At 47.8% G+C, this 139,644-nt stretch overlaps 8 protein-coding genes and 3 long non-coding RNA genes across 53 annotated transcripts; 5 read left to right on the top strand and 6 right to left on the bottom strand.

The window, feature by feature from the left end:
- Window positions 1–8,809: 8,809 nt before the first annotated feature.
- Window positions 8,810–10,622, bottom strand: LOC144405455 (uncharacterized). The gene is made up of 3 exons (XR_013467052.1): window positions 10,514–10,622; window positions 10,098–10,167; window positions 8,810–9,517 (listed from the first exon to the last, which is right to left on the bottom strand). It is a non-coding gene; the product is annotated as an uncharacterized LOC144405455 (long non-coding RNA).
- A 25,999-nt stretch (window positions 10,623–36,621) lies between these two features.
- On the bottom strand, window positions 36,622–41,283 carry ube2v2 (ubiquitin-conjugating enzyme E2 variant 2). Of its 2 annotated transcripts, none has more exons than XM_040171230.2 (4): window positions 40,454–41,283; window positions 37,829–37,977; window positions 37,621–37,746; window positions 36,622–37,469 (listed from the first exon to the last, which is right to left on the bottom strand). In XM_040171230.2, exons 1-4 carry the CDS (start codon window positions 40,467–40,469, stop codon window positions 37,323–37,325), a joined length of 438 nt encoding a protein of 145 aa, XP_040027164.1. In that variant the 5' UTR covers window positions 40,470–41,283; the 3' UTR covers window positions 36,622–37,322. The 2 variants fall into 2 exon arrangements, with proteins under 2 accessions (XP_040027164.1, XP_040027165.1); XM_040171231.2 differs by having other exon boundaries at window positions 38,168–40,480.
- Window positions 41,284–42,428: 1,145 nt separating this feature from the next.
- mcm4 (minichromosome maintenance complex component 4) lies at window positions 42,429–49,263 on the bottom strand. 2 transcript variants are annotated; one of them, XM_040171228.2, is made up of 18 exons: window positions 49,105–49,236; window positions 48,281–48,345; window positions 48,121–48,197; window positions 47,863–48,021; window positions 47,620–47,783; window positions 47,421–47,522; window positions 47,224–47,319; window positions 46,848–46,943; window positions 46,559–46,697; window positions 46,252–46,472; window positions 45,970–46,090; window positions 45,405–45,664; window positions 44,601–44,966; window positions 44,390–44,517; window positions 43,571–43,778; window positions 43,258–43,486; window positions 43,011–43,144; window positions 42,429–42,916 (listed from the first exon to the last, which is right to left on the bottom strand). In XM_040171228.2, the coding sequence occupies exons 3-18, from the start codon at window positions 48,182–48,184 to the stop codon at window positions 42,821–42,823; spliced, it is 2,583 nt and encodes an 860-aa protein (XP_040027162.1). In that variant the 5' UTR covers window positions 48,185–48,197; window positions 48,281–48,345; window positions 49,105–49,236; the 3' UTR covers window positions 42,429–42,820. The 2 variants fall into 2 exon arrangements, with proteins under 2 accessions (XP_040027162.1, XP_040027161.1); XM_040171227.2 differs by lacking the exon at window positions 48,281–48,345 and having other exon boundaries at window positions 49,105–49,263.
- Window positions 49,264–51,423: 2,160 nt separating this feature from the next.
- On the top strand, window positions 51,424–52,908 carry cebpd (CCAAT enhancer binding protein delta). Its single transcript, XM_040171146.2, has one exon. It carries the CDS (start codon window positions 51,691–51,693, stop codon window positions 52,576–52,578), a length of 888 nt encoding a protein of 295 aa, XP_040027080.2. The 5' UTR covers window positions 51,424–51,690; the 3' UTR covers window positions 52,579–52,908.
- A 70-nt stretch (window positions 52,909–52,978) lies between these two features.
- On the bottom strand, window positions 52,979–78,064 carry spidr (scaffold protein involved in DNA repair). 7 transcript variants are annotated; one of them, XM_040171135.2, is made up of 20 exons: window positions 77,642–78,064; window positions 77,195–77,341; window positions 76,162–76,219; window positions 75,566–75,742; window positions 74,971–75,110; window positions 72,024–72,241; window positions 71,330–71,436; window positions 69,815–70,034; window positions 66,552–66,756; window positions 65,599–65,846; window positions 60,240–60,398; window positions 58,310–58,397; window positions 58,044–58,184; window positions 57,900–57,962; window positions 57,278–57,479; window positions 55,924–56,070; window positions 54,881–54,974; window positions 54,668–54,779; window positions 53,995–54,051; window positions 52,979–53,447 (listed from the first exon to the last, which is right to left on the bottom strand). In XM_040171135.2, exons 1-20 carry the CDS (start codon window positions 77,654–77,656, stop codon window positions 53,328–53,330), a joined length of 2,718 nt encoding a protein of 905 aa, XP_040027069.2. In that variant the 5' UTR covers window positions 77,657–78,064; the 3' UTR covers window positions 52,979–53,327. The 7 variants fall into 7 exon arrangements, with proteins under 7 accessions (XP_040027069.2, XP_077956045.1, XP_077956044.1 ...); XM_078099919.1 differs by having other exon boundaries at window positions 54,674–54,779; XM_078099918.1 differs by having other exon boundaries at window positions 74,971–75,107; window positions 77,642–77,900.
- On the top strand, window positions 53,984–56,779 carry LOC144405573 (uncharacterized). Its single transcript, XR_013467227.1, has 2 exons — window positions 53,984–54,119; window positions 55,346–56,779. It is a non-coding gene; the product is annotated as an uncharacterized LOC144405573 (long non-coding RNA).
- Window positions 72,993–74,370, top strand: LOC144405572 (uncharacterized). The gene is made up of 2 exons (XR_013467226.1): window positions 72,993–73,071; window positions 73,525–74,370. It is a non-coding gene; the product is annotated as an uncharacterized LOC144405572 (long non-coding RNA).
- Window positions 78,065–79,078: 1,014 nt separating the features above from the next.
- Window positions 79,079–88,644, bottom strand: mapre2 (microtubule-associated protein, RP/EB family, member 2). Of its 2 annotated transcripts, XM_040171236.2 has the most exons (8): window positions 88,533–88,623; window positions 84,816–84,945; window positions 82,995–83,122; window positions 82,299–82,444; window positions 81,947–82,163; window positions 81,674–81,822; window positions 81,025–81,183; window positions 79,079–80,558 (listed from the first exon to the last, which is right to left on the bottom strand). In XM_040171236.2, exons 2-8 carry the CDS (start codon window positions 84,935–84,937, stop codon window positions 80,460–80,462), a joined length of 1,020 nt encoding a protein of 339 aa, XP_040027170.1. In that variant the 5' UTR covers window positions 84,938–84,945; window positions 88,533–88,623; the 3' UTR covers window positions 79,079–80,459. The 2 variants fall into 2 exon arrangements, with proteins under 2 accessions (XP_040027170.1, XP_040027171.1); XM_040171237.2 differs by lacking the exon at window positions 84,816–84,945 and having other exon boundaries at window positions 88,533–88,644.
- An 899-nt stretch (window positions 88,645–89,543) lies between these two features.
- Window positions 89,544–104,573, bottom strand: dtna (dystrobrevin, alpha). 33 transcript variants are annotated; one of them, XM_078099889.1, is made up of 23 exons: window positions 104,136–104,466; window positions 100,582–100,649; window positions 100,156–100,236; window positions 99,865–100,078; window positions 99,669–99,754; window positions 99,090–99,244; window positions 98,892–98,997; window positions 98,437–98,603; window positions 98,115–98,239; window positions 97,085–97,168; window positions 96,869–96,937; window positions 95,410–95,505; window positions 94,648–94,726; window positions 94,214–94,308; window positions 93,246–93,359; window positions 92,954–93,050; window positions 92,167–92,190; window positions 91,542–91,701; window positions 91,372–91,461; window positions 91,197–91,296; window positions 90,982–91,096; window positions 90,848–90,879; window positions 89,544–90,618 (listed from the first exon to the last, which is right to left on the bottom strand). In XM_078099889.1, exons 2-22 carry the CDS (start codon window positions 100,646–100,648, stop codon window positions 90,862–90,864), a joined length of 2,142 nt encoding a protein of 713 aa, XP_077956015.1. In that variant the 5' UTR covers window position 100,649; window positions 104,136–104,466; the 3' UTR covers window positions 89,544–90,618; window positions 90,848–90,861. The 33 variants fall into 33 exon arrangements, with proteins under 33 accessions (XP_077956015.1, XP_077956014.1, XP_077956020.1 ...); XM_078099888.1 differs by having other exon boundaries at window positions 89,544–90,615; XM_078099894.1 differs by having other exon boundaries at window positions 95,410–95,475.
- Window positions 104,574–105,265: 692 nt separating this feature from the next.
- ccdc178 (coiled-coil domain containing 178) lies at window positions 105,266–120,758 on the top strand. Its single transcript, XM_078099882.1, has 19 exons — window positions 105,266–105,725; window positions 107,088–107,224; window positions 107,313–107,371; window positions 107,443–107,522; window positions 107,894–108,100; window positions 108,185–108,405; window positions 109,263–109,405; window positions 110,277–110,430; window positions 110,515–110,610; window positions 110,827–110,963; window positions 111,068–111,251; window positions 111,337–111,399; window positions 111,644–111,772; window positions 111,874–111,987; window positions 112,194–112,339; window positions 112,740–112,899; window positions 115,355–115,504; window positions 117,827–117,961; window positions 120,065–120,758. The coding sequence occupies exons 1-19, from the start codon at window positions 105,668–105,670 to the stop codon at window positions 120,182–120,184; spliced, it is 2,493 nt and encodes an 830-aa protein (XP_077956008.1). The 5' UTR covers window positions 105,266–105,667; the 3' UTR covers window positions 120,185–120,758.
- Window positions 120,759–127,520: 6,762 nt separating this feature from the next.
- Window positions 127,521–139,286, top strand: klhl14 (kelch-like family member 14). 2 transcript variants are annotated; one of them, XM_078099881.1, is made up of 9 exons: window positions 127,521–127,900; window positions 128,779–129,679; window positions 131,243–131,364; window positions 134,834–134,923; window positions 135,356–135,434; window positions 135,511–135,701; window positions 137,019–137,177; window positions 137,618–137,775; window positions 137,934–139,286. In XM_078099881.1, the coding sequence occupies exons 2-9, from the start codon at window positions 128,802–128,804 to the stop codon at window positions 138,072–138,074; spliced, it is 1,818 nt and encodes a 605-aa protein (XP_077956007.1). In that variant the 5' UTR covers window positions 127,521–127,900; window positions 128,779–128,801; the 3' UTR covers window positions 138,075–139,286. The 2 variants fall into 2 exon arrangements, with proteins under 2 accessions (XP_077956007.1, XP_040026783.2); XM_040170849.2 differs by lacking the exon at window positions 127,521–127,900 and having other exon boundaries at window positions 127,940–129,679.
- Window positions 139,287–139,644: the final 358 nt, after the last annotated feature.

The following is a 139,644-nucleotide window of genomic DNA, read 5'->3' as shown; positions in this document are numbered from 1 at the left end:
CTGGGAATGCTGGGTTTTATTTATGTTGGACAGAATTTATTGCTGTTTTTCCCATTTTTCAAGAGGAGTCGGAAATGTCTGAGCTCTCCTGACAAAACCCACCAGGCAACTGAATACTTGCACCCAGTAATATTTTGCAATTACGAGTCTTACAAACACTGCATCAATATTGCAATCCCCCTCGGAGGAACAGATTGTTTGTCTTTCTGAGCTGGTAGTCACCGTCTTCCCTGCCATAAATATCCTCCTGTCACTGGCGCATTCCTCCGCTCTCGCCGCAGCCTTTGAGTATCTCTGGGAGATTGTCTGGTCTGCACCGATGCTTCCATTCCAGCGGACTGATCACAGGAGACCCGATCCAGCTGTGTCACGAGCGGGCGGATAAGAGGCCGAGGAGACCATGTGGGATGAGGCGTGACTCTGAAGGAGCCACGTTTGGGGTTGCGTTAGTGGGGCGCGCCGACGGCACGTTATCACCGATTCAGGCCCCCCCCCCCCCCCCCCCCCCCCTCTGAAAAAAGGGCCTAGAGGTCACTGGCGACGGCATCGATATGAGACACAGGCGGGGATGTGGGGACACGTCACCGTCCCACTACGGCAGCTGGAATGTTCCACTGGAACACCCCCGCCGCCCACCTCTCTCAACGCCGCCCTTCCCCATCATCGTGCCTCCTGGTTGAACACCCCCCACTCACCCTCACTCACCCCCCCCCCCCCCCCCCCGCGGCTCTAATCCCCTCCATCCGCGCTAACCGGCCACTCGAGAGCAAATGGCGCTGAGGACGCAGCAGGTGCTGTGCTGTCAAAAGCCACTTCACACCTCCTTCCTCTCACACCACCGCCATCAACCACCCGACCCCCGAAGGTGGGGGGCGGCGGGGGGGGGGGGGGGGGGGGGGGGGCTCTCCAGGGTGCGCTTTGTTATCAGCATGCTGCAGCTTTGAAGTGAGCTGGGCCAGAATCTGGACCGCGTTTACTTGAAGGCATCCCCCTTGTTGCGCGCGTGTCAGTCCGAGGTAATTGCGGCTCAGCATGAGGCCGCGATGACACGGGGGGGGGCGGGGTGGTGGAGAAGTAGGCGGGGCCCTGGAGTACCTCGGCGTCCTGGTCTGCTCTCCCTCATCAAGGATTAGGTGTAGACGAGAGAGCTCCTGAGGGGGGCTCGGCTTGCACGGGCACGATTTGGTAAAAGTGACGACGACCACGCACAGTAATGTTGTGTAATTGCGTCGCCATCATGAAGTGCAGGCGTGTGCTGTCACATCAAAGACTTGCTAAGCAAAGCAATGGATTCGTATGCGAGTAGAATTTCTGTTGCACAATTCAAAGGGACCGTACACTTCAGATATTATTCCGTGTACATGTATGGAAATGGATTTGAGGCGACGTTTGCAAATGTCGTTCTTGAAGATGTAACTTGGTTCTGGGAAGCAGACTTATTGTCCTTTGAATGAGAAGCGTCGACATAAAGGGACAGCTGGTTAGCTTAGCATAATGGACCAACCATCATGTCACAGGCTTCCCCGTTAAGGCCTCACAGAGACTCTCAGGGCGCGATGATGTCACTTGATCAAACCAAAGTTGGAACTGTATCGTAACCTCTTTTTCTTCCTGGAGCTTTGGCGTTGTCACCATAACAACTATCAAATGAAATATATCACATGACAAAGATGAGTTCAGACTTTCCATTTAGCACTATGTCAAATATGTGGATCTAATACATAAATACATTGGGAAATGACTTTGTAGTCATTATGTATCTGTGGACTGCAGTTTTTAACAAGTATTACTAGAATATGAGTAAAAAGCCTGTTGGGGACTATTATAAAATATCTGTTGCAGAACAGTGTCCAAATAAATGAATACAATCAACAGCAGTGCCCGTGGTCGTCATGATGAAGAAACATGTCTCCGTGGTATGTGAGTGTGCATGCATGGAGGAATATCCCACAACGTCAGGTTTTTAGGCAGGGCAAGACAATTTTATTTGTATAGCGCTTTTCATACACGAGGCAGACTCAAAGTGCTTCACATCATAACATTTCATACAATAAAGTGAAATAAAATGCAGGAATTAAAAGACAATTAAAAACAGCAAATAAAATTATAAATTAAAATCTTATTTTAATTGTTTAATCAAAGGCAGAGGTTAAAAGTGCAATGTAGGTAAAATTTAGCAGAAGGCGAAGCTGAACATAAAAGTTTTCAGTCTTGTTTTAAACGTGGTCAGAGTTTAAGTCTTAAATCTTCAGGAAGTTTATTCCAGCTGTTTGTTGCGTAGTAACTAAATGATGCTTTCCCATGATTTGTATTTACTCTGGGAATCAGTAACAGGTTGGTGTCAGAAGATTTTAGTGATCTTGAAGGCTTATGTAGTGGAAGCATATCAGTGATGTACTTTGGCCCTAAACCATGTAGTGATTTATATGTGAGCCGTAGGATTTTGAAATTAATTTTGAAATTAATTCTCTGACATACTTTTACCACCAATTGTTGTTGGTTTAGTTGAGATAAATACTCCTAGCATATAACATCTCCGTCACATTGAGTTCCAGTTGTCCATGAGATATGTAAAATCTGGAAATGAATGAGGACTTTGCTGCTGGTTTCACTCAGCTGTACTTTTAATAAAGGGATCCAAACTAGGCCAAATCTATCAGCGTCACGACAAGAACAATGTGCACAAATTGCAGCGGTTTGCTAGAGGGGGTTAGATAATGAGAGCCCCCCCCCCCTTCAGTCGGCTCAGTGGCCAAAACATGACTTCTGCAGCTCTCAGAATCCCAATTAACTGCAGAAGCCTTCATCGAAAAAAGGAAACCATTTGGTATATTTACCAGGTCTAAATGTCAAAACGCATGACTTTGGTTTTGTCGTAGATCATTTTACACAATCTTGTTCCTGCCGGCTCCCAAGGCGTTGATTATGTCAGCGTTAGCGGGGTGTCAAAGGTCAGATTCCAGATAGTGCCCGCTGAAGCCTTGTGCAGAGATACCGGTGCACCGACGCTGCGATGTGGAAGTAAAATGCGGCGCATTGCAGAAGGCCAGATATTCTCCCTGCAGCACTCAGAGAGGACGCTTAAGCCCTCCGTCAGAGCCATACCGCGGATAATGAGCCTGGCATCGTGCGTGATATCCAGTGAGGTGCATTTTATAACCGTGTGCATCACAGAGCGACATGTATGAAATCCCGTGGTCTTTGTGCCGACTGAAGACTCATTATTTCACAGAAGGCGCATTAATCTAATCTGGTTTATTTATCTTGTCACTCCGCTCTTTTAACTCGCTGCAATTAATTTGATCCGGATTTAATAGATGTTCTCACTCTGTGAAAGAGCAAACCGCTTTGAACAGCGCTGGAGCCAATTTGTAAAAATGTAAATCAATTCTCTTCAAAGAATTTTGAAGCTTTCTTTCTTAAAAACAAACAAGAACGTCCCGCGCAGACCGAGGTGACGAACCACACATGGCAGAGCGCTCACGGGACAGGGAAGGCCTTTCAAAGCAGGAACACACACAGATTAGGGAGAATCTACAAAGCCTAGTGCGATCTGATAAGGCCTGTGTGGTGTTTTCATTGGTGGGGTGTCTCTGCTTTTATCTTCTATAACCGCTGATCTTCTCTTATCACCTACAGCACGGTTTGGAATTCCAGCCTCGGATAATTGTCTCGTGGTCTGTGGTCACCAGAGCAAAGAGTTAAACTAACGCCGACTGCCGGAATGTTAACGGAGCTGCTGTTCGTTCTGTTTCGCTCTTGAAGAACTTCGTAGTAGGAAGCAGTGGGTGAAGCTCCAACCGTTTGAGGAGAAGCCACATGGAGTCCCGGAGGTCCCGCAGCTCGCTGACGAACGCGTCGTTCGTCCGTCGACAGCCGGTTGAAGTGTAGAAACCGACGCGCGGGTTGCCGGTATGCGGGATTCTGCTGTGGACGAGTCTTTGAGCCCAGCGAACAGACGTGAAGACGCGATTGCGAGGACTTAAAGGGCCGGAGGAAAAGCCACTCGGCGGGGGGGGGGGGTGGGGGGGGTCAGGTGGAGCTGCTCGGCCTCCGCGCCAGGCGGTGCTTGACCTTGTCCTTCCCTGCCGCTGGCCTGCGGGTTTGGGCCCGGGACAGGAAACTCCCCGTCGCAGACACTGTGTCTGCTGAAGCCGCCGCACAGCGGAGCGCTTTGTTCGCGGCCACCAAGGAAAACCAAGACAACAACAACACACACTTTCTGGCAACACGAACACTTGAGAGGGGTCGTTTTTCGGGCCCCCGGCGGTAAACGATATTCCCTTCAGAGGGGAAGAATCGTGCGGCGTTACAAAAACAGCCTTGTCGTAATCAAACCGTTTATCTAAATTTACAAGTAGCGAAGGATTACGATGTCTTGTGTGAGCTTTTAATCGCATTGTGATCTCGAGATTTCAGACTTCAGATGTGCGTGCGTGTAAAAATAACACATATTTTTATGTAAAAACGGTGGATGATTTGATTTAGCAGCTTATACATGAACACATTTATTGAATTATTGTTGGTGCTTTACATCACGAAGAACGCTTCTCGTCCTCAGCAGCTCGGGGGGAGCGACGTTTTTCACCCACGACCAAATATCTCTGACAAATAGTGTCACCACAATCACCGTCAGGCCCCAAAACCGACAGCTTGTCCAATCGTGTGCGTTGATGCATTTCCTGCCGAGCCGGAACTCTCTTTTTTTTTTTTTTTTCCTTGATAGAAATGAAACTCTCTCCCTCGGGCTGCAGAAATAAACCTCACGGCGCTCCACCCTGCGAGTGAGTCACGGCGGGATGGTCGCCCGGGCCTTCCGCAGACGCTTCTTCACTCCGCCGTGCTCACCGGCGTGTGTGTCTCTCTCTCCCTCCCTCCCCCCCTCCCCCGCAGCAAGCCGCCACGCGCCTGCTTGCACCTGATTGTCTCATCGGCACATTCCAGGTGGGTCCAGGTGAGACGTGCCGGGACAGAGCGCCCAGACGGTGATACACTTGTTCGGCGGCCGCAGGTGTAGCTGCCCTCTTTTCCTGCACCTTCTCCCAACACGGAGCTTCTGCACGGCGGAGGAAGGGAGAGCGATGCGAGGGGCGAGCGGAGGAGAGACATCAGTGACAAATGACTTTTCGTTTTTGTGGAGCGCAGGAAGAGAGGCTCATCTTATTGACCCATTTTCCCTTCCATCATTCAAAGTAGACCGGGGAGGTAAAAATACAATAAAGCGGTGGAATGAGCGGTGGCAGCGCTTCACTCAAGTCATTGTTAAAAAGGCTTTCTTTTCAATATTCGTATTGATTTAGCTTCAGTCCCGTAACTGGGACAGACGTTGTGAGTCTGCAGTGACCTGACTGTAAAGTGTGAGGCCATACGGGTCAAAATAACACCTTTCGTGTCTATGGAAACTTTCTAAATCACTGGCAAATCGAATCGGAGGAATCAGACACAAACAAAAAGGCCGTTAAAAAAAAAGAGCAGAAAACCACCGAAGCTCCACAAACAAAATGTCATCGCAATCCATTCTGTACACATGACATCATGAGTCCTCTGGTGATCCACTGAGGTTTCTTCTTTTTGTACTTTCCCTGTTTGGGGTTTTTGGCTGAGCGGGGGAGGGCAGTTCCTCAATACGACTTCTCTCCAGATCAGAACAACGCTCATTTGCTCCAATACGACGGCCTCTCCCTCACATTACGACCTCCGCTTCTTCCATTCAGAAGCCCACTGATACTTCCCCCCCCCCGTGTATTCCTCTGGTGGGTCTGCACGACTTTTCATGATGCAATTGGCAGCAGATGTGGAACAAGATGGAGATAAGGGAGAATGAGTTAATAGTAATATCTGTTTGTATCGGCGCGGGGGTCAGAGGAATTGCGTTCTGATATCTGTCTCACCGAACGAAACGTGCTTTTGTTTCACAGATGTCAAAGCTGTAACATCTGTGGAAGAAGTGAATCCTTAAATAACACACAGCTGCCCCCCCCCACCCCGGATATGCTAATATACAAACAACGCCTGTAAACAAAGTCGCTACTCATCTCGTGTGGCATCACATTACACCAGGGGGGGATTTCAAATTCTCCAACCGAGCTTCTCAATGCTGGAAACCGTCCAAAAGCTTCTGCGGGATGAAAGTCATCACAAGAAGAGGCAAAGAAAGCGAGCAAAGAAGGTCAAGCGGGCCCTTTTTTTTTTTCTTCCCTTGCCTTCCTTGTGGTCTGACAATGAGGCGCTGAGAACAACAAGGCCGGGCTCGGTAAGAGGATGCAGGGTGGGGTGCTGGGGGGGGTTGGGGGTTGCAGGCTGGGACCTGCTCCAGCATTAAGTTATGCCTTTGTGAGGCAGAAGCACTTGCCTGTGGCAGGTGCAGGTAGCAGACGTGACGCTGCCGAGGTGTTTCCATTGAGAAGCACCCAACCTGCCGAGCTGTCGGGACAAGTCGGAGGGCTCAGTCACCACCCCGTGCACATCGGCATTCTGTGACTTGCACTTCTAAAGAGGGGATGGAGGAACTGGAAAATCCCGGCGCTCACACATAAAATTATAGGGTTGTTGTGATGCTTGTCGCCGAGGCTAATGTGGAAGATAATGCTTCATAACAGCAATTACAATCCCAGGGTTCGCTTTTATGTTCCTCCCGAAAGAAGAAGAAGAAGTTAGAGAGTTTAAAATGAAGTCACATGTCGTCGCCACGTCATGTTTGACAGTGTAAAGGTTGTTTGAACCCTAAAGCTTAAAGTGTGTGAAATAACTGGGGCACCTGTGAAGCTTTACTCTCCTTTTCCACTGAGGACTAATATCCTCCCCTTCTGTTGCCCCCTCCGTCCCCCCGTCCCCCCCGGGGTGCGTGGATGGACTCGTAACACCACCCAGCCACCTGTAGCTGCCCCACAGCACCGCAAATCACCAACAAACTGCAGGCAGAGACAGACAAATGAGAAGGCCCAGCCAGATGAATGCGAGGAATCTCCTGAAGGAGCCGTGAGTCACCGCGGCGCTCACGGCTCCTCACAGCGTTTTCCGGGTTGTAGGAGCGGCGCCGAAAGGCCCACGGCAATCGTTTTTTTTTTTTTTTTTCAGGGTCCGAGGAGTCCGTGAAAATCTGTTTGTGAAATACGGCAAAAGAGCTTGAGAGGGGGAACCTGTCGTGGCCTGTGTTGGTGTGTTGGAGTGAGATGACGTGAAAGATATTTAGCCCTCATGCTGGTTTCAATCACATCAATCCCCACCAACATGGAGTTCCAGGAATTGAAGTAGTCCTCTTTAAGCCCTTTTAAGGGCGTGCAGGCCTGCGGCGGTTTATCAGCGGGTCATTTCAGCGTGAACCTGCACCACATGCCGATTTAGCTATTTGGAGGGTTTTTTTCCCCCCCTCTGCTTTTTCTCACCTGCAGCAGACGTGATGATAGGAATCTAAAATCCCAAAGTTTACCGCAATTACGTCTGCAGACACCTGAAGGAGTGGAGGACGCTGAACAATGGGGGCGGAGGAAGCCGGGTGATCCGCTCGCCCTCCTCTGTTTGCTTTGCCTGAATGAAGAGCAGATCCACCAGCACGGCGGTGTCAGAGTGGATTAGCACCACGGTCCATCTCCCCGGCGTCAGACAATAAAGTCCTCTCAAAAAGCACGGGATGTCACTCAATCTCCCGGGACATGTGCTCGCACGGAGCTCTGGCTACTGGCAAATATTCCTCAACAAACAGAGGGAGCTGAACCAAAAAGAAGCTATTTGCCGAGGTGTGGACCTGCGCACCGATTCTCCCCCCGTCAGACGGCAATTTGCATGCTATTGAAGTTTTGAGGACATTGATGGTCCATGACTTCTACGTCCACGTCTTTTACATCGTTTACACGGCGGATGTTCAGCCTGGAGGACGGCAGGTTCAAGTGGCTCCGCTCTTCAAAGGATCTCCACCCTCAGCGAGCACAGCCCGCGGCTTCTCAGAGCCCATTCAGAGCTTTCAATGCCTGTAACAACACAAACAACAACAGGAAGTTCCTCTGTGAAGAGCCCAAAGGCGAGAAGGTTAAGAGTTCATCGCTGAGAAAATCTCTCCTTGCAAGACAAAAAGTATTTAGTTATTCCGACAGAGAACCACATCGAGGGCACACGGGTGTATTTGACTTGATAATGTAAAACTATATAATGGTCTATTTGTAAAGATATCAACCGGAATATGTTAATATATGAATAACTATTTATTTATTGTGATTTATTACTACTGCGCTTTAGAGCTGCTGGTAAATGCATTTTGTTTTTAGAACTTTAATTATATACAGCCGTGCAAGCTAGTTCCCCCTTTTCCGGTGCCTGTGCTAAGCTAAGCTAACCAACTGACTGACTGCAGCGTCGCATTTAGCAGCTACGAGCGTGTCGTCCTTCTTCTCAGCAAGAACTCAAAAAAAGCGTCTGCCCAAAACATTGAGCTGCTGCTTTAAAGCGTCAATAGATCCCCTTTCCTCAGCAGGTGAACCCAATTCCACTGCTCCCATCCTCCAATAAAACCGGACCGCCGCAAGACACGGCCCTTGTTTGGTAAATCAATCCGTTGTCCTCGAGCTATCTTCTCCAAACACCAGCTCTGAAAGTATTTACTAAAACATTGGTGGCTTCTGGCTGCATGTTTTAACTTGTAATCTGCGCTCGGATTCACAGCTCGGCGCCCAGGAATGCAGAGCTCTCCTGCTTGCTCGGGGTGATGCTCTCCCACCGTCGGTCTATCATTATGATGGAGTAGATACAAACACACACATTTGCATGCATGCGTGCGTGCACATGCATGCATGCATATGTGCGTGTGCAAGTGGGAATGTGTAGACAAATGCATGCTCGGTATTTCATTGGCACATCTTTGGCCTGCAAGAGAAAAAACGATTGACAACACGACATGATGAACGGAGCGAATCATCATTCGGGAAGCGCTGGAAAGTGTTCTGAGCTGAAATGAAAGATGGATGAGTGTGGTTGTTGTGTCAACATTTAATCATACTTTCAGACCACAGCAGAGTGTCTTCGTCTAAATCTTACAGGACACAAAAACACTGCACACAATCCTACACGCACATAAAAGATGCATTAGGATGATGATCACACCGGTTCTCTGGACCTGAGAGGCCGCGATGATCAATGAGACTTTGAGATGAAAAGGAGAGGGGCGAGGATTCTGGTTTCGGCACACAAAGCGATCCCAATCGGGTTCGAGGGGAGAGACGCGCTGCACACGTTCACGTCCTCGCCTTGAATGACAGTTATTCTTTTTCAGATGTTCAGGGAAAGAAACGTTGCCTCCTCTCCGCCGGCTCCTGTGAAAACGTTGCGTCCCGACACAGCTTCCTCCTCGGACACAACGGCGTCGACGGAATAATTCTTTTGCGTCGTGAGCATTTAAATGCACTTCTGTTGGTAAATCTTTGTAATGAGGGATTTAAACTGACGTGATTGTTGCGACGGGCCTTCGAGTCTCTGCAGGTTTTGGGCTTACTGGCCAATTCAGCGGTAATCTCCTCCTACGGGTCACCTGGGCACATGTCAGAGGGCAATGAGCATCGTCTCCCTGCACACCGCCATCACCAGACAGAAGATAACGCTAGATTGGATGACGTAACATTTACATTAGAATCTTTTTCTCTCTACAATTTTGTTGTGTTTTGATTTATTTAATTGGAAACCTGTGTTTGCATCTTATTTCTTTGCGTGCATTTCATGTATTTTAATCACTTTTGGGGTTTTCTATTGCGATGTCATTTGTGTCTGTTTAATAAAGGTGCAGAACGTTGCTGTAACTGCAGTTTCACTGTATCATAGTGGAATAATGCACATTTGAACCGCTGTGCACGTTTCATCACATTCCAATTTTACATCTCTAAGCTCCAGCAGTAAAACGACCTGATAAAAACATTAGTCAAATCCTTTAACCAAAAATAAAGTGTAGCAGCATGTTAGCACTATTTACGTGTGTAATCCAACACAAAGGTGAATTTGCATTTGCTGTAAAAAACAAAAAAGTGTCTCTCATTGGATTGTTGCATAATCTAACAGGAAATTATAGATTTATCCTGCGGTTCAGTCTGGCTGCAGAGATCTTCATAGATCATCACCTGCCAGTCCGATCTGAAACACCTGCTTCCTCCGCGCGTTTCACCGCCAGCTGGCTCACTGCAGAAAACCCTAAAATAGCCATAACAAATATACAGTAAATCTGCCAAGAACCATATCCTCTCACAACTGAGCTTAAACATTTAATCCCATAAACGTTGATATGAGTATCTAATGTATATACCTGTATATACACCACACTTTCCTAACATGTATCCCCCTCTCTTTTATGCATGATCTTTTTTTTCCAATTCCAGCTGTGAGAGGAACTTTCCTAAACTCCTAAAGAAGAAAAAACACTTCCTGCAAATACTCTTTTTCCTTAATTAAGACATCGATCAAGCGGACTGGCTAGTTTGACCGCGCGGCGCTCGATAAGCTCGGGCAATAAAGAGCAGCGCTGGTTTTGGATGCTCACCAGGAGGAGGGTCCGCCTGCAGGTTTCCCACCAGACACGTCGCGCCTCTCGGCCCAGTGTGCTCCGCTCCGGTGCCGCTTTCCTCACCTTTCTCACCCGCTCTGCTGAAGGCAATCCCGCCTTTTTACATGGTCACATGACTCGCGGGCAGAGAGCGCGTGATTCTTATGCTCTTTTTTTTCCCTTTCGACCCGCACAGCTTTTAGTTTGATTGGTTTATTTCAACTACGGTTGAAGTATTAAGTAGGAGATTTTAAGTAAAAGTACATTAATGTGAATGTACTGCTTCCATAACGTTACTTGGGTAGCGGCGCGGCGGTATTAACAGCTAAATACACTAAAACATGGGAAGTGGTAATAAGACAGCAGGAGAAGGAGCATCATTGTCTTATATGACGTTATCAACATTGCTGTTCATCTCATCTGTATTTAAGTAAGTTTCCCATTTGTTGCCACATTGTACTTGTGCCGCTTTATTTAATTATATTTTCGGTTTGATGCTGAAAAGTCTTTTGAATTTCTCGTCGTATTGTTAGTCCGATTATATCTGTATTTGCCCTCTGGCTGAAAAGGCTCAGCTGTGGTACGTTGCAACAGATTTGTGTTGCCAGGCAACAGCTTGGATCCATGTTTACTTCCTGTCCTGATGTCATTCACATACGCTGCAACCAGAAATAAACTGAGACAGAATGCGTGCGTTTAAAACTGTGAGACGGTAGATTACTGCTGTGTCTGAACACGGGCTGTGATTCTTTTGTTATTTCACCTAAAAAAGGAAAGAAAGTCTCATTCTTCACAATATTTCTCGTTTAGAATTGTACATGCTGGTCTCATAAAATGCAATTCTTTGACATAGTTGAAGATACCCAACGTTTTATGAAGTCAGAGCTGAGAGAACTGGTCGATTTATCAAAAACTAAAGACACAACAATTATCTTTAACTAATTTAGTAGCTGAATGATGATTCGTACATTTTCAAGCAAAGAGGTGAACGACTTTTCTCTGTCGTGAACGATCGTGAATTCAATTTGTCTGTGACATTTTTCACGAAACAACAGGTTTTTGCTGTATTTCCCAACAGTAAGTGTACATTTACTGTGAGTGCGTGCAGGGACTGACGCCACAGCGTATATGAGAGCGTCAGCGTGTTAGAAGGTAACGTCACCTCGGTTATTTTAACTCAAACCACATTTATTACCTAAATCAGTTTTTTCTGTACTGTTTATTGGAAATGAACTTCAAAGTAACCAACTGTGTTTTGCAAGAATAAAATAGGATTGAGGTTTTAATTAGCGTTTAATTAAAATGATGAATCTTTATATTCGTAACTGCATTATACGGGTAAACATTTCCAGTCACACTGTGATTCATAACTTTAAAACCAGGATAAAAATAATGTGGCTGCATATATTAATCTACTAGTGTTTAATGGACGAAATGGATCCATAAATCCTTTCAGTGCGCTCACAGACGTTCATCAAAGATGCTGCAGCATCACACGGAGCGGAGGATTTCCAGCAGAACGTTCGACCCGCTTCGAACTCAAACCCGACTGAACCGATCTCAGCAATTGTTTACAGAAGGGCGTCATTTAAGTCCAGGCCCGGCAGTGACGCATCGACGGGCTGATGAAAATGGACTCTTTGTTGAAAAGAAAAGGCCAAACACTAAATGAAGATGCTACGATGCCGCCATTAATCCCCTTTGATCAGACAGCACTGAGCAACAGCAACGAGGCTCTTTTATCACGTCGGTTAAATAAATGAATCCAACTTGTAACTTAATGCAGGGCCTTTTTCTCCAGAGCCGAACCGTTTGAGGCTGATAAAAATGCCTCAAAGCAGCGCACAGAGACATTGTCGGGGCACAGGTGCTTCTCACATCGCTTATAGCCAAATAAACTGCTCTGCAGACAGAGCCGCAGGCCGCCACGGTGCTCGATGCACCTGATGGAACGAGAGCCTGTTGCCACCAGCTGGAGCCCAGCAGCAGTGCAGCATCACCTGCAGGGGAACGTGAGGCAGGTGTGTTCGCTCACTCTAATGACCATGTGCTGTTTTTGCACACACACACACACACACACAGGCATAAATATATATACGTATATATATATTTGGTCGGTCAGAGCGGCATGTTGATGAGGAGAAACAGGTGAAATTAATGTGGGAAACTGGCCTGAAATCTGCTGAGGTTGCTTATTAGTGAGGAAAACGAGCCTTTTAATTCGCAACCCTTGGCTGGGACGCGTTGAGTGACTCGTGATGTCGGTGAGCAGCTTCCTGGGGACAGATCGGTGCACGAGGGCCACGCACGCCGATTCACAGGGATGTAAGTGGGGGTGATTATCTGGAGAGGAGGCGGATTAGTCAGAAACAGCGGTGGAGGAAGCATCCAGATCTAACGTCACAATGACGGTGTCCGTTTCCTGACGCAGCGGATCTGCTCGGTCAAAGTTGAACAACGGGGAAACGGGAGGAAATATCCGCGGAGCAGAAGTTTAACGCGTTCGTGCTTCATGTCCACGAACGCATTTCCTTTGACGGTTGACGTGTGCACGGCGTTCGCCTCCAAGAAGGAGAAACTCTTCCCTATTTTCCTAAATCCCACTGTGGATGTTCTCACCTGAGGCCACATTGCCACGCAGCGCTGACCCCCCCCCCGGAGCGAACCCCGCGGGGGGTTTCCAGCTCGTTCTCCTGCGCTCAGGTGTGACATCCTTCCCAGGAAAGACCTCCGAGGTGAAAGTAACGCGGCGTCACACCTGAACGCAGGCCTACTCAGCCCGAATCATTGAAAACACCTGTTGGTCTGTGTGCAGGGGGGTCGGGGGGCGGGGCCTTTATCCGGCGAGGAGGTGGAGGGCAACCACAGCTGTTAAATGAACGCAGTGGAGGAAAATGTGAAGTCTGATAAAATGGAACGCGTGAGTGCAACGTGCTCAGTTCGTCGCCAGCAGAGGAAAAAGCGAAACAACGGCGTCGGGCCGTGAACAGTTGGCGCAGGAAGCCGCAGAACACCAGGAAGTACGCTGCCCCTCGCTCTTCCGCTGCTACGTCCAGAACACCACCAGCCCCACGCGCCGCCCCACCAGGATCCTGTTTTCCACTCACTTCTCTTCTTCTTTTTTTTTTTTTTTTTCACGGGGGCCTCACACGCTCACAGTGTCCAAACAACAGGAGGCGGGTCGGCGTGACACGAGGCCCCCCCCACCGCTCGCCGCGCCGCGTGACCCCCCCGGACTCTCATCAGGGCGGCTTTTTTAATTTCCCGGCGCGCGCGGCGTCTCGCTCCAGAGGAGGCGTAAGGCCGCGTGGGGATAACGCGGCGCTGCGGTGTGAAAGGTCGCCTGTGGGAGGAAGCTTCGATCACCGCGGCGCCGCGCTGACTCACCGGGCTAAAAGCGGCTTGTGAATCCATGTCACAGCAGCGAAGGGGCAGTGATTCAGAAGTCACTTGACATTATTAAAACCGCTCTTGGAAAGCGTTTCACGGGACATTTCAGGGTGACGCGTCCTGTTTGTGTTTATTTGACATACTGTACCTTCTGTGTTGGGGAGTATTTTTACCGTCTTCTGGTAGCGGCAGTAGCAACATGTTATTTTTCTGTATAGTTCCTCACATTTCAGAGGGAAACATCGCAGACGCTTTCATTTCCTGCTCGTCACTGAGTAATTGTTGATGGTATTTTTAGTTGCATATAACGCTGCCGCCTGGTGTCTTTATTTGCTGCTGCGTGACGTTTCAGACGGCATCGTTTTGAGGTGTGAACAGCAGCTCCTTTCTCCTTAGTGAATAAACCCATAAGTAGAAATACTTTTACATTTTGTAATGGGCCGTATTGCTGACGTCAGAATACATTACAGCACCGGTTTGGTGACGAGAGCTTTTTGAGCAAACAAGTGTTTCTAATCTGTTTGGCTTTTGACCCCTCGCAAAAAGAAACCGTCGGGGCCTCCTGTCACGTGTGTTTTTAACGTGTAACAGTCTCTGGTGGAACAGACTAAATAACAGACATAGAAAAGGTCTTTACTGAAAAGAAGGCGTCATGCACAGTCAGACCAAGAAGGGCCGATAAAACAGAGAAAACAACCTGAAAGCCGAAAGCCGAGTTCAGAAAACAGAAAACCTGAAAGCGACGAGCAGAGAAGGTAGAATGAAGTAAGAATCCAGGGCTGGTGAGATTGAGGTAATCCAGGAGGTAGGAAACACGGCAAGGCAGGAAAGGAAAGGTGAGTAGAATAAACGTGAACGAATGAAGCAAAAATTTCTAAAACCTAAATCCTGTGTTGTCTTGTGAGGATGCATCGCAGTGCGTAACGGCTGCACCAAAGACACGACTCCCCTTCAAAATAAGCTCCACGAACTCCAATAACTGTTCCAAAAAGGTTTTATTATGCAGAATCCCACAAGTTTGCATCACAGTGGTCTACGTTAATTAGCAGATCGATCCTCACTTTGGACCCTTTGTTCGGGCTGGATCCCGACACTCTCAGAACCATTTGCCTTTTTTATAACGTTCAGCAGGGGAACCAATGCGGGTTCTTCCGTGTGCGGAGGTTTCCCCTCGTGGTTCTGGTCAGTGATCCTTGAGCACGAGGAGGGATGATGAAGGATGTAACTCTGTTACTGCAGCACAAGCACTTTTACACGTTAAGTACATTTCACTTAATTTATTGATACTTCCTCTTCGGTGAAAAATCGGAGTCCTTCTTCCTCCCCGGAGAGAAGAGGAGCGGCTCGGCCAGCAACCTAAGTAATGAAACAGAAATGGGAAAGCACCATGTAACGTAGTGTCTGTGTTCAATCTGCATCTCCCTCCTTGTTAAACTATCGCTACCGAGCTGCACTGCCGCTCGCCACTGGACTCCCAGCTGGAAATGTTCTATTGGGCTTTGGGCCCGTTTCCTATAATCTCTGCTAATTAAAAGCAGTCCCGCTTTATTCACATGCTCCGTGCAGCAGAACGCCATAAATCCTCATAAAAGACCCGATGTGTGAGGGAGAGAGAAGCAGGGAGGCCGAGAGAGAAATCACTCACTGCCATTATTACTCTGTGAATATCTTATTTTTCTTTATTGGGGTCGTTTTCATTTCATTTCATTGATGCCTCTGCACACTGAAACCTTAATTAATCAATTAATAAGTAGTATTGGTCAATATTGGCGGAGTGATATTTCCCCAAAGCCCTGGAAGTAGTTTTATTTAGTAAATATAACGTTTATCTATATCAGTGCTAATGGTAGCCAGCGCTACATTATTATCTTGATTCATCGTCCTGCAGATGATTATTATTATAAGAGAAGTGTTGGTTCATTTTTGAGGCTTCTTTTAATGGCAACATGTACGTTATTAATGGTAATCAACAAGGCGTCAACTAAAAGTGAAGCATGTAGGCGTTCGTTGACGCATGGCGTTGATATTTGCTGGTGATGAATGCGTGCCGGCCATTGATAATAATAACAATACATTAATAATATTAATAACTAACTCCTGCTTTTTCGAGGCTTTTCCTTTGGTCTGAAGACAGCGTGAGAAATGAACTGGACCTTTCGGGCAAAATATGGGCTGCTAATTACTTTTTCAAATATTTCAATTAACACTGACATTATCACTGAACAGACGCCGTCAGGGATTCATTCAGGAAATAATCATTGTACAACTTTCGGTTGGCTTTAAAGTGGCATTTTAATTCAGACAAACGTCTGTTCAGTCACAATCTGCTGAATGAGGAAACCCGATTGATTGAGCTCGCAATTCACTGCTGAAAGTATTCGCCGTATCACAAACGCCATGTTTCACACGGAAGAAACGCCGTGTTACAGTTCATCTCCATTGAATAAGTTCAAGTTGTATTTAATCGTGCAATCAGCTAAACTTGTAGCTCATAAATCAAAGGATGCATCGTGGCATCGTGCCACGAAACGAAAGAATTACCCCGACATTTCTGACTCAGAATGACGTTTTATCCCGTCTGACGTCCAGCAGTGACTCTCTGCCAAATCACTTTAACATTGTTTTGCATGCTGATAAATCTAATCAGTCTAATTAGAGTTTAATGAAATCTTTGTATCTACTCGAGTCGGGGGTCGCGCGTGAAGAAGACTCAGTGACGGCCGGAGGGGGGCCGCGCGGCGAAGCAGACACCTAATCAATAACGCCGCGATCTGGGCCGACCTCCATGTCATTGGCTGCCGGGGGGAAAAAGGCCTTTTGTGGCCGTCATCAGATGGAGTCGCCCTGGAATCCCCGACTGAAGCCCGTCGGCCACGCAGGCGCTCCTAGGGCCCGTGCGGAATGGATTTAAGGTTCATTAAGTTTATTTATGGGAACAAATGCAACAAAAAAAAAGAAACAACACCCGACTTCTCGTTGTCCATTTGTTTTTTTCTAAAACCAGATTTCACGTCGTCGGTGTTTTTTCGTGAGTCACCGCCTGGGGCCGAGGTCACGGTGAGCGGGGTTTTCCTTAAATAAAAAGCGAGGCGCCAAAAAGATCAATAACCCCGGCGTTTGTTTTGTTTGTTTGTGGGCGGCTGTGAGTCGCTGCATGAAGAACAGGAGGGACGGCGTGAAAAGGGGCCGCGTGTTTGTGCGATAAGCGCGGCGGGCTTTTGCCAGTTGCTCTGAGTTTGCGTTTTCTCTAACAAGGGGCCTGGCGTCAGTGGGATCCTCGCCGGGCCCTTTTCTGCAGTAATCAGCCAGACTGTCTTGCTCTAATTGTTTCCAGATTTGTGTGGGAGGTCAGAGCCCCGGAGTGCTGATCCTTGCCAAGTTTATAAACAGAGCAGTGTTTCCAGATGGCCACTGGCTCCAGACTGGCTAGCAGGTTGATTGGGACCAGAATAATAACAGGTGGAGGACAGACAATGAATTCCTTGACACTTTTTTTATTTTTTTCAAACCGTCTCGCTCACACACCGCCGACGCCGACGCCGTCTCGCCTGCTTTTTCGCCTTCTGAGAGGAATGCCGGGCCGGATGTGGAGCCCGTTTTGAGGTCTGACACGTGACAACGACAGGAATATAGAGCATTCGCTTTGGGTTGTGACTTTGTTTTAGACTTACGGGGGGGGGGTTGGTGACGCATTAGTAGAATCTTAAAGGAAAGGGGCGCTTTAACGTGGCCTTTGACTGACTTGGCGCGCTGCGGCCCTTTGCTCCTCGTGCGTGAATTGCAAAAGACGAGATTACAAAACACCACGTTGCCACAGGAAGCCGACGGCCTGCTTGTGTTGCTTTTGGAGGCCACGTCACGTTGTGAAATCACTTTCGGGGCCTCCGAGGCGTCTCATTATTTGTGTTATCTTGTAATCCTGCATTTTTTTATTCCAAAAGCCCCAAAAATGAAAAGTAAATAAACGTGCCACACGATTGATCCTTTGCATCTCCGCTCCGCATTTTGCAGCAAGATTTCCTGCAAAATGTGTCGCGGCTGAAAGTTCGCCGCTGTTTTTTTTCTCCAGGAATCATCTGCGACACACGGTCGCGCTTTGAAAGCGCAGATTTCAGCAGCTTCACAACACTCACATCATCAGCTCCACCGTGTCTCTTAATGCCTCCCTCGCCTTTCTGTTTACACAATCCAGGCCTTCCAAGGCCTTTGTAATAGCTGGAGAGACCAGGGGGGAGGTTTGAGGATGTGTGTGTGGTGGAGGGAGGGGGGGGGGGGGGGCGCCTGCCTGCCTGCCTTTCATCGGTCTTGCTCTGCTACACTTGTTTGGGCCAAGGTTGGCCCCCTGTTTTTTTGGGTAAGCGTACTCCGCTCCAGATGTGCGGCGGCTCCAGAGTGGCTGCCATGTACAGTAAATCGGCATCTGAGGGCTCGTCAATCTGTGGGGTAGAAGCGCTGCGGTGTCGTCAGGCCGCTGGTATAAACGGAAATTTGTAGTGCTGAGCTCCCATGAGGCCGCGGGGGGAGGTGGAGGAGGGTGGTGTTGCAGAGGGGGGGGAAGTGGGGATTGAAAAAATGAAGCACAAAAGGTCCAACAAATGTCTGAATATTCTCGTCCGAGGGGGGATCGTGAACTCAGCCGGCTGACTGAGCAGAAGAGTAAACGATGAGCCTCCGACGGAAACCGAAGACGGGGACCAGCGCAGCAAAGTCAACACGCTCGGAAATCAAATGGTCCAGAAAATTGGTGGAATCACGATAAAACATCCTGAAACAAGATGATTCAAGGGGGGGAGAAGAAAAAACTCTCTCCGTGTCTCCTTTGCGTGGGTGAAGTCGAGTGACCATGAGAAGACAGAAGAGCCAAACCCCCCCCCCCCAAAAAAATGTGAAAATGTTAAAAGTATTAATACAACATCAGTGGGTTAGTATAAATACACGAGGCCTGAGTCATAATAGAGACAAAGCTCCTGGACACAGAGCAGACTCTGGAGTGCCATCAGGGCAGACAGTGTTTCCCCCGCACATTCCTCCCTTTACATTTTCCCATGCTCACAGCTCGGGCCCTGACTCAGCGCCATCTACACGGCCGAGCCCCTCGTGCGCCGGAGCCTCCGGCCTCGCCGTGTTTTTTTTTTCTCTCCCCCCCCACCGGCCCCCCGAAAACGGCCGAAGCGGGGCGACCGATCGAGTGTCACCACGGTGAAAGGGCTTCATCGCGACGAGCGACGGCCGACAAGCGTGAGAGAAAGTTGGCGAAAGCCTCCGGTCGTCAATCAGAAACGAGACCCGCGATCAATCGGCGGGACGCGTTCACCAGCAGCGGGTTCGTGTTGCAAAAGCAACGATCCTTTAAAACTGAAAAAACGGTGTTAATTCAGAAAGCTTAATCATTCCGCCTGCAAAGCTTTCACTCTGAATCACAGACTTTAATACTCGAGATCGTTAAACATCAATTTACTTTTTACACTGAAGATTCGAGCAAAACATTTATCCTGCAGCAAAACATTAAACTCCAGTTATTCAGGAATAACTTTGCTCAACACTGATTAGAAGCAAAGTGACCGCTGCGAAAACAAACGAGTGCGAGATTACACTGCTTGTCAGATTTGATAGACAACAAGTAGTCCAATTATAATATTATTCAAACAGAACGATCCTTAATTTACATGCATGTGAAATAATGAAATAGATGCAAGTGGAGGTTTTATCAGACCCGTCTTGCTCAAAGCAGCGCTTGTTTTCATCACACCGTGTGTGTCGGTGCAACTACAGGCAGCGTTCTGCAGTGACCTTAATTAAATGAATGTCACGTATGCCAGAAATCCAGTGGCCATGATTCCGGAGAACCACCTCGACCCCCCTCGAGCTGCGTTTCCCCTGGAAGAAGCCGCTTTCTGGGCCTAAAGACATTTCTTACATTCATCCAGCCTGACGAAAAATGGACTGGAAGTGTATCGCAACGGTTGTTATCCCTCTGCAGGCATGCGTGCCCATAGCATGACCTTTTCCTCTCGGAAAGACCCCGGTGCCCCGACCCCCAGTCGCTGGTTTCCTTTGGAATCCCCCCCCACACTCAAGCCCCCCCCACCGCCCAGTAACGAGGGAAGGCGTCAGAGGCCTGATTATTTGCACTGACCCGGGTCTGTCTCCTCAGGGCGGCTGCCTCGGCACAGTCGCACTGGATCCCATTGACACGGTGAGAGGCAGAGGTGGGGGGGGCGGGTGTGGGGGGGGAGAAAACAGACCCTGGCTCCAGTCAGTCGGCCCTCCTCGGCAGGTTGATGAATGTCCAGGACTTCACGATCTTTGCCACCCAGGCCAGTGGAGTCAGGCTACAATGAGTTACAGTCTCCTGGTTAGAAAAACCCTCCACCGCTACCGCCACCACCAACGCCCCCCACCACCACCCTCCAGCCAGCCCACGAGCCCCACAGTCCCCCCAGAGCCCCCCCCCCCAAAAACACTGGAGGTCTATCCTTGACTGCTCCTCGCCGCACTTCTGCCACCACCTCCCTCGGCCTTTCAACTCTGCGGCGATTCGAGCCGGCACTCGCAGGCCCGACCACAAGCTGGCACAGGTCACCTCGGCAAGCCGCCCCCCCCCCCCAATCCCTCCCTGACCTGGTCATGTCAGTTGTCTGCGGCGTCGACACCTGACTTTCGATTTGACGAAGATCACCGCGTGGTTCCAGAAGGTGACGCACGCTCGCCGCCGAGCCAAGCGACTCCACAATAAAGAAATGTGCTAAATATTTAACAGCCTCCCTCTCCGCTCCGGGCACCACGTCTCCACCGACTGGCTACCTTGTAAACGCACAACGAGAGGTGAAAACGTGCACTCTGCGCGGCCCGTAAAAAACCGAACCGCAGCGGCAGGAGGGAGAACAACAGCACCGCTAAGACGGGCGCCCCGCCGCCGCCGCCGCCGCCGCGGCTAATTGTGCCCCGGTCCCGGGAGGAAGGACGTCATCGCGGCCTCGGTGCGAACGGAGGCCGCTTCTGACGGGGGTTTGTCTCCGGGATGCCGATCGACCGGGGGGAAGAGAGCCGGGCGGCGCGATGGAGCCGTGGACGAACGCGGCCGCGCCGTCAGCATCGCAGTTATTCGTCGTTGCGCCAAAAGCGCGCTCGTTACGGCGCCCTGCAATTGAGACTGGCGGCCCTGCTGGTAATTTGGTGACGCACGCGCTGCGTTTGGCCGCAGCTCGTGTGCTTCACGCCGTGTTTTTTTTTTTTTTCCATCTTCAGGCAGAAATCTCTACTAACCCCTTTAATCTGTCGAAAATGTTCCTTCTTTTGAGTCCTGTGGCCTCCTGAACATCTATAATGAGAAAACACTCCCGTAATGATGTGTCATCACAATGGGGTGCGTGTGTGTGTGTGTGTGTGTGTGTGTGTGTGTGTGTGTGTGTGTGTGTGTGTGTGTGTGTGTGTGTGTGTGTGTGTGTGTGTGTGCGTGTGTGTGTGAATAATTAGATTGGATCCCGATGGGCAGTTCGGCGCCCGTATGGCAGCCTCTGCGTCAGCCTGTGAGTGTGTGTGTGGGAATGAGTGAACGGTGACATTTATTTTAAAAGCACTTTGAGGGGTCAGAAGACCAGAAACGTTTTACGTAAATGTAAATTTACCATAATGGTTCTATTAACATGATAATGGCATTGAGACATGAATAACAATAAACTATAATATATAGTTCTTATAGGAGTCAACACCTGGACATTAGTGAAAGGGAGTACATTTACTTCTAAGTACAGTTTTGAGGTAATTTATTCAACAGATTTAGGTATTAGTATTACGTCTACCGCTCCTATTAGAATATATGATTATAGATTTTGGTTATTATTATTTATGCATCATGTGGGCAGCAATTTTCTGTCAAAGCCGTTGGCGGTTTTAATTATTTAACGGTAGTTAAATCCTATAAGAATAAGCTGCAACAGCTCCTTGTGACACGTAGCGGGGGAACTGTGGACTTTATTAATGCAGCGTTTCGGAGTCAAAGGCCTCGTAATCAGCTGACACGGCCGCTGTCAAAGGATTCTTTGAATGTCCTTTCAAAGGAAACCCTGTCCGCGCACGGTCCATCCGTCTGTTCCCTTTAAACCGCATCTAACTTCCGCTGCCCCCCCCCCCCCCCCCCCCGTCCCTCCCTTCAGCCCCCCCACTGGTGCGGCAGACATTCCTCACGAGACGGCTGAATGGTCGGCCCTGTTGCAGGTCGGCCCAGGCGGCGGTTTACAGGCTCCCCCCCCCCGCCGTGCGGAGCCGTGACCCGGCCTCGCAGCAGTGCTCCCAGGTGACAGATAAAACACTGGACCCTCACAGGAGCGCGACCGCGGCGCTCCACAATGCTAATTCAATACAATGCGTCCAATTGTGGCCCATTTGCGGAGGAGGAGCCGGCGAGGTTCCTCTGCCAGCCGCTCGCAGGATTACTGCTAATTGGGGAATAAACGTGTGGTAAAAGGGTGAGACGAGGTAGTTAATGCGGAGCCCTGGTAATGGACACTCACAGCTTATTAGCTTCAGGCTCACAAAGCATTGTTTGATTAGAAACACTCCTGTATTCCCCCTCCGTGGCGTCGCGTTACATTTGGTGTGTTTCTTGAAATGCACGGATTGTTTTTGTCGAGTCGGCGTCACACGAGACTTTCCGCGCGGCGCCGCTGCTTCTGAGTGTCACTTGAATTATCTTCCAATCTCACGTCGTGCCGCACGGAAAGCGTCTCTACCTGACGGAGAATCACATCGGCCACGGCTTCCTGTGATCTCTCTCGCTGAGGAGTCAAAGACCGATTGTTGGCTCTGGTTTGGCAAAACAAGCCTGAAACTAGAAGTTCTGCAAATACTCGTGTGCACGCCAGGAGTTCTGGAACGAGCAGTTTGGAAAAACTGCAATTACCTGCTACTGTTGGGTTGCTTTTACTGCGTTTAGCTGTATTTTATTCAGCAGTGCAGTTATTTTGCATCGAGCCGGTTTTGGTGGCGTTTCGGTTGAAACGTAAATTAACAGATGATTATGTGGATATACGCTGATTATGCACGAAGAGCTTCCTTCCCTCCGAGTCACAGTCGACGTAATTGGGTTCACGTCTACCTGCTTGGCTGCACCTGTCTCAATTATCCAGCGTGGCTGCGATGACCGAAAGGTCGAAAAGGTGCAAATCCCGTCACGTAAAGTTTTTAGCGTGTGCCTTTTTATTCTTTGGCGGTGACTCATTGATCACAGAGTCTTTCTCTCTTTTTAATCTCATGATATGTCGTCGGGATCCAAACAGCACAAGTGGCATCTCTGAAATATCGTCTTTCTATGCTGTTCAAATGATCCATAGCTCCAGGTTCATATATATATATATATTACTTATGTATACATATATATATATATATATATATATATATATACACATATATACATGTGTGTGTTTACAGTTTGACCCAGAAGAGATCCTGACCTAGAATTAGCTGTCTCGCAAAAAAAAAAAGAAGAAATCTATTGCCACCATTTTGGAGGCAATAAATCTTTATGAAACAGCACCTGTCTGTTTCCGCCCTTAAAGTGTGCGACATCAGATATTTTACGCCATCCACAGGACAGATGGTCGATGAAGCGAGACTCCGGCTACATTGGTTTTACTCTGGCACGGCGCCGCGTTAAATCCCAATTAAGGGACCCGAAACGGCTCCGAAAGGAAATTAAGATGAAGTGTTGACTGCGGAGGGACGAGGCCGGCGGGTGCCAGAGCTGGCCCCTCACCGAGTATGGAGTCCTTCCAGTAGCTCGCAACCCCAACTTGTATGTTACAACGTGTAACGCAGCGGACACCGTGTCCTCGTCCCTTTTTCACAGCGCAAGAGAAAGTTCACATTTAACTTCCTGACCTTTTACATTCTTAATCAGCCGTCTCTCGGTGTTACTTTAAAAGGTCACACTGGTGGTTTTGCATAATTTTAACTTTTTACCGCAGGTTACATGTATTTTTTTTTAGCGAACACAACGCGCGCAGGCTTTTGAGTGCATTAATGCATTATGAAAATCCTCTTGGAGGGATCTGAGACTAAATGAAGATTTGAATAAATAGAAGTCTGTCGCTGCCGAATGAGACTGAGGGGGCCGCGTGAAAAAGAGCCCTTGGATTTGAAATAAGAAGCAAGTTTCCTTCGTTCATTCCTTCAACCACCTTCATTAGAAAAGGTCGCCTTTGCCGTTTCCCCGCGTATCCAATAGCCTGTTTGTATCCCGGTCTTTAATTAGTTTTAAATGTAAGTGTGTTTTTCTCCTTCGGAGCAGAAATGTGATCTTTCCCTCGGGCATCCGTCCCTTAGTTGTTTTCTGTTCAAACCTTTGCACAAAGAACAGAGCTGATCACAAACAACAAAGGGGCCGTGCATGTGTTGCAAATTGCTGTAAAAATCCAAAATGAGACGGATATCCCCAATGTGCTGCGTGCACGTCCAAAGAACGCTCCAAAAAAACCTGAACACTGTCCACTTATTCCACTCGGAATGTTCTTACTCGGAAAATGCTCTGCAGCGAACAAGGAGCGGGAAATATCTAAATGGAAAATGCTGTTTTACTGAGCCGCCTCCAGTGGAATATTGTCACATTGGGAACAATAGCGGAATATTACTGAGATCCAAAATAACCCTTCAATTCCTGCTCCGCGGCACAGAGACTAACCTTGATTTTCCAAAGTGAAGATTGAGTTTGCTTTCTTTTTATTGTGGCTGTTGTGAAAGCACGGGATGATTAATGTGCCTTCAGGTGCTCTGACATGCAACAGACTTTGAAAATGTATCTTGCAAATGCATATTATCCTCTTCACAACATCATCGCCGCCTCTAAATTGACTTGAGAATCTTGTCAAAACAACAATAACGAAACCCAGACAAATACGTGACGCTCACTGTGACGTAGCACTTACAACTTAGACGTAACACTGAGTGGAACAAGAAGCAACACAAAACCTCCCTGTTCATCAGCTGATCACCTCAAGCTCTCCATCTTGGTATTTAGTACCTCCAGATGAAGACTTTGAGACGTAGTTGGAACTCTTGAGGACCTTGAGTCCAGATTTATTCAAATTCCTTTAGTGGGCATCTACGCTGTATCACCTCGTAATGCGGCACTTTGTATTCAGTAACTTAACAACACGTCCCACTGCGGACGGGATGGATTAATGCGAAAACACATCATAATATTTCATTTCCAAATGTGGACCCGATGGCATTTTTGAAGGTGAGAACATTTATTTATTACCAACATACTGCATTATTGCCCAAAAATAGGCATGACTCAAAGACGGCCCCTTAGTAATGGCATGCTATTGACGCATAAAGCATTAAAATTAAAGACATTATGTTCTTATATATAACAGGTCCCCACTGTTAACCTTTTTTAACACATAAATTGTGACGATCTTGTCCAGCGCACACAGTCACCCACACACACACAATGGGAGACCCCCTCCCCCCCCGCTGAGGGGTCCCAGGGAGTCTTTTACGAGTACATCACACGGTCCTCAGCCGGTCCTGCTTTGTGTAAAACACAGAAAGTGACTTGTCGTGTTTATGCTTCCTCTGGTCTGTCCCAGATTAGAAGTGTTGTCCCATCACTGCGAGACGACGTTACCTACCACACTCCACTGGGACCAGTAAAAACCTCCATAAATCAGCTGTAGTCCATGATGTTGTGGGCCTGTGACTCTATTGGGAGCTCGATAACAATATCCAGCCCCCCCCCAAAAAAAAGAGAGGACGTGCGCACGTACGCGTGCACGTGGTCGCCTGTGAGCCTTTCTCCGACGTAACCAGCTGGAGGACACTGGTTGTAAACCAGTCCAGAGCGACTTGTCTCCCTTGGATCAAATGGGCAGGTTCTCAGCACGCTATCAGCACTGTTAACTCCGGCTGTAAACCAAAACCTCCCAGGAGGTCAGAGGTCACGATGTTTGGGCTTCAGAGAGACGCCACAGGCCGAGCGCGGCCGGGATTTAATATGGAGCCTGACACAAAGTTACTGCCTGTGAATCAGTGACCTTAACGTGCAGATGGTTGCACGAGCGAAAAATACCTCATTCAATTTTATAGTTTGATGTACAGCAAAATATTCTAATGGTTCTATTTCTTCGCTTTATGTGATGCGCATATATATATATATTCCCCCCCTACAGAATTTCATTACACACTAGGTGTCAGTTTGGTGCAGACTGAAACATCTCCGCAGTTTATTGGACGGATTGCAATAAAAAGCCATTCATGATCCCCAGAGGACAAACCCTGGGGATGTGGCTCAAAGCTCTGCCTGCTCAGCGGCTTGTTATCATTGTTTCATTTGCGATACGGGAGCACATTTCTGCCTTATTTAATTTAATACGCTTTCATTTATTAGGCTGAACAAATATAGAAAGTCTGTTAATTCCCAAAGTAAATAAGACGATGCGGAACATTTTATATCCAAAAAGAAACATCGTTTTGGAAGTAAAACCACTTAGCAGATGATTTGTACTCACGACCAGCTTAGCTAATTTACTCGCACTCCTAAATCACAAATACGGATATAAGCACATCTTCCTTTTCGACGCGGGAGGACGGGAATGTTTTTCGATTGTGTGCCTGGTGAAACGCGACGAGCGGGAGGAGAAGCGGAGACGTGACGCCAGAAGGACGAACATCACACCACGTCGGTAGTGATGAAGTGCCTCATCTGTGTGTGTCGGGGTGGGGGGGGGGAATTTGTCTCAACCCCTCTTCACACGGACGGGATTAAGTGTGTCACGGAGATCCGCTGAGCGATGCTGCTCTCAGGCACGACGGGGTAAAAGGTAACTTGCATGAATAGTCAATGAGTCAACAACGGGTTCAAAAAGACCTCAATTGGATTTCGCCGACGGAAAACTTTGACATGACGGTAGAAAAATGACTCTGTGACTCAGCAGCGGTGCAAATACTCAAAGCAGATAAAAGCAACATGCCTCAGTTGTTTTATGAACGGGCAGTGAAAGCAAATGATAACAAGCATCTAATTTCTTATCGTGAATTTCAAGGCTCCATTAAGTTTTACAGAGACTCCACCAGACAGAGACACGGCCCGTTGAAATGGACACTGCAGTTGGATTGGTTTGTGACCGGAGATGCTGATACGATAAAGGGGCATTAACGCTGTGGTCCCGAGGACGTCCCGATTGAAGGACACCTCGAATGGTTTATTCATTTCATGCCTGCTTCCCCCTTCCAGCTCTTCATCTGGCCGTCACGTCGTCGCTCCAGGGTGCCGCACAGGATGAAGGGACGAGGGCGGACGCGTGGTTAGATGGTCCGTCGGCCCGAGCTGAGAGCAGCAGACTTTACCTGCGACGTGCACCTGCTGGCTGAGAGCGCTCTCCCGAAGGACGAACCCCCCCCGCACACAGCAGGAGACATCTGGATACACTTGGAATGCGGAGGACAATTACCGGAGCATTAAAGTCCTCCTGTCTGATATCACAGAGATTTGTCCTCGCGGCACAAAGTAGACTTTTCACACATTTGGAGGTTAAGCAAACAGATCATGAGACGTCCAGCTACAAGTCCAATGAGGGACAACGGGGACAGAAATGAGTACGTGGATGGATTAGCAGGGTGGATTACCATGTTTGGGAAAGATCCCGTTGCCTTTGTTTTCTATGGCGTTAGATGACAAGGTCTCATATTTCAACGCTAGTTCAAAGAAGTTGCTGGAGCCGGTTGGCTTAGCTTAGCATGATGACTGGAAACAGCTAGCCTGGTCCTACCGGCAGCTCTAAAGCTCATTGATTAATACCAAATATAAGGTAGGAAATTCATTTTTTACACCTCAGTCTGTCCGGCAGACGAAGAGCTACCTCCAGATACCCGTTAGCTTAGCTTGGGATAATCACTGGAAACAGTGACCACGGCTCAACACAACAACACGCTAACACAGATAAATGTGGCCCGATGTGTTGGACGCGCTTCGTGCTAAGCTAAGCTAAGCTAAGCGGCCACCGTCACCAGCTGCATATTTCTGGTCTGTGAAGCCTTTTCCGCGTCTTAGCAGCAAACAGAGTTCCTGCGGGGAGTGATTGCCCTCTTGTTCCTCCTGTGTGACTGAGCCCGAGACGAGAGCTATTGTAGGGAGCGTTAATGCGAGCCAGATGTTAAACTTGTGTCCTCAAAATGAATGGGCCTGTTGGGAAACCGGAGGCGAGTCCCAGGGGACATTCCAACTGGAAGGCTAAGCTGATTGGTTCACATTGAAACAACATGGCCAAGATAAACTGGGATTTCAAGAAAGGGGGGCTCTGGACGCCGGAGTCTAAAATAAATCGTTAGGGCTGAAGGAGGAGCTTAGCTCATCCTCTAAGGAAAACAGAGCGTTTTGCAAGTGACTGACATGCGTGATGACTGTGGCGCCAGGCAACCTCGGTCTGCAGCCCAGTTGTGGGCTGCTTGGGAAGTGGAGAGCATCGGGGGCCGCGCTGCTTTTGTGCTGATGTCACAAAGCTGCAGGGTATTACTTTTTCCAAATTGTTGTATTTATTTTCCCCTCACGACGTGACTGTTTTGGCCGGTGGCGGGGGGAGAGGGGGGCAACTTGAACCGAAGCGAGCTTGTGAAGGCAAAGTTAGACGCCTCTCAGATGTTTAATCTCGCACAAAGGCATCATAGATGTCGTGTTTTGAATGAGCTCAGAGGACGCAGCTACATCTTGATCTATTTGACTCTTGACTCCATTCGGTATTATTTGGTTCATGCCGGCTGAGAAATATCAGATAAATCACATTTGGTTCATTTACTTTTCTCAGCCATCGTTAAACAAAGTTTTATCTCGACGCTCTCGCTTTCACATCTCCACGGGTCAACTTAGGATCCACGCAGCGCCGCGTGATGCTTCACGGCCATCTCTCCATGCCGTGGGAAGGGAAATGTAATAAAGCGTAAAGTAAAAACAAACATTAAAAAGTTGGAACGTTTTAAAAGAGGAAATGGAGGCAAAGTATAAATCCAAGAAGTAATGTACAATGTGGAACATGGGATATTAATGACGGAGCAATAAGTCAACAAGGGAGAAAAACAAGTACAGATCTGATCAATTAGCTTAGCATTAAGACCGGAAACAGGTGGAGAAGTCAAACTTCTAGCCAGTAAAGTAGGTTCGCTCGCAGCTCTTAAGCTCACCAGTTATATATTGTTCATTTAAAAATCAGCACACGCAAAAAACAAAGTGTGAAAGCAACTCGCCGCTTACGATGAGTTACTTTCTTACCACCTGTTTACAGTCTTTGCGCTTAACTATGCTAAGCTAGCTGCTAAGCTAGCTGCGCGCCTGCACCTCATATTGAATAAACAGATGTGAGTGGTAACAATCTTATTTTGACAAAGAAAGCAAAAAAAGCTTGTATTCTATGTGTATTCCATGAAGGATAACTGCGTGTACACGAGAGTACTGCTCACCTGGTTTTACACCAGCAGGAGAAGGAGTTTTATATCTGTTTTATAATGTTGACTCTCATAAAAGCTAATCGGTATCAGCTGGGAGGAGATTAATCCGCTCTGTGGACACCGGGTTTTGTGGAGTGGACGTCCCGCCCAGAGAGCTCGGGGACAGACAACAAAAAACCCGACCCCTCCCAAGGTCACAACAGTGGCTTTTTAATCGGGCGGCCCGAGAGGTGATTGCTGGTGCCGTGCCGTCAGCGAGAGATCTAAAAAGAGAAGCACGCTTCCACACAATAGCTGGAAAAGCCGGAGTGCGGCGGTGCTTTCCTCTGCCGGCGGGCCGGCGGGGGCCTTGTTTTGTAAGCACTTCCATCCTGTGAAAGCCCCCCCCCCCCCCCCCCCCGGGTCAGACCTCCACCTGCTCGCTCGCTCGCTCTGTGCGGCGGCTTCTCAGAGAGCAGCGAGCCAGCCCCCCCCCCCCCCCCCCTCGTTTCACTGGCGCCAGCGCTCAATGGGCCCTGCGCTTTGATTATTTGTGTTAACAGTTAATTTAGCACCACAGACACATGTGCCAAAGGCTGGCTTCACTTCCTCATGCATCACCAACAAATGTGACTTTTATGAGTTCGTTTTCACAGGGCCACCAGCCCCCCCCCCCCCCCCCCCCCCACCCCTCCTCACCCCTCCTCCCCCCTCCTCTTTGACTCAGTTCTCGTCTGTCGACTCACTCTGCGAACCCTCTGTGGACCGAGTCCCCCGACACCACGCCACACACACACACACTCTCTCACCCCCCGCAGACAGCGTCTCCTCACCTCTCCTTACCCCCCCCCCTCCTCCTCCTCCCCCCTGCAGCTCTCCCCCTCGTCTCATTTTCCAACCTCCCGCCTCCGCTCGCTCCTATCGTTGGTTCGGGCCTTAATCTCTTCCACATCTTGCCTGGGAGAGTTATTTCTGGCTCCTCTGTTCCCAAATGTTTGCATTGTGAGGAATACATTTCATGTAAATGTATTCGCTGGTTAAATACCACAAAAGAGTCACTCTTTCGGGGAGATTTGAGCTGCAGTTGAAAAGAATGCTCATCCCCCCTCCTCCCTCCCAAAGTAGGGCCTTTTTCCCCCCATTGGGATCAGAGCTCGCACAAATAACTGCCGAGGGAGAATTAGATATAACCATCATGCACTGAGCGCACTTAAAAGGACATTACAGACCACAGAGATTGGACACCTCGATGCAGGCGATGATCAACGGCGCCGCGGTCCAGACCGCTGCAAGTGTTCCAGTTATTAACGTCCCACCTGAGAGCGTGACCTGCACTCCTTCAGCCGGGAGGTGACACAAAGAGATAATCTGCATTTATTAAATAATAAAAAATAAAAAAAACCTCTACCCTGAATGGCGAGTGGAGCCAGAGTGTGGTGGGTGGCGGCGAGCGCAGAGGACTTTGTCAATGCCTACTTAGCTCCGACATTGATACTTGCGGACTGGGAGAGGAACAGTGCTGAGGGAGCACAAACTAGCCGCACGCCGATGAGCTCATGCCAGGGCGATGCGAGCAGGAGGCCACAGGAGCCATGGAAATATTTGGACATCCATTTTGCTCCTCCTCTCGTCTGCAGTCAAATCCAGTGCATCATCTTTTGTGGTCGCGAGACACGTTTTCCAGCGGCCAGAGGCAGAGCCTTAAAAGGCCTCGGTCTTGCCATTCTCTTTTTTTTGTTCTATTTTTTTTATTGTGTGGCTGCTTTTCAGCCACCGCATCCCGACGCCACGGGTTCCTCGCCGTTTGTTCTGCGTCCTACATCACGAGCGGCGATTGGCTCGCAGAGGTCCACGGGGACACGTCCCACGTCGGGCAGGAACGGTCACGGTCGCTCTGATGAGGCGTGCGATACATTAACATGCCGACAGGAAGGAAACATCGCGTCGGGTTGTTGTCACGGTAACCAAGCTCGTGTTTAGGGGTAACCCTAAAATAATGATATATAATGATGATTGTACTTTCATACAAACAAAAACAGTTGTTTTTTTTGTAATTATTGCACACTTGAATGAAGAATGAAGGTTTCATGCATCAATTTACTTAACAGTTTATATTTCACAAAACTTTATACTTTACATAACTACATTTTTAGGTTGGGGGGAGATTTCTATTTAATATAGTATATTAACTATAATTGAGAGAGAATTGAGAGAATAAGTAACTATAATTAGTTTACAGATTGTTAATACAAAATATTAGGTTTAGTTGTTTAAGCTACACAAGTATTTCAAATAATCTGCATACTATTAGTGTTAAAACATTAGTCTATAAATTATAATCCACTAATATGATTCTGTTACTGCTGCATCATTTGTGCTTTTACTTTATATTGTGGTATTTGTACTTTCGGAGGATCTTGTGATATAAATATAATGTCCTTAAACCTCCTGGGAACCACATGTGTGTTATAAGCGGCCTATTAGGGCTTTACGCACTGCTTATAAATGCTCAAAGGAGGTTCTGCATGGATCCAAACCACATGAAGGTGTCCCCCCCCTCAGACAGGCAGAGCCTGGAACACACACACACACACACACACACACACACAGTGTATCCCCCCTAACCCTCGGGGGGGGGAGAGGAGTCACGGCGAAGGGACACTCGCTGGCCGGGCCTTCTGCCCACGGCCCCCCGGGATTCCCTCCTCTTCCTTCCCAGCATTGTCTCACATCCTGCGGGGCCCCCGGGCCTCTCGTCCTCGGGCCGCCGCTGCCACGACCGCGTCAGCGGGCACCGGCGGGCACCGAGGGGCTAGCGGGGGGGGACGCCGGCGGTCGGCCCGACGGGATGTGACACACTTCTCTCAACAATTAATGAGCACAGAAGGAAGCGGGGGGGGGGGGGGGGGGGGGACGCGACGTGACAGCCGGGCGGCGAGCCGTCACCCCTCGGGACACAAAAGTGAGCAACGATGGCGACGCGGGAAAGGACGGGATGTTTTATTCAGATGACGCGATGAGGAGAGTAGACTTCAGCACATCTGGCCAGCTGTTCTTCACTTTATTTCCATTTCAGCAGCAACGTCTAACACGCAGTATACGTTCAACCTGCATTACATCACTGCATAAGCTCCCCGCTGCCACTGCTGGTAATTTCGAATAATTCAGATCTGAATATTTCTTCCCCCAAAGCTCGGCTGTGTGAGGATGATCCAGTGCGACCGGCCTGGATACAAACAACAAATAACAACTGCATTGCAATTAAACAGAGATAAAACATCCACCAAACTAGTCCCCCCCCCTTCAAATGACTCCTGCGGCCTACATGGGTAGAAGAGCATCTCTGCCTCTTCTCCTCCTCAGTATTAATAATAATATTATAGGAGGGGGATTAGTGAGAAGTCGCCGCCTGGCCGGTTTACATGTGGGGTTTGAATTTTCTTTAAACAGCAAACGGGAAGCCAAAAATCTTTTTCATTTAAGAGCAATTAAGTGGATCCCAGAATCACCGGCTCCAGCACGCCGCCGAGGCTTCTTTTTTTCACCCCTGGGTTTATTACCCGTTTCCTCTCCCTCGCGCCAGCAGAAGGAATGCTCACTTTTTTCTCTCACAAAGCCACATTTCCATCGCCAGAATCACACAGGGACCACCGTGATTAAGTGCGAGCCAGTGCTTCCCTAAACATGTGAGACATTACAGACCCCCCCCCATCCCTCCCTTCTTCCTCCCCCCCTTCTTCTTCTCCCCCCCAAAACACTGGAGAAGTGTTATGTTCCAACATTTATGTGAAGTAATTAAAAACATCCACCAGTAATTTAATAGTTCTCACCAAGTAGAGACATGAAGTCTACCCAGTTTTTTCACTCTGTATAAATAACCTGGAATGCAGTGAGTACACAGACTCTCTCTCTCTCCCCCCTTCCTCCCTCCCTCCCTCCCTCCCTCCGTTGCATGCAACACGCTGACTTTTGGTTCCATGTTGCAGATAGCGTGATTCACACATCAAAGACCGTCGTCCTCATTCCCCTCGTCCCGCCGTCCGCCCGCCGGCGAGCATGGAGGCGACCTCAGGCGCTCTCTGCCGCGGCGCGTCCCACAGCTCGCGTCAAACAGAGAGCGGACATGTGCTTCCAATCTGTCCCCCTTTTCTCACAGCGAGCGAGGCCGTTCATCTGTCTCACCGAGGAGGAACCGTCCATGTGGGTAATTAGCGTATTGTTGCTCCGTTCAGGACACACGGATGAAATACTAAAAGGAGAAGCAGCACTGGGAAAAGAGATCTGTTTGGACTCATGTTCGTCCTTGTTCGTGATTTCAGGGTAAGAGGAGAGACATTGGAGATTGACCTCATGCGAGGTCACGTGACGCATTGACCCGACCGGCGTTTCACCACGTAAACCCCCGTGACTGTGTGACGGGAGGCTGAAGTGGTGGTTTGCAGAAAGCTTCTGTGCTCACATTTGGGGTTTTTTCTGGCATCCAGGGTGGAGACGGACCCAGTTGTGTGATATTTAATACCCCCCCCCCCCCCCTAAGAAGTGGCGATGCTGACGTGTGCTGCCAGGCTTTAAGGCCGTAATGGCAACTTGTTCCTTTAGCTTCTGAGTTTCCAGGAATGTTATCACGCAATATTTGACCAAAAGCGCTGCCATTTTATGTTAAATCCTGTGTTGGGAAACTTTTAAAATATCACTTGGAATGCAGATTTCTATGATTTTATCATGCGTGACATAAACAAGCCTTTAATCACCTAAACTCCTGCATCTTTACACAAAGTTCCAATATGGAAACATTTTACACCCTTTACATTTCAGCAGTTGTGCGTCTTAAAGTCGTCCCGCAGAACCTTTTGTCACATTTGGTTCTTCATCGGCAGCCAGACTACGAGCGCCGCTGTCCGTAGAAACTCCAAAATGTGGGAGTGGACGACTGGTAACACATGTGGCTTCTCAGGAGCACGGACACATTCTCCCCTCGGCGGCCGTAAAAGAAGACAAAGCTTTTTACAGTATCAACAGACGCACGACGCGACCTTTTGGCCCCTGCGGGGCAGAAGGTGAGCGCTCTGTGAGCGGAGGCCTGGTTCCAGCAGTCTGCCGGCAGCAGAGACGCACGTCCTCCTCGGCGCATTCCTTCCCGTCTTAGATCAGCGAGCGCCTCTCCCGAGGCTTTCTGCCCCCCCCCCCCCCGTCCAAACCACAGCCAAATGACCGGATGGCACCAAATAAAGAAACCAAAATAACCCGGCTGGTACAAGTGTAGAAGCGTCAGCTGGTGCTTTTGTGCAGGTGCATGTTGGAAACTCGGACTGGTCCGACGGGCCTGGAGGTTAAACAGTATTAGTCCCCATGAGAAAACACAACATACATGCAATAAAGATGGCAATGTGCAATAACCATATGTGTACATATACTTATGTTTATTTGGTACTGAGTATACTTAGTTACTGTGCACTTTGTCACGATACTGGTGCTCTTGTGTTTTTTACCATGCATCTTGTGTGCACCGTCCACTCTGCCTGTGAATTTCCCCATTGTGGGACTAATAAAAGGAATATCTTATCTTATCTCAAAAAGCTTGAGAGAAGTCTGCTCTGGAAAAACATGTGGCGAATAAAGGAATAAGCCTGCGTGACCCGAGGCTGTGTCTTTCATATCGGAGGATGACTGTGCCGCTGAGTGAACTGGCCACTTCTGATTTCATATTCATGACTTCCGAGAGGATTTGGAAAGGGGGGGGTGGGGGAGAGGAGGGGGGGGGGGGGCACAGAGTGTAGTTGATGGAAGTCAGGCTCATGTACCAACTGTCACATGCAGAAAGTCAAATCCCGCTCAGAGGGAGGATGGGTGAGGTCATCTCGCGCCCACGCACATCACCGCGCATTGAGAGAAGACATCTCGCTGCACAGTGCAAATGCTGCCTGAGCTTTGTGGCAGCAGCAGAGCCCCCCCCCCCCCCCCCTTAAACCCCCCCATGAGGACACAGAGGGACACCAGTGAAGAGCCTCTGGAACAGTAGCACGTCACTTTTTTTAAAGAATAACGACAGTGTGCAGAAACGGAGCCTGGAAGCGTCACAGCGGCCGTCACGTCCTTTAAACAGAGCCCCCCCCCCCCCCCCCCACTGAGTATTCACGCAGGGGAAGAGCCCCCTCTAGGGGCAAAGAGCTGCGAGCTGTGAGGGGGGGGGGGGCAGAGTTCAGCCCATGCAGATATGACTGGAAAACAAGACTTTTGATATGTAAATGATGCACAAGTTCAACATTCCAGGCATGTTTTCTCTTTCTGTTTACGTTGCTCTTCTCATGCAAATGTGGAATTGTTATTCGTTTACAGCGTTTGTGTGTTTCTATTCATCTTTGTGCAAGTCAGCAGTCTTGAGATTAAAACCCAACCACATGAACCCGGCAAGAACTAAAAAGAACAAAAACAAAGAGGTTTGAATCATCAACAAGTGCGACTGATGCCCGTTTCCCAAGACGAGGTCCTGCTGCAGGGGGGGGGGGGGTTGGGGGGGGGTGGACAGAGCCGCGCTTGTTTACGTAGAAGAGCCCAACGGCTGTTAAAAATCACACAAGCTATTCATTATTCAGAAGACAAAGAGAAAAACAATTTGAGAAGCAAGTTGCAGAATTTGACTGATGGTGCATCCGTGTTTTGCGACCGGACCATAAATTACTAATCCTTCCAAAACAAGGTCTGTGCGAGTGGATAAGCGAAGCAAATGGCCAGAAATCCCCTAAAATACAGCATTAACCCGCGCTCACCGACCAACGACCCCCCCCGGCCATTACGGCAACAAAGAACGGGATCCTGCTCAATTTTCCTGGTAAATCGTTTTTAATTTGAAAGATGCTTCACTAACTTATCTGTTTAGGATTATTGAACATTAAGAGAAACTGAGCGTACTAAAGACAGACGACTACACCGTCTGCAGCAAATTCCCCTTTAACTGGCCATTCGCCTAATTAAACTTTGTGAATAATGGAAAGCTACAAAAAGGTCACAGCTCGCTCGCTTTTCACTGCCTCAAAGTGTGACGTTCACCGACCAGGACAAGAAGAATTAGCTGACCGTCGGTCAGAGAGAAACCTGCTCGTGCATTACGCAGATATCTCACCAAATGAGAACCGTAGCACGTAATAAACGGCATTTGGATTAGATTTTCCTGATGACTGCAAGGTTTCCATCTCATGATGATGAACGGAGGTCTACTTGTCAGCTGAGGCCCTCTCGTGGCTCAACTGGGGAATGATGGTGCAGCTGAGGAGTCAAAAAAAAAAAGTCACGCTTCTGGCTTTGTTTTGTTGCAGACAGTGATTTTAATTTCAGAAAATCACATGTTCATACACCTGCCATTTTCATTGGGAGTTAAATGCAAGGGTTTCAGAACAGCACAGGCTTCAACGTCCGTTACATGTCAAAGAGGTGCAGAGCAGAAACACGTGTGTCAATGCAGAAGAAGGTGTGTAGAGATAAATCCATCTATATCTCTATACATCTCGGGACACTTGACTTGACACAATATTTAGCAGTCGGCGTGTATTTTAATAAACCAACAAACTCCAAAATGTGGCTTCTCCCCGTCTAGGTATTAGCTACAGAACATGCCTTCTCTCTCACGCACACACACACGCACACGCACACACACACACACACATCTCGCTGTCTACTTCAGTGATCAGTCATTTGACCTCAAATCTATTGGGACACTGGTACGTCCCCTCTTTAAAGCCCACTCAAGCAACGGGACACGTCGAACATAAAAGTCATTGTCAAAGTAAGTTTCTTAAAGGCGGATAACTGTGGTCTTGGAGTCTCTTAACTACTCAGTGCTTAACTGCAGAGACGTGTTCCTTGTCATGGAGCATGTAATAAGAAAGTCCGATGTGGGTCTTGCAGACGATATTGTCGATGTGTGAAGTGAGCCTCTTGATGATTTTACATGATATTTCTAAGAGTAAGGTTTAAGACAGAGGGTCAAAACAATCCATGGCGATTAAGTGCTGTAGGTTTGGCCTTCTGGTGGTTGTGGAAGCTTCATATTTTCTTTGGACATCATTAGACGCCTTAACTCTTGAAGAATAATTTTAATGCTATAAGAATTCTGCCATTTTGCTAAAACTGGTATGCTACTCGAATCCACCTGTGAGACGAGACAAAGCAAAAAGCACATCAGTCATGGGGACAGGAGGCTGACAGTGAGTCATCAGCACGCCGGAGCAACAGGAAAACAACGTGCAACAAATGAAGAACACTGGTGTGTGTATATAACGTGACTAACTAATGACACTTACCACCCCGTTGGAGTTATCTATCCCGTTCATGCTTATCTTCGTTACAAATTTAACAGTCGGGCACACCTCCGGGTATCTAGAGCCGCATACCAATCTCAGGCTGTATATTCTGTTCTCGTAATTGGTCTGGGAAACAGAAAAGCAGACATCAGCAGCAGAATCTACAGGCGCTGACAGCGTCTGGAGCTGCTGCGTTGGCTGTGCTTACTCTGGCCGGTCCGATGATCATGCCCGTCCACCACGTGAGGGTCATGTCGTCGTCATTCTCCAGGCCCCAGCTGACTGTGCCATCGCCCTCGCCCTTCTGCCCTTCTTCAAGCTCCTCCAACAAGCGAAAATTGCGTGGAACTTTAACTCCTAAAACCACAAAAATGGGAGTTTTATATTAAAAGTATAGGTCTCTTATTTTCTACTGCCACAAGTTCATTCAAATTCTCTTTACAATTTTGTCACGTTTATTAGTACAAAAGGTTTCTTGGTTGATAAAATACTTTTTGTCAATAGAACTAAAACGATTAGTTGATCAAAAACTACTTCTACTACTTACGGTAGTTACATTCCATTATCAGTCCCTTGTTACTGCTCCTCACGTGTTTCTTTGGCACATCTTTGTATATTAGGCTACTTATTGTTGCAGTTTAGACCAAACTATTATAGTTATTTAATTTCTGATTATAAATTGTTCCTGATTCAGTAGAGTTTTGAACACATAATTGAGCCACGCACGTGTTGCACCAGAGCATCCCGGTCTGCCTGCTATGGAGCTGCGTCTCATTTCAAAATGCTCTCAGACGTCGACCGGACCGCCTGACCGGGATTGTAAGTGATGAACCACTTACGGTTCATGACAGGAGGGGTGGTGGCGGTTACGAAGGGACAGCACTTACGTGATCTCCAACTGCTGCATCTTATAATCTTGAGGGCTAATTTGAAGTGAAGGAGTGATGAAAACCCTCAAGTTTTCTCCTTCCGTCATAAAACCAGGAATTTCACCCCCTTCGATCTCCAGACATTCATTATAATGAGCCTTGTCACCACTTTCTAAACTCAATAATTCACATCTGGTGTGCTGTGGCCACAATACATGACGGACTTAAGTGGCTTAACATCTTTAAAGGTATTTGCTTGCAAGAAGATGTTTGAGATTTAAGTCCTTTATTGACATTAAACACTTGTTAGCGGACCACAGCATCACTGTTAATATTAAATGTAAGCCAAGTAACTAGTGCCGATTTGTTTATCGTTTATCAGAAGTGATAAACGATAAACAAATCTATCATTATTGATAAATCACTTATTTTTTCATTTAGTTGAATAATTGTTTTGCCTCAAACAGGATAGAGAAAACAGTAACAAATTTCATAGAGGCCAAAAAAAAGGATTATTTCTCCAAAACCATAAGATGAAGGTTTACTGTGATAGAAGACAAAGCAGAACGCCTCAAATATCCTCCATTTGTGCTCGAAAGTGTCATCAGTATTTGATTCAGCGCAAAAAAGCCTGACAATTAACTTACTATAACTCTTATAGTTCTTAGCAGACGTTTTAAGCGTAGAGGCAAAGTAGATGCACATTGTGAGTATATTAATAACTCGTTGTGTTACTGATCTATTGTTACATACGTCCATAGCCATGAAAGTCAAGCAAACTAAATCATTTAAAATAGGATTGAGTTTGATTAAAGACCGATGACGTGAGCAGATGTGTGCCACGTTTACATTTATATATTTAATTCGTTTATGACACTTGAAAAATGAATCTTCACTGTTCGCACACTGGAAGTTTCGATTATGAAGTTACTTCCTGATAATCCAGTTTGTATTTACGTCCACGGGGTGTGTTGCTGAACTGGCACACAAAAGTCCGTGGAACATTGTAAAATAATCGTTTGATTTTTAGCGTCTTATTTTTCTGTGTCTCTTAAATACTTTATTTTGGCAATGACGCTTCCTGTTGTGCGCTTAACCCAGGATGGGCTCAGACTATTTGCTGAAACAACGAGACTACGGTCTCAGAATCTGCTGCGTTGTTCTACTCCCCCACCCAACAATGACCAACACTAACATACTTCCTGCCTTCGACGTTATTCATATAACCTTAATAGTAATAATACACAGTAGTAATGTTCTAGAATTATCCCAAAACTCTGAGAAAGCGTTGATGAAAGGAGGTGCCTGCCTTCTCTTCATTACAATGCGATGGTGTTGCAATGTGACGCGTGTAAGCGACGCTATATTAATACAAAGAACACATCTCACTGTGGAATTTCTGCAGCTTAATGCCCATAGCGCATGGACAAATACTAACAACTAAATGAAACGCTAGGTCTATTTCGATCAAATTAGTAGCTACCCGGACACAACATGATCGACTCTCGCTGCCTCGCGGTCCTAGAATATTCTAGTAGCTAGGTTAGCAGCTAGCTAGCACAATCTGCGGTTATTTACAGCCCATTTATTAAATTATGTTTACTCACACAATTTACCATTTCTAGGGGTGTTTTTCAAAATACAGGCGTTTCCTTGAGACACAGACGGCCAATACGGACGCTTATTTCGGACACCGTGAGCTATTTTAGCTAACTCACGGTGCAGGCTATCCGCTTGTGTAAGCTAGGTTAGCCTACCGAGTAATCCCGGGAGATAGACGGCTCCCGCGAAGAGCAATGCTTTGCGATGGGGAATAATTAAGGAATAAATGACAGCGGAGAGCGATTTTGATAAACCTCTGTAAGTTAGCGAGACGCCGCGTTTGTTGGGCTGGGATGACAGCGCGGGGGAGGGCTAGCCAACGCGTTCTGTCGCTGTATGCGTTAGCTTGAAGGCACACAAACCTGAGGAGGCCGCCATCTTCTTCAGCCGAGTCCAGAAGCACGCAGAGCCGTGACGTCACAGCCGTTAAACACGACGGCAATGTCTCACCGGCAGATCGCGGCTGTGCGCAGATCAACCGAAACCGGTTCCAGCACCTTTACTGACGGAAGAGTGATTATTTATCCCGCTTCTAGACGGGACGCGCAGTTCCCCTGGAAGTTCCCTCAAAGCTATACTTTTACGACACGTGCAAGGACTGTATTTGAGCTAACGTGACATCACCGAGCTACCGCTAATCGAGTCTTCTTTTAAACAATAGTTCCACTAAAAGGTGTAAAAAGTTACAGCAACACGCAAACTGGATTTAGTGTAAAATGGTTGTACGAGTCCACGAGAGTACTTGTTATTTAAAATGTAACTGCAACTGTTCATTAGCCACTGTTGGCTAACTGAACATTAGTATTACTGCGGCTAACTGTTGCTAATTTAACGTTATTATGTGTATTTTGATTAAATCACAACCACAAAGATACTTCCACACAACAAGGCCCAAATAAACCCGTCTCTCTACTGTCAGAACAGTTTGACTAAATGTGTTGTGAAATAAATCAACTAATAACGTTATAGTCACAATAGGAAAATTAAATTCAGAGCCAACCAGCTAACGTTCCTCAACAAGATGCATCTTCCGGTTCGACCAGTCGAAATAAAGTCTCTCTGTGCGTTTCGGGACTCTTTGGTTCACAAATACTTAATGAAAGTTACAAATAAAAATGCTTTTACAGACGAGGTTAATTTGGGAAGCGGAGTTGTCTGATGCCGGGCGGTTGTTGCTATGACAACAAGAGTGAGCCGATGACCTTTCACCCCACTGCTGTGCACAGGGACTCACTGCAAATACATACTAGTTTGAACCTTCTATTTCATTAAAATACGGAACATTAAACATCTGTAGCCTCAGTGCAGAGAGAACAACCTCGTGGACAATATGAAATACGGTTTTTATGGTAACATTTATCTTTAGATAATCCTAAAGACTCCCATTATGATCCCATTATGATGATTGATTTATTCACATTTAAAGTGGAAATCATGCTTCTGTTGGATAAAGAATTTAAATCAGAGTGAAAACAAAAATTGTGCTCAGGAGTTTTTAGCAGTCTGGAGCTTTTTATCAGAATTGCGTACTTAGACAGAGTTTATTTTTGCTGGTATTCAACGGAGGTAAAAAGACAAGTTCGTACACTTAAGAATGAAATATTTAAATACTTTGATCAGGTAACCAAAGGCTCTCATGTCTGTGTTGCCTCCTTCAGCAATAGAGAATGACTAACGGATATTATATATTATAATATAATTATAAATATATTATTTATTTGAACTTTGTGATGATGATGTGGGCTCATTTTCCCAGACTTCCTGTCAGCTGATAAATGCTGCCGACGTGCAACCGGTGAATCACTCGCCTGGACAGCAGCGTGTGCGGCAGCTGAATGTTCTCAATCGTGGTTTTCTTGGGGTTCCACTGAGACTCGATGGGGTTGGCGGCGGCCAACACAGAGGTCCGGGCGTTCAGCTGGCAAATAATCCCGGCCTGCAAGGCGAGCAAAAGCAGCGTGAGAACTTTCCTCCTGCCGGCTGAAAAAACGTCCGCCGGCCTCGGTGAGAAACGGTGGGAAGCGGAGTTGTCTGATGCCGGGCGGTTGTTGCTATGACAACAAGAGTGAGCCGATGACCTTTCACCCCACTGCTGTGCACAGGGACTCACTGCAAATACATACTAGTTTGAACCTTCTATTTCATTAAAATACGGAACATTAAACATCTGTAGCCTCAGTGCAGAGAGAACAACCTCGTGGACAATATGAAATACGGTTTTTATGGTAACATTTATCTTTAGATAATCCTAAAGACTCAGGATAATAAATACATGTTATATCTCTCGATCTTTTGGGAACTGTGGATTTAAATTCAACACAACTGACAAAAATGTCATTTTCAGTGAGCAACATTTTATTTTTCCCTCTTAATAAGTAGTCACTGTTACAGCTACAATAATCTCTGGAATAACAAGTGACTTAAACCAGAGTGATTACAATGTACAAGTTGGAAAAAAAGAGCTTCTTAACAAAACAAAACAACATTACTTGCAAATAGGTAAACAAATGTAATACAACAACATTTAAATATTAGCTCTATTATTTTTTCCGTTTGAATGAGTCACGCAGTTATTCTGAACGACGTCTCTAAACTGAGCGGTGTTTCAAAGTCCAACACGGCCGCAAAACACCTGGCGGTTCAATTGTACAAATTATTTTTTACAGCACAAGAAAAAAAAGCTGGGATTTGTAAAATGAAGGCCTGTACATAATTGCAGGGTGTGCGTCTCAGGCGAGGAGGCGTACGGTCTTCCCAGTAACCGTCAAGTAATCCTCGTCGGCGAGGGCTCGGAGCGCCTCGTCAAACAGCTCCTTGGTGATCGCCTGAAAACAAAACGGGACAAAAGAGGGGAAGTCATTAGTCTCCGTCTGCCGCTCAACCAGTTCACAACCAACGACACAAAAAAAACATATTTACAGTCTCGGATTGTCCCCTGAGATCATCGAGCAGCTGCTGGTACTTCATGGCAGGCGTCTTTCCTTTGGACTGGATCAGCTTCTTCAGGACTTGGGCGATGTCCTCCCGGCGCTTGCGCGCGGTGGCGCTCATACCTGGAGTCACAGATCAACGCTCAATGTCAGAAACGAGTAAACCGCCCCCCTAAAAACATCTGGAACGGATCGTCTCTCAACGCCAGACGGCGAAGCTCCCGTTATCCACGTACCGGTCGTGAGAATGGAGATGTCGACGAAGCCCGTCCTGGGGTCCGTGGCCGACTGCTTGAGGGCCTCCCTGTGCAGCCGCCGGGCCTCCTCCACGTCGATGTTCTCCACCTTCTCGGAGAAGCGCACCTTGGCGTGGGCCTCCGCCAAGCGGATCAGGGACTCCAGCTGACGCGGGTAGGCGGACACCATCCCGCGGCCGCTGCCGATCTTCCTCATGTCCACGTAGGCCTGAGGAGCGGCGTGCACAAGTTGAGGGGCCGACGTCTCGAGCATTCGACGCGAGGAACGTTAATCGAGGGGTGAGGGACCAACCTCGATGAGGGTCTGGCTGGCTTCCTCACTCAGCCGTGGGTTGATGTAGGTCCGTGCGTACGCGATGTAGTCCCTCAGCACGGCCATGTCGAGGAACTCCTCCTCGATCTGCTCCTCGCTCTGGTAGTACAGCGACACCAGGTGGTGGGCCAGCCTGCGGTCGTACGCCTCGTCCTGGGGGTCCAGCATCAGGAAGATGAGGTCGAATCTGACGGAGCGCGTAAATGCAGCGTTAAAAACAAACAGGAACATAACAAGCGAGACAATAAGACCAAGAAACATGACATAATGGACGGGATGTCCTGTGTCTAACCAGAGTTTAACACAGAAAATGACTTATGACGTTTTAAACAGATGAGATACATTTGCAGACAGTTCTTCATTTTAATTTGAACATTATTAACCCATTATGATGATTGATTTATTCACATTTAAAGTGGAAATCATGCTTCTGTTGGATAAAGAATTTAAATCAGAGTGAAAACAAAAATTGTGCTCAGGAGTTTTTAGCAGTCTGGAGCTTTTTATCAGAATTGCGTACTTAGACAGAGTTTATTTTTGCTGGTATTCAACGGAGGTAAAAAGACAAGTTCGTACACTTAAGAATTAAATATTTAAATACTTTGATCAGGTAACCAAAGGCTCTCATGTCTGTGTTGCCTCCTTCAGCAATAGAGAATGACTAACGGATATTATATATTATAATATAATTATAAATATATTATTTATTTGAACTTTGTGATGATGATGTGGGCTCATTTTCCCAGACTTCCTGTCAGCTGATAAATGCTGCCGACGTGCAACCGGTGAATCACTCGCCTGGACAGCAGCGTGTGCGGCAGCTGAATGTTCTCAATCGTGGTTTTCTTGGGGTTCCACTGAGACTCGATGGGGTTGGCGGCGGCCAACACAGAGGTCCGGGCGTTCAGCTGGCAAATAATCCCGGCCTGCAAGGCGAGCAAAAGCAGCGTGAGAACTTTCCTCCTGCCGGCTGAAAAAACGTCCGCCGGCCTCGGTGAGAAACACCCACCTTGGCGATGGAGAGGGTCTGCTGCTCCATGACCTCGTGCAGCACGGAGCGCGTGCTGTCGCTCATCTTGTCGAACTCGTCGATGCAGCAGATGCCGTTGTCGCTCAGCACCAGCGCGCCGGTCTGCAGGACCAGCTGCCGGGTCTCCGGGTCCTTGGTCACGTAGGCGGTGAGCCCCACGGCGCTGGAGCCCTTCCCCGAGGTGTACTGGCCGCGGGGCACCAGGTTGAAGACGTACTGCAGCAGCTGGGACTTGCTGGTGCCGGGGTCCCCGCAGAGCAGGATGTTCACGTCGGCGCGGAAGTTGCCTCGGCCCGTGGCGCTGAAGTCCTTGCGGGAGCCGCCGAACAGCTGCAGCAAAATGCCCTGGAAGCCACAGAGGAGGGGGGGGGGGGGGGGGGGGGGGGGGGTAAATACTTGGGTTTTCTTTACATAACAAGGCTTTAGTGAAGGCTGCTGGGAATTCTTCAAATAATTCTATTTATTTCATATCTGATAATTAAAATGATCTGCCTTTTTTTTTCCACAGGTGAAAGTTGTTGCATTACAAGTTCTTTGAAAAAGTGATGATTCCACTGACATGAAACATACATTGAGTCCAGTTTTGCTGCCATCAAATGTCCCTCTGAGCCCTGAAACTTAATGGCACGCGTAACGTTATCAACCGCCTCGGATTTCTGCCGGCTGCTTTAGACGCGACCGACGCCGGCGCTGTTGGCCAATCAGAGCGAGAGTCTGCACATCAGCGGGGGCGCGTGCACCGGTCGACCCCCCCCGTGTTCTGGCTGGCGTCCGTCCACGCACCTTTTTGATGTCCTCGTGCTCGTAGATGCTCGGCGCGAGCGCCGAGGAGAGGCGCTCGTAGACGTCCGGCTTGCCCGCCAGCTCCTTCAGGGTCTGCACGCGGTCTTCGGTGAAGAGCTTCTGCTCCGAGTCCTCGTCCAAGCCGTGCAGCCGCTTCTCGTCCGTCTTGCGGAAGTGGATGGCGTCGATGTGGGTCTTGTACACCGACTTGACGCTGCTCTGGCGGGGGTTGGCGCGCATGGGGACGGCCCTGTAGACTCCTGCAGGGACGATAGGGGAGCCGTCAAAGGGAGGGGGAGGAAAGATGGGAGCTCGAGCGCCATTTTTAACAGTGTAACGCCGTAAAAAACGTGACGACTACCAGGTGTGTTGAATCAGACAAACCCCACTTTTCACATTAAAACAGCCAATGACACAATGTTTACTGAATACTCTGGGAAGTTGGTGGGACGTGAAAGACGTCTGGGCGACTTGGACTGTGGAAGATCATCTCCAAGCAAACGGTGAAACAAAAGCCGAGTGAGCGACGTGTTCGCCAAAGCCGCCGAGCGCCGGGGAATCTCACCGGTGATGTTTATGCGGTCCCCCGGCTGCACTTTGTCCACCAGGTCGTTGTGGCCGTAGACGATGGTCGTGTGCGGCGTCTGGCCGGCCGGCATGTCTTCGGGGGACTCTTGAATCTTAATCTGCAACGAGAGGCGGATTTGGTGAGCAGACGCCGTGACCCCCGCAGCCACACCTCATTAATTACCACTCGGCACGCTCTCAAGAGATTAGGTGTCGCTGACTCCGAGCAATCTGCCCCCGCCCCCATCACCCGCCACCACCAATCCCGCCCAACTCTCACCATCTGCTTGTCTGAAAAGACGGAGCGGTTGTGAACCAGCGCCAGGCTGTGGGTGGTGTTGCAGTGGCGGCACACAGCCGGCTCGGCGATGCGCCCGCGATCCACCTCCACCCGGGTGGTGAAGGCGCACACCTGGCACTGGAAGAACGCCTCCTGCATCTCCGGGATGAGCTGCGAGGTGCGGATCACCATGCCGCTGATGGTGATCAGCTGATCGATGTCTGCGAGGAGGAGGAGGAGGAGGAGGTTAAACACTGACGAAGTGTGATTTCACACGTGGGCCGGGCTCGTGAATCCACGCGCACACCTTCTGGGTTCAGGCTCCGCATGTTTCTGGTTTTCAGGGCGTTGTAGGGGCGGACTTGGATCTGGTACTCCAGGATGGAGTCTGGGAAGCGCTCAAAGAAGAGCTCGTTGACGGCCATGTCGAAGGTCGGGATGACTTCCTGCCAACGGAGCCAAAGAATCACTCATTAGCATCAGAACACAGAGTGTCACTGCAACTTTAACAGGAGTAAGTTGCTAAAAAAAATAAAAAAAAACGATGGCAACGAACCCGAGTGAGTTCAATGTAATTCTACTACATGGGACGTTACCTGTGGGTAGCAGATGAGCTGTCTGTAAAGCTCCGCATCGAAGGACTGCACGTGCAGACAACTCACGTTGAGCACCGGATCCCCAACGACGCTGATCTGTGGTCCGAAAAGACGAGATATTTACATTTAAAACGTCTCCGGTGACCCAATGATCCTCCCTCACGTGGACCAGAAGGTCCGCCTTCCCTCTCTGCGAGCGAGTGCTCGCCTTTGAGACGACATCTTTCCTCCCGCTGATATTGTACCAGAACCATCGAGCTGAAAAGAACGACACCTCAGGAGCTCCCAGTCGGACTCAAACCCAACAACAGAGGAGCCCAAACTAAAGCGTTACACAGAGCGACAGAACGCAACGAGGCCAAAGAAGGTGCGCTACCTCTTCCAGCTTCTGCATGTACAAAGGCTCGTTCAGGTCCAAACCAGCGTTCTCATCTTCGCTGGAGGTCGGGTCGATGAACCGCTGCAGGAACCTCTGAGAATAAAAAGGGAAGTAAAGCACGCGGACGATTAGCCCCCCCCCCCGTAGTGAGAACGGGGAACATCTCATGACGGCTGAACTGAGAGACTTTGTACCTGAAACTTCTCCTTGCAGGTCCCAACATTGACATCCGTCCCCCAGATCACCAGCCGCTGACCTGCGTTCGTCTCGCTGGCCGCGGGTCCATCCGCACTCGGCTGCAAAAACAAGCAGTGGGGGGGGGGGTCATGGGTCATCCTCTAAGTAGTCTTCCTCTATAAAGAAGAGACTCAAATGTTGTTGTCCTCCACTCACCGGCTCGGACTGAAGATCGACCTCCGGAGCCTTCCTGACTGACCCCAGGTCAGGTCGCTGTCTGGCCGGGGTGCCGCGCACCGCACTGCGGGGGGTCCCTTCGACCCTGGAGCTGGGGGTGCCATACATCAGAGGGGAGCTCATGTCCACCTCATTGGGGGGGACTGTTGGAGAGAGACACAGGAGTCAACTCGAGTGTGCGTCGAGGACGAAGATTTAAAAAGCGTGGATGAACTTTGGCACCTGAGGGTCGGGGGCTGGAGAACAGAGAATTGTCCTGAGGCCCCGCCGGGCTGAGCACGTCGGTTGCCGGGGAGGTGGGCATCGGCATCAGGTCCCCGGCGGAGGAGTCCTGGCCCCTGCGGCGCTGGGAGGGGGGCGACATGGGGCCCTCGCTGCTGGCTGAGGACACGCGGGACACAAAAGACGAGTTATCTGCAGGTGGACGCGTGACCGCGGGGGGGGGGTCTGGAGGCTTCCATCGAGGACACACAAACTCACGAGTGGATGGGTTGGTGTTTCTTCCTCGTTTGCGGCCGCCGGGAGTCGATGCTGGAGAAGACATGTTGCTGGAATATCTGCAGGTGGAAATGAGTCCACTCACTTGTTTTGTTTTGAGACAGCGGAAAAGAAAACAGAGGGTCTGTGTGCTTTTGTTTACTTGGTTCTTGTTTAGTTTGGATCGGTGTGCAGAGCCTCTGCTTGGATAGTAGATGAAAAAAGAAGCTGTAGGGACATTTAGTTTGTCCCTTTATTGTTGCATTGTCACCACAATCAATACCCGCTGAATAAAACTCTCAAAGTGAGGCAGCAGATGTTTGATGCTTTCTGGCATATTTACTTGCATGTCCTCAATAATGTGGCGTTTCGTTGTTAAGATTCATTACCATTTATGTGTAGATTGTAGGCTGTCCATTGGATGGTATTGTGGTTAAATATTTCCGTTGTCATGATTAACTTCACCATTATGCTCAATACATTTAGCGCCACTGACATTAACAAGCGGAACATAAACTTAACTGGAAATATTCATTAAACGGTAATTAAAAACTACAAGTGTCTAATCGTACTGTTACTTAGCATCAATAAGCAACGGTCAAGCTTATATGCTGCCTTTCTCTGCTCGTCCATGGAACAATAAGTGAATACCAATCCATAATAACAACAACAATAATAGGTTCACTTTATTTACAGTTCAGTTTTACATGAGCACCATATGCCGATTTCTCTTTACATTATTGTTAAAACGACTTTAGGATTTCCTACTTTCATTGAAAGCTTTGGAAAAGTGGACGATAACGTTTCCACCATTTTTGACATGTGGCTGCAGAGGAAACAATGAGCTGAAACGTAATACTTCTGTTTGAAAGGGTTTAACTAACTAAGCATGAGCTCAGAAGTAGATCTTCAATCAGACAAACACGTCAATCCACATGTCCAGAAGATTTATCGGCAATAAGTGCATTAAATTAAGTTCTTCCTTACCTCTTCTTGTGTGTACGTCCGTGAGCTGCAGATCTGGCGCGAAACTGCGAGTGACGTCGTTTTCGCGGGGAACTTCGGACCAATAGCGAGCCAGGATTGCCGTTTTCCTTCCGGTCGATTCCTTCACCGCAGGGGGGGGTTCCTGATTAGTTTCAGTCGTTACGACTTGAGTTTAAAGCAATACAATGTCCGTATCAGTATCACAGGTCGTTTTTAACTTAACTCGGACGACATGAATTGTTCTATATTTAATTTAGAAATGTATCCGCGTTTCTTCTGCCAATCCCTTTGCCGATTGATACCCTGAGCTGCTTTGGTTTGGTCCAACATTTTTTTTAAATAAATCGGCCAATTCGTTTTTGAAAACATTGACAAAACGAATGAAATAGTGGCAAAATAAATGGCTAAAAATAAAACTGTGACAATGAATTAATTATGAAACTTTACACTTAATTTACTTACACAAATAAATAAATATGCATGCATGGAGTAGAGACGGTCCATCGGGAACCGCAGAGTTGGTGGTTCGAACCCGAACTGCTCCATGTCTCATGCCGAAGTGTCCCTGAGCAGGACACCCAACGGCAGGACAACTACAGAGAACTTTCTGTATGTGTGAAATAATATTTGGCAATAAAAATGGCTTCTTCTTCTTAAAGCCGTACCATGTTTCCTGCAAGCGAACTAATTAAAGACGTAGATGAAGAGAGACAAATATCTCGGATAATCAGTGTGGATGTTATTTAGAGTAATCTCTAATCAAATCCTCCTTTTTGTCACAATATCATCAGTCTCAAAGAATATCAAACTAAAATATATTTCATCCTCGTTCATTTTGACTGAATTCTAATGACGGATTTATTTTGCTATCCGTACTTCTTTAAACACGCCTTTATCCTGCGTGTGCGTTTATCGACCAGCAGGTGTCACAGTTTCCATTTCAAAAGATACTGAGGGAGGAAAATCACAGCTCACTTCCTGAGGGGGAAAAACACAGGAGCGTTTCCGAGAAGTGTCTGTACATGTGACCAAGAGCGGTACGACCCCCAACATGTATGTATTTATACATATGTAAACAAAGGTTTTGGTAGCATAAACTTATATTTAAAGATAATTAACCTTCATTTAAGTCATTAAGAACAAATTCTTATTTACAATTACTAAAATAAAGGGACACTTCTTCTTTCAGTCCAGTCAGGACAGTGTACATATTGTACCCCCTAAACCTATAACCACCTCCTAGGGAGGTTGTCTGTGGCTTTGGTTGTTTTGCCTCCCTAGTTTCACTTTTATCACATACTATTTTTTACTTTGGACCGGTTTTGGGTTAGACAGGTAAAATAAACTTTATGGCAAAGCACACATGAACAACATAAGGATCCTCAAAAAGGTACATTAAAAATAAAGTAATACAAAACCAGTACTAAATACATAAATAACTACATCTAAACTGGAAACTTGGGCTGTCCTCTAAACTCCTAATGGGCGTTATTACAGTAATGCGGTTTGTGTGGGTCGAATAGATATATCGGTATGGCATACAAACAAAGTACTGATACAAGTACTTCATGTCACAGGCCACATACATCTTGATGTTGTCCATTAGCATCATATCAATTTGTCATTTGTGTTGGTGGACTTGCATCTTGCCACTTTTTAAGACCAATGGTTTAAAGCAGAACTCATGCAGTCTCAAGTGTTGTACTTTCTGAGGTACTTTACTCAAGTGTGTTTTCATTCTCAGTATACTTTACACTTGCTAGATATTGGGCTTTTTTCCCCTCCACTACGTGTACTTTTCGGATTAAACTTCTACAAACAGGTAATCAGCGAATAAAATACTACCCAGCACATTAAGTACAAACGATGACCAGCTGCAACGTTAAAGTACCACTTCTCAGAATCACAAACTATTACCAAGTACGTTACACATATGAGGAAAACGCCTCGCGGATTGGACAGTGTAATTAATGATCATTAAGGAAAATACTCTAGAACATTCCGCATTGTGAGGCAGTTTAGTTTGGATAATTGATCTCTTGCGGTTAGTCCTCCGTTTGTATGTATAACATCTTTTCATACTGGTCACGTAGTACTTTTACAGTTGTGTTACTACTCCTGCGTCAATAAACGATGTGAATACTTTGAACCAGTTCTACTGCTGGAGACCAATAAAGTCCGAACCTCCAGCATGTAAACAACGCACAACCATTCATAGCGTCGTAGTAAAATGTGGGTGGCGCCTGCGCCCCGCCCACCTCTCCTCAAATGGGGAGTCACCGGACACCACGTGACCGCTTGTTTTGCCGTGACTGGCTCGGAAGAGGGCGGTGCGTGTGACGTCAGCCGGCCGACGCTACAAAAACAGCGCGCGAGCGTAGAGCGGCTCCAGAGAAGTGTCAGGTGCCGGCAGGAGAAGAACTTCACAACTGACTCGGGTTTTTATTACTGAAAAAGGGGGAAGAAAACCGCTGCAGGGTCACTGCGCTGTCACATCCGCGGGTCGCCTTTTTCCCCCCAACAAGTTACTATACTTCCCAGACCACGTGGGGGCCGAAGGGGGGGCGGTGCGAGTCACCAGCGTTCATGTGTGACATATACAGCCTGGACTCCCGCTGCGTGTCTCCACGATGCAACATGAGTTGGGCGGTGGAGCCCGCTAACTTCTACGAGAGCGCCAAGCTGGGCGCCCCGCAGCTCGGGCAGCTCTGCAAGCCGGGCGGCGAGGGACCCCCCATGGCGGAGCTGAGCACCGCGGCCGCCACCGCGGCCATGTACGACGACGAGAGCGCCATCGACTTCAGTCAGTACATCGAGTCCATGACGGCCGTGCCGACCCTGGAGCTGTGCAACGACGAGCTCTTCCTCGACCTGTTCAACACCGTGAAGCAGGAGAAGCTGGACTTCTACAACATGCAGAGCCCCCCCGCGCAGACCGCCGACCTGCAGCTGCAGCAGCAGCAGCTGTCGGCCGCGTACGCGGCGGAGCGGCGCGCGGGCCTCGCGCTGGAGAAGGGGGCGTTCTGCGCGCCCATCAAGCAGGAGTCCGACTGGAGCGACAGCGACGTGTCCTCGTCCCTGCCCTCGCAGATCAAGAGCTGCGCGCAGACCTCCGTCAGCCTGCCGACGGGGCAGCCGACGCCCCCCACCACCCCGGAGCCGAGCTCCGGCGCCAGCTCGGCCAGGTCCTCCCCGCGGAAGGTGGGCCGGGAGAAGGGGAAGCGGGTGGACCGGTACAGCGTGGAGTACCGGCAGAGGCGGGAGAGGAACAACATCGCGGTGAGGAAGAGCAGGGACAAAGCCAAGAGGCGCAACGTGGATATGCAGCACAAGCTGCTCGAACTGAGCTCCGATAACGACAAGCTCCATAAAACCATCGAGCAGCTCACCAGAGAGCTCTCCGGCCTCCGGGACTTCTTCAAGCAGATGCCCAGCTCGTCCTTTGCGGGCTCCGCGAGCGCGTTGAGCCGGTGACAGATTCCCGGATCTGTGGACTGAGCCATAAGCAGACTTACCTCAACAGACATTTCGATTTTTACCATCTGTAACAGATGCATTCTAAGCTTACCATAATGGCACTGGAAAATATATATATATGATGTTGCTGCCATATTTTTTTTGTGGGATTGTTCTCTGTATTAAATTATTTTACCACTGCATTTACATGTTATACCTGCTATGGTACATGTTATAATTCCAAACTTTGTATAAGAGCCAGCGCATGATCTTTTATATAGTTTGTATGAAACCCTTGAAAACATTGTTTATGGAATCTATAATAAAAATGCTGAAAAGGTGACGAAATATCCTGGTCTGAGTAATCTTTGCATGTACTGCGTGTGTTCTCATAAGAAGTGAGAGTGCAACCGGAACGTGAAGTCAGCAAAAATCCAACTTTATTAATACTGCAAGTTCTTATATACACAGAGGTAGATGAACCCGGTGGGGAAAAGTTCTTTTTTTTAAAGTGTTTAGAGCCCAAAGTTCCAGTTGATAAACCGCGTGGCGGCTTTGACAGACTGCATGCCACCGGTCTGCCCTTGGGCTGTCAACTCCGGGTCCACAGGATCACGTATCTTTAACACAAACAAGACCTTGTCTTCTTGCAGCCCCAAGCTGTCAGTGAGGCCTTCGGGAGGGAAAGGCGGGGGAGGGCTGATCTGGCTCAGACCCCGGAGCCGACTGAAGCCTGAGGATTGATATCACTTCTCTCCCCGACGGCCTCAGAGGCAAATCTCTTCCAGGCCGATCCAGAGGGCCGGTTTCCTGGTGACGACTCGGACGTAAACGGCGAGGGGCCCCACTTCTTTTCCCAGGACCTTCTCCACATCGTAACCTGGGAACTGAAACACACATTGTCAGAACATTTCTCCCACCCGCACTCACTCACTGTGCATGATTCCTTCAACACCTTTTTTAAAATCTGCTGAGGCTGCAAGAATATTGGAGTGACCGACAGGCCGTGACCTTTGCACCCTGCACATTGGTCTGCAGCATTTCTGTTGATCTAAGAATTCATTCTTCACTCAAAATGTTCCCCTGGTAAACATCATTCCTGCCTACAATGCAAATAACACTGCATTTGCAAGATTAGGAACTGCGGCAACGCCTCTAAGTTCTATTCATATGTTCCAAATGTCCCGAGTGTAAAAACTGCATGCACACTTAAAAAAACAATCATTAAATATGAGAGGTGGGCGGGAGATTACGTCAGTATTTTGGCGCCAAATTCCCTTAAACGTTTTGTGACTCCGTTTTTTATTTATTTTCAGCGCAGCAGAAGCGTTATCACCTTGACATGAACAGATTACAAGGCTCTGAGAACATATTGACACAAGATCAATGCCCCGAGCGCTCGAGTTATGTAACAGTTTGTGGAGGCGAACGCACCTCGTGAGCCTCCAGAGCCGCAGAGTTCAGGATCGACGCGATCGTCTTCTGCTGCAGCTGTCGGGGGGAGACGAAAGGACTCATCAATGTCCTTGTTAAACGTTGCAAATGAAAAACAAATGCAGGTGAGTCACAGATTGATAGAGGGTGGGGGTGGGGGGTGGTGGGGGGGGAAGAGAACATCGGGCGGCTGATAAGAGCAACGCTGCTCGTTTTATCAGTTTGGCTCACGTCGTTTCCTGATATAAACCACGGCACTCAGATACGTGTTTAATGTGAAGACGTCTCACACGAGAGGTTAAGTGCCTTGCTTAAGGACACTTCAGCCAGACTGATGCTCGTCTGTCCAAAAGGTTTGACTCCCCCCCCACCCCCCCCGCTGCTCTTTGTACTGTCAATCTTCATCACGTTCGGTTTGCAGTCTTCTCGCCGCTTTGTCGAAAGTAATATTTTGATGTTTTGGGGATAAAATGCAATTTGTTTTCTTGCCAAGAATTAGTCGGGACGGTCGACACCACAATGCCACATGACTGTAGCTTAAACGGGAAGGAACTTCTCCTTTAAATACCTGCACGCCTCTCTGTGCAAAATAACACTTGATCAGCCCGGAAAAGTCTGAATCACCAACGAGTGGACGTTCGATTACGTGGAACCCCGATAGCACCGTTCTCACCTTCACCTTCAAGGTGCAATTACTTAATGAGGAGCTCAGGAACACTTCCAGCTGAACCCTCGTGTCCGGCTCGTCCACCGGCGACTCGCAAGGAACACAGCGCAGGTTTGGACTGCGCGGAGGAGAAGAAGAAGAAGAATAAACTTGTGTATTTCCCGTGAGGTTTGTTTGCATAAAGCGTTCAGTCATTTTGATTCGACTTAAGAACTTTACCGTCTTTCAGGTAACATCTCCAAGTTGTCACTTCCACAGCGGTTGCAGGCCGGCCAGGAATAAGCTGTGGTCTCATCCACGCCGACTATCACCCCTGCAGGCAGAAACCAAAGTCTTCACATTTGGACATTCGCACACAAAACACAGTTTACTTTTAGCAGCTGTTTTTTTTTTATTTATTTTTTTTATCCCCGGTTTACATTTCAGTCTTTTACAAGGAAAATGACTGATGACGCCCAGCTAGAAGAAACGGATGAACGATCTACGCAGTGTGTGTGCGCTTTGTGGCAGGGCGTGAGAGATAAACACATCCCTTTCATTTTTATCTGAGACGGCCTGCTGATAAAAGCGCAGCACAGCGCTGCCGACTCGGAGCTGCACAACCAGAGCGCCGCGCACAGCAACGCGAGATCGCCTCCGCGCCACGAGTGCAGAAGATAACAAGTTTGTTTTATTGTTTTTCAGCCACCTGACCAAACATGTCCGGGCCAGAGCCGAGAGGACGCACAAGTCTGACCTTTGACACCGCGTTCACAGATGCGGCTTATTATCGGTTTAGCGTCACACTTACATAATCGGACTCAAAGTGAGGAAAATCAGATTTGGACTGATTTCTCCAGCAAGCAAGGTTGATTAAAAAAACAGCAAAACACATTTGATGAGAGCTTGGTGAAGAAAACGGCACATTGAAGTTCAGGGGAAACAATGCAAAGTCCTGAAACTAATCCACACCGGATCGCTGCACCCTCATCTAAGCGCCTGATGGGGAGCAGACATGTCCATTTCACTGACATTACGACGTGAGAATTGATTGAAATCCAACCAAATTCAATGTGTTTTTGTTTCCTAAAGTCCCAAACAATGAGAGCCTGAAGACACTGAATAACAAACAGCAGAGAGCGAGAGGCCTTGAAGCCACATCAAGGCCTCTTCGCTGGGCCGCAAACCCGCCGACGAGGAGAACAATGGTTTGGTTTCCCTGGGAAAACAACCCACCGGGCATGTTCTGCAGGAGCCGGTGGAAAGGTGGGGAGGAGGCTGACCTGAGAGAGAGCAGACGGAGTTGGGTGTGACCTCAGCAGTCAGGGGATCCAGTCGCACGGGTCGGGGCAGGGCCTCTGCCTGAGGCTCGGACTCCGGGTCCACGCTGCACACCTCCACCACGGACTGCTCCGCACACAAGAGGACTCCTGGATCGGGACATGTGGAGATGTTACTGCAAACACATGGGTGGCAAACGCGTCTTTTCCCAGGCGCTCCAGAGCGAACGAACGGAGCGAGAACAAAGCGGAGGAGCGGAGAAATAAAATCAGCGTAGAAGAAGAAAAGTACAGGCCGGCTCATTTTTTGTGGGTCAAAAGGGATTCAAGTTTTATTTCTATCAAATGCGGCATATTGCACCTTTAAAGTATCAAATGTATTTGTGTGATATTATTGGTACTACTGACACAGCAGTGTTGGAGTAGCGTTTTACTGTTTTAATAAATTGGTCACGTTATTTGAAACTTTTCTATCCTTAATGATGAATTAGACAGAGGTGACATTTTACTGCACGGCCTCTTCCTCTACTTTTGTTTCATGAAGTACACACAAATACTCAAAAAGCTATTTACATTGTTGTAGTAAGTACTTCTTCCACCACTGCCAGTAACTAATGACCCTAGCGGTCAGATTAACGTGGTAAACCGTATAATACAATGCTTTCCTCTTAGAAAGAAAGCGGCAGGAAAGGGAAATACTAAAGTGAAGAAACTCTGTTGTGCTTTTGGTGGAAGGTCAGTCAACGAATATTCTATATTCAAATAGCTGTTTTTAACAACTATTGAAAATTGTCTGCTTTGCAGGGGGCGCGCGTCTGTACTGACTGTATATTGCATGAATAAAATAAACAGCTTCATGCACTGGTTTGATTATTTGCCGTTTCGTGCCAAGGAAAAGTTCTGTGTTTGCTGCACAGCTCGCTCGGAGCGTTCAACGTCGGTGCTGTAAAACTTTCAGTTTCAATCACTGAATGAAGCCTGACATATGAGACAAGAATCGTGACCTTAAATTGCTTGCACAAAACTCTTGATCAGCACTTCAGCATTCGTTTATTGTTGTCGTTCATTAAAACCGCTACAAGAGAGAGAGGTTAAATATGTTTAAACTTAAATAAACTACCTATACAAGTAGTTACGTCTCGTTGTATGAATTTGTCCTGTTATTGACGCCTAATGCGCAACCAGATATTTGAATATGTCTTATGTGTCTTTTTTTAAAGCGAATATTCAGACGTCCTTTTTGAGCAACGTTGGCAGCGCTGAAGGTCAGTAAGTACGTTTACTACTGTCTGGGTGACACGTGCACGGCTCATGGCGGTCGGCTGGGATGTCACGTGAGTTCGCACTGAAGCTCTACCGTGTTCTCTGACGGCATCTCTGAAGGACATGCGACAGGGAGCGGGGGAGTTCAGCGATTCGAGGACAGAGGAAGTGAGCGCACAGGAAGTGCTGACACACAGCGCCACGGTTCGCCTGCACGGCCCCTCGGGCCGCCGCTCCTCCTGAAGACCGGCGTCCGTCAGCAGCAGCCAAACCTCACCCTGGCCTACATCACGACCCTGAGAGGCAGACACGGAGCAGCACACTTGCTCAGAAACACACTGACCCAGAAAGACACCCTGCACAAAGGAAACGCTGCACAAGGGGAAAAAACTTCAGCCGAAAAAAACAGCCCCGAGGAGATTGTCCGTTCAACGAGGTGCACGCGTTCAGGTGTGAGTCAGTGCATCTGCGGGAGGCAAAGTCCACTCTGACCGAGATGAGATAACATCTCAGAACAAAGTTTAAAGGTCTCCCCAATCAATAGCAGAGAACGTCCAGGCCTCTCTCATGCGCACACACACATGTATGCACCCTTACGTCAGAGATCAATCTTATCAGTTTGTTGGTTGAATTTATCTCTACACACGCGGGCTAATCGGTTTCTTCCCAAGTCAAAATTAAAATAGTTTGCCGTGAAGAAGAAAAACCAAAAGTACCTGCGTTTTTCTCTTGTGAAGAACAGTGGCGACAAAACTGCAGCGGCGGGTTCGCCGCGGACTCTGGGAAAAGGGAACAGACAGAAAGGAGTCTTAAAGATTAGTTATCGCCATCTGCCAGAATGTTCTGCACGCGCGCGTCACCTGCACAGCGTCTCGCAGGGTTTGCTTAGTGGGCGGGAGGTAAAGCGGCGACGCGGTTCGATCCCCAGTGGGTTCCACGGAGCTCTCCTGGCCCGACAGCAGGTAGCAGAACCTCGGAGCCACAGCCGCCGACCGACTGTCCTTCAAAAAGACGGCACGTTTAACGAACTGCAATGATTCCTTGATATGTGTGTGTGGCGAGGCCACAACTCGTAATAGAAGAAGGAGAACATAATGCACGTCGAGGTGCTGTGGTGAGAACTTACAGGGGACATACTAGCCGTGTCTCCATGGTCCTGGAGAGGCACCGCTGGGGGCCACAGGCTGTCTATCAGGCTGAAGAGCCTGGTGCTCCTGACGGGACAAAAAAGAAGAGAAAGAAAAGAGGCTCTGAACAGGGCGGGTTGTGTGTGTGTGTGTGTGTGTGTGAGTGTGTGGTGGGGGTAATGGGGGGGGTGATGGTATGAGAAACTGGTGAATAAGGGACTTTAACGGGAAGATAAAGAGCTTTAACAGCCAGTTTCACTTCCACTGAAACGCAGCTCTGTTAAGACAGAGCTTGTTCTAACAAATTGGCAGCGAGCGTGCTCGGGCTGGCAGAGCACGTACGCTCCGAAAAGAAGAAGATGTTTTTACAAGCAGGTTTGGGGCGCTGAAGGGTGGGAAAACAATCCAGCCCCATGTAAATCACTACGTCACTGGGGTCCAAAAACAACGAGGTCGACGCTTAAAGTTTAAAACGCTCCATTAGTGACGCCTTCTTCCACCCGGCTGTTAATCTCAGCGACGACGGGTCCAATTTACACCACGCTGGACGGTTCGCTTCACCCTGCGTGACGCGGAGGGAGGGGGGGGGGGGGGGGGAAGGCGATTAAAACAACCTGGTTTTCTAAGAAGAGCGAGTTCGGGATGGCCGGTCGGCGCCGGTAACTTCCGCTGCGAGCGCGTGTGCCGTCGCATCAGCCCAGTGGTTAACAACCTGTTCGTCAGCCCGTAATCACAGGGCTCCTTTGTGCGGAACCGGTTGTGCAGCCCGTTCAGGTCCTGCAGGGCCGCGGCTCAGAGAAGAGTAACGACTAACTAACAGCAGCCATTCAACTCGCTCGGGAGGTCAGAGTCAGCTTGACGCTCCGAGTGGTTTAAAGAATTCCTTTTCTTTCCTCTCTAGTCAACATATATTCCAAGAATGGGTAACTTTTCAATATAAAGGGCAATATTGACATGACACACTACTCGCGGAGGCTCCAGGCCTCTGATTGTTTGCCTACAAAGCACACGCCTCAAAGATTAAGTATTCTTAAAGAAAAGGTTTGACAACGAAGTGACGCTTACTCACTTCTTTTCTTTGCCAAGAGTTAGATGAGGAGATAGACACCTCTTGAGTGCCTGACGTTAAGATGCAAGTTGAGTCGGAGGCCGCTTGTCTCCCCAAGAGTAACTAGATCGGAGTAAAAATCGTCTCTCCAGCTCACTCGTTTCTCCCTTTGTTTGCTTAAGTCAAATAACATGTAATGAAGCAGAGTTGTGGCATTAACGGTCTGCCGGCTGCAGCTTCTCCTTTACTAAAGAGACATGACAGCGATATTGATCTCGTCATTTCCCTCAGTGAGAATGAAGCGCGTTCCCCAAAGTGTCAAACTCTTTACATTGTGCGATGCGTTTAGATTTCCATATCTTTACTGGTTCCCAGAAACTAAGAGGGGAGTGATAAGAGGGGGGGGGGGGGGGGGGGGATTCCTTTTTTTTTTTACCCCAACCGGACAAACGTGCTTTTCTACTGGAGCTGGTGCGATGGCCCATGTGGGAGCCCTGCAGATAGCCCATCCATCATCACAGCGCACACGCCCTGCAGAGACATTAGGCAGAGGCTCTAATGTGGCACTGAGAATACCAACGGCGTGAACGTAACCCCCCCCCCAGCCCCCCCCGGCCGCTCTGCAAATGTTCCCATGTCAGTTCCCTTGACGGCTTCTAATCTGGGACGTGGGCCGCGGAGACTCACGGGGGACACAGAGCGTGCCGTTCACCTCGGTGGCCCTTTGCATGTAAACGCAGAACCGCCATTGTCAGGTGGAGGCCCGGCGCCTCTGCAGCGCGATACACACAAATCCATGTCACAGATTTGGTCTCCAGTCAGGTGCATAGACTCCGCGGGGGTGTGGGGACGGGTATTGTGTTTGGGTTGGGTTGTCTGACCTTTCTCGAGTGACCCGTTGCACCACTTTAATGCCCCTCAGCAGGCAGGTCCTCCCCTGCCACTGGCGGCAGTAGCGGTGGAGGTCGTCGCTGCAGGGCAGGAGGTGGAGCTGCACCACGCTGAAGGTCCCGTAGCCGTCCTGGACGAGCACACAGAGCCTGGGGGAGAGACAATCAAGATTGTTTCATAGGCGATTTCAACAGGAGTACTTCTTAAATGTCCGAAGGCTTAAAACATCAAACACAACATAGGAATTGTTAACATCCATGTTTACTTTCCATCAGCCTTCCTCTTCACTACTTAACTTGATTTTTAAATGTCTGTATTTGAGGAGCGTTACTTCATTGAATAAACACCTTGTTTTTTTCTAGAAGTGCAAGATTATGAAACCGATAATGTGAACAAAGATCATATTTGTTCACATGTTGGAAAAGAGACGGACCAGTCTGCAAGCTTCAAACGTTGAATCACAGCAGTTAATGGTTAATCAGCGGGTTTGGTTCTAGTCGATGTTCTAACAGAGGACTCAAGTACTCAAGTCAGGATCCCGACCGTTTTGGAGCAACAGGTGTTTCAGGCCAACGAGTGACTGTGTTAACTCAGACTTTAAGCCCAATGTGTGTGTACACAGAGAAGAGCATGTACGAGCACACCAGGTGTTCTGATCGCGTTCTTTCACCAGCTCCTCCCCTTACGTGCCGATCTGAATATTTCATTTTCTCTTCCTCCCATTGTTCTGTTCTGTTCTGTTATTGGAACAACATGTCTGCTGATATGCATTGCAGGTGATAAGGCCATAGTGCATTCCTGGTGCAGCAATGGTGCATTCATGTTGCATTCACGGTTCAGCAATGATGCAATCATAGTGCATTCATAGTGTAGTCAAGTTGCATTCACAGTGCACTCATGGTGCATTCAAAGGGCAGTCACGTTGCATTCATGTCACAGTGCATTAGGCTGCCGCGATACTTTCACTGGGAATTTGTTGGCAAAGTTTTAATAGTTCTTAAAGTTTAAGAAATTGTCTTAACATCACCATTAAGAAGAAGGATTTCGCACGAACTTGCAGAGAACATTTCTGTTTTGTTTGTTCGCGCTGCACCTGCAGGCTACTGACTGGATCGGAATCAATCAATCAAGCAAAAGTATTTGCGTTGATGACACTACCACACTAATCGGATATTCACAACACCCAACGTGTTTCTTTTGAATCAGGTCAGCGATCCTTCTTTCTTTCTGTACGAGAGAGCCATCGAGACAATTAAACATGAATAGCGACGCGTTAACAACCGGGCTTCATGGTGGCATCTGGGAGTGACCTTTGGCCCACAGAGCGTATTCCTACACGCTGCTGCTCCCAGTGAGGGAGGAACTGGAACCGCTGTGGGATCCAGTATCTCAGCCCGTCAAGCCCAGACACGGCCCCGTACCAGCCCCGAGAGTAAACAGTATAGCTCGTATCCCCTCGCTGCACCAGAGCACAGTCTGGGAGGAGGGGGGGGGGGTGGGGCTGCCATGCATGTGCATGCATGCGCACATGGTGGACATTTGGAAGGTTTTGAGACCACCTGATTAGACCTATATGCGTCCTCTGTTGGTAAACATTTGGGTCCGTCCGTGTTTGTTCCGAGAGACCTGGAAATAGAGATCTCAATAACATTCCTGCCATGACTGCTGCTGGTGGGGGCCGATGTTTTCGCCAAGATTATTCTCAGCTGTTCGTTTTATTCACGCTCCAAAAATGAGAACTACGGTAGATCTCGGAAAACGCAAATGCCGAGAAGAAAAAAAGAGAAAAATGTTTTCTTTGCTGATGGAGCCACAGTTTACGGTGAAGGAAAGATTAGAGCGCTCATCTGAGTCCCTCATTGACCTGAAAACACACACACACACACACACACACACACACACACACACACACACACACACACACACACACGCATGCACGCACGCACACAAGCCTGAAAGGCCTCAGGCGCAAAAGAAACGCTCACATTCTTTCAAAAAGCATAAATAATATTCCCCACAACTGGAGTGAGATGAATGAGCGTATGTCTTACAATACGCCTTCTTCAGTGATCTGAATTTTGATTCTGTTTTGTGTATTAAACAAATAAGAAAAAATCGGACCAAAATGTAACATCCACAATGACATAAAACAAGCAAATGTCTTCTTTTAAAGTAGCTTTATCTGATAAACTATTTCAAACCACTTTATGATACTCAGTTCCCCAATGGAGACATTCGGCTCTAAAAGTTTGTCGCTAATAGAAAACCAAAGGCGTCCCTTTAAAGTTAGTCCCTTAAAACATTTGACCATTTCCAGATGCAGATTAATAACATTATTAATAACAGGATGGAATTTAATGGATGCACTCAAAAGAAGGAAGGCTGAAGGACTGTTTGTGTATGATTAGGAACACAATGTATCAGCAGGATCATTTCATTGTTACTTTGTGTTTATTGTTACGTATAAAACCCCAGAGCTATCGTTTAACTATTACTACAAGCACATGCGACTTGCAGTATAAATACAACAAATGAATACAACCAGGATTGAACCAGAAGTTATGAAGCTGAACCAGCCTAACCCAATAAATCAATCAATACGACCCTGCGTACAGCTGCCAAGGTCACATTCCGTGAGAACAGAGTTACACTTTCCCTTCAAGAGCAGCTTGTCCCGACGTGTGAAGACTCGGTACGAGACCCGATATGACACTTGACAGACAGCAGAAGACAATTGATGAGTTTCTCAGCGGTACCAGCTTGACCTAAACAACATTCAGTTCCTCCTTTTACTGGTCACAGCCCGACTTCCTCAAAAGCCCGAATCCCCCCCTCCCCCCGTGCCCCCCGACCCCCCCTCCGCCGGCCAGGCTTCCTTCTCAGGCAGTTTTCAGGAATTTGTTTTTGGAAGCGTTCGCAGAATTCTCTGTAACTACGGTTTTGTTCCCGGAACTACGACACACAGCAGAGCCTGTGCGCGCACACACACACACACACACACACACACGTATGCACACACACTCCCACGCCGTGTGCGCCTGCACATTACTTGGCAACGCACAAGTAAGTGACCCACGCATTAAGAACAGAGAGGCCTCATTGGCGGGGGGGCGGACAGGCGGGATTCCTTCCGAAGTGCTGCCCACCAATCGGTGGCGGCGCAGTGATCAACACGCTTGTAACAGGATCCTCGCAGCACATTGTGTTCCTTCTCCACAGAGGGGAGGAAAAAAGAAGAAACAACTCTCCTCTCACCCTGCAAACAGTTAATCTCCATGTTTATTCTACTCTGAATTTACGGGAATGTAACGTCTTCTTTGGGCATAAATATCCCACTGGCGTCCATCCCGCGTGTGTGTGTGTGTGTGTGTTAACGTAGAGGCTAAACAACAAAAGGATCAAATGAGCGTGCTGTCCGGGGGGGTGAGTCATAGAGGCCGGGGACACGACGTGAGAGTAACAAACTGTACTCGTCTTTGCACAGAAAGGGGTGAGTGGGTCCGAGGAGTAACCCCCCCCCCCCTCCTATTAGCACCTAAATGGACCAAGGAGGTTGTTATTCACACTACAGCACAATAAGTTGTTAGGGTACACGTCTATACTTCTTTATATTTTGGAACAACATAAAAAAAACACACTGATATAAAAAGTACGACTCGTGATTAGAAACGTTTAAGCATCGGTCACAACAGGGAGGCGGAGTCGTCCGTGTGGTCTGAATTCAGGCCTCCGTGACCGCCTTCATTTGTTCCTGTCCCCTCGGGTTGCGTAACAGAGCAACGGGTGGAGGCCAGGGAGGACGGGGGAGGGTGGGGGGGGGGGGGGGGGGAGCGTTTCCGGTCAGAGGGCGGCGTTTGTTTACCAGTCACCGAAGCCGCATGGCAGTGGCAGGTGTCATTTTACAACCGAAGCTCGTGCAGTCAGCTGACCGTGTGCTGAGAGGAACCAAGGCGTCTCTTCTATTACTCAGCAAAGAACTAGAACAACAAGCCCGGGGGAGGGGAGCGGAGGGCCGGGGGGGGGCGGTGTTCATGCTGGTGAGTCACTAACAATAATAAGACCACTTATGTAAACCTCAGTTCGATAACACGAGGAGCCCAATGGGAAACGTAATCAGACTCCAAGTCTCTGGACAGAAACACAAATGCATTCAACATCAACACAAGAGATTCATAGACGAGCAGAACTCGGCAATGAGAAAGTGGAAGGTCGGTCCCCCCGCAGGGACACGCCCCCTGTGGATCCACTACAACCACCTCGGCAGCGGGAGGTGTCCGTCAGCTCGTTGCTTTGGTTTTACGGCCCACAACATCATCCTCATCATCGTCATCATCATACTAATCAAGAATCACATCAGGCGGTTGATGCGGAACTTTGCCAAGAGTCACGTCAGTGTCCTGAATTTTCAGCACAATTAAAATAATAACACACGCGCTTACATAAACGATCACATTCTGTCCCATTCGTTAACACCTCACCCATCGAAAGAACACTCCACACTCGCACCAGCGCGGATTTGTCCGTGCGCGTAGCAATTAATGTGTCGCCGTGCGGTTTCTTTGACGCGTGCGGCTCATCACGCCGGCGTCGCTGAGCACCTCCGGTTCGCAGGTTTTTTTTGAAATGATGGTCATTGAAACCAGAAAGCAAACACAACGGAGCATCGAGCGGCTGAAGGGGAAAGATATCTTCTGGAACAAGCATAAAAATAGGGAATATTAAGCGCTTTTCTCGATTCCCTGATATTTGGTAATATTTGTTACAACCGTCTCACACTTAAATGCGTTTATGATTGAACTGATTTTGGTAAAAACGACTACGTCTCTTATCGCCTAATCCTTTCCAGTGCTATGATTTATTTCTGTGTTGCCGAGACAGTTTTAAACACATATAAAATATACTGCCATTAAAGTAATGGAGGCCGATGAGAACCTGCTCCACCCAGCGGAGAGCAAACGGGCGCCGGTTCAACCGCTGGTGGACGAGATTGTCGACACATCTCGCTGCACTTCCAGAGAATTGGACACGAGTTGTTCACAGAGGCGGCTGGATTCCATTAGGAATGTTTGTGTCCTTCGTCGAGCGATGCCATATGGCTGGAGACAGCGCGAGCGCCTTGTGGGGGCCCCACGGACAGTAGCCCCCCCCACACACACACCGCTGAAGACACAGCGCGCCAGCGAGGACGAAGCCGAGGAAAAACCAGCATGCGATTAGAATTATGCTCTTTTACGAAAAGCAGAAGTGGTGTTAAGGGAGGACGACACAAACGCACACAAACGCACGCGGGAGATACGTCATCAAGTGACAAAATAAAAGCCTCCAACTATCAGCCGCTCCGACAGGTACCTGGTTTTGCCCTTTTCCGCCGGCGGGGGGGCCGCGGACGACCTCGGGGGGAGGAGTCTGGCCTTCAGGGCGGAGCCAGGGGAGCCGTCGCTCACGGGGACGGAGTAAACCCTCTGCACCACCACCTCCACGTCCTGGCCCACGCTGCCGGCCTGGCCGAGCCCCTCGATGGCTTCCAGGAGGGAGAGGCTGCGTCTCGCCAGCAACCCCGAACCTCCGCCGCGGCGCCGAGAGCCGGGGGCGGCGCCCTGAGGACACGAGGAGAGAACACCTCATTTTTAAAGGGGAAATGTTTGTGCTTATAAATAGGGATATTTGTTTGATGACGATAGAAGACGTGTGAATGCTAGTAACGATTAATAAAAGTAAGCCGAACAAATATAGTACTTAATATAATACTTCCTTCACGCCACACGTCATTTGTACGCACTTCTGTGACCAGACTTCATGTCAGTGAGCAGCGTTAACCACAAGAACCACGGCTTTGAAAAAAAGGGCGCGGCCGTCTGTGACACACATTTAGAAACTGAAGTATTGTGTTCGTTCAGACTGAATGCAACACAGAATGTTTATGATTGTTAGTGTGAAAAGTGAGTTAAATGGGAAGAATAAATGCATTACATTTATAAACACTATAGACACCTCATGTGTGGTGATTTTGCACTTTCTTGTTCCTTGTTCCTCCGAGTTTGTATCTTTATGGTTGAATGCTCTTATTGTAAGTCGCTTTGGATAAAAGCGTCAGCTAAATGACGTGTAATGTAATGATTTCATTTTGTTGGCACACAAAACAACTAAATCTGAGAATAACCTTGTGTACTGAAGATCATTGACCTGATGACCTCTGACGGAAACACATTGTGTATTATGAGAGTTAACGCGAGTCTAACACGATCCAAACCGTGCCAGTAAATGAGGTGTATTTTGAACGAACGCGATAGAAGCGTACACACTTGCTCGGCCTCCATCTCCGCCGTGGCCCCGCATGCCTCCAGCAGTCCAAAGGTGGTGCACAAAGACGGCGGGCCGCATCGGCCTGCTGAGGGAAGGCCTCTGGGATCGGACGCGGCGCCGAGTTTGCCCGCGCAGAAGACTTTCTGACTGAAGTGTGTGTTCAGAATAGCGTTGCAGCTTAAGCCCTCTATGGAGAGAATTTGCCTGCAAAGAGACAAATTCAGTTTCAGATTGAGCAGTTTGAGGCCCGGAATTCCCTGTGAGCTTAAACCTCTTGAAGGAGTCGGGGCAAAGATTAACAGCTCGCGCGTCGATTGGCAGACGCAGAGACTGAGATTTTACTGCACGTTAAATGGAGTAAATTATTGCACAAACTTAAGGAGGTGGGGGGGCTGAGGCTGAATGTCAAACTCAGATAAGCAACAAACCACCTCCGCCAGTTTCTTCAGGTTCCACCCAGAGTGCGAGATCAAAACAGAGAAAATACACGGTGCTTCTGGTCCTCTTTTACTGGGGTGAGAGAGGCTTTTTCCACATGAGCGAGGCTCCTCGAGCTCGATCACAACACTTTCCAAATGCAACATCAAGGATACTCCTTCCACCGTAGGATCAGACGCTCGCTGAGCCGGAACCCAGAATCACGCGAGTTTAACGGCCCTCGCTTGAAACTGCCTAGCGGATCAGATTTCCCCTCATGCGGGTGTGCCATCAAGGAGAAGACGCGTCCATAAACTCCACAAACCGCATTTCCGGTCAAGTGTTTGAACTCATCGAGATGAATGACACACACACACACACACACACACGCACACACGCACGCACACACGCCCGAGTGCTACCGAGCCCGAGGGTGAATCAACCTGAAGAATGGATAATTACACCGCAGGTCGGTTGTGCTCAAGTTTGATTCACGACTTAATTTTTCCCACATGCGACACGGATGATGGAGTGACGAGGGCTTATCGCTGACTCAGAGCCAAGATTACCGGGTGACTGGAACTGCTAAACATGCGGCGGCTCGCCCGCCTGAAACAACAAAAATGAAAAGAGAGAGAGAGAGAGAGAGAAAAAAAAAAAAAAAACGCCTCCATTTGGATGTAATGGTCCCAATAACCACACACTCGGTACGCACAACAGTTATCACTGTTGGGTGAAGTGAACCCTGGAGGTCATGAAGTTCGCCTGCTGTCTTTATGGGTTTTTGAGAGGCTGCAGTTTATCACTCTGCTGTTACATCAGACCGGCTGCAACTAATATTTAGTCCACCCTCAGAGATATAAAATGGGATTTGAATGCTGCGTTCTTTATCAAATCAAAGCAGATCATCCTTAAGCACAGTTGACGATAGAAGTGATTTTATATTCCTCGGGTGGATATTCAAACTTTAAAGCACACACAAAAAAAACACACACATCTGTACAGCGTTATAGCAAAGTTAAATCAAGTTCATGTTTACCAACAGAGTACATTAATACAGCTTATCAAGTACTGCTGTTAAATATCATTTTATTATAATTAGATACTTTTCAGATTAGTTCAAAATACATGACGCCATGTTAAGCTTCAAATTATTAGCACCATTTAAACTACGAGTAATAAAGAATAATATTACATTATTAAATAATGCTACATTATCCCTTCTGTGACTTTTTTTTATTTCCGTCTCATTCCTGACCAAACAAATACTTGATTAATCGGCACAATCGGGTCCTATGTTACGGAGCGGCGTGTGGGCAGAGAGCCGTTAACCAGAACAGGTCCGACGCCCGCACACAGGAAGCGTGACCCCCCCCCCAGCTGGGAACAGGTGTGTGGGCCGCTGTCATCACCGGGCAGGTAGCCGGGTAGGTTAAGGAGCGGCCCGACGCTGCTGCCGTCACGGGGAACAATCCCTGCAGGTATTTCCGCCGCGAGGTGTGGTTGGTGGGCGGAGCCAACCTACTCACAGATTAACCCCCCCGGCGAGCGTCACACAGGAAGCTCGTCGGAGGAATTTTACAAGACACTGAATTGCGGGTTTTTCCACCTCCGGCTGTGGCTTTAGACGTTGGACACGTGAACGCCCCCCACACCCCCCCCCCCCCCCCCCCCAGATGAAGCATGTCAACAGCCTTTCTTGTTTATGAGACATGAATATCTGATTAGAATATTGATTGATTATACATGTAGACCTGCTGGAAGTCATTTGCACTAACAAAAGAGGTTTTGAGGTTACTTGCCGAGAGGGGAAGTGATTCTTTGAAAGAGTAACTGGGAGAGTTGTTCTTTCTTGCGGCTTCAGGAACAGAACACAGGAGAGGTGCTCAAGTCAGAGGTGCTCTCGAACCGCCATGTGTTTTCAATCTCACTCCTTTGGCTCCCTCCACTCTCTGCTCCTAAATGCTCCAGCAAATAATCCCACTCGGGTTTTTTTTTTTTTTTTTCCCCGGCTTGCTGGAAATGACCGAACTACTGCCAGGAAGAGGAATGCGAAGCATTCCCTGGAGCTGTTTGTGACGTCGGAGCGCCGAGGAGGCCCCTTCCGCCAGCCTGGATATTCCAGGAGTACACTCAACCTAAACTCCCAACAGCTGGAGTCAACTGCCGCCTCGCTCCATCTCCAAAACACACCCAGAAAACACACACACACACACACACACATCTGGGCCTTCTCTGCTTGGTATGGCTGAGAGCAGCACATTTTGTCACTTAAAACCCAAAAGAATTCATGTTAAAGCTGGGCTTTTTTTTTTTTTTTCTCTCAACGTTGAATGTGTTGAATTGAGTTTTTTCTCTGTTGTCCAGAACGCCTCGTCAGCATTATCTCACCAGATCCTTTCACTCTTTGTCCTGCACGTGGTCCAAAAACAGGGAAGTGCAAGAAAGTTACGCTCATCAGAACATTCGTTTTTCACAGGATTTAGGCCTTTGGGTCCAGCTGGTGTCAATTGACAACTGAAAAAGATTTGTAAGATTACATCTACATCTGCTGCCACTGCCTCACTATAAACGCCAGAACCTTCACATTTATATAACATTATATGCAACAACATGTCTCCAGGTTGCAAGCGTGCTCATTCTGCTTTGATGAACTGGACACGTCATTGGCTGCAAACTAGTTCTGATCTCAAAAAGGCTCACATGTCAACGAGTTAAACTCCGCTTCGACGTGAGCTCAGAGGAACTTTTCCTTCAGCAGACGAATGCTTGGAAACACTTTTTTTTTTTCACAGCGACCAAACACCGTTTTAAAGGAAGAGGGCTTCTGAAAATGTCTCCTCACCATGGCGGGTACACGTGGATGACGTCTCCGGGCGCCGGCATCAGCCCCGCCGCCGTCTCTCTGCTGAACAACACCAGCAGACGAGCGCCCCCCTCGGGGGGAGGGCCTTGGCGCCGGCGGTCCTCTCCGGGAGGCGGGCGGCGCTCGCAGCGCGCCAGTTGCATGCTGCACTCCTCCTGAACCTCCAGCACCTCCAGCACCAGCACGCCAGGCCTGTCCACTGGAGAGCAGATCAACAACAGCACAGATGTTTGGTGTGCATTCGTGTGTGTTTCAGCGTGCGTATGCGAAAGTGTACCGGTGCTCTCACGGACCCGTTCTCTCTGAGGGACTCATTATGCGCTCGGAGAGTAATTGGTTTTCGCCATCAGAACCGCACAACTGTAAAGGCGTAACTGACTCAGCGAGTCCCCCCCCCCCTGGGGTCAGCGCGCAGATCTTGGAATTTCACCGTGGAGTTGACTCTGCTTTTTTTGGCCTGAGCGATGTTGTCGACAGGCATAATTTAGAAAAAGGCCAAATCGAGACAATGCCCCGAGGCTGTAAAGTCAAACTGCGATAACAGAGCAACTTGGCTGCACGGGGAGCTGATCGCATTGAATTGTGAAAGCCGCTGCATCGGCGCGTTCGTTAACGCCCCCCCGAAAGTGGCCAGAGGGAGGATCTTAATGCGATAGGACAACAGCGCATCAAAAGGGGGGTCACCGGAGAGGGTTTATGTTTACGTGCGTTCGTCCGCACATGAAATCAAAGCTTTTCATTTGTGCTGCGTGCGTTTGTGTCGCAGACTAGAGAATCAGAATACCGACGGGAGGGCGGGCGCCCTCGAGCCCTCCTCTTTGGCCCAAAAATGAGCCGATAAGTTGTGGGCAGGGCGACTTTGTGCGAGTGCACCAAAGATAAACGGGTATCAGGTAACGGCGTGACATGACGATCGGGTAACAGCCCTGTTGTTGTTAGCGAGTTGGGGCGCAGTGAGGAACGTGAACAACACCGATGAGAACAAAGTCTCCTCAAAGGGGTGAAGTGTGCAGCGCGGGACAAAGCGGGACAAAGCAGGGCGAATGGGGAACACGCTACGGACTGGGCCTTTAAAAATGTCAAATAACAAAAAGTCAATGCAAACCTCCACCCTTTGACTCGTGCCCCTAATAAACCCGTCGACTGACCGCGGACTCTTGGCTGCGCGTGGGCGTTTGTTTGTTTTTTTCCACTATCAACTGTCAGCTTTGCGAACGCTGCTCGTGTCCTATTATAGGGACACGCTTCACAGCGACACAACAGAAGCGGTTTTGGTACACCGCGAAAAGGAAAAAAAAAAAGAACTAGGCGAGCAGTTTCCTGTCACCTACACGGCAGGTTCACGGCTCGGAGCCCCAGCGATCAGAACGCAGTCACGCCTGCTCCGTCCCACTCACAAATCAAAGTTCATTGTTAAGCAGGAATGGTGATTCAGAGGCCAATGTGTGCAGCGTCCTGGGCATCCAATCCACCCCCCGGATGTGTGTTAATGACCTGTTGTTGTTGTTGTTGTTGTGTCAGAGATGGACTGGTGCCTCCAGAAGCTGACGGCGGACCTCTGCCTGCCCTGCAGTCGATTCAGCCGCTCAGCAAGACCTCCGCTACGCAAACAGAACCAAGGGGAAGATGGAAGTCACTCGCTGAACTCAAAAGAGTTCTTCATGTCAAAGAAATTGAGATTTTGAAGCGAAACGCAAGCCGTTGAAAGACTTCAGATAGCCATCTGTCAGATTTGGGGGGCTTGGAGATGGCGATGACATTTAGCACCCACATCGTGACACCAGGTGTCCCTTTCATCCTCCGCTCTGCCGCGGAAACACTGACGCGGCTCGCTGCTCTGTGTGCTCCTATTGTGAGGCAATATATCTACACATATATAGATATATGTATAGGTATATCTATATATGTGTAGGTACATAAATAGTAACTTGAGGGAGATAATTGTTCTGATTAAATCAACATAAGCAAATACTGACCTCATTAAGCAGCTATGTGATGAAACACATTCATTTAATTATGGCATTCTTTGTTAATGCGATCATTCATGATTTTATAGCTGTTGCAGGACGTCTCACACACACACACACACACACACACACTGTAGTCAGCAGATTAGATATCAGTAAAAAAAAGCGGAATCGATGCGTCCCTAAGCGGCACTTTTCGAAAACAATAAGCACATTCAAACCTTTGAAACTTCCTCTTCTTTTTGGCGGAGTCCAGCGGGGCCTTGGACTGCGGTTTCTGAGGCGTCTGCAGCAGCGCCTGAGCAGATCTCACCCAGTCACTCACTGACCGCTTGCTGGCCTCACCAGATCGGACAGGAGAGTCCGCTCTGCTCGCCGTCACCGCGACGGCGGCGCACTCGCCGCCGGACACGTAGCCCGAGATCTCCGGCTCCGTCATCTAGGGATAAGTGTCAGAAGTACTTAATAATTAAAAAGATTTGACCCAATTTTGAAACACACGTTCATTCAACATAAAACACCACGACATATTGGGGCGATGTTAGATATTTAGACAGGCCTCAGTCTTGAGTGAGTCATTAAAGACTTAATCAAATCCATAAATTAAACCACACAGTGGGTGGATGTGGTACAATGATGCACTGTCAGGCTGATATGTTACACAAGATGGGGCTTGAAGCCTGCGCTGCTGCTCGCTACACCTGAGGGAACCCGTTCTCATGGAAAAATCCACGGGTTTTCTGTCATGTGCAGACACGACCAGCATACCAGCCCCCAGCCAGCCAGCGCGCTGTCTCATTCGAATCAACTTGACCCCGCTGGGCGCCGCGCCAGTCGACGTCACACTCACAACCCCGCCGCGGGGAGAAAAGAACACTATGTCCTTGGCCCCGGCTCAAGAAATGTTTTCAGCCGGCACTGAAAGCATTGTAAGCACACCGCTCGGCGTGGCCCTCGCGTGTTTCCCGGAACAAACAGTAGTAAAAAAAAATAAAATAAAATATGTTTATGGTGCCGCGCTGTTGATGCAGCGAGGAGCCCCGACGGGGTCGAGGTCGTTGACCCTCGGAGCGGCGAGGCTCCGGGAGGCCGGGGACACGCTTCATCTGGCAAGCCGACGTCCTCTTAGGACTAGGAGATACAAAACCGCCCTCATAGCTCCGCCTATCCACTTTCGGCGCTAGTACAATAACACAGGAATCTGGCAGACATACGTGGAGTGAGTCAGCAGTAGATTTATCTGGAGTGACAAACTTGGACTTGGACTGGGTTGGTTTCTTCTGTATCCTGTTAGATCCGGTTTGATTTAAAATAGGCAAGATTTCAGCAGGGAAATTCAAAGTTGTTGTTATGTTGTGCTGCCCTAATTAGATGTACATTTTTCTTTTAATGAAACGCTATTTAAAAAGATGCTGATTATCCTTGGTTGCTTTGATGGCGAAAGAAATTTTTCGGGAGTCTTTTTTTGGGCAAATCTAAAAACGGTGAAAGCTTCCTGGTCCGACTGTAAATAACGAAAAGCCACGATGAACGTGAGGCGTTGGGATGTAAAACTGTTCTGCAAAACATGCGCACAATGCTACGAATAATGCTTTTGAAAAAGTAAAAATGAATGTTTTTCCACAATAATAATGATGAAACTAATTGCTGTTATTCATATTCACATACAGACTTTTGGGTACAGCCACATTTTTAAAACTGGGACCCTTTCCGTCTTTGTAGGAGGCGTCCGACCACCAGCCTCCACTCAGGAGATCTTAGGTCCTCCTCCGCCCCAGAAAGCTGATAGCAGCAAAATAAACTGTGACAAGAGGAAGTAGCCGGGTCTGTGGGGGAGATGTTAATCTGCTTCCTCTCTACACTCTGCAAAGACTTCATCACTAAGCACACGTGGCTTTAGTGCACCTTTAGTTTAGTCGATTATTGACCACGTTATTGTCCAACGCTGCGCCGATCCGAACGATCGCCGGCTTCCAGCGTTGTTCAAAGGGCGTTTTCCCCACGAACAAATAAAAACACGCTGCCGACAAAACCGCGGCGACGTGGCCGCGACTGGCGGATCAATAACACGCCGAACGCCTCTGCTGCAGCTTTCAGGCGCCGAGTGTGGTCTTGAACCTTCACCACTCCTTGTACTTTTGGTCGATTGCCGGCTCTGCCTTCAACAAACAGGGATCCCGAAGGAGCATTCAAGTCTCCACAGCACTACAGGAGGGCCCACCAAAGAGCGATAACACAGAACTATGTGTCTAGTGCCAAAGCGTGAGGAGTCTGCATCCTACCACGCTGTGCTTTCACCATTGTTTTCTTTGGAGTTTAACCTGCTTGTTACTTTTCTATTTGGTAAGCAGAGGAAAATGGCCAGAGCTCAAATGGCCATCACTGACTTTTTTTTGTCTTTAAAACATTTGGAACATTTAAAACCACTGGAACACCAAAAGCAGTAAAAAACACATGATTTAAGCAAAGGCAACAATCAAATACTCGGCATGTCTGCTTGAAATAAATTAATAATAGTCAATAAAAGTCAATTCATTTCTTGTCTATTGATGAATAACATCTCTACGGTATTGTGGTTTCCATAAATAACACTCAGAGTTTGAGGGAATAAAAAGTATCTATTGTGTTCATTGAAGCAGAAAGCATTCCTATGTATTTTATTATTTTCTTGTGGATATGCAGTTTGGACGGTTTGGGTTAGTTTGCTGTGCTGGCTTGAGGCCAAAGGGCTCGTTCAGGACACGAGAGAGAGAGAGAGAGAGAGAGACTGCAACACTCCACCGAATGGAGCAGCATCAGCTAAACAAACATCAGAGTAAAAGAGACACTGATGTGCCGACCTGGAAGCATATAAACAAAATGGTATTCTTTTAAATAATACAGAAAGATATGCATTCACCTCATGCACGCAAAGCTCATCCGTCTTAAACCAACTCGGGGACAAGTCTCATCTGGTACCGACACTTACGGCACAACTTCTAACATTACTGCATGCGCTGGCAATCAACTTTCCACTTCTAATTGCAAACAGACTGGACTCTCAACAGGTTCAGTCGGGCTCCAGTGGTTGTGTGGCGCCATCTAGTGGCCATTAAAACACACGGGACGCCATCTGCAGACCACGTGCATCGTCATCAGAAGGTTTCTGATTATGAAGAGTTCGCTCACATTTGATGGTCGAAGAGGCGACTCTGGCTTTTCAACGGAGCGCTCCGATTCACAGTCAGAGATTTGCGGCCCGCTGTCCTTCTCCACATCTCCCTCAGATGCGTCCAGGTCACTGTCTGTGTCAATGGCTGGAAAGTCTTCTGAAGAAGGAAACCAGGGCCACTTACCAGCTTTTTCTCAAACTCTTTCTCAACAACATTTCACAGTCGGTCAGCGAGTAGAAACGGCTGTTTCATCCAGCATGTTCCTTACGTAGGCTGCTTAACACCAAGAGTATCTTTGGTATTTTTCAACCTAGACCATATCTTCTTGAATAAAAGTGACTTTTGTTTTTACTTTATCAAGTATTAAAGATTAAGGCACAATATATTTAATTGAGGCAACTCAACGTCAATTGAAGTGGGATAAAAAAGTTTAAAAAGTGCTCAGAAATTGTATATAATGTTATTGTTAACTTCAATGTCTATCAACATTATTTTTAAATTGACACTTAACTGAGCTCAAGTCTCGGGGTATAAATAGTGTCGTCAGAGACAAAGCAAACGTTGGCTCATTAAACCATCTCGCCTGTCCCAGCCGTGACTCCTGAAAGTACCTTTTTCCGTGCGCAGCATGCGCAGCGCTCTGCTGTAGGACTGAGCGGGAGCTGAAGGTCTGGCTGGTCTCTGAGGAAGCTGCTGCTGCTGCTCCTGGGTCTCATCATCGGACTGTTCGCCGTCACTGGAGCTCCAGGCGATGTGCACCGGGTCCTCGTTGACCGCAGCGGTCTGCACTGAACACAAGAGCGCACGAGAGGATGACATCACGCCGTCATCGGGAAAAGATTCACTAAAGTCCCCCCGCCGCACTCGAACGGAATCAAGCAGTTTATATTCTTGTGTGTTTAATTAAGAACAGGTTTGGGTATTGTTTCAAATTAAAGTTAAAAGTTGTCAAGCACATGCAGCTTCACTATTCCTTTTGATTCAAAGATAAAACTGGGATTAAATCAGAAACCATCTGATCGAAGAAGTAAACAATATTACAAATCGGACCATGATTCAATGGCAATTTTCACTACTTGACCGGTGATATGAAATCTTGGTGGGCGAAAAGAAAACAGTTAGCGATAAGAGCGATAATATAATCTCAATATATTGCACAGCCCTTAAGGAATGAGACATCATAACTAGACTTAAACAAAACAATTACCTAAAGTGGGAAACTTTCTTATGTCAGACAGTTTCCTCCCTGATGTCTGGAGATTATTCTGCAACGCAAACACAATCATCAACAACGTCAGAGCAACATGGTCACGATGCATTAAGGCTGAGGGTGTTAGGAGGTCTGCATGAGGGTCAACATGGTCACAATGCATAGTGGCTGAGGGTGTTAGGAGGTCTGCATGAGGGTCAACATGGTCACAATGCATAGTGGCTGAGGGTGATAGCAGGTCTGCATGAGGGTCAACATGGTCACGATGCATAAAGGCTGAGGGTGATAGCAGGTCTGCATGAGGGTCAACATGGTCACGATGCATAGTGGCTGAGGGTGATAGCAGGTCTGCATGAGGGTCAACATGGTCACGATGCATAGTGGCTGAGGGTGATAGCAGGTCTGCATGAGGGTCAACATGGTCACGATGCATAGTGGCTGAGGGTGATAGCAGGTCTGCATGAGGGTCAACATGGTCACAATGCATAGTGGCTGAGGGTGATAGCAGGTCTGCATGAGGGTCAACATGGTCACGATGCATAGTGGCTGAGGGTGATAGCAGGTCTGCATGAGGGTCAACATGGTCACGATGCATAGTGGCTGAGGGTGATAGCAGGTCTGCATGAGGGTCAACATGGTCACGATGCATAGTGGCTGAGGGTGATAGCAGGTCTGCATGAGGGTCAACATGGTCACGATGCATAGAGGCTGAGGGTGATAGCAGGTCTGCATGAGGGTCAACATGGTCACGAAGCATAGAGGCTGAGGGTGATAGCAGGTCTGCATGAGGGTCAACATGGTCACGATGCATAGAGGCTGAGGGTGATAGCAGGTCTGCATGAGGGTCAACATGGTCACGATGCATAGAGGCTGAGGGTGATAGCAGGTCTGCATGAGGGTCAACATGGTCACGATGCATAGAGGCTGAGGGTGATAGCAGGTCTGCATGAGGGTCAACATGGTCACGATGCATAGAGGCTGAGGGTGATAGCAGGTCTGCGTGGTTTAGCATATCTCCAGGTGGTCTAACCTCCAGGAAGCTGTCTCCACACCTCTCCCAGCTCTTGGCGGAGGACGCAGATGACAGCGACGGCGGTTCTCTGCCCGCTGGTTTCGAACCGCCTTCGACTTCGTCCGGAAATGAAACACCAGTCACGTCCTTGGAGCATCTTCGACGCTGCGACAATTCAAACGAAGAGCAAAGATGGACGTGACTAATTAAAAAAGAGCCGGTTTGGGAGCTGTTAACCTGAGCTGATTATCATTGCGGGGGCGGTTTAGATCATTAAAACTAACTACTGCGATACAAAAGTGGTGTATCTGTTCCAACAGACAATACACGCTCACATTGTTAAATACAAGTCCTGACGGGTAAACTGCGGGGGGGTTCAGGCGGATATCGACAGAGCTAAGTAGCATGTAGCTTAGAAGTTAGCATAAACTGGCTAACAGTATAGCTAGCTAGCGGCTTTCTTACCTTTCTGGAAGACATGGCGACAAATTAAGACAAAGTTAAAGCCACATCTGCTGCTACATGCGTGTCCACGTAACGGCGTCTAGTCGCATGTCTCTCGCTGACCCGTCTTTGTTTAGTAGAGGTTTGACGTTGTGGTTTCTAACTCACTATTTTGCAAACAAAAGTCCAGTTAGCGGAACGCAAAGTTGAGGCTGTTACTCAATCGGAGAGGGGTGTGTTTCATTATGCGACCGCGTGGCCCGGAGGACACCGGTGTGGGTCTGAGCTTTCAGACAAAAGTGAAAGTATCTATACCACATTACTCTTAAGTATTGTGCAATATTAATATACTATTATGGATTAGGTCACCCAGTATAGCAAGTAGTTGCAGTTATCTCCACCCGTACCAGCTGCCCCGTAATGGTGATGTAGCCTTCATATGAATCTATCGTTGATTCAATATTTGAATGTGCATTATTCTGGAGAGGGCCATGCTGCCCTTTCCCTTCTTATACTTTAATGCCTTAAGTGTGGTATTATTCCACTATTCATTTAAAAGATCTGCATACTTATTTCACCGCTAATAAATAAAATGACAAAAAAAATCATTATTACGCTCCTTTTGTAAGACGAGTTCCTCAATGTCTTAAGGATTTTACATTACATGTCGTTTAGCTGACGCTTTTATCCAATGCAACTTGCATTGCATTTTCAACCCATGGTTTTACATTTTGCCCGGAGAGCAATTAGGGGTTGGGGGTCTTGCTCAGACCCGCTTCGACATGGGACATGGAGCAGCCGGGGTTCGAACCGCCAACCTTGCGGCTCGATGCGCTTCTCATCCTCCGCTCAGGATTTGCCCTTCCGCGGTTGTAGACCGTTTTCCACCTCTCTCTCTCTATTTGTATTATTCACTGTAATAAGATCTTCCAAGTTCTCTGGAATCATAATACCTTAAATATTAACTGCCCCATCCCTCTATTTACATGACATTTCAGAACGTTTTTCCTTTTATTCCCGTGATACTAAATTTGACTCATCCACGGTTTGGTTTCAAATCAATGTCTTAAAAATATATATAATGACCAGTGTGCAAAGGATATTTTGGTCTCAGTAAGAAACTGCATATTCCCAAATTCAAACCGCTCTTTGTCCACATAAGACCTCAGTGACAGCTGGTATTTCCATAGCAACTATAAATAAATATAATGACAAACGGCATTGGTTTGCTCCTCTGAATTAAAGGCAAAGAACTACATATATAACCTTAATAACCCAACCTGTCACTTTAAATATAATGCAACAACCCAATAAATCGTGGATTTACCAAAATGTTTATAAATGCACCAAATTTAACAGTAAATTCTAACTTCCGGCTGCAGCAGATGACTTAAGTTCTACTTAAGTTCTTAAAATTGTGGCGAGCTCTAGTTGGAGTAACGTGACAACACTCCCATGGACTCGAAACGTAATTTTATTACAGCAAATTCATCCGAATCTCAACATCTTCAAAATAGCAGGTTAAACATACAAAAAGCTCACTTAACATACTTGGTTTTTTTTTATTAAATATGTAAAAAGCAGGTCAAGTTATTCACAAATAAAATGCACACATGCAACACGTTTTTTGGGGAATGCATAATGAGTGGGACGTGAAAAAAAACAAAAAACATTTACCATTCATTAATTATTGACAGTACATGTTTACATTCTTTTTCATTTACATAATAATATATAACTAAAGCATTATGGTGCACTGCCAAGTTCAATATTAGTAAATGCAATATTAAGAAAGGGTATACGATGTACTAACTGGAATATAGCATGGCAAATTACTCAGTGAACCGACTCTTCCTAAAACCTGTGGTTTAGAAACAATAAAAAAAAGACTTTACAGAACTTTGAAAATCTGAACAGACCAGTTGTCAAGTTTTCAGCTGAGGTTTCTAACTTAAAATGCTGCATCATAATAAAACTAGTCCACAATAGCGTTTCTTCCCTACGTTTATGGCATTCCAGGTCAACTACATCACCAGACTGCCCTGCGTGGTTTGAATAACACATTGTTGATTATCGGAAATCTCGAAAAATTTGCGAGGACAGTCGTCAAACAGTCAAAACTTGGCATTGTACTACATTGTATTCACAATTCATTGACTGTACCGTCCTCCTTCGCCAGGATGCAATGCAGAACCTCGCACTATTTCTAAGGCTTAACAATAATAAATATGGTGAGAGTCTACGGACAGATTGTCCAATACAGAATCAAATGTCAGTGCAACATATGAAAGGAGGTTAAATAAGAGCTACTACGAGCCCTTTCAGGGCTTTGCTTATTGCGGTATTGTGATTATTATTTTTGATATGCAAAATAAAATAAAAAACTAAAATGAGAAGGAGAGAAGTTGGGAAGTTAACACTTTGCACTGGCAGGTAAACAGTTACCCGTCTAAACTTCAGCGTTTCATCACGTCTACTGTAGGATTTGACTTGAGTTTCCGCAGACACGCACCCACAGACGCACACGCACACACAGTCCCTTAGAAACTTCTGTGATGGTCTGAGCTTGTTCCGCTGGTGGAGGTTATTACCACTAACCTTCCCCAGCAGTTCACCACGAGGTCACGAAAAACATTGAACAGTGAGCAGAGGGATACAAAAAATGACGATTAAAAAAAAAACTGCCGTTGCTTCTACTCAGGATGTTTGCTTCATGTGCTCAGTCTTAAAGAGAACAAAAAAGGAAAACCATGAGGGAAAAAAAAAGATTCAAAATCCTGTAACAGTTCTCACATATTTAAAAAAAGAGGGGTGTCGCTGCGGTGAGAGATGGTGGCGGTCAGTATTCATCCTGCTCCTCCTGCTGATCATTCGGCGCCTCCTCGTGGGCTCGCTGATCCACTTCCTGTCCGTCGCCCTCAGCCAGCTCTGCTCCCTCCTAAGGAAATATGAAGGGGTTAGATGGCTTAAGATTGAATGCTACTGAAGTCTGCTCCTGAAAGAGCTTTAGTTCTCTGCTCCAACCAGTCGGTCCAGCTAAAATTTCTCTAAATTCCCCCAGGCTTGAATGATGTGTTGCTGGCTGTTCTGTTCGTAGGTCCCCTTCGTGTTCAGTTGAGCGGAAATGCCATCATCAATAACTGTCACTGTGAGATAACACGTTACATAACCTCATATATATATATTTATATATTTGAATGGCATGTGAAAGTCTGTGGGCTACCCTAGACATTTAGAAGGAGGCTCATGTTGGCGACAAATGATTCCCCACCAAGGCAGGTGATCTCATTCAAAATGCACAATTAAATCCATACGATATTACCACCAGGGGCAAAATGCCATTCATGCTGCAAAGAAACTCTCCCCAAATCCCTTTGGGATCCAAAGAAGCGCCGCGGACTCACCTGTTCGTCTGTAGCGTAAAGGACCTCCATCAGCTGATCGACAAACGGAGCGTTTTCTTCCCCCTGGTCCTGGCACAGCAGCTCCACCTCTCGCAGCTTGCTGAAGTAGTAGTCCCTCTCCTTCTCCACTCCTTCCAGTGCCGACTTTAATGTCTCCATCTACGGCAGAAACAATGTTTACAGTCAAAAAACATTTTTAAAAAAAGGACAATGTGGACTTTGTTTAAAGACCAAAGGCAACAGATAAGCACAACAATCAACGAGACAAACAAGAGATAAAGACGCACACACGTCACATGAGTCCTCCACAGTAAATTACTTACTAGATTGTTCTATGGATTGGAACTCAACTGTCATCTTATCGTTGTTCAGATAATCTCTCAATCAGTCATTTGTCCAATTAAAACTAGTAAACACTCATTTGGTAGCATTTTAAATAGAATACTTTGGGCAATCAAGTTGCAGAAGGACTTAACAGAAACAGGTTGGATCGCACAATGGAACAATTGCATGTTAGATCTTGTGTACAGGATAAATTACGTTTATTTAGACATTCGTCTTGTATTTTGACTCACAAGGAATGTAAACAAGACTACATCAGAAGTCAAAAACAGATCAATAAAAAAGGAACGTAAAGGCATGAACACACCTGCTCGGTAAGATGAGTGACCTGTGCTTCCAGTTCCTTCTCTCCTTTGGCAGGAATCGGTGTCGCAAGTGCAGGGATCTTTTTGGCGGACGAAGGTCTGGATGTCGGGGTTGCGATCTTGGGGGTTGTGGAGCTCGACCTCGACGCTCCTGAAGCGGGCACACGGGGTGTTTTACTCGGGGATACACAGTCATTCCCTCACAGGGAACTACACAACGCGTCTGTTCTCAGAGTTGGGAAGGACTCAATGAACCTTCCTCCCGAGGGGCTCACCTGCAGTGGGGGAGCTGGCTGCATGGTGGGACTTCTTCGGCAGGTTGAAGATCTGCTCACCGGGGTCAGGTGGGGGAATGGCATCCTGACCCTGTCTGGCTGCAACTGGGTCGTACTCTTTACCGTCGTAATTGGCATCAAAGAACTTCTTGAACCACTGGATGAAATCGAGATTGTCTTGAAATCTGCCTTTGACCAGTTTCTCTACAGGAATAATCTGAAACGAGGGGGGCGAGGAGAGATTTAAAAAAAAGGGTAATTCACTTCAGTTTACTCGAAGCAGATAAAGTGTGGAGCAGAAATGCAATTGTAATTATCCTGAACAAGGTCCGAGCGTCATTGAGAAACTCACCTTGTCCACATTCATCCGTTTGAAGGAGGCCTGCAGCAGTTTGAAATTGTGAATGTACTCGTGCTCCAATTTAGCTTGAAACTTGACCTTCTTAAGACTGATGCAGCCAGGGAAGAGCAGATCCATGAACTGGCAATACGCAGCTCCTGCAGACGTAACTAAATGTTAGTTCAGTACATAATCCCTTGCGTGGAAAGTTCAAAGACTTGGGACAGGATTTAACATGACGGGAATAAAAAGAAGAAGACAAAAAAGCACAGGGACTGCAGATCATTGACCCGGTTTCCTTAAAAAGAAACTATTTATGCAGATACTTGTTGACGTGGCTAATATTAACTGAAGCCTCGTTAGGCCTTTATCCTTTTCGAAAAGAGGGCAGCAAACTTTGTGATCGAAATCACATGAATCCAACTAGAGAGCACACACAGGTGATCTGCACCAAACAAGCCGCTTTACATGGTCAAAGCGAGAGAACACTGCAAGCTACAAGTTTATTTATAGACAGCTATCTGCTAGAAAGGCTAGCAGGTTTCCACAGGTTGCTTTAGCTGCCAGCTTACACAGAATGAGTTGACCCCCCCCCCCGCACTACAGGCAAAGATGTAATCTCTTAAAACCTGCCTCCCGTCTGAAACGGCGCCGTTGGGCAGAGGGAGGAGTACGGGGGGGGGGGGCCGTGTTTGGTTCTCCTCTCACCTGAGGAGAGCTGCTCCACTTTCGTGTAGTTGAGACTGACGAGATCGTTGACCCAGGCAGTGATGTCATGCCTGCTCATAGTCTCCTGGGTTATTGAGGTAGAATATACGTTGACCGCCATCCCCCAACTGCAACAGAAAAACCACAACATTTAAGAAGAAAAGCAACGTGCCCGGATTAGAGCAACCGTTTCAGTTCAGTTATCGAATTGGACACGCTGAAAATGTGTTTTCGTGTTGCTTACTTTGAAAAAAAAAATTGTTTCTTGCATTTAGTGTGAAACGGATTGGTGTAAATAGTCAGAAGGCAACAAAGTTGGTTTAGAAAGATGTAATTTTTCCTGCTTACTTCCAGGACACACGCCCCACTTACACAGAGGACAATCAGGGTCACACAAAAAATGCATAACCGCAGAAAAATGCTTCAGGGATCTCAAACGTTGATCCTTGGCCAGTGGATAAATGCATAAAATGGGTTGGGGGTGGGGGAGTAGGGAGGGGGGGCTCATTGACAGGGTTTCCCACACAGTGATCATACTTGACCAGCCAAATACATTAGAGACCACAAGGTGCCTTTCCATTCAGTTTTTAATTAGTGGTTTATTTGATCCCAATCAGAAAATGTAATTAGTAAATCAATCAATTTACACGACAACACGCGGATGCCTTCATTTTTTTCCTGCAATGTAAAAATACAGAATGTTTGTTGGAAGTCGGCCCTTCAAAGCCCACAAACTAACTGATGTGTGTGTGTGTGTGCGCGCGCGCACTGCAGGGTGTGTATTTTAGTTCACATGTACATGACAAAGAAGTACTCAGTAATATTTATCCCAAACCTCAAAATCAAGTTTGCAATCATCTTTAATTCCCTTCACAGTGCTGCGCAAACCAGCTCCTCTTTAATGATAAAAATAACACCGGACAGCTGCATTAAAAACACACGCACGCACACACACACACACACACACACACACACGCACACACCCTTCTTCACCAGCTCATGGCCACTGACATCATCATCGACAAATCATCATCATCATCATCATCATCACAACCCAACGTGCACGCAGGGTGACAACAAACCCCCGCGCGGTCAAGTCGGGCTATCTCAGCCGCACAGGAGCAGCTTCCTCCGGGAGGCGAGAGAGGGAAGGGGGGGGGGGGGGTCTCATGTCAACAAAGCGGATGTGTGTGTGCGCGCTGCTAGCATGCTTTGTTAGCCGGGCAGCGGGGCTGATGTCTGGGCTCAGACAGGGTGTGTGTGTGTGTGGTCGGTCCGGGGGGGCGGGGTGAGGATCAGGCTTTGGACTGCAGGTTAAAAGCACATTAAAAGCGCCACCTACACAAACACACACACACACAGAGACGTGTGTGCGTCGTGAGGCGTCATTGTGTAGCTGTGTCATGTCACGACGGGGATCCACTAGCGGCGTGTTTCCCTGTCATTAAACGAGCGATCCGCTGCTAGCGAAACGTACCACTGCGCACCGCACACACACACACACACACACACGACAACATTACCGCGGGCGCTCGCTATGTTTTTGGCCTCCTCACACACACACACACACACACACACACACACACACACACACGGCAACAGACGGTGCGTTAAGCTAACTTAGGCCGTGTCCGGAGCGCTAACATGACAGGAGACAACACGGGGGAGACGATGGCTGCGGAGCAACAGAGGAGGAGGAGGAGGAGGAGGAGGAAGAGGAGGCCGGAATGCAGCTCTCCGTCTGCACCAGCGTTCCGTCTTTAATGATGTTACACATAGAAATGTACACGGGACGGAATGCGGATCAGTACACAGATTTACCTGTAGGCGCGCTCTCCTCGCACCGTATTTTTCCTGTAAGGAATGATGTTGGTTCCGTTGTCCGGGACGATGTCGTTGTTATTCTCTCCATTTGGGGAAAGGGCTTCGGTGGGACCGGGCATTTGGGTGTCTAAAAATGTTGGAACAGATACTCTGTTCTCTCAGCAGGCCGGGAATAAATTACAGAGAGAGAGGAAGGGAAAAAAAAAAAAAAAAACGCCAACAGGAACGATGCAAAAGCTGAAGCAGAGCCGCGCCTGCGGGTCTCGTTCCCTCCGTCTGCTTATTCCGCACAGATCGCTGCCCCGATGACGTCGCTGCGCCCTGCACCACGTGACCGGCGGGGCTGGCTGCCTGCTCCTTCTGGTGGGCTATTTCAGCACCACCCGAATTACATTTCGTCGCCCCCGCGTGCACGACGGCCGGTTTCGGATCCAGCAATGCACCTCGGCTCCTCGAGATCCGGTCAACCGGGACGATTATTATTTATTTGTAATGATTATATATACACATATATGTTTTGAAAGGAATGCAGCGCAAACCAGTTTCACCTTGAAAGTAGTCATGTGATTTCTGATGGGGGAGAGAAAGCAGATCCTGACACGAATGGTGCTGATGAAATGATGACGCAACACATGGCAGGCGGAAGTGTGATGAAAATGAACCGCATTAGCTAATCCATTCATATAGATTTTAAAAAAACGTCGAAAGGGCGATCAAGAAATCTGTATCACAAGCAATTTACATCATTTATTAAATTGTAATTTGCAGCACAAATCCACTGATTCAAGCTGTTGAAATGTGAATAATATTGTTTTTTGAAGGGGGCTCTGGAACTTGCATTTCTATAGACCAATCAACGAATCGTTAATATAACAATCAGAGTAATCCATAATTAAAATAACCTTTGTTAATCCTGTCCCAAAGCCCGAACCGAGGGATAATCAATCAATTTCTAAATTTGAGGCGCATTCAATTTCTGTCTAACCAACAAACCGATCAGCAACCTCACATTTGTGTTGCAGCTTTTGCTGAGCAACAACTAATTGTGAGACGGGCGACATATCAAAATACACCAAGAACTGCCACAGCCCTAATATTGGAATATCTGAAAGTGTGACTTAATGACAAACATAATCGGTGCGAAGGTGTGCGTGGGACGGCCGGTGAACGGGCATGATGGCAAACTGATCAAATGACACAGCTCCATAACAACAGAGCCCGGACAACACAGCTGGGATGTTTAGCTGGGAATATTATGCATGAAGAAGCAGCCAATCACTCGGGTCTTGTTTCACTTTTATCCTTATTTCGTTGCGTTATGTTCAAGGTCCATTACAGCCCGTTACATTGTGTATACAATGTCAAACACACAATGAAATGCAAGTCTAGACTGAGATCAATACAAACGATCCATATTGCACAACCATCAGTCCAAAGGTGAACCCACATTGCCAGTAACGCATGAACATTCATTTTTAGGTGCAAGCCGTTTGTGCCGTGAGTTTCTTACACGTGGTCACAGGGTGATTATTGTTTGAAACATTTATTTTTTGCACTGCCTCTGTGGAAGGCCTTGAGAGTGCTCATCAACAAAAGGTTTGAGGTTGTGTGAGCTTCCTCCTGTCAAAGGGGTGAATAATATTTCAAACTATCCAGCAATGCTTTAGGGATTTCTTTCCGAGAGGTCAAATCCTCACATCATTGGGTCAGTGTGCTCACTGCAAACAGTTCCTCTGGTGCCACCAGCAGGCCGGCCGGGGGCACTTTTAAACCCACACATGAGGAACTTCTACACAGAGCCCACAGACTCCTGATTTCACCCCCGCAAACACCGCCCGATTAATTCAACCCAGTAACAATGACAACCATGGTGATCACTCGTTTTTCCAGTTAGTTTTACGTCTTTATGGTTATTCAATCACTGTAAGTACAGTGGCAGCTTTAAGAAGATGCTTTCTTCTAAAGCTTATTTCAAATTCCAACAGTGTGAAATTATGTCCATAGCGCACATCATTGTGTTCTTTTCAGCTTAAAGTAATCACAACAGAGCTTTCATAAGTGGCATGTCGACAAAGAGGACGCATGTGCCACAGGTTGCCTTTGATTGTGACTGCAATAATTCACCTTTAAATCAAAATGTGCATTTAACGGGCCTCGAGCAGCAGGAGACGGATACGGTCCCACATCAGGGGCTCGACACTTGACGGAGGTGAAGCAACGGGTGTCCTGAGAAAAACATTCAGACTGTGCAGCCCAATTTAATATGTGAATACTGGACCACGTAGGTGTGAAACACGTCTCCTGCAGGCCTGTTTTGGAGAGAAGATGTCCTTCAAATCAAAAAATAAAAACCAAAGACATCACCTAACCATCTTTAAGGCTAAAATCATCTCAGCTTTGTTGTTTCACGAACTGTTGAGTGTTAAAATACAACGTTAATCCAGCTCGGATTAAATAATTGTGAACATAAAAAAGGTTATTGGATACCAAAACATCCACATAACATAAGACTTACAATACCACGAGGACGGATTTTACAACGAAAAGTAATCTACCAGGAATGTGCACTTCAACATATTTAACTGGCCCACAAAGTGCATTCACAGTCGAGTGGATTTCTACCTACTTTTTTGGACCGGGCGTCCAAAATAAATTGGGATGCTGCGTTTTATTCACGTCCATCTAAACGTGGTCTCAAAGGTCTCAAGACCGTTGAACTGGAACTTCAGCCGTTGGATAGAATCAGCAACCGCTGAGCAGAACGAACTAAATGAAACGCTGTGATTTAGGGGGAAAAAAAGTGACCCCAAAGATGCCGCAAACGTCAAGAGTCATTGGGAGTTGAAATGGGGGGTCAGAATTGGTTTATCAATCAATGAGAGCATCAGGCGATGTAATAAATCAACAGGCTACTTCCACATCAGCACTGGCTGATCCAGTGGGGGGGTGAAGGATGGCAGCTCCACCCGACATTCAAAAAACATCAAGGAGGTCTTTGTTACTCGGCTGGTTAATGGTCGCCTGGTATCTAAGAGTACTAAGAGTGCAGAATGTGTTCTAAAGAGAGATCAGACTTATTTGTGCAAACATTTTTTAAGGGGGGGAACCTCATGCTTAAATATATGAAGGCAGGGGGGGGGCAGAGAAGGATGGATTTAAACCAGCCAGTTGGCACATGAGTCTTAAGAAAAGTTTGCTTTTGCCAGTTTCCACCCCAGACAAAAGACCCCCCCCCCCCTCTTCTTCTTCTCCTCATGTGCATCGCTCATGAGCAGCTTTAAGTGAAGGAAACACGGGACCCTCTTTGCTCATGTGTGAGATTCCACAGCAGCTAACCCGGTTAGCCGCCGAGTGAAGCTAACGCCGCTTCGCCTCGAGAGTGACAGTTAAATGAGAAGCGATGAGTGGAAACAGACGACAGTGAAACAACGGCAGAACCAAATAAAACCATGAATGGGTTTTTTTTTTATCGGCGGAGGCGCTGCTTGCAGTTCGGGTTCGGGTATTTTCGTAGAGCTAGCCGTCAAGTTAGGGCGAGCTAATTTTGGTCCCTGTCGACACTCGGCGAGAGTGGTGACATCCGACATACGGGCAGCGCTCGCATCAGCGCGCGGACCGGCCACACGCGCCGGTTTACAACGCGAACCCGCCGTGATTGGACGACGCGAATTACGATACACACCGAAACGGGTGGGGAAAGCAAACGAGACTCACCAGTGAACTCGGTTCCGCAGGTTATTAGGTGTTTAAAAAATGCTCCTTTTCCGGCTGAGTCACCCCACCCTCAAACGCCCATTCTCGATAGACGATGAGCGGAAAGAGGGCAGCTGATTGGACGACCGGTCACCGGCGTCGAAGCTGATTGGTCCACTGGGGACTTCGGTCGTAAGTTGCACCAATCACGGCCTGGTGCGTTGATCTTTGGGAACATCCAGCAGCTCTCTGTCCTGTCGCTGCGTGTCACATCACTTTTCCCACATAAACGCAAATAAATGTAAGCTAATTAATATTTATTCAACACCATGTTGAAACGTTGATGAACCCACTATAAAGCCCTATATACCATTTTAGTATATGTACATTATTGGATCAGATGAACAGTGTGTATTTAAATTCAAAATTTCTAGTGCCTTGATGAGACAGCAAGTTAAACATGTATTTTAAAACAATGCTTCGTTCCCTCATTGGTCATCCAAAGAGTTTTCCCATCTTGAATAAACCTGAAGTTCAGCCCAGAGGCTTTCCTCATGTTTTAACACCAGGGAGCAGTCACGCACTTGATAAAAGACATACGATATTAGGACGAGGGCGAACAGACATAACACAGACCATATAAATAAAGCAAATACAACACCAAGGTGCCATTCAATTATGCAGAAACCTATTTATAGATGTTGTACCCATCTTACGAAACCTGTTTGTGGAAAGAATGGGCTTGTGTTTATATAAAAAATACAATAATGTCAATAATAATTAAGACTAACATTGGTTAGTTCATACTGCCTGAGCCTGAGAGCAATGTTCTCTCTCTGTGAGATTCAGTGCTAGATGGCTGCTTTTATGTTACCTCAGAAGGGTCAATGTGATGAATTATAGACAATCGGTTGAGGGCAGCCAACGGTTCATTTATGACAGATAATAAATGTGCACCGCCAAACTAAACCAATTCAAGTGTGCCGATCCAGAACGGAAATTGAAAGACAGAAAGAGTCCATGGACAGAAAATGTGATATTGTGTGAACACTTTATTATTGTGCATCACCACCATGCAGAAATCACTGCTTGCTAAAAAAAAAAAAATCAAACTATATTTCACACATTTTAGATTGGCTTTCCCAAAGTGACTGAGTGAAGTTCCACGCGCACTCAGGAAATACATCAAGAGTGTGCGTGTTTGGTGAGAGCCACAGATCGATGTGTGTGTGTGAGAGCAGTGACGCTAGCAAATGAAACGATGGCAAAGGAGCGAACCTTCATTTCATAAAACATTGATGTTACAATTCAACTCATCCATGTTGTCACTGTATCTTAAAACACTTTATATCAGAACCAATATGTATATTTAACTTAATAGACAGTGTACATGTTTGCAGACAAAATCCCTTCCCAGCATAAGATTTATTTAATTTGACCTTCTTTGTCAGGTAAAGACAACCAGCGCTGCTGCTTGTTTTGTTGTCAGCTACATGCTGCATTGACAGTTTGAATGAGCTCTGTTTTCCAATCTGCTAAGGCATGTGTGCATTATTACCACTAAGGTATCAAATAAAACAAGCAGATTTGATCGGGCTGCTCCAAAAAAATGCAAAAAAAACCCAACACAAAAGCAACTTGACAGCAACTGTAAGAAATGTAAGGACCAGTGGTTGTACATTTGTTAAATATTGCAAAATGTATCTTCTGTAACTTCAACTCCCACACAGGTTTATACTTTAAATCAGAAGACAAACAAGCACTTATGACCTGGTTCAATGTTTTCGGGAACATGGAAATTTGAAAGAATCGGATTAACCGTGTGGTTGTAAATTTGCTGGACAACTCATATAAGAAAAGGCAAAAAGAAGTCATGTGTTTCTTTCCATGGCACCTGTGGTGTAATAGACAGCTTGCGAATTAATCTCTTTACATTGGCTCACAGTACTACCTTAAAAATATACCTTTACATAAATGTATTCTCAAAGGTTGAATTCAGCCATTTATTCAATTTAAATTCTTCTCGTCGTCAGTGCTCGGTACCGTCGGCCCAGCGTCGCCTCGTCCAGTGTCTTCTACTATTGTTGCTTTTCATATTTCTCATCTGCTAATAAGCACATGGACATGTTACGAGTGCAATGCATCATATCACGGATAGACACGCGGATTAATGATGACTCGTGCTGGCAGGTGCTTCCTCAAGCTCAGGTTTAGTTAGAAATCAAGTCGGTAAAGAATGAAAAACACGTGGAGAACACTGTGATGACAACTCGCTAGAGTTAAAGTATACATAGCCGATGCATTTGATTGTTCTTTCAGACACTTGAACCACTCACCTGGACAAACTCCGTCACTGCCGCAGCGTCACCTGCAGCGCAACGCCAAAAAACACGCGCGGCCCAGTTAGCATTGTAGCCGAAAGCACGCTCCTCCCACCCACAGCCGCCCGCGCACGCCGCTCGGAACCCACCGTGCCGGCCTTGTCCGGTCCGCGCCGGCGCTCCGTCAGCTCCTCCAGCGCGAGCTCGCCCTCCAGCTGCCGCTCCAGGTCGCTCTCGAACCGGTCCTCCGCTGCGCTGGCACTCCTGTGACAGAGAACGGGGCGGTTCAGGGCGAGTCGCACGACTGGAGACCGGAGGCGTCGTGACAGAAGATGCTCTTCTTCAGTTGCACTTCAGGTGGTACCTCGATTTGTACGTGAAGAATGGATCTGAAGAGGGTTCGGAGAACAAGTCGGCACGTCCAAAATCGCAATCCGAGGTGCTCTCGGTCTCACTTCCCCCTTCTTTGAGAAAAACTCATTTAAAAAACAGCACAAAACCTCACAGAGCAAAACACAACTTTTCATCCATTCCTCTACCTGAATTGAGTTCTTTAACCAGCGACGACATCGTGTTGGTGATGGAGTCAGCAGCGATGAGTAGGTCGTTCCTCAAGTTCCTCCTGGGACCTTTGAAACAAGAAACGTATTTAGAAACCAGAACCGCAGCATCCATCCGTAACAAGCGCATGCCTCTGTGCCCGTGTTACCCAAAGCGAAGGCCTCCTGAACGTCCCCCCCCACGCCCATGAGCGAGTCCTGAGGCGCGTGAGTCGGAGTGGTGCCGGCGGAGTCCGAGTGGACGGGCGCGGGGATCTGCCGGCCGGCGCCGTGGCCGGGGGAAGAGCGCGGCGAGCCGGGGCCCTGAGTCTGCAACACAGATACCGCTTGAGAGTTTGCCTGTGCCAACCGCATCGAAAAGGAACCGAGCGTAGTCTGGATCAGAGGGTTTCCCATCAAAGCGAAGCTGCCACGCGCAACGGAAACAAATAGGGATGCCAGACACCAAAAAAACGCCACACTCGATTCAGACCAATAGGTGGTCTTATGTCAACCGTTCGTCCTAAATGTGCAAGAAACATCACACACATGCTAGAAATGTACAACATGTGGAGTCTTTAAGATGCATTTGTCATCATGTCTGCGTTTGTCAAAACCTCAACATGCTGTTAAAAGCAATTCCAGCTCTTCAACGGTCTGCTGAACGCCGTGCGTCTCCAAAATCTCACATACAAAGTTTTCACCCAACAGAAGCCGTTGGTTTTTACGTCAAAACATGCAATCGTTCTGAATCCAAGCGGGTAGTTTCAGCCCCTTTTTGCTCCACGCACTCACAGCGGGTTTCCGCTCCTCCTCCAGCTGAAAAAACACACAACAGTATTTTATGGCTCATGAAACGACGACCACATCACATTGAGAGAAAGTCCAATCAGTAATTTCTCCAGGATGCGGCAAGCATGTGGCTTCCTCATGCAAGTTTAATGGATTAACATTGATCCTTTCAGACTAATTAGATTGATCTGCTCCACGCTGAAGCCAGCTCAGCCAGCAGCTTTCAGGGACTCCTGTCTCAGTGTGGGGGGAAAGATATTCTCGCACCAAAGGTTATTGTCCCTGTGAGGTGTGGAGGAGCATAATCCCAAGTTCTTAAACCACCTCTCTGGACTCCCTGGAGGTAAATAGGGAGATCCTTTTACTGTACTCAGACGCACCTGACAGAAGGCACTTGTTGATAATCAAGAGCATTGGCAAAAAGACCCAAACACAACATTGGTCGTCTCCCGTCGCTCAAAAACACGCCTCATGCAGTTCAAGCCTGATATGATTTCAAACTTGACGCAGACGTCATGTCTCAAACACGTGAATGCTGTACCTCTATTTTGTACCGTTAATAACTGACACTACAGGTCTCCACGGAGCGCGACTACTAAAGATGTGCGGCCTCTTGTGGTGCTCACACGTTCCTCATCCTTAATGTGCAGAGCTGGAGAGCCCACACCTGGGAGACGCTGCAGTGAAAGTTACCTCCATCATCCCAGTGCAGTGGAGAATGTGTGTTCAGTGATCACGAAGGTGTCTGTTTTGCGCGTGCGAGTGGCGTGAAGGCACGTCGTCGGCGTACCTTGAGGAGCATCATTAGCTGCTCCAGCTGCACCATGAGTTCCCTGCGACTCTCCTGCAGAGCAGACATTCTATGTTCAAGCTCGTCTTTGCGCAGCCTGGAAGGAGGAAACAAGTCGCACGTCGTGATGATTCAATAATGTCACGTCGAAGACACACAGGCCGATGTTTGAGCATCTGCAGGCTCCACCATCTGGTGCTCATCACAGAATGTACGGCAACGTCCTGCAGCAGCCCGAGCCGAAGCGCCGGGGGGGGGGCGAATGCGCCGCATTGAGCAGAAGCGGAGCTACCTGAGAAGCCGAAGCTCGGCCAGTAGAGTCGGGTTCTGCTGACCCCGGTCAGGCGGCGGCTGGGAGGCCTCCTCGTGCTGAACGCGCAGACGCTGGATTTCCTGCAGGATTTCTCTGCGGGAGGAACAAACCGGGTCGCACAGGTCAGACGCGCTTTTTCAAAGCGGATGAACTCATTGAGGGTAAATCAGTTGTCCAACAAGAGTTGTTTTTGGCAAATTGAGGGCGCCAGAAACAATCTGTGGATAATCCATCACCTTACTTATAGCAAATATTAGTTTGTATCTGCCTGATGAGGTCCGATATTTACTCACTTTATGCTGTTTTTGGGGCATAAATTCCTGAGGGAAAGATCTTCTAAATGTTCCACTAAGTTGACCAGCTAGCGGTTAGATTGTGTGCGTCTGCAGCAGGTAGTGTACAGTTGTTTTTTTCAGAATCCCGGAGTACACATGTTACATGGTCGACCTCGGCTGCGCTCTCTATTCACCAGTGTGACCGTGAGCCCATCAAGGAGCTGCAGTCGGGTGATGGTTCTCTGCAGGTTTGTTAACCACGTGTAGAAACAGTCACATTGTTTGTATTAAAAAAGTATTAATTATAGCTGCAGCATATATGCACTTGATCACTGTTGCCTGTAATTGGACTTTTTTCTCCCCTTTGGTATCATTATTCAACATTACTTATCGCTGTCATATTAATGTTAAACTTGCTTTTTATTTGTTTTGTATAATTTTAAATTTTCCACTGTGCGTAAAATATTTTATATAAATAAATTGCTATATTCTTCAGTCTTAAACTTCATATAAATGGTTTTATTTACACGTTTATAGCAATAATAGCAGTTGTTGGTAATGCATGAGCTTTGAGTGTATTTTGTCAGACCAGGACGCTTTATCCTCTCGGGGAATCTCTTGAGCAAAAGCAACAGAGGACCGAAAAGCATCACCGAAGCAGTCATCCCTGACCTGTTTTTGCTCTCCAGCTCGGCGATGAGCTGCCTCTGCTGCGTGTTGGCATCCAGCGAGCACGGCAGGTCCGTGGGGATCCGCTGCTGTTGAGCCTGTTGGTGAAGCCGAGCGAGAGACATCACGCCAAGTGGCTTTTTTACCGCGGCACGATGTCATCCATCGACCTTATCTCACGGGGGGAGGAGGCGATCAAACAGGCAAGACACCGGCCGTCTATCAAGACCCGATCCGAGCATAAACAGGTGTGGAAGGTCTGGTTAGAAATGATCACCGCCCGTAAAACCCCTTCGCCATCTTCCCAATGAAAGGAAACGAACTCCTCGCAGCTTGCGGCGCACGTTAAAACCCCCACGAAGGACAGACTTTGGGCTGCGGACACCGACGACAGATGCCAAGGTGTGGCCGGGCAATAAATACGGCGTATGTCTCACCGCGGCGTCGGCGGCCAGTCGAGCAGCGTAGCGGGCGATGAGGCTGTGCTCCTCATCTTGATGGGTACCCTCCAGCAAACTGGTGAAGGGGGGAAAGCCACCACGCGACATGGTTAGTACGCCGCTACGCATAAATCAACCGTGCACGGAGGAAAAGGAAATACATAAAAAAAGTTTAGTTTGTTTGGATAGTCAGGTTAGTTCTTAGCGAGGCGGAGCGGACGGAATCAGCTACCGAGAGCCACCATGCTAGACGAGCCTGAAACCACCATCACACACACACACACACACACACACACACACACACACACACACACACACACACACACACACACACACACACACACACACACACACACACACACACAAAAAATGTCATCCTTCAAGTGGTAAAATAAAACCCAACTCAGCTTGCACAGATTTAGTGGTTCACAACAAACTCATTTTAGACTAAAGAGGTCAAACCTGAGCAGCAGCTAAAGGTTTTTTAAGTATTTGGTACCAGGTAAGTAACTGACACATTTTTGCCCTTTTTCTTTTGCATATTTCAGTCAGAAACCATGATAGAAAACTAACATAATAAGGGTAATAAAGGTTTCACTTTGATCAAAATAAACTCCGATACAAATAGGTCAGACAGATAGGTCAAACAGTGTGAGTTTGAGATGACTGGTGTGTAAACGTGGCGGCATGCAGCGTTAGCGCCGGAACACACTCACAATGAGGTTAGGCCCGGGGACAAACCACGCCGCACAAACTAACCATGTTTTGTGGTCGTTTTGGAGGAGATTCACATAGAGGCCAATGAGAGCGTGTTCGTCTGCAAGCCTATCGGCAACATCAAGGTTGTAGTTCAACCTGCAGCGGCGCAAGGTTTCACAAAACACACAACGTGACAATAGAGGGGAAAGGGCGAGGGGGCAGAGGGGGCGAGCGGCTGAAAAGCAGCCGTTCACGGGCGACCGGAGAGAAACAAGGCCGTGTTATGTTGGAGGGAGACTCCAGTGACGAAGGCGAGGAGACGGGTTTAGGATGTGCCAAAGCAAAGAAAAGCTCCACGAGCTGCGCGTTTACATGCATCAATCGCTCGGCGCTTTGTTATTAAAACTATGGAAAGTTATTTAGAAGTAAAACAGTCTGCCACTCAAACATGTCCAGCGTGCTTTGCGATGTAGCTCCTTTATTTCTAAGAGGCTTCCCGTCTGCATCACAAACTCCTTCAGCAACCGTCTCTGGAAGGTCGATGCAGAATTAACGAAGAGCAACATCGCCGATTCATCAGAAGAAATGTAAAACAAATGTATGAATTGTCTATTATTTTTAGCATTAGGCTAAACCGTTTTAATTATTAACTTTAGCTTTCTTTCTAATTTTCTCAAGTGGCTAAATCGATTTAAAAAAACAGCGTCTACTGCAAATTGACCTCCTGATGAAAGCTGCACCACATGCTACTAGAAAGATAACGACAATCAATAAAGGATGTAAAGGTAAACTGCGGGTTTAAACCTATGAGCGACTTTCACAGCATACGCACACAATCAACCCATTTTCAATATATCCTGTTGCATTGTAGGAAGTGTAGCCTTCACGTTTTGGAAGTGCACCAAATGGAAACTCTCGCCATGGAGTCTCGGAACGTATTCTCAGCCGTTAGTTGAGCAGAAGTTAGCCGGTCAAGCTTCAAAGGGCACATCGACCGCATCATACGGCCTCTGTGCAGACAGTGACCACAATGTCAGATGCTCCGATATGCACAATGAGCTGAGAACGCTCACTCATCATAAGAACGAGCTATGAAAGGAACCAGTGTTCCCTTAAAGAAACACCGTCCCCGTCGAGTGCAGCTGCAGAGGAGCTCAAAGGCCTTTTACTGAAAGAAAATCACATTAAGATAAAAATATACAAAAATAATGTCAATAGCAACTGAAACAGGTTTTGATTTCTTAACAAAACTGTTTTACAGCTTCAACAAAGTGGATGACGAAGGAAAGACGCTTGCATTCCAAAAGCAGCGGTTTCCCACAACGTTTGTGATAGATACGTTTGTAGACATATGATATCTTTATGGCGCATTCTTCCTCCAGCATTTCTTTAAAAAGCCCCTCAAGTACAACGATGTAAACCCTTCGCTGCCGTTTATGCCCCGTGGTGATTATCTGGATTAGTCTACTCGTGCATTTAGGCTGCAGCACCGTCTCACGTTCACACCTGGGTCACTTACCCTCTCCCTTTGAACAGATGTGGAGCCGCCCGAGTCAACGGCTTTCTTTGCTCAACGTCATTATTCTTGCTGCAATAAAAGCCATTTACATCCAGCACAAAGAACCACACAGAAAGAAAAAAAACAAAAAACAGAAGGAGCTCGATGACACACAAATGTTCCCGCGTGCGCATTAGTTTGGAAAACAAGGACGAGCGGAGGCAGGCGTGTACTCACTTCTTGGTGGAGTAAGGGTTCCCCGATGTGGGCATGGAGTGGGAGAGCGAGTAGTCATTGGCGACGTTCACGGGTCTCGGGGGCCTGAACGGAAAGTCAAACGTAGATTAAACAGACACAACTTTTGTTTGCGTGTGCGGGAGTGTTGACGGTAGACTCTGCATACATCACATCACCACGACACAGTCACAGAGGGTCGGTTAAGCAGGGTTTGTGCTCAATGAAAACATGCAACGAGAGGGGGAATGGATCCGTGGATCGACACACACACAGACTGAGGCTCTACTCTGGATGCGACACAAAACAAAGGATTCAGATCTACGGGTCACAAAAAAGGTACGGACACATTTTACGACGTGTTGAGTAGGCAAAGCAAAGCAAACTCACCACGTATCTCTGAGGAAGGGACAGAACAGAAAACATGTTCATCACAACCAGCCCAGCAGTGCAAATATGTTAAATGTAGAAAGAGTTTTCAATAAGTTTACTGAAATAGGAAAATAATTAATCGAGGACTATTTCGCCCAAACGCAATTGGCACTGTTTATAATAACGACGTGTTTCATCTTAAAAATCCAGTAACTGTCAGGCTCAGTTGGACCAAACTTCAATAACCTGAATCCTGTTGGATTAAACTATTATCCTGTGAAATGCATCTTAAACGTGAGGCTGAGGGAATAAACGCACAAACAGATGTTCACTCCAGGAGTGGCCTTACTGCGTGTAACTATACCTGCCTTTAATAAACAGCACCCGATTGGTATTCAGCCAGCGCTTGTGGAGTCTGTGACGTTATCTTTACACCACTCAAAACATCAAAGTCGAGGGACGGGGAGCAGCGGTGTTGCAGATCACAATCATTCCCAGGGTTATAATTAAGCCCCATTCATCAACTGACCCACGAGACTGACTGGATTCACTCCAGACTTCGAGGCAGCGAAAAGGCCAACTATCAGCTGAGGGATGAAATCAAACGTTGGGGAGAAATGCGCGTCCGGCAGTCCGGGGGAGAGAAAGCGGTTGAACTTACACAACGTGAGCCAGGTTGAGAGGCTTGTCTGGCATGTCGGGAAACATGGGGTGAAGAGGCTCTCTGCTGGAGGCGCAGCTCAGGGATTTACTCAGCGCGTGGGATAACTTCTTAGCGGGGGATTTCTGGGTGAAACACATAAGCAACGGGAAAATCCTGAAAACGCGGGCGAGTTAACTCGCTCTCTCTCTCTCCAAAACACGTGGCGTCGTCACCGTCCCCCTGCATGCGGCGTTCAGCATCCTCACATCGCATGTGGCCCAACCACGCCTCCCTCAGCCCGCCCCTTTTCTCCTCCTCCTCCTCCTCCTCCTCCACTTACCCATGACGTATACTCCTTCATTTGGTGCTGGTTGCTATGGGAACCGCTGGCATGGCCCCTCCAGAAGCAGTCCTGACAGAGCTGGTAATTATGACATTGCTGGCAGCGGTAGCGGAAGCCCATCATGCTCTCGGTACGGCAGTGGGAGCACTCGACCGGGTGAAAGACTGTGGGGGGGGGAGCGGGGGAGGGAGGGAGGGTGCGCAGATGGACAAACACATGCACACAAGCAGATGTGATTGTAAAGAGAAGAGGATTAATTTTCACTCATTTTATAGGACAGATGTGCTGTGTATGTGTGTAAACATGTGACTGTGTCTCTACTGCTCAGGAGGTGCTGATGATGTGTGCATGGCAATTACACACACACACACTCAATGAAGGGTGACTCAAGATTGTGGTGCAAAACTTTACGCCCCCCCCCCCGGGTCTAAATATTCGGCGCGGCGGCGTACCGTTCTCGACGTTGGCGAGCCGATGCATGAGCGGCAGCCACACCAGACACTGAGGGGACGGGTCCGACATCAGCGTATCGAGGAATGTGTTGAGGGACACCTTTTTCTGTTGAAAGGCACAGAGGAGAGTGAGGTGAAATCATGACCCCCCCCCCCCTCCCGGGACGTCAATGCTCACATAATCAGCGAACCCCTCACCTGCTGCGGGAAGCACGTTCGCGCGGCTTGTTCGGTGTAGCCGAACGACGGCCCCTCGAAAACCGCCATGGGTAATTTGAGCACCTCCCTTAGAAATTGGTCGAACTGCGAGTGGACCATCGTTCCTGCAGAATCGGATATCTGGGAAAAAATATCTGGAAACAAGGCAGGCAGACATTACACAAATTAATTAAGCTAATTGTCGGTTGCCACCACAGTTGGCTAATTACAGCAAACACAAGACAATTATCCCACTTATTTGGGAAAACAAATCAGAGTGAATCAATTTTTATTATACACCAGCAACACAGCCCTCCTCTTTTTCCCTTCACGGGCCATTGCGACTGCTCCCACGGATTTTGTAGATTATGTAATAAACCCGATCCTTTGTATAATGAATAATGACTTCTTCAGCCAGTGCTGCTTCTTCCTTTACGGAGGCTAAGCAGAGATATAGTAAATACAGACATTAATAGTGTTTGGAAATTTCAAGGCGGGTATATTAAAAAAATAACGTTATAGGAAAAATTAAATTTCTCACAATTAAAAAGTAAAATGAGTATTTGCTGTGTTGCTTACATCTCAATTTATCCAGGATTTTCCCTCCACAAATGGTTCCCAGCGCCATCTTCACAACAAAGACAGACATCTTTCCCTGGCCTTCCCTGAAAAGGAGAGCAGAGACATTCTCGAGGATCCTCACATCGCGTCAGCACAACTACACGAGAACACAACCAGCCGCCGACGCGGCGCGTCACGCGACCCCGCCACTCACGGGTTATAGGACGCCAGCAGGAAGTTGAGCAGCAGGCCGGCGGACTGTTCCACCGCGATCTGGTGCGTGGTGGGCATGCGCTTGTTGAGCTGGTAGAAGATGGTGGACAGCACCGCTTCCAGACGAGCCGCGGGGAGCTCGTCGCCGAGGTCCATGGCGTTGACGCCGTTCTCTCGGAAAGCCTCGATCACGTTCCAAATGTCGACCAGGTGCACTGGACGCGGGAGAAACGGAGCGTTGGCGTTTGGATTGGCGCGGGAGGGCTTTGGGAGTGCACCGCGTCGTACTCACGGTTGCATTTCTTCTGCACAAATCGCAGCTTGCAGGCCGTCCTGTACGTCGACAGTCGTATGGAGTCCAGATCTTGAGCCCCTGAAGAATAAATTACTCGTTATCAGATAACATCGGAACATCGATGCTAGTTCATAAATCTTTTGGAGCACTGGAGGGAAAGTGTGTGCAGGCTCAGACATGTTCAATATCAAATGAATAAAACCACACTGGTGGATTGGAAAAAATAGTGAGATTATGTAAATTTTGGACCTATGAAAATACTCTATTTCACTTTATTTATTTATCGAACGCTGAACAACGTGTGTTTAAAATCTATCGGGTGGAACCGAGAAAGCCACAGAGAGGAATTTGCCATTTTCATGTTCAGCGAGTTAAACAGAAGACACACATAGATCACGCCGGGCCGCGGCCCTCAACACTTACTCATCTCCACCAACAGTTGCCTTCGATCTGCCATGTTGTCACCGCGCTGCCCAAAGTCTTCAATCATTCTGGTGAAGAGGAGAGAAAGTAATGTCAGAGCCGGTGTGCGTCCACAAACACCCGTCCTATAAAAGCCGCCGTGCTGACCTGACATTTTCAGCCGCGTCTCGAAACATTTGTTTATCAGCGTGTGTCGTGACTTTATGACTCCCTGTTTAAACTGTAGTAACATTAAGCCCGTTTGACAACACGGAGCCACATCATTTCACTTTAAATGCCTGAGACGCTCGAGGCACCCAAGGGCTCCGAGATCACTGGTAACTAAGCCTCACACCCTCAGTTACCGTTGCCAAGCTCTGCTCTTGCTCAGCGGTTCACAGGGACAAGAGATACGGATTCCCCCCCTCGAGAGTCCACAGCGGTTTAAGAAACAGTGGGTCCAGAGTTTCACTCGAACTCAAAATGTGCGCTTGGCTGCTACGCGCGTTACCGTGATGGGCCGAAGCTCAAGCCGCGTGTTGCAGGCCATAAAGTCAGCTCCCTCAGGCGGAGACGTGAAAGTCACAGCGGTGAGCTCGGTATCAACCAACCAGATAAAACACTCATCTCGTTGACTGCTGGTAACAGAGTGTTCAAGGCCGTTAGCATTAGTTACGTTAGCTTCACATGCTAACAGACACGGTAACAGGCCTCCAAGCCCTTCAATCATCTGACTATTTCCTACGTGCGTCGCTTCGATTCGTGAAGAAATCCGAAGGTGGACGGGCCGGCTGTGCTTACTTATGGTTGCTTAGCTACCAATGGGTAATCAATGTGTGGCTGGGGGAGGGGAGTTCAAGGATCAATCGAATTTGCAAATCCGTTTGTGGTTATCTAATCGCTTGCACATTTGCTGAGCGGCATCCGAAGCTAAACAAGAAGTGGAAGGATGTGAACACCTGCAGAAGCACCAGATCTTCAGCAGCTGCCTCACGCTCGTACCCGGAATTCCAATCTAGCTTGAAATATTAAGGCCGTGGGCATTTTCATGCTTAATTAAATGGCCAAAAAAAACATAATTATAAATACCAACGGGGGAGGTGGGACAACAGAGGAGCACGGCTCATTTTGCCCTCAGGCAAAGCAGTTTATTCCGGCAGTGGTAAACACACACTGACCTCAATTTCTACATCAATGTAACAAGTGCAAAATAAACAAAGCACACTACGGTGCAGAGATCCGATTGAGGGGACTGGAGGGGGGGGCGTAAGTAAGACAAGGACGAGACTTTCAAAGGGGCAGCGCAGCAGAGAGAATGCTCACACCATGCCTCGCTGCACACCGTCTGAGGCAATCTAATACAGCTAGTCATGTGGTCTGTTGCCATGGCAGCAAAGATCCCAGCCACTCTATTCATAAAAACATAGTACGAGGAGAGTGCACCCCCCCCCCCTCGCAAACTACACATCACACTGAAGACAAGCAGAGTCTGCAGACAAAAGTTTGCACTTGTAAATTTCTTGTTCGGGGTGAACGCTTTCAGCGAGACGATCGTTATCTCGAGTTACTTCTGACAATAATTGAAATGTCACGCCGCAATTTCCACGGTGTGGAAATTGGAGCGAGCAACAGTAGACTTTTGTTTTTCCGGCCGGTTTAGGCGGTGAATTGCGGCGCTCGAGGAATCTTTGAAATGCAGATTAAGAGGGAAGGGATTAAACCACGCTGGAAGTGCAGAAACAAGTATATTGGTTATTTCAGGAAATCACTCAGCAAAAGCCTGAGTGCTGCAAAATACATATATAATAACTGGTTATCAACGACACGTTATTATGACAAAGCAGAGCAGATAATCCATATTAGCATTGTTGTAAATGACAACCCTGTGTTAACACATGAATAATAAATGAAGGTTCCATCAGTTAAAACAAGGTCATGACAACAGCGGACAACTACTCAGGATGTAAACAATCTTGGAAGCAGAAGAAATCCCGTCTCTCACACAGCGAGTGGACGTGGAAGTCTACAGACAGACACCATTTCATAAATGAACATTGATATCGTTCTCTCTCTCGTGACCTCCTGTGCTCTGCTTTCACTCACGGAAATAACCGAGATTGATACGATCTATTGGAGCCGATATTAAACCAGCACAGCCAACACAAAGTCTGCGGCGGCGAGGTGGCGGGATATCAAGATGATCAACATACCTCTCATAAAGCACCATGGTTGTTATTGCAAAGCCCGGTCCTCCTCCGAGAAAACAATCGTCTGCAACACAGACTGCTTTCTGAAAAAGCAGATTTTACCCACATGGACGAGTAGTGGGATGTCTGAAACCAGAAACTTGTCAGCCAGGAGCCCGGCCGCGCTGCCTCTATCTTTAACTCCAAATGAGAAGGCTCCACATTCTTTGCTGGCTCTCTGGTTGCAGACCCCCGAACCCTCATTCCTGGCACGTGCCCAGCAAACATCGGCAGCAGGAGACTAATAACTGCCCTTAAAAAGAAGAAAATCCCCGCGTGCCGTCCACATTGGAGCGCCGCCGCCGAGGGACCCGCAGGAACGACTCCATCTGTAACGCTGCACCGACTTTAACATTGGACTGCGAGGCCTCTTAGGTCGGTTATTTACATTACCAGCGCTAATCAAGGTTTCCCAGACACAAGCAGTTGCTTGAGTCTGTGTTTGGCGGCACGCCGCAGCTGTCACCGGTGATTGGCCAGAGTTATTTTTACATCACAAGACTGGCATCCGAATTCCATCCCCGGAGAGGAATAAGAAAAAGATGAAATAAGTTTAAAAAAAAAGAAAGCTGTGCGATGGACTTCAGGTCAACCGGCTGGAGCTGGGAGGTGTTGTGCGTTTGTGTTGTGGTGAATACTGTGTAGGTAGCGTGTCTGGATGTCCCTCCGCTCTCTGCCGCCCGCTGATCATCACCATGGTTTCAGCTGCAAAAAGGCCAAAACCTCAGCTCTTAAATGACAGAGCAGCTACAAATTCAGGTTGTTTTTGTGTAAAGCTCTTTGCACTCAACGCAAAAGTTTCAAAGTATCAGAAATAGAAATTTCTCTGTGCTGACGTGATTTGACAGGATACATTTCGCATTCTGATCACGAGCTTTAAAGAGCTGTGCTTTTGGGCGCGCACGCACACGCACACACACACACACACACACACACACACACACACACACACACACACACACACACACACACACACACACGTTAGGACAACTTTGATTCCACCATAGAATAAAACAGGGCAGCGAGAATGGCAACAGGCACCGTGCGGTGGATCCTCAGCCCGCGCGTCACCTGTCACACCTGAGACACCTGTGTGGAGCCCTCGCGACACAAAGCTCGCATTGTTACACAAACATCATCCCGCACACGCGACACCTGTCTAATGTTTTGCGTTTTATTCTCGCACACCGTTGTTGTTGTTATTATTATCATTATTTTGTTTCCAATCGCTGAAACTTGAAACTCAAAGTAGGTTACGGTCTCTCCTCCGCCAGCAGCTGCAGACTTTTTGTTGTTGTTGTTGTTGTTGTTGTTTTACACGAGACTTACCACGATGTGCTTCGACCTCGCGACGCCGATGCATCTGTTGGGTTTGTTCCGTTCGATCCCATCCGTCCGGCGCGGGTCGCGGGTCCCGCGCTGCGGTCAGCGGCGCTCCGCGGTCGGCTGCTGCATCTCTGCGCGAGGCGGGCCGATCCGGAGCCGCTTCCTCCGCGCGGACCGGCTCTCGTCGTGTGGAAATTTCCGGGCAGCGCAGCACTGCCGGCGGAGGGGCGGGATGGGGGGGCAGCGCTAACGGCGCGGCGTGTGGCCTCCGCGATGACGTAACGCACAAGCTCCTCTCTTCGCGTCAGTGTGCCGCGGCCGGCGGATGCTGCGAAAAAGAGTTTGACGCGATGAAAGGGACAGATAGGAGGTATAAGTGTGTACGCGGGTTTACTGCGCGTGGACGTGAACACATTTCTGTTAATTCGCCTTTTTTTCCTCTTTTTTTTTTATAGCTATGGGAAGATGACGTCATCGAGACGCGAGTTGTTCGATACCCGAACAAAAATAATAACAGACATCGCAATTGCTGTAGAATGAAGAGCATTAAAGAGAAACTGATTTCTTGTAGTTGAAAAAAATCCGAGTAACTGAATACATTCCTAAATGTTTTGAATGTATTTTTTAGGATTGAGGGAGGTAAAGTAATATGACAGTAAATGAAAACAATCAAGGTATGTAGAGGTTTTGCAACCAGAAATATAAAAAGATAAATATCCATGTTGGATTGTATGATTTTGGCTGTTTTGGGAGTTTCAGATGCACGAATGTTCCATTTTGCTCAAGAAACGTACAAATTATGTGATTCATTTATAGGAGTAGCGCTGTTCCAAATATAGACGACCGCTTACTCCTTGATCTGATCTGTAACACAACAAATGTTAATAAAGACTATAGATATTATTTTTGTGTAGAAGTTTAGATTTTAAGCCTTTGCTAATAACTTTAAAAATGCACACACATTCTACAGCAAGATGAGGGTCTTTACCGTCATCGTCAATGGAATCTGTTGTACTTGTCACATTAAGCAGCAAACACCCCTGAAATCACAAACCTTCGCTTGTGCTCTTGAACGCACCGCGCCCCCTCGTAGCAGCAGACCCTTGTTGCTAAGCAACACCCCCTCCCTCCCCCCGTGGGAGATTGACAGCGACCGATTCGTTTGAAGTAAACTTTATTAAAAGGCTTCGCGGGTTCCGCCGCGTCACGCAGAAGACCGATAAACGACAGAGATGACGTCATGCTAACAGATAGCTGGCGGTCAAAAGGTTAAAACACGAGTAAGCCGATAGCCCGACATGCGTTCGCGTTCACTTTCTGCCATGACAACAGCCCCCCCGCCGCTCATTAATATGGCATCGGCCGAGTTAATTAACCGTCAACTTTAAACGTTGCCGACGCTCGCACGACTTCAACGCAGTCCGGGACGTTCAACCGGCGGCCTTTATCACCGGGAGGGTCCGGTTTAAAACCGCCAATCAGGACGGCGTCCGTTAAACGTTGGACCGGGACGCCTCACCGGGACGGAGGACTCGATGCCGGACGTCGAACCGCTCAGGTTCCCGTCGAGGGAAGAGCGACCGAGCCCGCAAGGTGAGAATAATCACCCGGCATTTCTTACAAGTGCAGACAGCAAGCGATTGAAACGGATGTGAGGTGAAATACAAACAAACAAACAAACAAACCAACCAGTGGTGGTTTATTGACACACAGAATATGTCGGCCATTTTGGATACCACACCTGTCTCAGTTTTGTGATAATTACCTGTTGAAATGTCTGTTATTAGTGGAATTCCAGGTGAAGCTGGCTCACTTGGGCCTGCTCCGTGGCCGTAACCCTCCCTGCCGGCCTGATTTGGAGCCTCCTCACCCCGCCGGTGGCATCCGGCCTCTCGGCCTTCCTTCACTGTGCATTATTCATCTGAGGTGCTCAGCAGTCATTTCGTGTCTCCCCACAGTTTCCCCCCTGAGCCGGCTCACTTCCAGCCACTGTTCAATTAACGGCGCGCCATTGACGTGGTCGTTTACCCGTCAGACCGTCATGAAAGGAGCAAATCAACCACCCCGAACATGGGATGCATGTCCTTTTCAGAACAGTGCCAGGAAACGTCCCATCTGGCCAGACGGGTGCATGCGCGCCAGGTGGTGCAAGTCTCACCCTCCCCCCGGGGCAATTGATGATACCTTAGTGGGTGTGGGCCTGCCCGCCTTTGGGTGGAGTACATTCATGTCCAGCTGAATGTGTGGGCAGACCCCTCTTTCCAAGGCCGGTACCCCTCAGCTTGTTAAGTTGGGCACACACACACACACACACACACACACACACACACACACACACACACACACATGGAACAAAAGTTGTCCATCAAAATAAATTACTGGAAAATTGGCTAAATTACTGTAATTCAAAGGGAAATGTGTTGGTGGTTATAAACCTCTCTTTTCCACTCAGTCTTGTGGGCCGGTAGTGAAAATAAACATTACCTCCTTTTTCACCAAAACATTATTTTCTAAACAGTCTGTATATTTGTGGTTGTTTTCTGTCTTTTTATCTACTTTCCCGTGCAAGGAAATATGTGTCCATCGAAAGAATATAAACTACAGGTAACTTTTTGTCCCCGACATCAACTTGGTCTGAAACAAACATCACTGTTTTGATTTTGCGCTCGTCGTTTTTAGTCATAAATAAGCATCACGTGGTGATGTGGACAATAGACTTAAGATGTTCCTCAGATGTTGAGTTATTGCCACCAGCACTGTTTCCGTTGCCCATTACGGCCGCCAGGTGGCGCCCTTTCACCACTGAGAATTGTGCCCTTGGGTTTGTCTTGAGACGTTTGAATTGGTTGTCTGTGCTCTGTCACTGATGCTTCCAATGTCCTGCAGGGTTTATGCAACAAAGGGGAAAAGTGAAGAACCTCTTTCACAGCCAAATAAAGTTTTGTCTTTCTCCAGATCAAGCAGATTTCCAGGCTGTCCGCACTGGTAGGCGTCGCACGTGTGCTTTGCTCAACAGCCCCTTGCCATGTGTGAACAACGCCATTCACCATATCCAAGAGCTGAAGGTGACGGTGGAAAACTGGTGTCAACAGGTAAACCGATGTCAGAGGTGACGAGGAGATATCGTAAAATTGAATATGATTTAGAACGGCAGTTATTTCCCTTTTTGTCTTGTACCAGTCTGGAAAATATCCACTGCAGATCAGTCGGGAAAAGCATCAACACCGCAAGACTTTCAGGTGAAGTCCTCCTGTTTTATTTTGTTATATTCAGAAGGATGTGGAAACAGAACGGAACTTTCTTAAAACAGATTTCACTCCGGAGACTCAGACACCGAATCAGTGACATCTGCGGAATTGTTCGTTGAAGGCATCGCTATCATTGCGAGAGGTGAACCTTTTTCTTTTTCTAATACCATAAAGTCCTTTTCTAAAATATTTTTACACCAGTTTTTCATTTTAGATAAAGGTGCAACACCTACGTGTGCGCGCTTCCTTTGGAGAAGCTCAAGGTTTAGTTTTTCAGTGGGACAATAATTCCCACCTGTCCCGGTTCACATCTTTTGTCTACGTGATAATGAAAAAGAAGCATCCAGTATCCACCATTGATTTTTGGGGTTCATGTTCACTTTGCAGTCGGTCAGATTACAGGAACAGAGCTTTGCAAATAATAGTTTACTCGCCATTGAGTTTGTTATTGAGTTTAACGTGCCACACAGTCGATTGCAATGCACCAATCTTGTAAAGTTTGTATTCCTGTAGACAAAAGTTGTCCTTTACCGCCACTGCTGAAGAAAATAAACGACGTCCTCGGAGAGGTCGTGTATCTGATTGAGCGGCTGGAGGCTGATCGGCAGTACGCAGAGGAAGCTCTCGACAAAGAGAAGAGGAGAAAAAGATTTTTGGAGAACCAACTCGACAGTATTACAATTTGGAAGCAACGAGAGCACGCTTTTGTAGTCCAAAGAGGTCCGTGACTGACAGGTTTGGGGTCATTTCCGCGAGGAAATATTGCGATGCATTTTTGACTTGTTTCTTTTTTTTTTTTTGCAGAGCACGAGGCGTGCATCAGAGACATCACTGGGCTGAAGTGGCAGCTAAGGAGAGAAAGGGAGAAACTTCAGCGAGCACAGGAGAAGCTGTCACTCACTGAGGTGTGGAACCAGAACTTACACGAGGACATCAACTTTGCCCGAAAACAAATTCCTATTGTGAGAGAGAACCTGGAGCTCCAGAGAGGACTCATAGATGGAATCAACAGCGCCCGAGCGGAGGTAAACTCCCCTTTGTTTGACTCCTGTGCACGTGACCACTGCAGAATAAGCACCAAGCAAAGAACATTTGTTACTTCCTCACAAAATAGCTCTTTCTCACTCGCTCACCCACTCGCTCACCCACTCGCTCTCTTTTAAATCTATTTTAAATCCACAAGTGGCGCGGCGCGGGGGATTTATGGGACGCGCGTTGGTCCGTCGGTCCGGTGTTTATCCAACACATTGGTCGAGGAAAGTCATTCCGTTTTAACAAAATAACTGGAATGCCATGAAATTTGGTACGGACATTCATGGTCCCCAGAGGACGCATCCTAATCACCCAAATAATTCCCTCACTTTTCATTTAGCTTTTCTTCTTTGTAATTTTTTCCCTTCCAATCTGGATGCGCCAACATGTAACGACGGAATTCAGCTCAATTGCACTTTGAGTCAGACGCCTTTATACAAATACGTGTGCCAGTGAGAGAGGGGGGGGGGGGGGGGGGGGTCGACCTTTATGCCAAATCTCTGCATCTTCATGGCTCCCAAATAAAACACCAGGCTGACTCAATTAGTACTGATGATGTGTTTTTCATCAGGTCATTGCCTGAGAGTGTTGTGACTGAGCGTAAATCCTCGGGCTCCGATATTCAAATGTTTATCTACGTATCTGGAATTTCACAGGGTTACTTCTAGATTTTTAAATATTCGCCGAAGCTAAGCAAAGAAATCTAAAATAATATCCCCAATATGTGCAGAGCCTCGCCGTGGGCCCCTGGCAGTGGCTTATAGGTGAAGTCTATCTTCATCTATACCTCCTAGAGATTAATTACAGGAAATTGTTGACTAATAACATCTGAGGAAAACACTTTTTTTAGGCCGATGAAGTTTGCTTGAAAGCACAAAGTGATCTCCTCCTGGTGGAGGAGGAGAAAAAACAGCTGCAGCTGGACACCAACGATGAAATGGCCGGACTGGATAGTGAACTGTTGGCCATAAAGAACAAGTTGGATAAGACATTGTGAGTATCTCAGTGCATCAGAGGAGACAAATGATAGACTCACTGTATTCTCGTTCATTGGTCAAATTATTACTTCCTCATATTCTGTGATTTCTAGAAGGTTTTATGCACTGTACACTATCAAAGTACAAAGGAAGTTCCAGAAAACATCTGAAGTCAAATGTATTTATATCCAAAGTAACGTTTAATTTGTTACTAGAAGTATTTTCGAAAACAAGACGCGGTCAACTGCTGCTTTAAATCAGGGTGCAAGGTGTATTAAACTGCATGTATCCATAGCAACAATACTTCTGCCTAATGCTGCATTACCAGACGACGAGGCTCACTGTAACAAACCAAACCATTCATTCAACAAACTTAGAGAATGATTCAGATGTACAAAATAAATGGCTTTTTTAAATGCGTTCTTTCATGCTGAAGTCCTGTAATCCGATATTAGTTCCACGTCGGGGGAATATGCGGTTTGATGGCAGTGAAAAGGAGATGCATCCGTACGAAATAAAACGAGCACGATGAATAAGTAATCAAACAGTAAGGGTGTACTAAATAAGTAAACAGTACAAAAATATATAATCATAGACGGGCTGAATGGTTGAGTTCACATTACTGCACATTCAAACACGGAAATATGAAATGTTGATAGCGGATGGAATAGCGATATTGCCCAGAATGTCGATATTGTGCACTGGTGATATTGTACATGAATGAATAATCAGTCAGTCTGTGGTACGTGTCCTTCTCACTGAGGAGTGTCCTGCATGGGACACGTCCGCCACCCGTATTCTAAATGATTGTGTGATTCCAAATCCTGAGCCAACTATGTGTATTTCAAAAACGGCCTTTAATCCACCAGAACTGCTTTACTCTCCAGGGGGGAATCCAACCGGTTCACCGGGATTGAGGAGGGTCAACTGGCACAAATACAGGACGCCGAAAAGACGATCGCGCTCACAGAAAAAAAGGTGGCGGCCACAATGCAACGCATCCCTGAAATGATGGAGCTCGAGAAAACGGAAAACGACAGAGTAAAGGATATTTTGCAGATTTGCTTCAAGTTTCCACAAAGGTAGCGTTCAGTCCTGTTGAGGTTTCCCTCCTTTTCATTACAGATTGTGCAACTGAAACTTCAAATCGAGGTTGAAATGCAAAAGAATAAGAAATCAAAAGACAAACTAACCGCACTGCGAGAAGACATCGAGAAGGCCGTGAGTATCGTCACCTTCATAACATTGGCTTTGTCTGCTTATGTGTGTCCTGATAGTTCTTTTGGTAGAGCGCAGTAAACACGACTGCCAGACTGCGAACGGCCTGTCGCTGGAGCTCTGCATGCCGATGCCGCTCGAAGCCGCGGCTCTGTGAGGGGTTTTGGATAAGTGCATCCGCTCTGCAGCACACTGTATGTTATGTCATGTTATCTACAGAGGCTTCACGGGGAAGCCGAGGTTTCCTGCATAGAAGAGCAGCTCCTTTCAAAACGTAACGCTTTTGAGGCTCTTCGTCAAGAGAACATGGAGTGTGAACAGAATGCGGAGGACTACAGGATGAAAATGTCTGAGAGGTGCAGAGCAATGCAGGAATGCAACCCAACCACCCGTTTGTTGGTTTGTTAATGCTATTTACTGTGTGATAATCTTCTTTTTTTTTTGTTTTCTTGTTTGTTAGCGAGAAGGCGGTGCAGGAGATGCGCGAGCAGAGGAAGCAGATGCTGCTGAGCATCATCGACAATGACGAGCGGTGGGAAGAGGCCGAGGAGGAAGTGGCCCAGGTCGTAGCCCGGCACGGCGTCACCCGGGCCACGCTGGACGAGCGGGAGAAGCTCACCTTCGCGGAGGAGCAGAGGACCAAGGTCCGTTTGAGACGCGTGTCCAGCTTCAATGGCTGAAATGTGAGGGACCGATCGTGTTCGTCTGTGTTACCTGTGTGCTCGACAGAAAGAGATCGAAAAGCTGAGGCAGGATCTGACGGGTCGGACGAGCGCCCTGGAGCTACTGAAGGTAAATTCACCATCAAGGTATTTTTGCAGGGTTTTATGCAGAGGTTTGATGTTATTAGATGAAAGATGTGAAGAGGTGACGCGTCACAAAGCGCACTCTCAATAAAAATGTAACGTAATTGTAATGTGTGTAATTTAATACACTCCCACCGCCGTTACATCTCCTCTTACTGCTTTTGCCCCCCGGTGAGTGTTTGAGGCCTTTCGGATGATGACGTTCTGCGTCCTGTTGTCTATCTCATCAGGGTCAGTGTGCGAATAAAAGTGAGGAACTGTATCGACAGCAAAAGAGCAGAGCGCTGACTAACCAGAAACTTCAGAAAGAGTTTGAAGATGCATCCTCAGTGACCAAAGAACTGGAGACCTCATTTTTGGTAATGAGACAGTTTGAAAAATATAATCTCAGCCTGAGGCAAATTGTACATTGATACAATTGTGTGAAAAAAGGTAATAATCTAATCTTCTGTTCATACAGAAAATTAAGAAACTGGCAGAACATTTTGAGGAGAGCCAGCGTGAACACAGGGACACATTAGTCAAACTTGAGACGGACAAACAACTCCAACGTGACCACCTGAAAGCTGCTCAGGTAGGAAGAGAAAAGTAAATAGTGACACAAGCAATTCATCCTGAGTCGGAGAGCAGTCGCCAAGTCAGCTTCCCTCCGTGAAGCTCATTGAGCACGAAGCTGGTCCCGGCGATTTCTCATGTCATTCTTTTGTGGAACAAAGTAATCTTTCAACACTTTGAAGGAAACAACACACTTTCAGAATAAATGCGGCTGTTTGTTGACAGGCTTCACTCGCCGCCGCCGCCGAGCGATATGACGCCACCGCGGGCCGGATCAGTGACCTGACAAAGAAGACCCGGGACTGCCGCCAGGCTTCCGATCAAATGGAGGAAATGTTCAAAAACATGCCGGAGGTCATAGCAGAACTTCAGTAAGTTAATAGCTCGCAGGAAGCTCTCAGAACAACAGTTTAGAATCGAGAAAACTCTATTTTCTGTTGACTCAGACGGCTTTAGCGTTTTGTATGTCGTGTCTTTTTATCTTTACGGTATGTTTGATTTTCCCCAGCATGTGCTGCATGAACATGGCCTATAATAAAAATAGGATTTTTTTTTTTAAATACTCAAAATACAGCATTTTTGAAAGACCACACATAATTATCAACCTTTTATTTAAAAAAATGTTGGTGATATGTGATATCTCAGGTCTTCTTCCTCCGTGTACATCTACAGGCGCCCACTCTGATGCAGCGATCGTACGTGCGTGATGTTCAAAAGTGATTCTTTTTGAAAATTAATTGTCTTTTTATGTGTTTTGATTTCACCTTGCAGGAGCGTCTTTGACGCGGTGGATTTCAAAAACAAGTCAGCTGCTCTCGTAATGAGCACCTTGCAGTCTGATATTAATAACTGCCAACAACGAACACAGCGATCCGTGCAGGCACACACTGCTCACGTTGCAGCCAGAAGGAAGGAAATGGAAGACACCAAGGTAACAAAATGCTGTTCACCATTGTAAATACTCCACCTTTTTTAGTGTCAAATACTTCAGCCATGCTGTGGAAGAGAAGCCCATCTCCTTGTTTATCTGTTTGTGGATTAGTGTCAGCACGTTGCTCGTCACAATACTTCCCTTAAGATGCAGAGAAAGAAGCGCTGTGCAATTAAAATTACAAGCCGCGGTCAATCTCGTTTAAGTGCTTTCCTCACAAATGACGACTCACTGTTGTTATAGTCTTTTGTCTGGACAAATTCGATGATGCGCGTCGCGCTGAGATGTTGCTCTTATTCCGTCACCTGCAGGCCAACGTTGTCTGTAATATTTTCATATCGTTCACAATGTGAAGTAGCCGTATGATGTGGGTGTTTTTCTGCGCGTCTGCCGGTAATGGGCGCTTGTAGAGACGCGGTGCTTTTCCTTCACAAAAAGGCAAGTACTCGAACACTCCTTTTGTAAGAGAAACCTCTATTTATTGTAAGGTTTCCATCTTCAGGATTATCAGCCCCAGCCAGAGTCTCTTTGCTGATGGCGGTTTCACATGGCTTATCTAATGTGAAATCGCCATGTGGTATATAGTTTCATTAAACGGTGATCAAGAATGCATTAGTTCAAAACAAGAAAAGGCAATGGAGCTTAAGCCGCCATGCATCCAAGTGCAGCAACTTTAAGGAAGTTGTTGGCGTGAGACAATTTAAGAATTAGAAGTCTTCCTCATAGACACAACTCCCATTAGCGAGATAAAAGTCAGCCATGCGGAGAAAAGGGTTTAGTCTTTTCGCAAAATAAGACGAACAACAATACTCCTCGCCAAATACAAAGATCAGGGTCTGAAAAGCGAGAGGAAATTGGTCACTTTAATCATTGAGACCAATATGAAGCACACATAATGTCTGCATTAGCATACCATAATAAGCAGAGAGCGCATTCAGAAGCCCCGGTGCATGAAGCAGAATGGTTGGACTCTTTTAGATATTTCTTCTAAAAGTGCTGACCTCGTGCTATCCGCTCAAATAGCTGCTGTAGGTCACTGCTCCGCAAGCCAGCGCGGGTCAGTTCACCTTTTAAAAAAGGAGACTTGATTGTTGTATTTAAAACGGGTCGACTTGTGGTCGTCTGTGAGTGTGTCCTTCACACGCGCTCCAGCCGTCGGTTTGGCGAGCACAAAGTAAACAACGCAAACTGCCGACGCCGTCAGTTTCTTATGAGCAGCGAAGTGTAATTTGTTCCATTTACACTTCACAACGGCGTCAGATGGGCTTTGTCAGTGCTGCACGGAGTAATTAAACCTGAAATCAATAGCAGGCATTTGTCATGTTTACAGCCCCTCTTTCTGCTGGGTTAAACTCATCACTTTAGTGCTGTTCTGTTCCACTGCAGAGACACACTTCATTATGTCTGCAGGTAGACTGGAGGCAGTCGCCGGTCGCGTGCGTGGGGAACGCTGTTAAAAGCAAGAAGCGGACACGCAGATAGACACAAACCCAGCGTGATTTACGTAGCGGGTTCCCCAGAAAAGTGCCCGTTGTTGTAAGCCGGCTATTTATATCGCTTCAATTAACGGCACGAATGTTGTATTTTCGCGCACACATCGTGCAGCTGGAGTATCTTCTCAGTGGTCAGTGTGTGTTGCCGTGCAGCGTCCACTGTCCTGTGCGTTGACAATGGTTCCTCGGGTGTCTGTACACGCCGCGGAAACATGGAGCCATGTAATCATTCGTTATGTATTTTACACCTCGACTGAACTTAACGATGCCTCAGCAGTTCTTCTTCTACTGCAAACATCTCGTTAAAATGATCATCGTAATAACGCAAATCCATTTCTGAGTGCTTATGTTTGTGTGCGAAGCTCCTGTATTCAATTGTCATTTGAGTGTATTTGTGACAATGCGGGATGCTCGAATCCGACGCCTCGGATCACAATTAATCAGACCTTGTATCGCATTAAATGTGGTTTCCTTTTCAATGTCATTATGACATCATGGACATGGATTTAGTCTCAGAGGGACACCAGCTCCATTTTTTTTTTTTCAGCACCTCAATGATCCCTCTCTTATTGAGACCAGGGATCATGTTGTAAATGATTTAAATTTGAGCCAAAGCGATGGTTGGCGTTGGATTAGTAATAGCTAATGAGAGATGAAGAGGAGGTCTGCCTCAATTACAATAGTTTCAGCGTTGGTCTGCAGCTGACAGTGCCTGCTTGTCTGTGGTTATTCAGCTACCAGCATTTAAGTTTAAGATTAACCAGAGAAAGTGGCCTCAAGTCCGTTTTTTTTTTTTCGTCTCCCTTCTTTTTATTTCTCATTTCGTTGAGTTAACAGACTCGCGCAGTATTAAACTACACAGTAAAGTAAATGTAAGTGAGGTTCCTCTCCTGCCGTTTAGCAGCGTACTTTACCGCCGCGCCCGAACATTTTGTCTTCATCATCTTCATGCGTTGGTGTAGGAAGCCCTAAAAATTGCACTGGCGGAGAACGAAGGTCTGGCGCTGGAGTACGAAGATCTTCAGAAGATCCTCACGCAGGCCAAACGGGAGGAGGCGTCCGCACTGCGAGAGAAAAACCGGGCGCACAAATCTTTCCTCTACTACTCCCAGGTATCCGCCTCCTCTCTCTTCTGGTCATGTTCTTCTTTGCATGGGCAGCGCACCTCCAGAGGGTCTGCAGCAGTCTAATAACGATGAGATAACTCCAGTGCAGGAGGATGATGGATGTGACATAATGTAATGATAGCTGTGTAGTTTTGCCACCAAGGGGAGTAAAGAGGGAGGTTGATGGTACATGTAAATATTACGGCTTCCACTTTTTCCTGATTATGGTTTTTCTAAGGCGGTTTATTATCGGGAAGGTTCCATATTGGCCTCTTCTCTCTCTCTCTCACACACACACACATCATAAGATAGGATCAGACAATAAATGTGCCCTCAGCGTTGAAATAGCTCGAGAGGTCTTGACTAGTTGGAGGAGACAACTCGGCAGCATTTTACCGTTTATTCTGTATAGTTTTTGACACTATTGAACTGGAGGGGAATTACACATGACAAGCATAACAGCGGGAGGAAGCCGCACTGCTCCTGCAATGGAAAAGAAATCATGTTATTTGTTCCAAAAATGACTAATACCTTTACTTGAGCGATTCCTCATCTAACTGCATGAATGTTATCAAGTGAAAAATGCATGCAAAAATAAAATCCTGTGGACAGGATTTTCCACGCTTGTGATCAAAGCCTGATTTTCTTTTACTCCGGATTCAGCCCTCACCGTTTTTGTTTGTTTCAACTCTACACTCCTATAACTGCAGCCTCTCGGCTGGCGTTTTATGCCTGAATTTAGTTTTGATAACAAGCTTATCATCGAAATAATGTTTCCAAAATGAAGACCACGTTTAATCTGATTTATACAGGAACGTTCAGGTTATGTTTGGATTCTGCGTCCCAGTTAAAACATATATTACACAATGGGATTACCATTTGCTTGCTACTGGAGGCAACAAAGTAAATGCATTTAACGTTGTCAGCCTCATTTGAGGTGTGTGTGTGTGTGTGTGCGTGTGCGTGTGCGTGTGCCTCCCTCCTCCTTTGTGTGTTTGTAGAGGCAATAATCTCTTTCATTATATTCATGTGAGGGGCACAATGAGTCTCTCTTAAGTATCCTTGAAAAATAATCCTATATATATAATTCAAGTGACAAGATTTAAATACTATACATGTTTTTGTTTTGAGAACTATAAGAAGAGACTACGCTGTGATTTAAAACGTTTCCATGCCATCGCTATATAAATACAGTTAATATTCACATTTTAAATGCAGGTTATTGTTCTATATTTTTAAAGCGGGCTTTATTCTCTCAAGAAGCAGCATCTAGTGTCAACGTTGTTACGTTAAGTGTTATCAGCCATTTACCTCCACCGGTAGTGACGGGATGCTACGGAGTACACGTAGCACTGTGCTTATGTACAAATCGGATGGAGTTGGACTTCTACGCCCCTTTTTTATAAAGTAGTTAGAATTCGCTCCACCACAGTAGATGCTAGTTCCATTTAATCCAATAATAATGATCAATAATCACACCTCTAGCAGTACAGTAAAGTACCTTTACCTCAAACACGAGAAATAATGGTAACAAAATTTAGCAAAACATTAGGATATTTCAAATATTCAACAAATGTAAATACATTCAAGTAAGCAAAAATCAACTAAATATATGCTTCATTAGCATCCGATAGCACTTGCGAGCACTGCTTTTGTTTCTGCAGAGTTGTCTTTTAACAGGCTACACCATAAAGAGCATTCTTGTTATTGTCTTTCCTTCAGGAGCTGATGACTGAGCTAATTCGCTTTAGTTTCTGATGCACCGGGGAACACGTTGCCCAGCAATGATAAGCTTTGCAGGGAGAGCAGAGAGATGGAGGGGGGAAGAGAAGCAACGGCATCTATCAGAATTTAAACTGTGTTCAAATAATAAAGCAAGCAGCATGTCTTTCCAAGAGACTAGGAATAATTTCTGCTTTCAGTGGGGGGTTCATGACTCTGTGTGTATGTGTAAAATATGTCTTGAGGGGATTGGTATAAAGTTAAACTGGGTGAAGTAGAAATATTTTACTCATCAGCTTTGCAGTCACAGAGTTTGCCTCGGCTAGAACAAAACTGCTGAAGCATTTAGAGAAAATTAACCCCCCATCCTGGCAGCCAGATGTGACTGGATTCTGATGAGTGCACACGAGTGGGCAGAGAAACCAAGAGACTGTGAAATTCCTGTCAGGCCCGTGTACTGCAGAATGGGCTATTGACTGCTTTCTCTATTCCCCTCCATCATTCTTCTTGAACACTGCCATTAATTTCCTCTCCTGCCTTACCAATTCCTTTTCTCTGCCTTCTCCCCCCCCCCCCCCCCCACACTCACCCCTCCTCACCCCCCAGCTCTCTTTGTTGCAGAAGAGGATGCACAAAGCTCTGGTGAAATACTTCAAACGACGCAGCCTCTACAGCCGGGCTGAACTGGACCGGTGCCTGGCTCTTTCTCAAGGGACCCACCGGAAAATACAAACTGCCCAGGTATTTCTTTTTACACGTGCACGTGAATAAAAAGGCGGGTGGGGGGGGAACACGTGCTGCAAACCGGCCGCCCTTCATTTCGGTGGTGAATCCTCCCACTCGGCTTCTCGTCCCGGAGTCCCGCCGGATGGAAGCGCGTTTCCCTTTGCGTACCGTTTGAGCCCCATCCGGCAAGTCTGTCTGCCGAGCGAGGGGCAGCCAGGCGGACATCCGCCGAGTTAAAGACGCCGCCGCCGCAGTCCCTCCCATACATTCAGTCATCAGATCGCGGGCTGACGTGATGGATGGTGTGTCTGCTCGAGTGCCTACGCGGTGACCTCCCCTGTCTGAGGCTGCCACTCGGGATGACTCTATAAACACAGCACTTTGGTGTTTGGTCGCATCGCATTAACTCTTGAGCCCGGGTTCCGTTTACCGCGTTGTTCTGACTTTGAGTGAGTTCATCACAGCGCGTGGAAGATCTCTGCGGCGGAGTGACCCCCCCCCCCTCCCACCGGCCCGTTTTTGCGCGAGAGCAGCGACATATTCTACAAGGTTGAGAAGCAAAGATCTTAAATTAGAGAATAATCGGTGTCTAATGTGAGATGAGGGCAAAGCGGACGGAGAGACAGTGATGAATCTTTATGAAACGTCCCGTCCCGCCTGCAGAGTCGTGTGACACGCGACCGCACCATGGAACTACTTTCCCCCTTTTTACCGCCTCAGCACGGCGCCAAACCCACACAAAGTGGCCATGTTTGTTTTTGTTGTTCACCAAAATTAAGATACACTATATTTTATATATATATTATATTTGATTAGATCCAGGATCTGATACTATTTAGTGATTTCCTTCTCTGTTCCTCCTCCTGCCGGCTGCTGACATGCTTTTCTCTGGTCCAGACATTACAGGGAGCAGCCATGTCTCAGTGGCCCAGCCTCGAAAGGCCCCAGCAGAGTGGGGGGGGGGGGCGGCGGTCGAGGGCAGGAAGGGAGGGGGGGAGGAGCTATCAGAGCGCCGCAGAGTGTGAAGGACAAAAGAGCTGGTGTATTCAAGCGCACCACAGAGCCACCCGTCACAGCTGAGCGCAGGGTCCATCAGAGCAGGGAGCACTCACTTTAAACAGCCCGGCGTCTCTCCTCCAGAAAGTACGACCTATATGAGGAGAGGACGAACAACAACAACAACCACCGAGCAGGGCGCGCACGCACAATCTGCACAATGACTAGAATATTAAGACCCCTGTGTGTGATCCTATCACAAAGAAAGACTCTGACCGGTGGTGATGATGCACGTCGGGTTTCAGCAGATCATTTATAAAACGAGAGCGATTCACAACTGATGCACCGTCACAACACTTTGTGAGAGACACAACGTGTGACTGGCTCCTAAAGCGTCCTGACGCGGCCTCCTCTTATCCATCACGTGCACTTAACCCCCCCCCACCAGAAGAACGTGAGGGAGGTCGGGCTGAGCGCTTCCACGGCTACGGCGTGCATGAATCGGGAGCCGAGTGGCAGTTTTGTTCAGAAGTAGCTGGAGGGGAGGAAGGGCCGTGTGGGTGTGTGTGTGTGGGTGGCGGGGGTCGGGTGGGTGGGGTTCGGCGGTCTGTCATCCCGTTCCACTCCTGCCAGAACTGGCAGTTCAGCCTTGTGTTGCGCGGGTTTACACCAGGGATGGCGTAATTGACAATGGCTAACAGCGGAGCGCGGTGCACAGCCTTGTTGAATGGCCAGTAATGATTGGAGCAGACGCCCACCGCCCCAGTCCCCCGGGACCGTAATCCAAGATCCTGTTTCTGATATAATTGTTAGTCAGAGAATTTCCGCATGGCCAGGCCGGGTTCAGATTCCCAAGCCGGTTGACAGCGCCAGGCGGTTTAATAGAAAAACTGGATGCTGAGGTTTTTAAAACAGAAGAGCAGTGAACCTGGACGCGGTTCACCAGGAGCCTCTTGTTCTCCTTCCTCACATAAATAAGGGCGAGCTGGTAACTTTACTTTCACAAATGTAGACTCACCATCCGCTGTGTGTGAGGGGGGGGGGGGGTGCAGACAGAGCGAGGAGTTTGTATTATTGCCTTTCTTAATTAGCTTGTTTCCATGTATCGTGTTATTTAAACAGGAAGGCTTGTCAGCAGAAATTCAGCTCATCTCTGCGTTCCTGCAGCCGCTGACGGATGACTCGTCCGCCTGCGACCACGCCGGCGCCAACAAACGAGCAAACCGGCCCAGGACCGAATGAGTAGATGCCTTCAGTTCAAACGGCAGTGTAATTGGACATTCACCTGGACCAGACAACTTACTTACTTACCCCAGCACGCTTCACTATCACCCCCCCCCCGGCCCCCCTCCCTCTTTACTTGCAGCGAATCCATAACAATGAAACAGGTGACTTTCATGCTGCTGTCAGGACTGATCTAATTTTAGCTGGGTGAATGATTGCAATTGGCTTTGCCTCATCAGATAATTAATCTATGTCACCATTAATTGGAAAAGAGAATAATTACAGGCAGTGTTGACAGAAATTCTACGCTTCTCCAGATTCCGAGATCCAATTACAACTAGTGAAACCCTGTGACCTTAGCTAGCACGTAGCGCACCTCGGCCACCTTGACCGATGTCCGCGCGAGGGCCGCGACCCCCCCCCCCGGGACGGACCCCGCTTCTGTTGGCGCTCGCCGCACTCCTCCGCTCGCCTCGCTCAGCGAGCGCTGTCTCCCTCAATCACTTTTCAATATTCAATCTTAATTTTGTGGAAGTTTAGCATTTTCAATGAGCTGGAGATGAATGATTAATGAATAAATTTAAATGCTTCATTTTGTCCATGGATCATTAGTTAAGTCCTTTGTGGGAAGGACCTGAGAAAGGAGTGAAAATTATTGAGACATTAGCCCGAAGCAATCCAGGGGTAAATAGTGTGCAGGAAAGGATGTTGCGTGCTCGCTATCCACTGGCTTTCTAAAGAACCCTCGGGAAACGCTGTTTTCAATTTGGAATATTAAACCAACAACATTTAGTCCTTTTGGAAAACAGTTTGTTTGTGTGTTTCATCAATGACGTGCTAATGGTGCACGACACTAACGCCTGCTTCGCATACAGCAGACTTTAAAAGTTACATAGACGAGGAATAGTCGTCGAAATCTCATAACTTGTTTCATATATTTTTCATTTGCATAACTAATAGAAATGAGCGAATCGGTCATATTCTTCGGTTCCGTGCTGTGGAGGGTTTTTTTTTCTCAAGGTCAACAGACCTCTGACTGCTCCTTCTACGTCGTGCTGATGGAGATGCTGTTGTTGCCTCTCTGACTCGGGGGGGGGCAGACGGGGGGCAGCTCGAACACGGCCGCAGCGTTTCATCTGCCATCAAGGATTATTAGCGTGACTCACACGCAATAATATCGTCAAACAAGCAAGTATTCACTCGTCTTGGATTGATCCAGAAGTTTTTCTTTTTTTAGCGTTGACACGTTATCGCTGTACCCGGTGGCACTGATGTGGAATCTGACGCGGGCGACTCGCACGGCGCCACCGGATCTCCAACAGAACCGTGAGGACCAAAATGGTCTCATGGTCCTCACCGACTGTACGGCGGTATCTGAAATGAAAGCGCCGCCCCAACGCGCTCGTCTACTCGCTTTGCATCTAATCAATCCCCTAAAAAAAAATGAAAGTGAGCCACAACTACATGTCATCGCATTTATCTGCAGGCGCACACACACACACACACACACACACACACACGTACATGCTGTAAAGAGGGTGGACTGTGGACACTGATGGGGCTCCCTGACAGCTCAGATGTATTTTCTTCTATGTTCCTCCCTCCGTATGATGAGTGTTGGGCAGCACAAGCGTCGCTGTGCGACACGTCGAAGCTGGTTTAGGGCATTTTTTTTTGTATAATACGCTGATTTTGGCGAGAGACATGTCGGGGGGAAAATCCGATTTGCAGGCAGCGTGATTCTCCCAATTTCAGCCCCGGCGCCACCATGCAGGCGATGGGCCCGTTTCGCCTGGATCCACCCCAGCGGCCGCTTCTGATCGCCGACGTGGAGCCGAGCGAATCGCAGCAACGTTCCGTCTTCTCGAGCTAACCAGAGTTCTGCTTTTGAGATCTTTTCAAAAGATCCGGGGGGAAAAACAAAAAAAAGCCGGAGGCGTCCGCTGCAAACCTCCCCGTTGGTGAGCAGCTGGTGAGCTTCTGTGTCTGAAATGTCAATGAGGGAGATGCACACGGGAGGGGCGAGTTCCCCTGACCACCACTTCAGCTCTTACATCCCCACGTTGTATTGCGACTAACTGATTAAAAGTCTGCTGAGCGTTGTCCCCGGCAGTGTTTGTACAGTACGGCCGAGTGTTCCTTTTTAAAGTTTAGGTAACTGCAGCATCTGTCGTTCAGTCGTACTGTGCAGCCGAACGACACACTGGAACCGTGTGATTGCCCAGGTGAGTCTCTAATGTGGAACCGCGCCGGAAAAACATGCCAAACAGATTCATCAGCTTAACAATACGCGTTGGTTGTGTTGCCACACTCGTTTGATTTCAAACATATTTATCTTAACGGGATAATAATTTGTGAAAGTCTCTGACATTTGTGGCCAGCTAGCATGATAATAAATCCCTGGCTTGGAACATTTTTTAGTTAATTAGAGTCAATCAATCCAAACTTTGCTCACTTACCGGTGTGAAACCGGAGTATAATGAGCAGAAATCAGCATGGTGATTGGAAAACACAAATTACAGCTGTTAAAGAGAAACTCATCCACTTTTCTTCTGCTGATGCCAATGCCTGCTGCGAGGATTTAAAATTAGCATGGCATTCCTTTAATGGATGTTAGGAGAATGTGCTCCTCTATAATTAAAAAAAAAACCCCTTTTAATATCCTCGTAGGGTAAAATAAGAGGGGTTCCTATGATTACATGACGACTCCTTAAAGGACATTTAAAATAAACACTGCATTGATTTCATTTTGTTTTGTCATCAGAGTGGTGTTTTATTGTGAAAACTACATCTACATTACAAATACTGCTTACATGCTGTACACACACTGTGTATGTGATGTATTAGTAATGTGTTTATTCTCTTTGTGTGTGTTAAGAGCCAATGGAGAGGTAATACATAGCGCCGTGTGACCATAGCTGCGCATTAATAAACTTAGCGCGTTGTACATTTATAGCCGGTCCCACGTTCATATCATTCTGGACACGTCCCGTGCAGCGATGATGTGAGTAATACCCCCCCCCCCTCCACAATAGCACCACCACCACAGGCCGCGGTGTCATGTGACCCGGCTGCCGGACATGACGCATGTGACCTCGGCCCCTGGATGCGATTTCCTCTCCTAAACTGTCGGGAAAAGGAGAACTCGCGTCGTCGAGCTGCTAACAGCAGCTTGGCTTTGTATTAATTATTGTCGGGGAATCCGACGGGTGCAGATAATACAGAATGCACTGGTTGGTCCCGTTTGTTTCACTTGTCAGTGGAGTGAATAATTGGGAGTGCTGACCATATTAGACGCAGAGAGTTTGCAAACATACGACTGAAACGGTAGCAACACTAAAGCGCGCCTCGGAAAATTTGATGTCTGACAATTTTCAAATCAGTATGGAATAATTAGCTGGCTTCCCGTTGCCAAAGGAATTTACTGAAGTTTAACTTCAGATTCACAGGAAACATACAGCTGGGTGCACTGGTTTATTGTTGCATTCCACTATTCTAGCTCATACGTTCACCCCGTTAAAGCAAACTTCTTCAGATATTTTGCACCCCGACTTGTTTCTTCAAAAGCTCGGGGAACATTGATACCGTTTCAGTAGAAGGGGGCTGCTAATACAATGGGGCTCATCTTGCAATTCTCCCAAGGAATAACTATCAGTCCTGCTACAGCAGCTCCCGCGTCCCCAGGTGACCGCGCCACTGAGCCCGTGCTCGCTCCATCGCACCCCACTCCACGCCTGCTGCCACCCTGAAGGTAGATGCATCACGCTGGGGAAACTGCGCAACAGCAGCCCCCCCCCCCTCCTCCAGCAGCCCCCCAACCCTGCAATAAAAAAAACAACCCCCCCCCTCCTCCTCACCAGCACTGTGGCCACTTGCGGGGCCCCTCACACGTCTCCGGGTCGCCACTGCAGCCCCCCCCACCCCCCCCCGGTCCCAACAGGCCGGACTCTCCCTCAGGTGAGTCTCCGTGTCTGCTCCCACCTGAAGCGCTCGACTGGGATCCTTTTGTCATTTGAGAAACGCCACACACACACACACACACACACACACACACACACACACACACAGACTGAAGGGGACACCGCCTGTTTCCTCTCTGCTCACCTCCCGGCTGCCGGCTGACTCTCTGAGCCGTGTCTGTGGTGGCGGCGGCGGCGTGTGAGGGGGGATCTGGGGGTTTAAAACAGCAGGCCTCCCATGCTCCCCGGATGGCAGATAGAACGTATTACACCGCGGACGCCTCCAGAATCATATCCGACTAACTTTGAGCCCAGATGACGAGCTCATCAGTCCCGGCATCAAAAGACGAGGAGGAGAAGCCATTTAATGGAGTGAACACGTGCCTGCAGCTGTTTAAATGTCCACATTGTTGCACTCTGACTGACCCTTCCTCCTCCTCCTCCTCCTCCTCACCTCTGCAGGTCAAACTGATGCTGCTGGTGAACTCATTTGTTCCTTTTGTGTCACAGCTTCTCTCGGGAGAAGCCCCGCTGGTCCAAACTGTGTCACGCGGTTTAAGTGTCAGGTTACTGGGACTCGCCATCAAAATCGCTTCACATACGGATTCCCAAGAGGCTCCAGCAGTCGTATCACACTACAACATTAAAAAAAGAACACGACCGTGATGAGTTAAGAATGTATGATGATTTAATAATACAATAAGATGGATGAGGAATCAACACTATCAGTGTTTAGTTAGCTGGATGTCTTTAATTCAAATGTTTGTGCTGCAGGATCTATAATGCTGTGTTTCTGTAACCTGCAGTTTGAATTCATCATCTCGCCCTACAGTCTTTTTTTTTAAGAGGCTGCCTGCCGCCTCCTTTATTTTTATTTATTTTTTATCAGAAAGCAACATTTCACCAAAACATAAATTACAAATCTCACTTTATAGGTTGCCGCACCGCACTTAGTTAACAGAATATTTTGCAAACAAGATGATATCACCCTCTCCATGATATTAATATGATATGTTCTCTGATCTGTAAACAGCTGGTTATCTTGCTTTTCCACGATAAGAGAAAGTGCTGAGGATTCACGCTCGCTGAGCACATTTGGGCTGAATCTTTCACACGTCACAAATTGCAGATGGGAAGCGGTGATCTTGAACAGCCGATCACATTTCCGTGACCATCTGACACCTTCCATTTAGGAAAATAATACTTTCTATCTTAGCATACCCCTCTGCGGCAGCCAGCAAAAGGAATTATGCCTGCTAGACTCTACGATTAACAACTTTGGAGCTTCTCCTTTTGTTTTGTTGTGTTGCACTGATTAGATTAAATCTTCAGTTTAGTGATTTAAGGTGGCAAATAATGTGTTTGTGCTGTTACGGTTCATATTTACGTGTTATAAGCCACGAGAAGCTTCATTGTAATCTGCACAGAAAGTTGTGTATTAGCTGAGGGGGGAATAAGGGGCTTATTACGACGCTTCACCTCATGTGGTGGATGTAAGACGCCGTTATCCGTCTGAGCCTTTTTCAAACTACGTTTTTAGCATTTTGTCCCCGATAATGCAGAATGTGAACTCTCATGTAAGTGTTGTCGTTCGCTCTTTTATCTCCCCCCTCTTGTATCCATGGCGCCGAGGACAAAAAGAAGACTTGTTACGAGGTAGATATGGTATCTGAGTAATATGACAGATAAATACGAGTCGGGTTAACTGGTACAGAGGGTTGTAAATCACTGTGGTGTGATTCTCTGTCTCAAAGGGTTTAATTAGTCTGGAAATTCTTCTCTTATCTGATGACCCCCCCCCCCCCTCACCCCCCCTCACCCCTCCTCCTCCCCTTCCTTCTGCACACTGCAACAACTTACAACCATAAACGCCCTGCAATCTGAAGACCAGCGGCCTCGGGAGACCGAGCTGCTACAAAGAGCTGGAAGAGTTGCAAACGGTCATTTTATTGCGTGGGAACGGCCCGCTGGAGACCCGGGTAACGGCGTGCTAGCCGAGCGCCGGGCGCCTCTCTGCAGGGTACAGACAAAACCACGATAAAACGATAAAAAGCCCGCAAACAAACGCGCCCGGTTAGCGCGAGGGCGGCGGTTTGTTATGCGGGATGCGGCGTGCGCGATCCAATCGGCCACCTCACAGCGTCCATGTGGGCTGAGTGGAACTACCAGTGTGGGGGGGGGGTAGGGAGGGGACACGCAGGCTGGGTGCTTGTCAAACATCTGACGATACGGTGCCTGCGACTATAACGGATGCTACATGCGGCCTGTTGTTGTTGTTGTTGTTGACGGCGACGCGCGGCGTGAACAAACCCTGTTTATCTGTCATTCCCTAACTTGTGAGTTATCTGTCACTCGGGGTCCCGCGGGAGTCCCGCACGTGCGTCTCTTCACTCTAATTGAGCCCCGCGTTTTAATTGACACATTGTAATAAGTCACCAACAGTTTGGGACTGGATTAGCAGCAGCGTCGTGGCGCTGGTCCCAAAACCTGCGGCAAAGATGCGGCGTTGGTTTAGACGATATCGCCGCTGTGACTCACACAGACTGAAGCCACGTGGGGCCTTTCGCCACCGTGGGGTCAAGTGGGCGTTCGCGGTCGCTCGTAAAGGTCGGCGTCGTCGGTGGAAACGTCGGCGCTTCCGGACTCTAAATATCCATCCGGGACTTTTTCCCCCCCACACACAAGGCGCCACCGTGACCCGCTGGACGCCGGATCGGGTTTCAACCCGTTGTGTTGGCGGGCCCGCCAGCTGTATGGACGCGCTGCACGTTGGGTTGGACTCGTTGTTACACAACTTCACATCACGTGTGTGTGTGTGTGTGTGTAAATAATGTAAATAGGCCATTTTAATAAGCTTCAACTCATCGTTATAAAACAATACGTGGACGTTGTGGCTGCGTGTGCGTTTCTTTATGGTGCAGATGCTAAACTTGTGTCTGAAGGACTAGCAGGAGCAGAATGGAGATGAGGGGTTATTTTGGCGATGGAGATTAAGGCAGGGGCTTTTTGTCATTTGTGCGAGACAAGCCATTCATCCATCCAGTTCACAGCCAAAAAAAGGCTGGTCCCAGAAATTAGCAGTTTCAGCTCAGCAGCAAAGTCGTCGGGCTGTGAAGGCAGAGAGAAATTGACTAATTAGCAATGCGCACTAAAACTTGACGGTTCTCTCTATAACAGCGAGGGAAAGACTCGGTTTTTCTCCCCCTTTCTCTTTCCTTTCTTCCATAGATGTTTGAAATCGCAGTCATTTACGCTCGACAGTTTTTACAATAGCCTTGAGCCATAATTTTGCGAGTCTCTCCAGCATCCATACCCCTGCATGGTCTCTCTCCACCGGCCATGCACGACCGTTTCTCTCCCCAACCGTGGATTTCCTATTACTCTCGTTACGACTCACTGAGCCCCAGGCCCAAGGATAATGATGTGTTGTTTCTTGGTAGCATAATTTGTCACACGTATATTTCTTCTTCTTCTTCTTCTTCTTCTCCTGCAGAAAGCACAGCTCCCTCTCACACACTCTCGCGCACTTCTTGTTAATTCGGGAGAACAAATGATCAACGTCAACAAATAACCTGGAGAGAGGAAAAAAAAGAAAGAAACCGTGACTTTGGGGAGTTGGAGTCAATGGTTATTTTGAGACACCAGAAGGACGGGACATTCCTCTAAAACGGGAACAAAAAAAGAGGAGAACAAAGGAAATATTCACGTGAGAATATTGGGATCCTGAAGCTGACTTTCTTTTTTTTTTTTGGTTCGTGCCAGGAGCTGAAGTCAGGTAAGTTTGGCCGCTTCTCTGCTCGCGTCGGTTAGTTGAGACGGGGCGCGTTTTGGAGGCGAATCCGCACGCCGGCGCCGTTAACTTCGCGCACGTTGCGCACATAGAATTAGCGGCTTTTTTTTTCTTCCTTTTTCTTTCTTTTGCGGAACGATCAGATACGCGCGTCGCGTGTTACTTCGCCGGGAAGCCGCGCCGCGGTTTTTTTCCGCCTCCGCGGCCGCGCGCGGCGGGGCCGAAGGCGCACCGGCCGGCGGCTCCGGAGGACCCGACTAAACCGCCTTTTGTGTGACTCCGTGGACCCGCGCGGCGTGTGCGAGGTGTCCTCGTTGTGCGCGCGTGTGCGTGTACGTGTGCGTGCTGCAAAGACAGGGAGAGGGAATAAGTGCCGAACGCCGCGTGCTCTCCGTCCCGCCGCGTCCTCTCCGCCCGGAGATACGACAACTTCCCCGCGTCATCCGGGAGGAGAAGCGCCCGCGGCTCCTGCGCCTGTTTGTTTGCTGTTTTTTTTTTCGGTTGCTTTTTTATTTTTATTTTCCAGAGACCAAAAAAAACCCCGCTTCTTTCTTTCGGCTCCGTCTCGAAGCCTCTCGCGTTGGGAATGAAAACGCGCGGCGCGCTGTGGGAACTAAACTACCGCGGTTCCGTTTGTTGCTTCACCGCCGGGAGCTCAAAGTCCGTCGGGTGTCGGTTCTCTCCGGCTGGCATTGCATGAAGATGTGCCCCCCCCACACCACGCACACACTCTGTTTGATAACTTAACTCGAGAAATGGTTCTATTCGATTAGTTGATCGATTGCATCCTCAGTGTGTGTGTGTGCGTGCGAACACGTGACCCCCCCGCGGTAAATGGCGTGCTCGGTGTGTTTGTTGGCCAGGTGGCGATCCCAGCCAGCGAGTCATGTCCAGATCGGGCGACAGAACATCCACCTTCGACCCCACGCACAGTGACACCCTGCTGCACGGGCTCAACCTCCTGTGGAGAAAACAGCTGTTCTGCGATGTGACCCTCACCGCCCAGGGGCAGCAGTTCCACTGCCACAAAGCCGTGCTGGCCTCCTGCTCCCAGTACTTCAGATCCCTCTTCTCCTCCCATAACGTCATCAACAATGAGGGGAGCAAAGGGGACCAGGGCAGCAGCGGGACCCCCTCGTCCTCGCCAGACGACAAGCTGGCCACCCCCGGCTCCAGGCCCATCAACAACCTGGTCCTCCAGGGCTGCTCGTCCATCGGACTACGGTTGGTGCTGGAGTACCTGTACACCGCCAACGTGACTCTTTCCCTGGACACGGTGGAAGAGGTGCTGTCGGTGAGCAAGATCCTCAACATCCCCCAGATCACCAAGCTCAGCGTGCAGTTCCTCAACGACCAGATCTCCGTGCAGAACTACAAGCAGATCTGCAAGATCGCCGCTCTCCACGGCCTGGACGAGACCAAGAAGCTGGCCAACAAGTACCTGGTGGAGGACGTGCTGCTGCTGAACTTTGAGGAGATGTGCGCCATGCTGGATGCTCTGCCGCCCCCGGTGGAGTCGGAGCTGGCGCTGTTCCAGATGTCAGTCCTCTGGCTGGAGCATGACCGGGAGACTCGCATGCACTACGCGCCGGACCTCATGAAGAGGCTGCGCTTCGCCCTCATACCTGCCCCGGAGCTGGTGGAGAGGGTGCAGTCCGTTGACTTCATGAGGACTGACCCCGTGTGCCAGAAGCTACTCATGGACGCCATGAACTACCACCTGATGCCCTTCAGGCAGCACTGCAGGCAGACCACGGCCAGCAGGTGAGGAAGAGACAAACAAACACACACACACACTCGGCCAAGGAGCTTCCTTTGAGTGGACGTGAGGTGATTAGAGGCCTCCCACGTGTTAAATCTGGACAAATTGCCGACGCCGGTAGGGTTGCCCGCTGTGCCTGTGCAGGCTGGACCGCGTGGGCGGTCAGTCAGTCAGTAATGAGCGTCGTGGGGCTCGTCCTGTGAAGCACCTTCGGCCGTCAGGGGTCTCGGCCTCCTCGGTGCTTCGCTGTATCCACAATTAGGAACTTACCTCATGTTTTAGTGAAGGGAGAAAAACCCCCAACTCGTTATTTCCCTCACACATCTGTGTAATTGCTCTCTAATCAGTGTAGACAAGATGCAGCAAACTAGATAAAGGTTATGCGTTTGATGTGCAGCAACTCTCATGAATACAATTTGAAATGCTTTGATGTAATTGTTACCAGGATTACATGGTAATCATGAAACAATTCTGGTATGAGTGGAAGAAACACGCGGCTACCGAGGCTGAAGTCTTTTCAGAGGGAAATTATTCTAATTAAGGATTTATCGAATAAGAGTCCCCTAAATTCAAGTCAACAGGAGACTTGTGTTAAATGACGGTGCATATACCTTTTTAAACAGCTGTAGGATGGAGAATCCATAAATATTCTAATCGAATTTTGCACAAACAGTCTCAAAAGTAGATCATGGTTCTATTCCGGCGTGGTCCCAGTAACACGTCTATTCCCACATATGGACCTGAATGAGCAAAGAATGGAGAATCCTCATAATTGGTTTCGCATGCCGCCGTCTCTCTCCTCTCAATTAATCACCATTATCTATGTCCAGGGGCTCATTTGCATATGAATAACCCCAAAACACTTCCGAGTGGGCCGGTGGCAGAGAGAATGTACCGAGACGACGGCGGATTTCCCGAGTGTGGAAAAGTAAAATATGAGAAAGGTGAACGTGGATGGAGATAAAGGCCAGCTGCATCTTTTAATGCTTATCGTGATTCATTGGTCGATTTGTGTCCCACTGGGAGAAAACGGTCATTAATGTACAATAAAGTGTCTGACTTTTGTGTTGTATAGATACAAACAAAACAGGAAATACCTCTCAACTGGCTCAGAGATGAATCACTGCAGCCAATGAAAAGGAGACGTTGTTCGGGCAGGTTAATGTGCTTTTAGCCTCCAGCGGGATCTTCTTCTCTTCACAGATAATTGGAAAAATATATCTTTAGTGCAATAACTGATCAATAACAGAAGGATGAGCTCGCTGTTGCACTGTGGCGCAAATCGGCCGATGTGAAGCGTCGTTGTTCAGGAGTTGCAGCCTGACAGGAAGCAGCTAGTAATTGAATCCGTGCATTTGGTTCCATTTGTTCCTTGATGATCGAATTGCTGCTTCCGCATTTTCAGCAACTGCTGCTAACGGCGTCAAAGCTATTATGCCAATTAAGAAATTAGAGGCGTCCAGGTAAAGGTTGAGCCTATTTTTATTTTATTTTCAAGGCCCAATAAGTGTTTTGTCCCCCGTTTCCCAACACCCACACTCACACACACACTTTTGACATTACAGAATCCGTTCCAATAAGAGAATGCTGTTACTGGTGGGTGGTTTGCCTCCTGGACCCGATCGTCTCCCCAGCAATTTGGTCCAGTACTATGACGACGAGAAAAAGACATGGAAGATCCTCACAAGTGAGTAGCGAAAGGCTCTGCTGATTTCCTCCCTGCTATTTTTTGCAACCTGAGGCATCTCGTGTTAGTGGCTTTAATGATGAGAAAAAGTAGTTCCTATGGATGACTTTAACGCAGGTTAATTTCCATGGAAAATGAGGGGAAGGAGTTTCCCTAAATCCTTTAGGTAATAATGTATCACTATTACTTTTAATATACGTTTTTAATCAGACCGTGACTTCATGCCCGGCTCCCCTTGTTGTTTTTGCTGAAATCTGCTGGCAGGATGCGTGATGAGATTCATACTTGAATCTAATGACAGGGAGAGAAAACCTGCCATCGTTCCTCAATACCGCCTTACTAAGCTCAGCGGGATTATTCCCTCGCATTGATCCGTTCCTCAGATTAAATCTGCTGACATCAGGTTTATTTAAGGTGAGTTCGATGCCAAAGAGATGGAACCCAGCAGCTGGAATGTTGGCAAACATGCAAAAGCAAATAGAACTCACACTTGTGTGATAGCGAAAAAGTCACGTCACAAATAGGGACTCACGCTCGGGTTATTGGTCTTATGATATCGGATCATTTCCCCCTGAGGATCCATTCTGTTTAAAACAAAGTGGTGTGTCCACAGAGAACCTGTTCTCACCTCTGAAGAGTCCACCGTGCTCTTCTTTCTCTCCCGGGCTTCCTGACCTTTCAAGGCGCGCCACTATATCGTTGTCACATTGCAAAGGTCGACCAAGAGCTAATGGGCGGCCGTATTTGTCCTTTGCATCATCATCATCATCATCGCCAGACATATCGAGTTTTTCGCTCGCAGCCGCGCTTTGCCAGTGTGCCTTCATTCGTACGTATTAGCCGTGGCTCCGTCGTCTGTCAGCCGGGACGTTCATACATTTTTTATTTCTCCCTTTTATGGCGCGAGATTTTAAGGACTGTGGGTTTGTTCTGTGGAATTCAGAGAAAGTTTGCTGCTAGAATGTTCACATGGACGTCATTTGTTATTGCAGGAGGTATTTTTTTTTACCAAAGGAGCCACGTATGCACAACAGCCTGCAGCCCGCTGGTGCGTGTGTGTGCGTGTGTGTGTGTGTCGTCATTTTCCCATTTCACTCACACACTGTGTCTGTGGACCTGAAAACACGCAAAAGGTCACTGGGGATTTCCATCACTCAAAACTAAAAAGTCAACTCTCAAATGGTCCGTGGCCAAGTGGAAGGACAAAACTGCAAAATCATCCCCTTAACACATTAGTGGGCATCTGATGTCGCCTCCTCACAATGGATGTGGAATAGCACATTATTAACATTCAATCAGGACTTTTCAATGAGGCGAAGCTGAGAGCGACAGCCTTTGATTAAGACATTCATCAGCACAATTTGGGGAGAATCTGATCCCCCCCCCACCCCCCCCCCCCCTCGTTGCTGTCGGATGGATCCAGAGAGGAGTCTGCACCCACGGCGGCGTGGACCAGCGCGACCAGACAGAGGCTGCTCCGCTCGGATGTGGACCTCCTCCTGCACGCGGCGCCGGCCTGGAACAAAGGAACGCCGCTCAGTGGGACGCGCAGGCGGCGGAGCGGGAGGAGGCGGCGGTGGTGCATTAGCCGGAGGGGGGGTGGAGGGAAGGGGGGCCCAGTCGAGCGGCCCGGACGGCGCCTGCCGTCTATGCAGAGGTTTCTGACTCCCTCTAGTGAGCCCCGGAGCTCAGTGTAGAGAGGGATGGCGAGCTCATCCTGCCCCCCCCTCCTCCCTCCTGCGGCGGGTTTAGGGGGAGATTCTCGCCTCATAATTCTCACGCGTTACCCAGAGACGTGTTTCTTTATTTTTCACCTCACAGGACTGTTACAGAGGGGGGGGGGTCATTTATTGTGGCACTTATCCAACTGCTCACCTGTATCTGATGCACCTGTGGAGGCAAACGTCCCAAATCCTCCCTGCAGCACTCATTCTGCAGACGTTCTGCAAAGCGAACGATCCTCTTCTCCCGCGGGGACGACGTGACATTCGACGTCAAGTCGCTAGACGTGCAAGAAAGAGCCGCCCGTCCGCGTGCCGCACGCCGCCGGCTGGGTGATAATATAAATAGCACGTAAGGGAACCCGGCAGTGGTACGGCACTCGTCTTTTGAGGTGCACTGGAGGCAGGCGGCCTAATCCCCCCCCCACCCCCTCCCTCGCCGCCAGATAAAGCCGCGCTCAGTGTATGTAGCGTTAGACTCCCACCTCATAGCGGGCCGGCGCGCGGCAGCCAGCCGCAGGGAGATCGGCAGCGAGGGGCCAATTGGAAAGGAACGAGATTCAAGGCTGTCTAATTTTGCAGCAACTGCGATCCATCAGCCCGGTGGGGAGGTGACAGTGGAAATGACTGATGGAGACAGACAGGTGGGGCTTTAACATTTCACTGATTTGTGCTCAAAAGGCGCCAGGGCCCGAGATTTATTGAGTGAACACGGCCGTGTTCATTATGACTGTCACCTAAGACCATTTCTCTACATCTCAATGGGGTCACTTCAGCAGAAGAAGATGGAGGGGGGGGGGGAGCATAAACACAGACAAAGGGAGAAGCCCTCACCGGGGGTCCCGCTGCGGGCTTCTAGCTCCTCGTGCCGACTAAACAGCCTGTTTATCGGACATATTCGGTTTGTCACTAGACGGACGGCTGCAGTGGGATTTGTGAAGCGATTGCGCTGAGGTCCGGTACCTGGCAGGTGAGTTATGGCTCCTAAATGGATTGATGGACAGATGTACAAACACACAGACGGATGGATGTTGCGACTAACAGTCGGCTGCTTGCTCTGCTTCATATTTTCATTTGTTCCGGTTAAGGAGTCAACAGGCTTGATTTCCCACAAGAAATGACTTCCTGTAGATGGATGAATGGAAAACAAAAAGCAATGAGGAGGGGAAATAAATCCTTTAGCGTCGACTCGCATTCGTCTGGCCGCGTCGCCGTAACGAGAATGTTTTCCTCTCGTGACGAGTGCGTTTCAGATTTCATCAATCCGGACCTCAGCGGGAATAATGAGCGGCGCTTGTCAAACAACGGGAGGCTCGGCGTGACCAAATAAAAGTCGTCACTGGATCGGGAGGACTGACAGCACAGATATGGCAGTGTCCTCATGGACGCTGCGTCAATAAGGACTTCTGTGCGTTGACCGGCGCGTCAGACCGACTTCATATCAGCTTTGTTCATAGATGGGTCGTTTTTCTCCTCGTATTATTAGAAATTGAGAGTGATATTGAGTATTTGAGGTTTAGTATTAGGTTTTCTGTGATACTGTCATGGGTGATCAGCTGTTATTCTGCATGTATACAGGTTTCCTGTCGTCGGGGCCTTCAAGTTCCATGAACAATCCGGTTAACGCGGAGCCCAGATTTTGCCACGTCCGCCCTCGCTCTGTATCAAAATGTCCTCGTCGTCGAGTCGAGTAAGAAGTTTTCCATTTTTCAGCGATTGACACCTTTCTGTCTCTGCGTCCCGTCCAGTAATGCCTTACAACAGCGCCCATCACTGCGTGGTGGAGGTGGAGAACTTCCTGCTGCTGCTGGGCGGAGAGGACCAGTGGAACCCAAACGGTACGGCGACCTTCCTGCGACTTTTGTGTTTCATTGTCTACTTCTTTTTGCGAGCCTGCGGTTCAGAGCGGACGCGACACGTTTCAAACGCTGAGTGGACAAGCAACACTCCACCAGACGCTCGCCAGTGACTGGCGTAGGAAAGTAACTGTGACAGTGAAACATTTAAGTGCTCGCCGTGAAGCGGCGTGGTAACAAACCCAGGCTGGAGAATGCCAGACTGTCCTTTTGCTTCCTTTCCCACCCAAGTATCACAACAGCGCCGTCAACTGTGCTTATTTAGCCCCGAGAGCGAAGCAACACGGCACCGAAACACGTCCTCGGGGACCATTTCAGATGCTCTTGCGGAGATTATCGCACTGCGATTGGAAACAAAGGTGGCCTTGTGTGGGTGGAGACGTTGGGCCTGATTTTCTGTCGTTTCCTCCGCAGGGAAGCACAGCACTCATTTCGTCAGCCGCTACGATCCCAGGTTCAACAGCTGGATTCAGCTGCCCCCGATGCAGGAGAGGTAAGCGCTTATTGTTCTAGCCGTCCCTCTCCGGCTTTAACCATGTCGTCTGACGTCTGCCGCTGTCCGTCCTCAGGAGAGCCAGTTTCTTCGCCTGCCGCCTGGAGAAGCACCTGTACGTGGTGGGCGGTAGAAACGAGAGCGGCTACCTGTCCAGCGTGGAGTCCTACGACCTGGAGACCAACGAGTGGAACTACCTGTCGCCTCTGCCGCAGCCTCTGGCCGCCCACGCGGGAGCCGTGCACAACGGGAAGATCTACATATCGGGTGAGGAGACGGGGGATGGATATGCACTCCATTATTGAAAGATACATATTGGGCACAACAATGTCAGTGAGGAATCTTTATTATTGCAGAGTCATATAGTATATAGTATATATAGTACAAGTACACTTAGTCAAGTACACACTTAAGGTTAAATTAACCTTTATTTCATGACTCTGAGCGTGAGAAAATCAACCGTATTTTCTGATAAGAGTCATTCTGTTCCATAAGTAGAAATTTCAATCTGAATACTACACATTTTACACAAATACAAACTGATGACACATTGTAAATAACCAAATGTAAAGATTTATGAGCTAAACAATCACAAGTTGCATCTCATCTTAAATGTTAACAAAGCCAAATTATTGCAAGCTGGAAAAATAATAATAATATTGTGTTCAAAAGTATCACAAAAATCGTAACATGATGTTTAAAACTCACAATAGACAGTTTTAATCTTTCTCTTTTTAATTAAAACCTGGGACCTACATTACCCACAATGCAACACAACGCTAATCCGTTTGGTCAGAGGTTCTGGTTTATTTATTTATTTATTTATCTGGTAATTACAAATGTTTTGAAACCAGCTCATTTGAACCTCAATATGAATTCGGTCCAACACTTCCAGTTCTTCTACGACGACATCTGTTGTTTAATTGACTCCTCAATCAATCAAATACTCGCTCACACCAACGCAGAACGTCATCCAACATTATCCTCCTCTTCCGAAAAGCTGTCACTGAATCATCAGCAAGTTGTGCAGCGTTACACACTGTGGCTGTTATTACCGCGTAAAAATAAAAGAGACCGGGAACAAAGGGCAGCGGCGCCGAGCGGCTGCAAAAGAGCTGGTGGCTCGAGTCGGGTGCCAGTATATGTAGCATTAAATATCAAATATAAATAAAGATATCTAGAATCACCTTTCTAAATAGTTTTACAGGACACTAAGTTCTCCTCCAAGGTCCCTCCGTCCATTTGTGCTTCTTCTAGAACATGTTCGCGAGCTTTAATCTTCTGAGCGTTTCCCTATTCGCCCTCCGCCTGAATCGCCCCTTTTTGATAGCGTTGCTAGGCAACAGCTTGGGCCCATTTTTACTTCCTGTCAGCTGCCTTCGCGTTCACCTTAAACGAAGCTTCTGCGGTTCACGTCCGATCCGTGATTCGGTGCCGTTTGTTTGACGGACAGTTTGATGCTTTCACTGTATCTGTGCAGCACGGCGACCCGGTTTAGTGACAGAAGAAGCACACGTGGCGCTTTGCCCTGCCGCGCGTTTCCACTTGGTTTTCAAAGCCCAGTTCTATATTTACCTGTTGCAGGAGGAGTTCACAATGGAGAGTATGTGTCCTGGCTCTACTGTTACGACCCCGTAATGGACGTGTGGGCACGGAAACAGGATATGAACACAAAGCGGGCCATTCATGCCCTGGCTGGAATGAACGACCGCCTGTACGCGATTGGTGGAAACCATTTGAAAGGTAAGCATCCGTTCGAAGGGAAAAGAGGTCAAGATCCATACTTTCCTTTCCCTTTTGTCCGATAGAGAGCAGTGAAAGTGAGGCTGCTTTCATGAGCAGCCGAGGACCTTTTTTCCACTGCGCGACCTCTTTTATACTTCAGCAATCAAGGAACGAAATAGATGAAGAAAAAAACCCTGAACAAGCCGCTGAAATGATGCGTTTTGGGTTTGCATCTCTTTCACATTCGGCTCCGATACAGAGACAACCCAAACAGCTGGTGGACAGCGCTCACGTAGGAACCCGTCGTTCCCAGCTGGTGGCTGGAAAACGTGTTTTCAGAGGCCTTTCAAAGCCAAACAAGGAGCAGAACGTGCCCCCCCCCCCCCTCACTTGCACCCCCATTTACGCGATACACCACAATGCACCAGTTTAAGATGGTCTTTCGTTCCTTCTCGCAGGTTTCTCCCACCTGGACGTGATGCTGGTGGAGTGCTACGACCCGAAGGCCGACCAGTGGAACATCCTGCAGACGCCCATCCTGGAGGGGCGCAGCGGGCCGGGCTGCGCCGTGTTTGACGACAGCATCTTCCTGGTGGGGGGCTACAGCTGGAGCATGGTACGGCCCTCGCGCCTCGCGCTTCTCTTTTTAAGCGTTCAGCGCAACCCGTTTGCAGAAAGCCGCCAGACTTGATCTTTGCAGTCGAGGAGCTCCTGAAAACCCGCCCGGCGCCGAGAGCAACCAGGGGAGTGACTCCGCCTTGTGTTTCTCCTCAGGGGGCCTATAAGTCTTCCACCATCTGCTACAGCCCAGAGAAGGGAACGTGGACAGAGCTGGAGGGGGAGGTGGCGGAGCCCTTGGCGGGCCCGTCCTGTTCCACCGTCACGCTGCCGGCCTGCCTTCCCTTTAACAAATGACAACTAATCCGGCCGAGGGGCGGCGCCGACTGGGAGGAGGACCATCGATGAGCGGGAGCGGTCGTCGACCATTTTTGTGACAAAACCCTCCAGCCAGACGGCGGGCGGGGGAGGGGGTGTGTATAAATTATTTTTTTACAGGTTTGACCAGAGCACTTTCGTTATTCCTCACTGGAGGTTTTAAAAAAGCAAGAAAAAAGTAAAAAAAGAAGAAGAATTGCGTAACTCATGTATTTAAACTCATCTGTGTTCTGAGAAATGGTTCCTTCCATATTTGATTTAAGCTGATTGTGAGTGTTTTGGGGTCTCTACTATAGCACGCATAGTGTTGAATTATAGCTTTCAAATCCATTTTTATCTTGTATTCCGTAGAGGCGTATTTCCATCCACACGCGGTGTTGTTTCTTGGACTAACTGGCAGGTAAAGGTGATCAGACGCGTGGTGATCAAAGTGTGTAGATATTCCTCATCTCTCCGTGCAGAAACCTTTCCTATCGGCAGCTGTTACCGAGCAAAAGACAACCTTTTTAAATAGACACACACAATGATCTCAATCAGGAATTTATAGCTAATTGTCTTCATAATTTACACCCAGACTGAAGTTGTGTTTCTGTATAACGTCACAGAAAAAAAATCTACTATTCTTTGTGCTGCAAGCAAAAAGAATAAAGTCTAATAGTATTGAAATGACGCACTAACGGTCACGTTAATTAAACGCTGGCGGTACAATCAAGTTGAATTTGCTAGCCGATGTATTTGTGGGTAGCGCGTTTGGGTAAACAGAAGAATTTTGCTCGTTCACCTTTACAAGTTAAAGATAACCGGCCCGTTTATGAGGCCACGTAACCGACCTCTGACCTCTTTAGTGAAAGACGAGCACTCGACGGTCCTTTATGCACTAACGGTGAACTTTTGATTCAGCAAGAAAAGTTCATTCAAATGTAAATTAATCAATGTGCTGTGATTAAAAAAAGAAATAAAAAATAATCAAATGAATCCACGTCCCGTCTAGTCTACGTTGTTGGGTTCAAAAAGTTGACTCTAAATATCGATGCAGTACCTGTTGGATCCTGTAGAGATTTGTTGATTTCATTCTTGTACATAATCGCTTGCAGTGAAACATTTTTGTGCACTCAACCCTGGATTTATTCTCAAATCCTGTTATGTCCTTTGCATTTTAGATGAAAATAAACTGACTCTTGATGATTAAAATACACGTTTCCCTTCTTTGCCATTTTAGACAGAAATATTTCTTCTCAAAAGTCACAAAAGTCACAAAATAAGCTTCTCCTGAGAGGATTCAGTGTCCTTTAATAGTTTAATAGTTCACCTCATCGTACATTCAAACTGTAATCAGATGAAACCAAATCATCGTTTGGGTGAACTGCTCAAGTAGAATTTCTATATTTTATTTTAAGGTGTCATGAACAAAAGGTTCTGAAGCCTCTGAGGACGAAAGAACTTCAAGATCTGTAACTCGTCCGAATCATTAAAGCACAACTCCTGATCGAATGAAGCTCGGGCCGAGTGTTCACATCAATCAGAGACATTTGAAGGAACATTTTCCATT

Source organism: Gasterosteus aculeatus, chromosome 3, assembly GCF_964276395.1.
Source record: "Gasterosteus aculeatus chromosome 3, fGasAcu3.hap1.1, whole genome shotgun sequence".
In the NCBI taxonomy this organism is placed as follows: Eukaryota; Metazoa; Chordata; class Actinopteri; order Perciformes; family Gasterosteidae; genus Gasterosteus; species Gasterosteus aculeatus.
This window is presented reverse-complemented; position numbering and strand designations above follow the sequence as displayed.

What these genes read in the sequence shown, in the direction of transcription:
- mcm4 (XM_040171227.2), bottom strand. Translation starts at nt 48,184, where the DNA reads ATGTCTTCTCCAGCATCGACTCCCGGCGGCCGCAAACGAGGAAGAAAC. An exon ending in CCTGCAAGGAGAAGTTTCAG is followed by an intron (nt 47,320 to 47,420) that starts GTACAAAGTCTC and finishes TTTTATTCTCAG; the next exon opens with AGGTTCCTGCAGCGGTTCAT. An exon ending in ACATGCAGAAGCTGGAAGAG is followed by an intron (nt 46,944 to 47,223) that starts GTAGCGCACCTT and finishes TTCGGACCACAG; the next exon opens with ATCAGCGTCGTTGGGGATCC.
- dtna (XM_078099884.1), bottom strand. An exon ending in GAACGTGCTTCCCGCAGCAG is followed by an intron (nt 98,998 to 99,089) that starts GTGAGGGGTTCG and finishes GCCTTTCAACAG; the next exon opens with AAAAAGGTGTCCCTCAACAC. An exon ending in GGTTAAAGAACTCAATTCAG is followed by an intron (nt 91,297 to 91,371) that starts GTAGAGGAATGG and finishes TTTTTCTCAAAG; the next exon opens with AAGGGGGAAGTGAGACCGAG.
- ccdc178 (XM_078099882.1), top strand. Translation starts at nt 105,668, where the DNA reads ATGCCGGACGTCGAACCGCTCAGGTTCCCGTCGAGGGAAGAGCGACCG. An exon ending in TCAACAGCGCCCGAGCGGAG is followed by an intron (nt 108,406 to 109,262) that starts GTAAACTCCCCT and finishes CACTTTTTTTAG; the next exon opens with GCCGATGAAGTTTGCTTGAA. An exon ending in AGGATGAAAATGTCTGAGAG is followed by an intron (nt 110,964 to 111,067) that starts GTGCAGAGCAAT and finishes CTTGTTTGTTAG; the next exon opens with CGAGAAGGCGGTGCAGGAGA.
- mapre2 (XM_040171236.2), bottom strand. Translation starts at nt 84,937, where the DNA reads ATGCCCGGTCCCACCGAAGCCCTTTCCCCAAATGGAGAGAATAACAAC. An exon ending in AGCCAGCTCCCCCACTGCAG is followed by an intron (nt 81,823 to 81,946) that starts GTGAGCCCCTCG and finishes TGCCCGCTTCAG; the next exon opens with GAGCGTCGAGGTCGAGCTCC. An exon ending in TCACTCATCTTACCGAGCAG is followed by an intron (nt 81,184 to 81,673) that starts GTGTGTTCATGC and finishes TTTCTGCCGTAG; the next exon opens with ATGGAGACATTAAAGTCGGC.
- klhl14 (XM_078099881.1), top strand. Translation starts at nt 128,802, where the DNA reads ATGTCCAGATCGGGCGACAGAACATCCACCTTCGACCCCACGCACAGT. An exon ending in CGGGAAGATCTACATATCGG is followed by an intron (nt 135,702 to 137,018) that starts GTGAGGAGACGG and finishes TACCTGTTGCAG; the next exon opens with GAGGAGTTCACAATGGAGAG. An exon ending in TGGTGGAAACCATTTGAAAG is followed by an intron (nt 137,178 to 137,617) that starts GTAAGCATCCGT and finishes TCCTTCTCGCAG; the next exon opens with GTTTCTCCCACCTGGACGTG.
- ube2v2 (XM_040171230.2), bottom strand. An exon ending in TGATCATCGGACCGGCCAGA is followed by an intron (nt 37,747 to 37,828) that starts GTAAGCACAGCC and finishes TCTGTTTCCCAG; the next exon opens with ACCAATTACGAGAACAGAAT. An exon ending in TAGATAACTCCAACGGGGTG is followed by an intron (nt 37,470 to 37,620) that starts GTAAGTGTCATT and finishes CTCGTCTCACAG; the next exon opens with GTGGATTCGAGTAGCATACC.
- cebpd (XM_040171146.2), top strand. Translation starts at nt 51,691, where the DNA reads ATGTGTGACATATACAGCCTGGACTCCCGCTGCGTGTCTCCACGATGC.
- spidr (XM_040171135.2), bottom strand. An exon ending in CATGCTGCGCACGGAAAAAG is followed by an intron (nt 75,111 to 75,565) that starts GTACTTTCAGGA and finishes TTCCTTCTTCAG; the next exon opens with AAGACTTTCCAGCCATTGAC. An exon ending in GAGATGTTACCTGAAAGACG is followed by an intron (nt 54,780 to 54,880) that starts GTAAAGTTCTTA and finishes TCCTCCGCGCAG; the next exon opens with TCCAAACCTGCGCTGTGTTC.